The sequence below is a fragment of the Cinclus cinclus genome, chromosome 5 (genome assembly GCF_963662255.1).
Source record: "Cinclus cinclus chromosome 5, bCinCin1.1, whole genome shotgun sequence".
Taxonomy (NCBI): domain Eukaryota; kingdom Metazoa; phylum Chordata; class Aves; order Passeriformes; family Cinclidae; genus Cinclus; species Cinclus cinclus.
Window position 1 is genome coordinate 31568166 of NC_085050.1, and position 144179 is coordinate 31712344.

Here is a 144179-nt window from a genome sequence, read left to right on the forward strand (position 1 = left end):
AGTTTAGACAGGCTGTCCACTGCTACTCCCAAAGCACAAAAATGGAATATGTGGAAGAGTTAAAATGGAGCTGCAGAGCCTAACATGCCTGTGATACTCTTGCTAGTGTAGCTCCTGTGCAGGTGGCCATCGTTGCTCTAAGGGCAATGTCCACATCTCTTCCTCTGGTCCAGTTTTGCAGAGCTGCTCCTTGGACTGTAAGTGCTGCCTGGAGCTGTTGCATCCCTGGTGCAGGACTGGTGAATTTCATGAGTTTCCTATCAATCAGCCTGTTCCTCTGGCATTTGAAGGATCCCTCCATTGTAACAGAAACTTCCCAAGGCTGGTGATCTCCAGGAACTTGAATTACCTTGGTACTAATGACCTGTAAAAGAACAGTTGCCCTGTTTCAATGAATGTTTACTTTTTTAATTAGGAGCCAAACTTATAAGTCTGGTAACTTGTCTCTTTGTGCCAAATGTACATGAAATTATTCCAGAAAGTTCAATACAAAAATTCCTGGCAGGCACTTTGTCTTGCTCCTTCACAGAATATTTTGTTTCATTTGCTTAACAAAATGATACTGCCAGAGTTCATACTGATTCTTTGTTCTCACATTGAGAAAGAAGTCCAGGTACCCTGAGGTGCAGTCCAGTACATAAAACCATGCAGTTAATTTGCTCTGAGATCATTTACAATTTATTTGTTTAAAGGAAGCCTTAGCAGTCTAAGTTAATATAGCAGAAAGTTCATTAGCATGTGCTCCACAGTGTCTGTTGTGGCTACTCTGAGTTAGTTCACCTCTCAAGATTGCCATTTTTTCCTCCCGGGAAGAATTCTCCAGGCTCCTCTCAAATCTCTTTTAAAAAGACTTGTCAAAAGCAGTGCAGAGGAAATTACTCTTACAAAACCACTGCCTGCATTCTCTGTTATTAAACTCTTCCCATGTCTGCCTGTCTGGAAGCAGCTACAAGAGCTCCAAAGATGAAACAAGCACGCAATGGAGAAGCACTGCTCAGTTAGTGGGACGCTCTGATGGCTCTGACCTCTGAGTGACTTGCTAACTCTACATCCAGTGGAAGCTCAAAACAATTACAGCCTGTCCAGTTACACCCACATTTGTTTCCTGCTGTCATACTTCACAAGGAAGTCTGTGTGGGAAAGGGTTGTGTAAAATGTTTAACAGCAGCCGAACAGCAGCAGCTGAAAACAGCACAACTTATTGGTGTTAATGCTCATCATCTTCATGTGAGAGCTGTACGTGCAAAACTCTGTGAAATAAAATAGTTGTCAAACATAATTGCCAAACATAGTTAGCTGAGATGTATTGGAGTGTGGCAGTTCACTATAATTTTGGTTTATATTCACTTAGCCTAGCATTCTTTGAGAAAGAAGCAAATGGTTTGATAACCTCCTGGACACAATAGTGACAAATTACAAACTAAAGTCCTGTGCTGAATAGTTTCTTAAAAGACAAATGTCAAAAGTATCATTTTAGTAAAGGCAGGACTGCTTTTCAGTGAATCTCAACATCTCTAGATCTGCCTTGGTAGATAGTGTGTGACTTTTTGACAGCAACTTTCTTGAATAACATATCAGCTTATATACAGTACAAAAATTCTCAGATTAAAAATTGAGATCAGTGGAGAGGAAGGCTCTTCATCCTCCCATGTCTTAGAAAGCAGGCTTGGGAAAAAAAAGTACTTTTTACTTGTGTATGTGGTGATATTTATGTAACCGGAAACAACATTGATCTTGGTTACTTAATAAAATAATGCTTGTACTGGTGAAGTTCCTCAAGACCTGGTTCAAATATGATGGTAATGGTTAACCCTTAAAAGGAAATAATTTCTATTTTAAACATTAAGTTGAAGTTCTTAACATAAGCTGCTATGGTCAGGGTTTTAAAGCACAGAAGTTGATGGAGTACAGCAATGCAGGAATCTTATTCATTTGCTTCAAGTACCTATTTCTGTAACAGTGTCCACTGTGCATGCTCTTTTAGAATATAAATCTTTAGTTGTGTAATTATGTATTTTATGGGGAAAAAAGGGTGACAGGTTTTTTTCCTTTGAGATAGCACAAACAAAAATTGTTTTGCCCCTGAATTAGGCCGTCTTAATGCTGTGAAGTCAGGAAGCCATTAGATGTCCTTGGTGGTATGGAAATGGAAACTCTGTAATGGGAAAAGATAAAATCAGCATAAGAAATTTTCACTGTTTTGATAATCATTAATATGTACAAGGAATTTTGATCTTATGTACAAGAATTTGAGACAAATACTGTTCCCTTGTAAGTGTATCTATGACAAAACAAAAATTGTGAATTATCTGAAATGAAAAAGCCAAAAAATTAGTTTAGAGCCTTTGAACAGATCTGCCTTGTGGAGCTTCTGCAAGCAAATCCTCATATGGCAGCATTTCTAATATCATGTGTACATTCTGTATCTGCTTTCTAGAGGCAAAATGTAAAACTTTTGGATTACTCTGTCCCCTTCTGTTTGCTGTATGGTAATACTATATATATTGTTGTCCATTAATGTTGACAGGCCACTACAAATTTTGATTTATTGAACATTAAGTGTAGCAATGTAGTGGTTACTTGTGAGTGACTTATTAATGTGTAGTAGTAGTTTGTTTTTGCATAGTTTCTAAATTAAAAACATAAAACCAAGAAAGTCTGTATTGCGTTTGATGTCGTAAGTGGTGGAAGAAATTCCATAATCTGTAATGTCTGCTTACATAGAACTTCCTTGTATGAAACAGGTTTTAGTAAATGTGAGATAATTAAGGGGTTGGATCCTAAACTAGAGTAGAACAGCACCGTAGACCTCGGTTGAACTTCGCTGGTTTATAACAGCTGAGGAAATAGCAGGAAGTATTTGCATTCTTCACTATTTCTAAGACTGGAAGGTAGAGAAAAGAGCTGACCAGAGGGCAAACAGAAAAAGTTAGGCAGTGTTACAGAAAATGGTACATTTTAGTTTGAAGTAGGACTCTCTTTTATTGCTAATATTATGCAAATAGGTATTTATTAACTTCAATGACTCACTGTTTGCTTTCAGTTAATTTTAGTGATTTGGCATCACTTAAATTAACCTGATACCCTACTTGTGCAAAACTTCAGCGGTCATCAAGTTTAAGTACAGCTTCCTTGCTTTTAGCAGAGAAGTAGAGGAATGCGTGTTTATACTAAGTGCAAGGTTTCTTCTTGGAGGGATATAACATGCAGCATTTAGTTCTGTGTGCTTATGCAAATGAAGAGGCTTTATGCATGCATGGGCAGCTTTTGCACAAGTTCAGGTGTTTGGAAAACTTGTGCTGGATACTCACTAGAAATGGGGTACATAAGAGCAGCTGTCTACAGTCACTGAATTGTGGTTGAGGATATGACTGAGTTATGAATTTGTGTCTTTCTTGCTCTTTAACTCGGGCCATAACTTTATCTGGTATTACTATTTCTAAAATCTACTAAACTGAAGCAAATTTTCCAGTTTCTAAAACTGCTGGGTAGAGTAGAAGGATGGATTGTATATGCCAGCCAGCACAGAGGACATGAAAGACAATGGGACATTGAATATGAAATAAGAATACCAAGGACACAAGGGAACAGTTAATAATTTTTGAAACCTGAAGTTCTGGTCCACTTAATATTCAGAAGCATTTTCTGTTTCAGAGTTTCTGCACTTCATAAAAATTCAGTGGTTTTTGGATGGCATGGCCTTAGTTACTAATTCACTGCTGATATGTTCCAAGGCCTTATCTTCTACTCTTAAGTTTTGTTTATGCTCATGTCAGTCAGCTGAAGACAGTGCAGAACGGTCCTGTACTAGAGCACAGATGCAGCTTATATCTTTCTTCAGACATCCACAAAGCCTGTAATGCATCTGTTACAATGTCTAGTAATGCAGTTTTTGACATAGTTATTCTCCCAGTAAGACAGTCTGCAATTCTCAAACAAAATCCATATTTAAGAACCCTCTGTTGCTAGACACTGATTGTACAGTATATTTCTTTACCACCATGTTAACTTGTGGAACAAATTGCAAAGTGTTTGTTTCTCTTTATTTGCTATATATTCTACCGGTGTTGATAATATAGAATAAAAGTTTTAAAATACAAAGGCTTCACAGCAAATTAAGAATTTTATTCAGCAGTGTTGATTTCTTTTACTAATGGATCAAATTTGATGGCTGTTGTCAAAGCAAACTAAGAATGCATGTTGTAGTTTATCCCCAGGCAGCAGCCAAGCCCCACGCTCACTCACTCACTCAAGCTCCCTCACTCCCCCACCAGCAGAACCAGGGAGAGAGTTGGAATGGTAAAAGAAAACTCGTGGGTTGAGATAAAGGCAATTTAATAGAGAAAGCAAAAGCCACACACTCAAGCAAAGCAAAGCAAGGCATGAATTGACTGCTTCCCATGGGTATACAGGTGTTCAGCCATCTCCAGGAGAGCAGATCCCCATCACACCTAACAGTGACTTGGGAAGACAGAATCACAGAACCACTGAGTGACAGTGTTGATTGTAAAGATGCTCAATGTTTTTTGATATTAGCATTGGCTTACCACATGATATAAAAATTTCTAGCAAGAGTGATTTATCTGTTGAAAAGTCTTCCATTGTAGTGGTTGTGTTGAAACCGCCAGTTTCATAAAGCAGTGAGAACATGTGTTTTAGTAAGAAATAATAAAATAATTATACTGCAAAACAATGTGACAAACACTTTAGAAATGAGTTGGAAAGTACATGTAGGTGGATGTCTCTTACCTAAGCAAATAACGAGTTAGATTACTGCACTATATAAAAAAAATCAATGAAATTAATTCTAAACAATATATCACAGGCAGGAGTAGTATAGAAGGGTTTCAAAGAGGAAGTATGAACATGATAACTTGAGGCAGCTGGTTTCAAGGAGGTATAAATTATTCTAAATAAGAGCAGAATATATATATTATAGCTATATAGCGGAAGGGAGTAGGAGAAAAATACGAACCTTATTTTCATTTAAATCTGGTGTTTGCCTTGTGGTTTCTTTAAGGTAACTAATACTACATTAAAATATGCTTGAAGGCAAGGCACTGTTGCTGTGTCAAAGCAAATCATTATGGCAGAGCTAAAGAGTTGAGTGGGAGTTGCATGGGAAACTCTTACTTTGCTGTACAGGAATTGTTTTGAAATTACAGAAAGTATTCCAGACTTTCTAAGCAAATCAAAACCTGAACATAACTGTCAAATTTCTTTCAGTGGAAAGACCACATTAAGATGATTTTTTGAAACATTTTGTTTGTGTTGCCCTTCAGAGACAATTTACAGTGAACTAACTTATATCTAAATAAAACAGACTAGCCAAAAAACCAAACATGTAATTTGAAAACAAGCTAACAAGTAAGTAAAGTCAAAACAGACCTCTTAACAATTTTGCAACGTATGCACCATTTTCTATAATTGCTACTCTTTTCTACACACATTTTTCTATTAAAAAGTATTTTCGTACAAAACATGGTGTTTGAATGGGAATTTCAACCTCATCAAGTTTGCAAGGGACATATACAGAGTGTTTATTACAATAATCCTATAAAGAAGTGCAAATTCTTCAGCAACAGAGGTGATGCTTAAGAATGGCATTTTGAATGAGGGAGACTTCCAAGAGGTAAGACATAATGGGATGAAATTACAGCCAAAATTCCAGAAACCAGAAAGATGTTCACAGCCACACCTTTGAATGAAAAGACTTAATTTAGGAACTTTTAAACCTATGCCACTGATAATATTTAGAGCAAGTTGAGATGAGAAAAATTCTTTCAGATCACCTTCAGAAATGAGGATAGTATGCCAGGAAAGTGAGACTGTGGGGTTAGACACACAGGTGAAAACTGAGTATGAAAAGAATTATAGTACTGAAAGAAGGGAAGTAGAGAATTTCAGCAACACTGTAGAACAGAAAGAAAAAGCTAGATGTGCATCAGCAATAATACAGGTCATTTATTCTCTAAAGCTGTTAGTTTCTCAAGAAGTAGATAATTTTAAACTATACCTGTCAGTCAAAAGTTTCCTTTCAAAGGCTAATTGATTCTTACATACGTTCCTTTGTTTATGCATGGACTTAGAATTAGCTCATTTTTTGATTGGAAGTACTCTGACACCATTTCATTTAGACGGCAGAAAGAACTTCTTGCTGTTTCAAATGTTACTGATCTTCAGCAGAAGTATTTACATCTCCTGGGACCAATTTAAGGTGATGGCTTTGTGGAGATATTAAACTAGCTTTTTACATTTTAAAAATCATTCCTTCTTTTAGGCTTCTGTTTTCTTGTACACTGTGTTTTGTAAGCAGCACCAGTAACTGCTTTAAGGAATGAAAAAGCAATTTTGTTTTCAGTTCATCAACTTTATTAATTTGACAGCTTTTCACAGATAGCCATTTCATGACTTCAGGAAATTTCAAGACTAGTTAGCATAACTTCTTTATTGGATGAAAAAGATGCATGTTTTAAAGTGCAGTGTGAGTTTAAACTTTCTTCCTTCTCATTCAGAAATTTCAGGTGAAATATCAATAATTTGAGTCACTCTAATTTTTTTAATTCTGACTTAATGTTGGTCCTTAAAATGTTGAATCCTTTCAAAAAGGAGACACTTCTCTACCCTTCTGCCATACAGTCCTCTCGTACTGTTTCATGTGACTAATGCATTTTTGGATCTGAATGATTGTGAAATAACAAGTTCTAAACAATACTGCTATAAGCCAGACTATTAAATATAAAACAATCCTTAGGAATCAGGTATTGATGAATTCCAGTTAGTATATTTTCAGGCCTATAGCCCCATGATTTTTAAAGTTTTTAACAATTTACCAATCTCGTATGTAGGACTGTAATTTGTAAGATAATTAAAATTTACCAATTACCTCTTCAGACTTCTTTCTGCAGAAAAATCTGGAAATGGTAACTTTAAAGACGCTGTACTCCATTGTGAGGAGTGCTGGGCTGCTGCCCGGTAGCTTGTTAGTAATTTATGAGCGCTGAGAAACATCCCAGAAAGCTGCTGAGAAAACCAAGAACTGAAAGAGCACCCTGACACTTCTTCCTGACAAAAATCTTGTGGGTTTTCATATGGCTAAGCTGAAAGGAGATGGTGACAGGCTGCCATGACATTATTGGAACATACACTGTTGCCATCACTGTTCAGTATGTAGTCTGAATCCTGTATAAAGTTTTAGACTTTCACACAGTGGTGAGTGAAAGCAATAGAAAGGTAACAGTGTTGTCTGTGTTTCTCTGTCTAGTTTGTTGGCAGAAAGATTTGTTTGCAATTAAAGTTTCATTTTTTCAAGCTATTTTGAATAGCTCTTCAGAGAAAAAGATTACTGTAACTTGTTATGCTACTTAATAATCAGTGTCATGTATTAATTAAAATCATAAAATTCATTTACCTTAATGATATTTTCTTCTTCTGAACACTCCTAAACAAAATCAGCATGCCTCCATGTTAACTTGTACACGTTCATGTGAAATACATGTGCTGGAGTTGAAGCCTGTGCCTTTGTTACATGTGGGCTGGCATACAGTTGAAATCAGTTGTGCTCTACAAAGCAGGGGAATGTAATGAGCAAGTAACTGTGCCTTTAGAAATGACACACTGCTGCAGTACGCCGTGTGGTAGGTGGCAGGAGTTATAAAACTATAATTAAGAGTGTGGGAACTGAGAACATCTGCTGAGGGAGTGGCACTTACTGTTGCCAGTTTAAAATAAATAAATACATAAAAATGCCTAGTGCTGTAAAACTGACATTAAGATACTAGGTACACCAGATTAAGCTGAGGATATAATTTTAATAATTAAGTAATCTGGGGTGTAGTAAGGGGAAGGAAGACATTCCGTCATGCTGCATTATGTCATCTATCCCCTGTTTTGTTATTCGTAGGGCAGTTGATGAGGTTGAACAGCTGGTATTACAGCAAGGCATGTAACTGATCCATGTGTTTTCCTGGAACAGACACCACCCCATGTGCAGGCACTCCATGAGTTAGTTGAGTGACGTTTACCAAGCAGAACAATGAGCCCTAAATAGCACTTGTGGTGGCATCAGAGCTGGGGCTGCTGCAGGTACTTTTGAGCTAATCTGATAACCTCAATGTAACACACTGCATTTGGAACCAGTGCTAAACCCACTCAATCCTGCTGGCATCAGTGCTCCTGGGAACGTCCCCTTGGCAAAATGTCACTGGGTGGTTAGAAAGCAGAACAGGCTTTGTGTGCTATCATATATCACTGTAATAATGAAACAAACCTTGTCTTAAAACTAAAATATTCAATAATTTTCTTTTAGAACTGCACTATTAGCCTCTGTTAACTAGCTGCAGCAGACCCATTATCTGTTTGTCATAATTTTCTGGTTTAAGATTCTGTTTCAAGTTTCTTGTCAAAAGCTAGAGGTCATGATTCTACACTGTAATGATTTTGTTTACATTAAAAACCCTGGTCACCTATAGTTTAGCTAAATTTGGACTCCGTGGCTGGAATACAGTGGAAAACTTTAACACAGCTTTGACAGGAATGTAATTTTTCCCTCTCATTACAAAAAATTCAACAAAAAATCTGTTTGCAGGTGCTTGGTAGAGGCTTGGCAAAAGCAGAATCTGAAAACCTATTCCCATTGCACATGAATGGAAAATGAGAATTGAGTACTTGAATGCTTCTAAGTGCCAGGGCTAACATAGGGAATGAGTGGGACTATTCATATAGTTGGTACTGCAGTGAATGCTACAGCAATCTGAAAACTTGGTGCTGGTGTTTGCTATTCTTTCAGACCCACCGTAGACCAATCTTTGCAGAGGAAAAGTCTGCCTGGCTTGAAGACTGAGGGAATAAGAGCAGTAGACTGTGACAAATTGCCTTTGGCAGGGAAAGGAGGAGTTTGGTTTGGAGAGCAGTGGCAACAAAACTGGGAATTAAGTGAGTTAAGAGAGATAACACTGGCTAGGAAGGGATGTGGGGCTGAGAGCTTAGAAGGCAGACGTTTGTCTAATGGCACTAGAAAAGTGATTTGGGTGTCCCTGTGGTGTCAGATAATGAGACTTCAGCATTTCCCCTTTCTTTCAGAAGGAGAGGAAAATCTCAAAGGTGATGAGCAAAGGAATTAACATTGTGAAGGCTGCTTTAGGAAATGCCAGCTAATGCTACCTCTACTGCTTCAGCTTGTTCCCTCTGTGTGGATGTAGTTACTGCAATCGTTTTATAATCACTTGTGTCTGCAAAACTGTGGCCTCACCCAGAACACAAACTGGATCTCCTCATGGCATGAGGGAGTAGTTTTGGGTAAAGAATGGAGTCAGTAGTGGACTGTTTAGGGTGTTTCTTCCATTTGCTGGCACCATTTGCTTTGGTAGTAGAGAACTAAGAGTGAAAACTCATCCTGGTTTGTGCCCCTCCCTCTTAATTCCTGCGGTAGTGGGTCATGTACATTATTGTGGAAGAGCATGGAAAGCTCTGACCTGTGGGGGGCTGGCAGACTGATTCCAGTGCACTGCACAGCCACACATGGCAGTGCTGTACAGGCACACGGTCACCTCTCAGGTGATCCCTGACCTTGTCCCATGTTTGCTGCAAGCCTGACACAAACATCTGATGTTTTCTTTCAGCATTGCTGTTTTTTGTGTGCCATCTCACAATTGTTCCAGTACCATTCTGCTTAATCTCTATGATTTTAGCTTTAGACAGTTTCTGATTTGCTCTAGAATCAGTAAAGGGTATGCTCATTAGCAGAAATCTTAAATGTGCTGGTGAAGAGTAAGGTGTTGGGAGGCAGAGAGAAGGATAAGCATAAAATCTGAAAACTACCGAATGTCTAGAACTTTTGAAATTCAGTTAGCAGGTACAGGTAGTTAGTATTAACACTCTTTATTTACATGAGTTAACTATGCTGCCAACCATAATAGTTGGTAGTTCTTTCTTTGGCTATTTGTATTATGAAGAATTGTAGCTTTTTTGTTGTTGTTCTATATAACATTGAGGTGTATTAGATTTCATGAGGTCCAAAATCAGCTGACAGTACAGTGCACATACTGGTGTTGTAAACAGCAGTAGTGGCATTATTTTGATGTCTGTTACCTAGAGGAGTGAAGCTCTATGAAATGAAAACTGATGATGGTGCCCCATGGGAAAAGGCAAAATACAATATCAGCAAAACATTCAAATTCAAGCTGGCAAGGCTGATTATTCTGGTTTTCATATGTTGTACCTGTTTCTTTTGTTTTGAGAGCATGCAGTATTGCTGCTGTTAAATATCTTCTTTCCTGTAAAAAGTTAAGTCTCTAATGGGATTGCAGCTATGCAAAGCAGGGCTATGATTCTTGAGAAATGGCAAAATGTGCTAGGAGTTAATAAGATACCACTGCATGGTATAAGGCAGGCTTTATAGCAGGGATAGAAGATACAAGTTTATAGCATTTGACTTGCTGTCACTGATGAGTCATTTAGATATTGAAGCATTATGATATAAGTCAGCATGAAGATTGAAAGGCCAAAATTATTTCGTGTGCAGCAGAACTGAAGAAGCCATATGTCTGTTCAGATCAACAGTGACTAAATCTACTCTACGTTTTTCTTCACAACTCCTTAATCTAAACTAAAATCTTACCATCTTTCCCCCATTTTATTGTTCTTTAGTTCTTGTCATTTTGGGTTCACAGAGAAGATCTGCAGATGTACCAACAAACCTAAATTGGAAAATGTGGCTCAAAGAAGGAGACTTACATGCTTCCTGTGCCAGGAGGTCACTGAAGTAGGTGTGTCAGTAGTATTCTGGTCTGCAGGGCCAGAGTAGGGCTGAAGTCAAGCCCCTGTGTGGATGTCAGGCTTTGACACTTACCCTTTTGATGGAGAAAGTTACTTCTACTTCCAAACTCTGAAGCACCCTTTGGAACTGAATCACACCAAGGCAGTTCAGCGAGTTCCAACTGTGTTAGTCATCAATCCATGCAGAGCTTGGAATGAATGTAATGGAAAAAGCTTGGGTTCAACTCTTCACCTTTTTAGACAGCAGAAATATTTTGGTTGTTTTTGTTGTCTTCTTCCTGCCTAACAAGACAAACAGGGTGTGGGAGAGAGTTTTGTGGCTGGGTTTATAAAGTCCATGCATATATCCATATACAGCTCCTGATATTGAATTCACTTTTATTTAAGAATGCTATAGTATACTGCCCACTTGGCTCTGATAAGGTCTGTATTCTCCATGAGAATTCCTTACGGAACTTGTAAGCCTTCAGTGTTTCCAAGACCTTGATCTCTATCAAACTTAGCCAAAATTGGTCACAGTTTTTAAGTACTCAGTAGAGGTACTGAAAGTTTTCCTGCACAATCCTTTCAAATTGGTATCTTAGAAAATAATAAGGATTAAAATCTTTCACTTGGTACCTTCTTAGTCTTTTAAGTTACAGTTATTCTTTCTAGTTTTATGTGTGTGTTACAAAAAGATGAAAGCAAAATGCTGCTTCTTCAGCATACTTAAAAGAATATGTTAAGGAGTCTTGTATCACCTCACCCACTGGTCCAGCTCTAACAGCTGTATGTGACATTACCCAATAGTTCAGGGAAGCGTATCTTTGTGTCTAAGACAAAACCAACAGAGGCAAACAGAAATGGGCTTTTCTTTCATGAATTAACACTATCACTGATTCTATAGGGAGTGTTATTGATGCATGGGGGGGGGGGGGGGAAACCCTATTTGGAAGATTAAAAAAAAGCCCTATTTCTAATTTAGGTGGAGATTTATGCATGTTTAGTCTGAAATTGATATATACTACATACCTAATAGAAGGGAGCAAGAATGCATTGTTTCTCATACTGTACAGAAACAGAAAACTAGACAATACTTCAAGTACTGAAGCAACTGGTAATTTTAAAAGTTCTGGAAATAAAACTGTCTTATGTTCCCAATAACTTTGGTAGTTACTGCAAACTAAAGAATCCAGGTTTAACCCATCAATGATGAATTTTTAACAGGAACATAGTACTAATAGTATTTGTCACGTGAAAGTTGGAGAAGTAGTTGGGTATTCTGGGAATATCTGGATCTTCTTGGAAACGAAACTTTAAAACAAAATTTCAAAGAATGTCTAAAAGATTTGACAGGTGAATTCTGGATGCCATTGTTTAAAAATTGTATTTCCTAAAAGACATATACTTCACAATGATGAAATGAAAACTTTCAGAAGTACTAAGAACATGCAGAATGCCTTTAAGGCACTCTGTCTTACAGGGGAGTTTTTTGTAATTGTGTCTGTGCCCACCAATCCACTGCATACTTACTTCAGTGACATGCTCCCATCCAGTAATCTTAAATAATTTCCAGCCTATGGAATGAGTCCATTTGAACAAATACAGTTCCTGTAAAATAACAGCAAAGGTGGAAGACAAAAGCAGGGAACAAAAATATCCACCTCTAAAGGCTAGAAATTTGATATTTGGTATTAAAATTATATTTTAAAAAGTGGGTAGTAGGTATTAAAATATTTTTAAAAGTAGGTAGGGAGCTGGATAAAGGGTAAGAAATGTGAACTGGAGTCAGCAAGTTAATGGAACTTTTTCTTTTAACCTTTATTCAGTTAATGGAACTTTTCTCCTTTTTTATTTATATTGAAGTAGTAAAAATAATGAAAAAAAATCACAAACACCACAAGCATGACTGGAATTATTAATAAAAATTTCTCTAGTGGTAGAGGAGGAGATGCAGAATATAGAGTAGCAGTTTGTCCTCCCCGTTCCCTTTGCAGCTGTATAAATAACCAGTAAAATGTACAGAATGTTGTCAGCTTGAATAACTAACTTTCTTTTCTCTTATACTTGCAGTATCATTTTAGGAAAATGTTCTGCTACTGAAGTATCTGAGAAGTATTTTGACATGACAGCAAGTACCTATTTAGAACCAAGTGCAGAAATTTTGTTTGTTTTTCACTACATACCAAGTCAAAATAAGTATCTAGGAAAAGTCATGCTACAAACAGATAAAATTTTAAGCTTCATGCGTTTTTTCTAGAGAGAGACATTGATACCAATTTAAATGCAAATGCTTGTACTTTTTCTATAGATGCTATGTGCAAGCATGAAGGTTGCTGTTAGAAACCTGCAGTTTAGAAACATGTAGTCTTTTCTTTTCTTTTCCTATCAGACAATTAGTAAATTTTCTGTTTCATGAAGAAAAAAGGGAAAGGATGATACCAGTTCTTCTAATCTTTTGGGTGTAGAGATTTCTCTGGTCGCACACTTACTGCTGCTGAGTACAATGTGACTTATCTATTGTGTTCCAGTAGAAGTTTATGACCATGTTCAAATTATTCACCATCCCAATTATTTAACAACCTGATCAGTACATTTCCAGATAGTCTGCATGAGTAATATATGCAATGGCACTGCACCTAGAGTGAGGATCTCTTCTCAGAAAAACTTAAAATTACAGAAACTATGATGTCAATTGTCTGCCTATGTTTTACTCTTTGATTATCTATCTGAAAACACTTTAATTAGAACTACAGTTCCAGCTTCTGAGTATTCAGATCCTTACAGGGTGATGCAGTGTGGTCTGGGGCAAGCAGTATTTATGTTTGTGTTTAACATAAAGCGTAGAAATAGTTCTGGGGGGTTTTCATAAAGCATATGCTCAGCATATGCCTCGCTGTGTTGGATCTTGGTAAAGATCCCCTGCCATTTTGGGAACTTCTTGTTGCATATTAATAAAACTGAAACATGGGGGAACCATTTTCATTCTAAAATCAAAAATATAAATTATATCAATATATCAATCTAAAATTAGCAACATCTACCTGTGCTCCATCAAACATTTTTTTCATACAAACCGTATATTTGTATATAAGCTTTCCATCTGCTTATAGGCTCAGCAGGAGAGACTTCTTCTAGCAAGGAAGTTTCAGGACAGTTATTTCTCTGTGCGAATGTTGTTGCCACAATCTAAACATGTGGGGTTTATCAAGTTTTCATTGCATTCTCATTACCACAGTTTTCCTGCTAACAGTAAACATCTGAAAGAATTTCTTTTAAATAGGGAGGAAAATAGAATAGTCAGCTTCACTGCACTTTCAGAACTAATGCTTCATGCTTTTTTTTACCCTCCATCACTGAATGTATGGGTTGGCATATGAAGTATATTGAGTTGTTGCAGAGCAGGAGTGTTCTGCAGAGTCTTAATGATGTGTGTTAAAAGAATATACTGCCACATGCAAACTAGGATCCTGCCTGGTAATGAATGCGTGTTCATAGATCACCTGCAATGTTTAAACCGACTGAATAAACAATCCTTGTAGTAACCTCACCATTGATTTGGTTTCTTAACTTTACATATATTTTCTCAAGTAGATTAGTCTCTCAAGCTCAAACAGTGAAACTGGCTAACATTAATGAAGGTCTGACACTCCTTCTCAGGAAAGATCCTGTCCTCTCCAGATATCTAGGAACTGATCTCTACCTAAGAAAATGAAAACCTGTAATTTTCCAGCCAGACACACTTTATCTGTCCTGCTGTTGATCCATCTTCACTCTGTGTTCTAAATCAACTGCTCCTCTCACAAAGGTCCTTGGAGTAGAATTCAACACAAAGGATGGTAACTATAAAGAGCACATACTAGAACTAGATTTAAAATTAATATAAACACTCTATCAGAAAATTACATTTTAAGTCAGCTTTTTATATCTTTTCTGAAATGGCAGATATATAACAGGTAACTTAGAATCACAGAATCAGTAAGGTTGAAAGGGACCCCCTTGGGTCACTTGTTCCAACCTTCCTGCTCAGGCAACATCATCTGAGAGTGCAGTGCACAGAACTGTGTCTAAGTGGTTCTTCTGCCTTAATGTCTTTAGGTGCTTAAAGATCCAATAAGAACTGGAATTAAACCCCTAACAGTGAAGTCATGTATCTTGATTCATGAATAAACTGAGGGTGGGGAAACCTTCCTTGACTTCTCACTAACCCTTTTTATAGCTCCATATGAATGTGGAACAGAAGGGGTGACAGAATGTTTTCCTTCAGCACCCCACACTCAGAACTTACTGGGAACAGAAGTAATTACAAGTAGATATCAGGGTCTCTTGGAGAAAATAGAGCAGATGTCAGTGAGATTCCCACAAGTCTTTTCAGTAACCTCTTGCAATGCAAAAAATTTCTGAGCTGTTAATCATTGTAATATTATCAAGGATATGTATTTAGTGAAACTAAATGTAGCAATGGTAACTGCAGTTGTATGCAACCCAACAGACCCATTTTTGTGCATTAGCACAGTCATTCATTTCCTGCTGCATTAGCCCTTCCAGATGAGGCTAACTATAGAAGAATGTCATGAAGATTAATCCAGGATTTCCCTCTGCAAAAGTTAGGCCTGCTGCTGTGCTTAAACTTAATATTCTTTTACCCAGCATCTGAGATCAGGTGTGAGCTGTGTCGAAGCCTTGCCTGATCTAGGTGACTGATCTTAAAGACCGATTGAAACAAAGTTGAGTAAAATAATTTCAGGCATATGGCATTTAATTTCATTGCATTAATTTGGCTTCTACCACAGTATCATTAAGCATAATGGTGCTTTAGCTCCTTAGAAGCAGAGAATTCAAAGTAATTTTAGTATTAAGTACAAGGCCTGCTGTTTACATGCATGAGATTTGGATTGCCTTATTTACATGCATATCTTTTAGATATGCAAGACTAAGTTGTTTTTCAGCAAAATTAGATTAATGTGGAAACATGCGTGATTTGTATGAGGTCCCTCAGTGAGTGTCAGCAATGTAGCCTAAACTGTTCAGGTAGAAGTTGTTAGGAGTACAAAGCTGTAGTGCTGAAACTGAGTTTTGTCTGTTAAAACCTGAGTAAGAGTTAAGCGTGCTTTGGGTAAATATATCAAAGCCACCTGCTAGAAACCATTTTGGCTCTGCAATGTTCCAAGAGTCTTGTTCTTGTTGGGTCTGAAAATAAATATCATGTTTCATTTTGCATCTTATATGTGGTATGGTCAGCGATTCAGTTCCAAGCTAAAAGAAGGCTTGGAAATGGTGTCTCCTCTAGCAGTCTGAAAATGCTGTGGGAATTCCAGGCTGTAAGAACATTCTGCATCAGTTAAAGAAATTCAAAATTTCAGTCAGAGACCATATATTTAAAAAAAAAAAAAGAAAGTAAGATTGCCTTAATTTTATAAGATCTTTTAAAAATTTGTAGTGGTAGTTTGCTGATAGCTGCAACATAAAAATATTATGAAACTCCATGCGCTGCCAATTATTTATTTCCATAGTTCTCAAGAAATTTAACGTACATCTTTATTTTTTCACAAAACTTGACTGAACAATAGCAGCAAAGATCAGGTAGTTTCTGAAAAACAGCAATTTTTTGAGCAGTGGAGTGTCTGCACTTGTTATGAATAGAAGAGAATACAGCAATATAAATGTTACTCAGAGGTACCGTTAATTCAGGGCTCCTATTGAGTTGTACTGAAACTGGAGTTCTATTTTGATTTTTCATTTACTTGTATTAATTAATAACTTTAGTCTTCCATCATAAAAATGTTCCCTCATGCACACCTTCCAATTTACTCCAACATAGCCAGGCAGTTTATATACTTAATTTATTTTTTGAAGCTGTTATTACATTACAAAAATCTGATTTTGACTTTGTTTTGTCTTGGACCTGATGTGGGAATAATGCAGTGGGAGAATGATTCCCCCCCCCACCACTCAGTATTTTGGCCTCTAGTGTGTCTGCCTGTTTGCTAGATTATATTGGACAGTGTATATGTAACAATACAACTAAGACTGGCTAGTATGCAGATGCCACATTATCCTGAGATAAAGATGTGACATAAAATGGCAGTAGGTGAAAAACAGTGTCTGTTTTGTCCTATGACATCAGTAGGTTAAAGTTGGATGTTAATATAGCATGTTATGAGTTTTCTGCAGTTGTAGTTTGACTTACTGTGTTTTACTATTTGCTTGTTTGTAAATACTGTGTGGAGTTGGGATATCTAAATAGATTCAACCTCTATGTGCACTGTACATGGTTTTGTTGAAAATTATTATCTTTACAAAGTATGTTGGTGTATAGTGACCTGATTCCCTACCTAGGGATTCCATTAGGAGTTTTGAGAAGGATTTCTGTGTGTGCCAAGACACGTGTCCTGATTCTGTGCATAGAAATACATCAAACAGCATTAAGAATGTCAGTGTTGTCTGGGGAGACATGTTAAATCACTGGATGAAAACAGCCACATCTGCTTATAAATTGCTGAAAAAGGCTTGGTAACTTTGGCTGCTTAGAAAATATTTGGAGAGACCTACTCTTTACATCTTTTAGTTTGCGCAAAGGAGTGAATAAACTTCATAAGCAGCTTTTAAAAATATTTCCACATTCCTGTATGGAAAATATTCTTAGTTTATAGTTTCAAGACCAGAAGTTAATCACTATATTTTTTAACCTAGAGCAAATATTTACAAGAAAGCTATTAAACACTTGAAGATAGGGTGACTTATAATGGAAGTGACGGCTCATCTTTAACTTTGGAAGGACAAGCAATACCAATTTAATTAAAGCAGTGTTAAAATAGGACTGCCATTTGTATCACAGTGATTCTCCACCCCTTCAAAAAGCCCTGCTGCCATTTTGTACCACACATTCTTGTCCCGTGCAAATTAATAGATCGTTTTATTTTCTGCAGGAAATCTGAAGACTTTTGTAGCAAATCCTCCAGTGTCAAAATGAACACAGGTATGCTGCATCTGTGAGATATTTTTGTGTGTTGTTTTGTGAGCAGAGAAGAACCCAAATTTACTAGAATATTCATAAACAAATTGTGCTTTAGTTGGTGCTGAACTCAAAATAAGCAAGATATTTTAATAGTATGCCTGCTTATGTGCATTTGTATCCCATATATAAAATTTACATACATACTTTTCTATGTATGGACATATATGGATACACAAAATAAAAGTGCATGTGTAGCTTTCCATGCTTAATTTAATAGTATCAGTTTTGTGTGTGTGTATGTTTTATGTGAAAATACATAGTATGAAGATATAACAGTGATGGAAAAGTGTTATTAAAGCATCACATTTTCCTAAGAAAATGCACATGCTTTTAAAATCCTTTATTTCTGTTCTGTACTGTCACTAAATTAAGGGACGTGTGAACACTGCCCTGTATTATTAGCTGCACTTGCATATCAGCTGAGGATAATCTTGAGGATATGTTGTACTTACAGTGTTTTGTATTTTCTCTCAAGTTGCTATAGCAGATGTATTGACCAAATTAAGTACTCTATAGAAAGTTATCTTCATGACCTATGACAGCGTACTAATATTTGGTCCTGAACTTCTGAAGCCAATAAGATTGTGCTGCTCTTTGTGCTGGAAGAGGGACTAGGTGTCTTGAAAGCAGACTGCTGAACTCCTGGCCTCACTCAGGTCTAAATTTTCAGTTGCAGTCAGCTCTTTTAGACTCCATAGGTGAGCTGTCTTGTTTGCGGATTAACTGTGGTGCAAGGATAGACCTATCCATCCTTTCCAAACCAGTGGCATTATCATTGAATGCAGTGCTTCACCATGACATGATATGTGGGAGCTGACGACCAGAACTACCTTTGAAGTCTCAACTTCAGCAGCATGCTCTAAATCAAAGGGATTACTTTTTCCATGGTGTAGGTGCAATTATCTAGATCACTGTATTAATCCAGTTTCATGGCTTCCCATTGTCTCAGTCAACCTGGAACTCAGTAGGATCCACTTTTTGATCATTTTGATCATATCTTTTAATACAAAGTTAAAATATATTGGCTAACTTGAAATCACTACATTTGTAAATAGAATAAGCAGGAGAAATTTACTTTCTCATTTCATTGTGTATTTTTGTCCCCCAAAGTTTTGGTTGTTCTTAATTGTGATTTTTTTTCAAATGTTAACCAAGGTGGTGTATTTTTCGTTTATAAAAATGCTATTTGAAATTTGTCCCATCCTCTCATTTTTAGTGAAGATGTCTTTCCTAAATATGTCAGTCAGCATAATTAAGGTAGTACTAAAATACAACTTGTTTCACAGAACTGTAATTTCAGACGTAACTTTGCTAATCATCATACTAGAATTACATTGTGCATTGCTGTCATATGAGTCAAAATCATATGATAGAGGTTATTTTATAGCTTCTACCTCAGAAAACTGTGAATTAAGAGGTAAATTGTCAGTTTGTGCTTCTGCATCCCTGAGTATGACTTTGTTCAATGTTGAAGTAAGATTTTTGATGTAAGTTATGAATTCTCAAGAGTGAAGACATAAGATTTAAATAATCTGCGGCTGAATGACTTCTCTTGGGGACTGGGAGTCTTCTGATCACACAGGAGCCTTAAAAACAGACCTTAAAGACCTGAACACACCTGAAATCCTCTCCAGTTACTTAAAGATACCATTATTTTAGGTTGAACTTTAATGTACTCTGCACTTGGACAGTGAAAACATTTTTCTTCATCTTCTATATGCTTGATATTAATTATCAGCTATTAATGTTATCAGCTGCACAGGAAGGTATTGACAAAAAGGAAGGTATTGAAAGAAAAGGTGGCTTTTCTTATCAGTTCTATTGATGTAGATTGTTTCCTGACTGTAAAAAACAAAAAAAGAAAATTAAAAACCTGTTAGTAGGGTGTAAAAGTGGATGTCTTGCACCTATCTTTGCACCTATCTAAAGCATTACTTCATTAAGAAAGAGAGTGACTCAGGCGAAAGCTGTTTTCCTTTTTCTTTTTTCTTTCTTTCTTTCTTTCTTTCTTTCTGCACTACACTGTCTTTTGGACGTGAGTGCTACAGCTTTGATTTGGGGTTGGTGTATTTTTTTTTTATTTCACTGCTTTATAACAGAAAAATTTGCATGGTGCAATTGAAGGTTATCAGTTACTATAGATTTGCCACTAGTTTATTTTTAAAATATGCATTTCATAAACGACTCCTACAAATAAATGAGCTCTTTAGTTTGACGCCAGTAACTGGTGGAGTGGCAAAACTAATGTATATACAGATTTAAAAATAAAAAGTAAATCTACTGCTTAGACTGGGCTCCTCTAATCCAGTGTTCCCTGTGGCTGCAGATTTGGCAGTCTGTCTCAGCAAACCTCCGGAAGATATTTTTGTCTGCAGAGAAAATATTTTGAAGAGCTTTGGTTTGCAATACTCTACCATATATGGGAGGGATTTTTTAGCGTTTGATGTCAATTCTGTACCACATATTGGGAAGGAATATTCAGCAGCATAAGGCAATGAAACATTTTTTGCAAAAGCAAAGAAACAGAGGCAAGCTATAGAGGAGGTTTTTCAGAAGTATCAAGGGTACTTTGGCTTATGCTTCCTTTTGGAGTTCAAATGTTGTCATGATTTTAAAATAGTAGTCTCATAGAATGTGTGTGTGTTTTTAAACCCAGACTAAGCAATCATCAACAGAATAATATTTTAAGCTATATTTAGGGTGTTTCTTCAATAATTCTTCAGGTATTTTGCAGATTGATGAACATCATTAACTTGGTTGCTTGATTAACTAACTCAAAGAAAACATGAGATGCCCCTGAAACTCACATCAGATTAAAACACAGGATAAATACCCTTATTGTTCATTATACATATGTTGACACATAGCTCATGTCAGAGGAGAGGTAATTGCATTGAGGAATAATAAATGGATAGAAGTTAATAGTTAAAACAGATTCTTAGTGTCCATCTGTAAATATTTTGGCTGAATTTCACACCGATCATTCTTGATAAATGCATCTAGTTCAAAAGTTATTAAACAAGTTAGCTGTTTGTATTAGATGGAGCACATAAAGAACAGCCAAGAGTGAAAAGTATGCAGTTCTGGAAGACTGCAAATATTATCTGTTTGTTAAAATTATTAATGGAAGTCATTACATGGACTTACATTTTCTCTTACATTTTGTCTGGGATGCAAAAACAGAATTTCTTGGGGCCATGCAGAGTTCCTGAACAGATTGTTAAGCCCCTTTTAGATCACTGGAGTAAATTAGGTGGGCTTGAGTTCCAGGCATTCTACAAAAAAATTATGTTTTAGCAGCATGAAATGACCAAATAATAGGTATATCATTATTTTATATATTAATTATATTAATATATATTAATATATTATATTAATCTATCAGTATAGATTATATGGTAAAAACTCATCAGCACATCCATAACGGAATTCAGAGAAAGAGGGGAAGGAGAGGAAGCCCAAGTAATAGCCTGCCCTGCCAGGATACTCTCAAGCCCATCATAGGAGCCATCAAAGCCTGTCTGTCTGTCTGTCTGTCTATCTATCTCCATAAGCCTGGAAGAGCACAGGGACACAAGGGCAGACAAGAACACAAATTAAGGAGATCCAGGGAGCAAAGGGTCTCCCTTGTCCAGGGCCTTCCCAGGGCTGTCACAGCAGAGCCAGGCATGGAATGAGTGGCAGCCTCGATGTTTGAGCCCAGATGCTGGAAGGATCCACTCTGTCCATGTGTGCCGTTCTCCCTAGTGGACCTTCAGCCAGAGAGGGGAGTGGTGAGGTCACTGTGCCGTGTTAGTGTGGGTGTTTGGAGCTGTGTGTCCAGCCATGTATGGATGTGATGTGTACATCTGTCTGCTGGGAACGCATTACCAGTCTCCTCCCCGACCTGGGGGCATAGAGAGGCAGCAGCTTTGTCTGTCTGGATGGTCAGACCCAGCGCTATATATTTGCCTCAAATGGTCAGAATGCAAATAAAGGAGTAAGAAGCCCTGGTCTAGAGACTTCTAAACTTGAATCCACTGTGCAGACAAAAAGAAACCATGATGGTGTTCACAAGTACAGTGTGAATAGAATAATAATCAGCAAACCTAATTCTTGGATGCCATTTTTCTTTTCTTTAAAAAGCTTTAAGAGCTTATTAAAAATTTCTTGCTCCTGGCTGCTCTCTCTCACCTCTTCATACAAGGTCACCATCTTTTCACCTTTGCCCCCTTTGTTTATGCCACTGCTTTTACTGACTCTCTGAAACAGTCTTTTTAAGAAACCCACCCCTTGTTCCTAAATGAAATGGTGGTGTTTAGAATCATCTCCATCTGGCTTTGGGGCAGGACCCAACCAGTAGACTAATTGTCAAATACAGATAGAGCTCACTTAGGATGATGCTGTCTCTAGTGGGAGCAGCTCTTGGGGCTGTGAATTTAGGGGAAAGGGTTAAATGTGGAAGTAATTAAGAGAGGGAGAGAAAAAGAAGCTGCAATTGCATTTTATGCAGCTGGGTTTTTTTGTGAGTTATTGCCCGACTTCATATTCCAACGCTGCCTTCAGACCTTAGCTGATCTGGGTCTCCTTTGCCTCAATGCTAAAGCAATTCCTAATGAGACAGGACTCCTTCCTGAACAATTTTCAAAGGAATTGTGAGTGTGTGTATACATACGTACGCACATATTTTTAATATATGCAAACATTTTGTGTAGATTGTTTCATGTAACCACATTCATTCTTTAAGTAATAGCTGTGCAGTATTATTTGTTTATGTTTGCAAGTGAAATGAGCAGAAGATCATCATCTCAGTCTCCCTGACATTTTCTTAATACTCCACGCTCCACTTAACGGGAGCCTAGCCTGAACACAGATGATAGGATGGAATCCATATGCATCCATATGTGCTTACCCACACACACGTTCCTATTCTACTAGAAATTTTGCTCAACTCAATATCATATAAATGTGAGGGTGTGTCTTAACTGAATGCTAATTAGATCTCGTTATTTTGTACAGATACTGATAAATAATGTAGATACACTCTTGTGAATATATATCAATTATATATATAGAAGTAAATATTGTATGTAGCCAGTTGCAATCTGTTTCATTTCTCTTGTATGAAGTGAAAACACTTCGCTAGATTATGAGTCCACAAAGTATAAAACTCTGACTCAATAGAGTTACATTAAAAACAAAATTGAAGCAGAATTTCCTGAAGTTAAATTAATTAAATATTTGTAGTCAGTTTCTCATTTCTCTTCACTTTCTCTATCATGAAATTCAGGAAGGTAGCTCTTGAAAAATTACAAATAAATTACCACTTTATTTGAATAAGAGCTGTGGCAGTATAACAAATCTTTTGCCTGGTAGCTTATATTAAATGTAGTATGCTTGCAAAGTCTGCCAATACTCAGATTAGAACAGAACCTGATTATCAACAAATCATCAGATCTCATTGGAATTACCACTGATGTATGTAGATGGTGGGGGAAAAGGAATACAAGAATGGAAAATGTAATTTTAATTACCATTTCTATTCCATATTTATGTAAGCAAACTAAAACACATCTGCAGATTTGATTGCCACTGCCTTTGTTTCACATGTACAGCACCAATAATTAATGGCAGGTAATGTATTGCTTTCAACTACTGCTAGCTGAATTAATTTTGCCTTTTGCCTTGAGCCTTGGAATTGGCAGTGAGTCTTTGGTACCACTTACATCCAAGGCAGTGGCTCAGATGTTTGCCAGTGTTAACAACTACTTAATGTATATCCTGCACAGCCTATGGGCAGGGGAGTATTGGAAATATTGAAGCAGCAGGGGAATATTGGAATGAGCAAAGAAATGCCAGGAGCTCACTTCTTGTGCAGACCTGGGTTAAAGATGACTCTGTGGATCAAATTTCTGCTATTATAGCAACTACTTTCTGCAAATAGATTGCAGCTCTTCATTAAGACCTTAATTTTATAAAACTCCCTGTCATAGGTCACAGAAATAAAAAAGGCATTTATCATACTTGTAGTTCTTGACTTCATTGAAGCACTAAATGAAATTTCAGTAGTATCAAATATTAAAATAATTATTTTAGTGTACAGCAGAAAATTATTCTAGTTAAATATAATTGGTAAGAATACTAACTTTCTTTTGCAACTATGCTAGAGTTGCTAAAAAGCTAAGTTGTGGGAAAGTTGTATTCTAATAATAAGAGAGTATTTATAAAATGGCAGCTCCAGTGAGAGAGGAGTAGAATAAAGAAAGGAATTGGGAAAGATCCAGAAGAAAGGTTTTTTTTCTATACCTTGTTCATTAAAATTGTTTTTGATTTCTAGTCATTTCCTCAGAATGTTATTCAGTTCCAGATATACATTTATTTTAATTTTTTATTTATATTAGGTATAAGAGGGACAGCCAGTTTGTTGCATCAAAATGAAAAAAAATTATGCCTTCACTGTTAATTTTGTTTCTTGAGCATAAAGGATCCAAAAGACTGAACAAAGTACTTTTTCAGCTGATCAAACATGAGCTTAGTTTATGAATGGTGTCTTTCTAATGCATACAATGAAATTATTTTACAGTGCAGATTATTGATTAGTATTCTTCTGGAATGCTTAAGCCTTTATCTTGATTACTTGTTTGCTTTTACTAATTAAGCAGTCTTTCAGGTAACAGAGTGTATGTATTTCCTTAGTGGATTAAGTATTAAATACAGCTTTCTTCACTTATTCTCTGTGAGGTTTATTGTTGTTTAAAGCCTGTGAAATTTTATGTATTCTGCTAATCTGCCAAACCTGCAAATTCACACATTTCTGCAGCAGTTCCCTAACTGCACGCTAATTTTCTTATATGTTTGGCATATCTCACACTGTGATATGTTGCATGTGCTTGCTCCCTTTGTCTGGGGCTGCTGTCTGTATTGTTTTGTGCTTCCAGATAGCGGTGGGTGTGCTCGCAAACGTGCTGCAATGTCTGTCACATTAACAGCTGTGAAGAGAGTTCAGAGTTCTCCAAACCTATTGGCCTCAGGTATAATCACTAACCACTGAGATACAACTTCTGGATGGCTTTTTTATAGTGTTACGCATTCCTGCCGTATTACTTTGCAAGGAGGAGAAGGGTAGTGCTATTTTCTGTTACACTGGTGGATGTATTACTTCTACAATGCTTTTTAAAAATTGCTCTTAATTTCTCTCTGCCGATGTTCAGTAGCCATTTATCAGAAATAACAGGAATGCTTAGGGGAAAAGTGAATTACATTTGTAAATTAATAAATCAGTGAATTAATTTTGCCCTTGATATGTGTTTTGGGTCTCACATCCCCTGTATTTTTTTCCAAGATAACAAAGCATGAAAAAGAGGTTTTGTTGATAAAAACTTTGTATTGAAACTTGATTTAAAAATTCTTCTCAAGGAAAGAAATGGTAGTGTTGTAAAATGATTGTCAGAAGCCAGATTAACTTTAAAAAATTATTTATGGAGATTGTTTACCTAAAAATGCTCATAACAATTAAAAAATACTAAATATTCTTTAGACAGGCAGAACTGCTTTTTATCAATACTCCTGTGTGGTTTTTGCAAAATTAATTTATTTCTAACACAAATTAATGTTGGATATTTCTTTTTCAGGGTCTGATTCTCAGTCTCTAGATTCAGGTAAATAAAACAGTGTATTATTTATGTATCAGTGCAATACCATGTAAGTGGATGAATTACAACAGTCTTCTATTTATTTGATTTCATTGTGCCATACTTCCTCATTATTCAAGGAAAGCACCCCTGAAATTGTAATCCTAATTGTTAATGGTTAAGACCTCAAATTTGAAAGAAGCTTTTTCCTCTAACGCAGAATATGTTGTCAGAAAAGTGAATTGTGTGGGGAAAAAACCAGACGGCTGATTTGCCACCTTTAGCTTTATCACTGTGGCACCATTCAGTGATACTTGATGTTTCCTTTTTAGTGTGCCTTACTCAGGATTGCAAGTTCTGCCCACCTTCACTTAGCAGCCTGCTCACATAACGTGTTACTTTTCCCAGCCTCTTACAGTATTTTGTCTTCACCATCTCCCTCTATGTTTGGCCAACGCTTTGAGGGCATTCCAGGTCTGAGGATAGAGAAAAAAAACATGGTTGGTTGGTTGGAAATAGAGGTGTCATTCAGATTTGGCAGTAAGATCCACTATTGGAACAACTAATTGGGTACTGCAGTGAAATTTTGTGAAACTGCTATGACCAGCTAACTTTACATGAGCTGAGATGTTTTTCAAAATCCAACACAGCCATGAAGTTCAAGAATGTAATCTGAAAGTGAAAATACTCGAGCCTGATTTGTCCAGAGGCCGAAGCACCAGCATCTCAAGATGAGTCTCAGGGTTAAAATCCAGTCTGTATGAAAACTGTGGGAAGGTGTCTAACTGCCCAATACCAGGACTGTTGTCAGTGCTTGAATTTTCTAAATTTGAAAGATGTATATTTTGTAGAGTGGCAGCTTTAGCCATGTTCTTATAACTTCCATGGTAAAACAGCATGTTGTCAGTTGTGTAGTTTGTTCAGTAGCTGGGTTGCTGTGTGGAGAGCAGTGTGGATGTACTAATCACACCAAAAATTGTTTCATTCCTTTTTATTTACAAAAGCTTGGCGATCTTACAATAATGGCAGTAGAGAGGCACTGAATGGAGACGCTAGCAGTTCATCTCTTTCAGCAAAAGGTTTTAGGAGCGTGCGGCCAAATCTACAGGATAACAAATCTCCAACTCAGGTAAAACTGGACATGCCATGTTTAATGCTATGCCATTGCTGGGGGGCTTAGTACATATAGATGGGATAACTGTATGGAACATTGTCCTGATGTCTTGCAGATAGTGTGAATCCCCTTTTCATATGGGTCACTACAGACTGCATGGATAAAGCATACTCCACACTGACCGTATGCCCCCAGGTTAATTACCAGAAATGGCTTTCAATGAGCGAGACAGACAGCTAAATAGAACTAGGTCATACACAAGTAAAAGCTTTCTAGGAGTGTTCCCAGACTTCAAAGAGTATTTATTAATAGTTTACGCTTGGAAAATGCACCAGTCATCAAAATATCTGAGAATTAAAATGTATTAATTATAAGGTAGAAAATGCTTCTGCCTGTTTTGCAGAACAATGTAATTAGAGTATACTAAAAACAGAAACAAACAACAACAAATCAAGAAAAAGCCACGCAACATAAACAAAACAACCACTCCCACACTTGGAAACATCTTTACCTGCCAAAAAAATATCAACATACCAATTTTAATACTCTTTCTTTTACTATTTTAATTCAAAAGTTTAGGAGGCTCTGTGTTTTATATATGTGTGATACCAGTGAATAATTGCTTGCTATCTAAGATCATGGAATACTTACATACCTGAATGCTTTCACAGCAATAATCCTTTTCCAGTGTAATAATTATTTTTTAAAAGAAAACTAATGATTGTGGGCTCCCTTCTGATCGTTTCTGATCCCACTTGGGTCTGAGCAAATGGAACATCTGGCTTTTTAAACAGAAGTTGCACAGGAAGTGGTGGTGGGAACCTAAACAATTTAGTTGTGCACTGAATTTTGCAATGTTGAGATGAAGCCCTTTAATTTGCTAGTTCCTTTATTTAAATAGAAAAATAAAACTGAACTTTATCTCCTACTAACATTTACTTTCTTTCTGTTTCTTCTTCAATGTTATTTTGCTGTGTGTGGATGCTTTTGGTAAATAAGGCACCTCTGCCACCTCCTAGGAAAGAAAGCTTTCGGAAAGCAAGAGTAACTAATCACGAGAACGAAATTAATCTCCAGGCAGTACCTGCTGGTCCAGCTAAACACCACCCCACAGATACTGCCTATTACACTAGTGAGACATCTATTCAGGAGGCAATGGCTTCTCAAATATCTAACACAAGTGTGTCCTATGCACAAAAAATCATTAAACCACTGACCTCAGTCTCCAGTGCAGACACAAGCACAGTAGCTGGCATTAGCACTACTCTCCATCAAGGCCAAAGGCAACATTCTCAAAAACGTAAGATATCTACCCTGAAATTAACCCAGGCACGTGAGCCAGCATGTAGCATTCCCTCTAATTCACAGCAACAGCTCAAGCCTGTTGAAGAGCCAGTATTTGCACAAAGGCCTGTGTCACCTGCCCATAACCCCATGCCTGAGATACACACAGCCTCTCTTTCCGTTCAAATAGTTCCCACCCCTGACAATAAAGCAGAGCCTGAAATCCAAGATCATCCACCTAGTATTTCTCCAGACACTTCAAAGATGTCTTCAAAGGATTTGGGACAAAAGTCTACAGTTCTTCCTTCTTCACAGGCTGCAGAATGCCATGTGGTATATTTAATTTTTCCATCTTTTATTTTAGATCTTCATGAATCACTTAATAACCATCTGTTTAGTTATACTTACATTACCAAAGTTAGATCTTGTGTTTTCTGGGTAAAACTACCTGTCACATGGTTCAAAACAGAAATGAAGGAAAACTGAGGGTTTTGGAAGATTATTGAAAAAAAATATATTTAGCTGAGATAGAAGGCAGGCTTCTTTGTTCCTCTGTGAGCATTTTAAGGAGTGCAAATGCACCATGGGAAATTAGTGTACTGTAGGTGATGCATCTGTTCAAGTGGCTCTTCCTAGAGAGGATTAAATTAGGGGGTTATGCTGCCATACATACTGTAAGGATCAAGTATGGATAGTGAGGTTAGGTTGGGTTGCGGGGAGCTTAAATGCAGCTCTTCCAGTTTTCTAAGTTCACAAAAAGTACATTTTGTCAGTCAGTGCTTTCTGCAAGGCTGGGCACTGCTGTCTCCTAGGTGTCCTGAGCAACAGGGAAAAGAAAATGGATTTGTAAATTCTTTGTCATTAACCTCCATATGAAACATCACAGGGCACTGAACTTCTAGGTCCCTGCATTTCCCCTATGCCTACTGAAATGAAAATGAAAATTCTTTAACTATACTGATCTCTTCTAGGGGAAGCAGACACACAATGTAGGACCAGAGGTGTCTGGGCAAGGTTTGTCACCATTCAGAAACTCACTGAGTCAAATAAAATAATCCTGGGCACAAGAAAGTGTCAGTGAATACATAGGCAAGAGAGCTCTGAATACACTTTGTAATTTCTACTCTGACTTACCTAGCCACATTAGGATCTTTCTGTTTAAAAAGATGTTCTAGTATATCTACCAAAATATCTGTGTTTGAAATGGATGTGCAGATTGCTGTAGGTCTAGGCATGTCTGCCTCAAAGCTTTGTCTGAGTGAAAATCCCATCATGCTATATTTGTGTTCATCTAGCTCATTGAAGCTACTCTGAAGTAAATACAACACTATCTTGTAACTTAAAAAGTCCATTGACAGCCCTGTTGTCAACAGTGATAACACATCTGCTTTTTCAGACTGAGGCTCTTTCAGAGCATCACATTCCACCAGGTCTCTACTCTGGTAGACATAAGTATCTGCATAAAAAACAAGATAGGTTTAAAGTTGTAATATGTCTGTCTCCCCCTTCAAACCCTTTCAATTTTTTTTTTATCAGAACAAAGCTCCGTGAAATTATATTGCAACAATCTGCAGTTCTCCTTTTGAATTCTTTCCATTAAAAATAGGAGCACAGAAGGATTAATCACATTTGTCCTCCTCAAGACTAGACACAAAACTGTCATCTTAAATCTGTCATTTAGGCTGCATAAAACTTAGAACATTTTGAGGAAAACAAGTTGCTTTACCCTTTAGAAGAACCACTCTGCTACTCAGTGATTTTTGTCAGGTAAGGTAAGTCAGTTCAAGCAAGAGCCACGGTAAAGAATCCATGTCAGAAACAGTAAAGGAAGCTGAGCAACAGCTTTTTCTGGTAGATGGGGTAAATATGAAGATATTGCAAGTTTTAAATATGGGCATCAAAGAATACTGTCAAACAGCAGAACAGGTGTAGGGGAGTAGGTGTGGCCAATACAACTTCTGCACCTGTTGTCTTTTCACTTTAAATAGTTGTTCAGCTTGTTAGAATATGATGCATTATATATGGGCAGATAAATCTCTCAAACAGAAGCTATGATAGCTAACAAGAATTACGGGCAATACCTTTTTATGCTCAAGAATAATACTCAAAGTCAAATCAGAAGAACTAAAAATAATACATCTTCTAGCTGCTTTTTTTTTAGAATTTTAAAAGTCAGCACATGTTTTCCATTTTCTTTTTAATGTAGAGTCTTGTTTAGTTTCACTTCGAGTTGAAAAACATCGGAACAGTATCAGTGAATTATTTGGCAGTTTTGCACTTAGTTTTCTGCCTTCTCCTTGGTTTCAGTATGTGGGAAGCACTATCAGAATTTTGGCAATTGGGTTGCTGTGAATAAAATGAGAACAATTTCAGTTGATCACAGAGATCATTAAGGCATGTAGCCATCTTTTCAAGCTGTATCCCTTTATGGATGTCTTATATGCAAAATTCAGATGACGTTTTCTGTGCTGTTCAACTTCAAAATCAATTCTAATGAAGGGTTGTATTTGGCATCACAACTGAGTCATGGAGCCATTGGGTTTTGTTAAAATACATACCTAAAACTAGAGTACAAATCAGCATGTGAGGTGGTGCAAAATTCTGCATCAGGCGAGTTCCGAAAATGAAGTTGCCATGAGTTAAAATTGGAAATAAAGGCTGCAGCTATACGTTTAAAAATATTTATTTTCTGACTCAGATCTCAGTTTAAAACCTTGATACTGTTCTAGCTAATGCCAAATATTATGATCCTTTCAGTATTTTTAAAGTTCACAATTTCTCCTGCACAGAAAATTAATTTCCAGTATACTATGCAAGATTGTTTTATATCTGCAAGCTCTACAGGAGTTTGTATAGGATTTAAAATACTTTTGTACATGCAGCTTATAGGTTGTATGTCAAGCTCTGTCCTCATACAATGTTCTCAGACTGTACATTAGGCCTGCCAGCTTTGTTTAAAGCTGCCAGGGAAACTCTCAAAATACAAATACACATAAAAAGGTGCAACTCTTCCTCTGCATCTGGGCTTATGTATGTGAAGGAGGATGAGGTAAGATCAGGTAATCATCACTTCTCAAGAGGCAGCAAAGAAGAAATACTGTGCATGTGGGTGTATCTGTGTCTAGCCGACATGTAAAATTGTATTATGCCACGAAGTGTGGAAATACACTGCCCAGAGGGAGCTTGTGTGGTCCAAGTTAATGTATCTTGCATTGTTTGTGCTCCTATTTGCACATTATTTCAGTGCTTACCTGTTGAGAATTTAGGAGCAAGCAGAAGTGTGCTATGACTCACTGAGTGACATTTTGGAAACAGTTCTACTCAGAGAAAAGTTGAACCCCTTAAAAGTATGTATGAAAATAGAAGCATTCAGGGGTTTTTACATTATTACAGTCTCAACTGATGCTGCTTCTTTTTACTGTATCTGTTTCAACAAAGAAATTTGTATTTTTTAGTATGAAACCAATGGAAGTAAATTTTCTTCTCCAAGTTTATTGTCAGGAGAAGTTATAAACTGATGAGGAATTCTGAACTGCATCTTCAGAAATAATCACCTGGGTTTTTTTAAATTCTTTTGTTCCTGGGTTCTTAAGTGTCCTGTTATTCTAGATATCATTCTCTGAATCTGAGGTTGCAAACCTTTTTTCTGTTATTTGAATTCCTCAGATGAGTTGAACACTTGTTTTAGTCCTAACGTCCCGGAGGAGTAAAGCATCTATAGCAGATGTTTATGAAAGTGTTTCTTTTAACAGCCTTACAGCTGTAGAAATGTGTATCAAAGAAAATAAACCTGGAATTTAAAAAAGAAATCTAAATCAATTCATCTAGTACATTTCTGAGTTTTAGGTATTGACCTAAAATATGTAGAGTGATGTGGAAGAAAGAGAAAACCAGTTTCAGCATTCTGGGGACAGATGTGAAGCAAAGAAAATTGAGCATGTATTTTTTATTTTAAGTTCTGCATCACTAGTATTGCTTTAGGCAAGGGCTGAATTCCACCTCCTTATATTGAGTTTAGAATAAGAGGGCTAGATAGAAAAATGGGCATTGGAATATAATTTGCAGCATTTTGAAATCAGCTTTTAATAATTAAAAGTAGAGGTATTTTTACCCATTTGTGCAAATTGATTTGATTGTTGATTACTAAACTCTGCTATGTATTAACACAATGAATTTATTCACTCATCTCTGAGTCTCTTTATCTGTGTCTTGACTGTTGAAGCAAGGCCAGTACTCTGGTGTCATTAGTAATCTCACACCACCCCCCACATATCTTGCATTGAAATGATAGATGGCTGATTTTGAAACTCATACTAGGGTCACCTGTCTGTATGAATTGGATACCAGCTGGGTTCTTCAGGCTGACATTTTACTATTTGATGGAAGAGAAGCATTTCAAAGGACCAGTAGAAAGCTGCAGCAGAAGGCTTCTTTTCAGACCTTCAATTCACATCAAGAGTGATGACATTTATCTCTCTATCTCTCAAGAGTTGCTCCACAACCCAAGACAGCCACATAGGCTAGCTAGTTTTTCATTAATCTAATCGATTAAGTACTTGTTTGGCATTTAATCTGCCTGCCTTCTGCTAGCATTTCTTGTGCTATATCAATAACGAACCTAATCTGAGGCATGCTGGATGGAACCAGTATAAAATGTTTTCTGCCATGCATTCACCCCTGCCTTTCTCATATTTTTCACAGTGAAAAATATAAATCATATATGAGATTGCATGCACAGTGAAAAATATGGATTAGTAATAGCCAGTTGTATGTGTTTGAGATTACCAGCATTCCATGCTTTTTAAGTGTTGTAAATTAGTTTTCAAAAACAATGCTGTTTTAAATAAAAATTTCAGCCACTCTTTCCCAGAGAGATGATTATACATGCAAAAGTATTCTAGAGCCAGGCACAACACAAGTTCTACTCTACAAAGCCAGGCTTCATGTTGGGAATCAGTACCTAGAATTGCTGCATACCTTGTGTCTGCATTGTAAGAATAATAACTTTCTATAATTTTTAAGAATTTGGCTTGATGAAATCAGCTATTTTTTGCCAAACACAGTTGATTAAATTATTTAATATCTCAGTTTCATTAGCTCTCTGGATGCACCCTGAATATGTGTCCTTGTGTTGTCCATCCCTTCTTTTCTCAAGCATGCAAGAAATCTCAGTTCAGAGCAGAAGGTTTACTAGATGTCTCAACTCCCCAAAATTTCATGTTATTTTAGTGATATAGAGATTAATTCACATGTTGTGGCTCAGTCATATTTAGCTTTTCTTGTGGGGATGCTGAGAGGATAAGTGGCCTCAAGAACTTCAGAGCTTCTTTTTGGCTCTACCTCATAATTTCAGCATAATGTCCTGGTTCCTGTCTTTTGCTGGAGGTCTTGATATGATGATCTGATGACATAGATGATTAAAATCATCATGAATGATGATTCTGTCTTCCCTTTAATTACCTGTGAGGTGAAATTACAGTTTCTTATATGTGTATGTAAATGCACACATCTTAAATCCCTGATATATTGTGCTCTATAATCATCCTAATTTTTCACTACATTATTTTTAATAGTATTCCATTGTTCTTTTGATGTTTCCAATGTCAAATTAGTTCTCTGTGAAAACACTATGTCCTTTTACAGTCATACACTCAGTTATAGATTATTTTAATTAAGAGCTAATCTGTTCGTATTTCCTCTATGAAAAGATTAAGCTGGGGGGAATGTACAATTGTAGATTTGAAATATTGCTGTGAATAAGATTTGGATTTTAAGTGTCTGACTAAGTTTCTTCACTGTTCTAACTGCAGATTTTAACAGCAGATTTTGCCTATTTTTATATGCCCTAGAGGTCCAGTGATGCCAAAGATTTATTTTTAATCAATTGGAACAATTAATAGATATCTGTTCACATATATAAGATCCTTTTCTGTAATGCTTATTCATAGGGATGGTCCCATTGACCTCAGAAAGGTTATTTGTGTAAATTCTAGTTGATCTCAACAAGAATTATGCAACTGGAACCCCAGTGACCTCTTGTAAATAGCATTAATCTGGGTTGTGTTCCAAGTCTGTCATAAGGGCTTTAAAAGATATTTTCAGATTTTGGATTAAAATGCCAAAATGGCATTTTAATCTGATGGTTTGAAACATTTTTTGAATGATTAAAGACATCTGCCTAGTCTAAGCATAGGAAATAACCATATTACTGATAACAATGTGATACATATGACTGAATGTTTTTTTTTAAAGCAGTATTTACTATGTATAATTTCTCACTGCCCTCTGTTTTACATAAATTTAAAATCCCAAACACTCTTTCCTAGTAGCTATTCCAGATGTCTCAACAGTGAAACCATTAGTGCTGAAGTAGGCAGTATTTTGAATACTTAGGAATTGATGGAAAGCTTGTGGTTAATAGGCAGTATAGAAGGATTTGTGCAGCTGTTTAACAAATATTAGATGCCAACTTGCTTTAGTTCAAAAAGAAGTTGCAGATGCTAAAAACCAGTTGCAGGACTAGTTTAAACTGAGTGCCCTGTGACTGATAAGAATAGGCAGAACATAAAAATGTCACTGTACATCGTGTGGCAATTTTCAGAAGCACTCTCATGAGACTATTCCCTTCTACTCTTAAGGAATTGTGCTGAATCCAAACAAGTGGAATGATTTGCTTCTGTATGTCCTGTTCTTCTGCTCCCAGTCTTTGTTCCCCAGCTCTTTACCAGTTACCCTAACAATCCTTACGTCCTCTCATGTTGAAAAGACTTCTATGCTTACACCTTATAGAGTAGATTGACAGGGTGCTTCCAGGGTGCTTGGAAATTCTAAGATTATCCAAATATTTTTATTAGAGAGGCAGTGGAGAAGATGTATTCAATCACAAGAGGCAAAAATTTCCCCCACCAATTACTTGCAGATCATATGAACTTTCATTAATAGTGTTTCTGTATAGCTGGCAGTCCTGCTCATCTTTGTATTACAGTTAATTTGAAAATCATACCTGTCCTTGACAAAAAAAAAGTGTAACATTTACTGAGATCAGATTTGCAGATACGTTTTTGCTTTGAAAACTACATAGACATGACATTCTCTAGCCTCACATTTATGTGAATAGTGTGAACCCTCTCAATGCACAATGGAGATCATTAATATATGCGGTACATTATGAATATTCATCCTCAGAACACTATGGTTTCTGGCATTGCTTCCACTAGTATTTTATGCATTCATTTCTTTCATGTTGTCCTACTCTAATATAGAGCATGGTTGATTTATTTCCTAATCATTTTGAATGTGAACTTCCTCGGGTGGCTGAAAAGCTTACACTTCTGTAATTCCCCTACACCCAGCAAGAGGCAAAGGGAAAAATTCTTTATTCATAAAGTAATCTGTTTCTTTTCTTATTTTTTTTTTTCCTCAAATCTCAGCTTGGAAACCAGAAAGTAACTGCCCCTGTGATGGAGGTAAATGCTTCACAGACACACAGACAAACAGCACCAGAAGCTTCTCCACTGCCTCTTCCTTCTCCTGTGGTACCAGTTAACAGATCCTCTTTCTCACCAGACAGTGGCACCCACCTAGTACCATATTCTTTGCCAGCGCTCGATGATTTTTTGCTCTCACGCTTTTACAAAGCCCCATCCCTCTCACAGCTCCCGTCCCAGTGCCCGTACCTAGCTCCCGGCAGTGTTGTCCGCAGGAACGAAGCAGCCTCTGTGAGCACAGACTCTGCCATGAGCGAGTGCTCCTCCCGCACTGTGAGTGAGTCCTCCACAGCCATCCTAGATGAGCTGCAGACTTGTAGCTATGATACTACTGACTGCTCTGAAACACCTTCCCCAACCTTGAGCCAGATGTCTGCTGTGTCAGATGGCACCACCTTAACCAACACTGCTGCCACATCTCATGTAATTATGCCTCCTTTTTTCCTCCTCCATTTTGTTCAAACAGGTTGTCAAAGGGGAACAGAATTCGACCTTGTCTGTTAACCCATTACACAGACAAGTATTTTGTTAGTAATTTTCCATGGTCACAATCTGACAGTGTTTTGTAACAGTTGTTAAAAAAAAAAATTGACATAGCAGATTTGGGAGTAGGAAATAATTGTTGTGCAATTGTGTGGTCAGCTAAGGTGTATCAAACACTTTGCTTAAAAGAAAATAAATTCAAGAAATAATTGTTCCAAATGTATTAAAAAGTAAGCATTCCATGAAGTTTGAAGAGATTTTTTTTTAAAAATGCTCTTAACAGTTTACAGTTTTTTGGAGTCTGGACTACCACAATTTTTGATTTACACTGAGATACAGATTTCAATAGTTAAATTTGTAAATTCATAGTAAGCATTGGCAGTATTTAATGCAGTTTTTTCCCCAGCCATGACGACTCACTGCACAAAACTGGTTTTCTCTCCTCTAATTAACCTTTTCCTCTCCTAAGCACCGTTTCTTATAGGACTGAAATGCCTAAATAATCTTGAATTATTCGAGTGTCCTGCTACTTTTCTCTTGGTTAAGTCAAGGGAAAAACCAGTATGCAGTTAGACACTTTATACATACATTCACTTTTCTGAAGCTTAGCATGTATGGGGAGAAAGCATATGGGGAGAAAGCAGGTATGGAATCTGGGTCAAACCCAGATCACTTCTGATTTCTTTTGAGATTATCCACATGATTAAAATGAGTCAGAACAAAACCTTCATTTAAATTGAGCAATTCATTGCTGAATTGCAAAACAGAGAGATGTTCTGAATCTGAAGTTTTACTGGGTCACAGCAATGTTCAAACTTTGTACAAATATTTAGCATATAGTAATTTTCAAGCCCAAAAAGAACAAACAGTATGTATTTTTCAAAAAAGTTTTGTGTATAATTGATTAAAAGTATTTTGAGTCCAGCCTTGCACATAATCACCTGGAAAGCCAATGAGTGGTTGTTATTGGTCTGGATGCTGCTAAAAAATAATAACTAATGGCAGGCATGTAAAAGCTGTAACTTTTAACTTCTGTAACACAGCTTGGAAAACTTTTTTTTTTTTTTTTTTTTTTTTTAAGAATAATTACTATGAATCTGCATACAACATAGTACATGTAGCCAAGGACACCATAATCAGTATAGACTGGTCAGACAGAGTCACTGCGTGACCATTTACTAGCTATGGGAAGCATGGAATATTTATATTTTCCTTTAGCCTACTTCTAAAATTGTCAGCTAACTGTATTTGTTTTCTTTGGGCATCATTTTCTGCAAGCTGAAGTGAACAGTTGGTCCTTCTTTCCTTTTTTGGGTTAGTCTCCCAGTAGAAGGCTATGTAATAGCCAAGTCTGACCACCACTCTCTCTTTTAGACATGGCAGGGATGAGCGTAACATTTATTCACCATTAGTGGACAAAGCAAAACGAAGACACTCACCCAAGGGCAAAAATCCCCAAGCAGTCCTAAGAGCCCCACAGAAATTAAACTGCTGGCAAACCCCAACTCTGCAGTATAGAAAAATCATCGTCTCCTACTCTCTGTATGGAAAGGCCAGATGGCAAAGAAATGTATCCATGAAATGGCAAAACAATGGGGAAGCTGGTGGCACACACAGATGTTGTTAGTGGCTCTAATCCTGTTCTGATTCAGAAATCCAGAGAGCCGCTCTTTCTGATGCTCGGGCAAATTAGAGGAATTTTAAACCTGATGCCTCATAGGAATTTTTACAAGATTTTTATTTATCTTGCTGCAGCAGTAGGTGGCTCTACTTGCAGTGGAGGACAGGTCAAATGTACTGGAGAAAGAAAAATAGTAGAGGTTGTCAGGGAAAGGAGCATCATGAAAAGTTACTATTTTCCAGTAAATTGGAAAATAGGTGCATTTTGGTTGAATAGGAGGTTTTTTCCATATTGTTTTCTTTTCCCACAAAGATGACCTAGGAAAGCAAAATGTGTAATTCATGACTAGGCATCTTACAGGATTTCGCTTCCTTGTAAAATCTGGGGATAAACTCTGTCACCTGAACCTAAAGTGTCACATTCTCAGATTGAAATGTCAGTAACTACCAAATGATTCCAAGGGAAGAAAAGGCCTTTGAAACTTCATAAACTATCTTTTACAGCTAACCCTGTAAACCATAAAAGATGCATCAGATGAACAAATGAAATAGCCACCTTCACAGACACTTTCCTCAAAGAGGAAATCATTAGAAACTAAGAAATTATAGCTGAGATGAGATCCTCTCTAAGACCTTCAGAAGCAAACCCAAAAATGTCATATATGAACATGCCACATACACATTTATGACTGATGTCCTTCAACTACTTGTGTCCTGTTTTCATGGTATTTTGTACTACTTAGTCTAAGTGCCTTACTGTTTAACTGAGCTATTTGGTAAAGTCCTTCTCAGGAATATCTCAATTTTTTATTACAGAAATTCATAGGAGTATCTTTCCTGTCTGGAAAGAGCTCACACCAGTTCTGCTCTGAGAAACAAAAGCCACAGTAAATGAGTAAGAGGGTGTAAGGCTCTGCACATAGTAGCACCCTGCCTTCCCTGGAAACAAGCTTTTCCACAAATGTAGAAAACGAGAATGGGTCAACACCTGAAGTAGAGGAGAGGAGGCTGTCCTCATCTTAAAACCTTATCTGAAAACATGCCTTCATACTTCTTGAAATGCTGTCTTTGAGTTATGTAGCTTTTCTATTCTTACATCTCCAAAGCTGGGATTTTTTTTGGAGGAGAGGATCATGTAAGAAAAGCCAACTTACTTTTGGTTCTATAGTTTACTAAGAGAGGAGACTTTTAAATAAAAAACTTTCAGTGGCGACATCACCACAACAGAAACTTTTCATCTCATGTCTGAAAACAGGCATCCTTAAAATGAGAAACTCCTGAATGCATCTAGGAATCCACATGATGTCTGATGACCCAGAATTGCTTTTTTTATCTTAGTTATAGGAGGCCAAGATGTTAAAAATTTCAAGTCAATTCAGTAATCTCCGAAATAACAAATGCATACAAAAGGTCATGAATAATTTAATTTTTATTTGTAAAAGTAATATTCATTTTAGTATGTTTTTATTTATGCTTTGCTATCTCACATCTCTTGTTACATCTGCAGTACGTTTTAGTTCATTTGTTATGTAAAATTAAGCGAAGTTTGTTGTTCTTCTAATTCAGATTTAAAGAAGAGTTCTTCATTAAAGCAGATGTTGCACAGAGCTTCCCTTGCTTTTCTGCTGAAATATTCACTACCCTCTTATTTCATTCAATGCTTTCGCAGTGTCTCAGTTTTGATTCTTTCAATACTCCCCATAAAAGTGATACAACCCAAGTGCAGGGATTCTAAACCTGGGGGCAGATAGTTTCCTCTTGTGAAGTACCTCTAGTGACTAAAGCCTAAATGGCTTTAGGTGCTTGCTGCTTAATTGCCAGTTTGCTTAGCTCTCCCATTTATTATTTTGTTCTGTCATTTTGTGGTTGTGGGTTGTTGGTTTTTTAATTGGTGCTATTTTTTTTTATTGTGATCGATTACATATCAGCATCCCACAGTCACTCCAGCTGGCTTCCATTTTTTGAAGACATTTTTGTCATTCTTTTCAGCTAATCCTTATGAGGCTTTTCCCTTCAGTGTGCACAGAAGTTCCCATTAATACCCATAGTGCCTGAGCACGTGCACTAAGGGAATATGTCACTTGGTGTGAGGGATCTGTGGCAGACAGCCTTTGTCACACAGTGTTGGGAGCTTTTACTGCCATCTTCGTTTTATATTGCTGTCAGACATCTGCAGACCTTGTTTGTGCCATCTTCGTTGCCTTGACCGTGATCTCTCTGTCACCTTCCCATGACAGCATGCGTCACAGACAGCACACGCAAGGAGAGAAGAGGGGAGGTACAAGGTATAGAAGGAACACACTCTGCTCCTTTTGTGATAAGTTTTGTGTTTCAGTGAATGCAGATGCCGTTATGGCTGTGTACCTCACAACTGGTAATTGTTGCGTGGATGACAGTTTTGCATCACTCTTTCTTTGGGACAGCAGTCGAAGAGCTTTGTGTGTAGTTTAATGGGATATTGTTTTGTCTCTCTCAGGCTCAGATCACAGTGAATGGGAATTCTGGCACTGCTGCCAGCCCAGTGAGTCACTTTCAAAGGCCTTTTTCCCCTTCTTCAGCTTACTCTCCACCAGCTTCACTCAATTCCAACATTGTTATCATGCAGCATGGCAGGATGATGGGTAAGCCTCACACAGAATGTTTGCTTTACACATTGCACAACATATTCTGATTCATATGGCAAGGACTGCAAACAATTGCAGAGTGCTCCACGTCCATAATGAAGGTATTGTCTATTCATCTACCTTGGGAATGCAAAAAAGAAAAAAACATTTCTTGTTAGGTACAGTAGTGATCCTGAACTGGAGTTACTATTGGGTTTTATAACCTAGGTGTGTGAGCTAACCTCTTGCCAATTTTCTACTGGCCTTACCAAGGGAAGGATATCTATCAAAATAGCTCAACCTGTCCAGCCCTTTCCAATTTTGCCTTAGGAAACCTAGGGCCCTTTGGCCACTTTATACTTTGCTCCTCCCTACAACTTGTGTAATTCTTCAGCAGAAATACTGTCAACAAAGCTCTGGGCTTTTAAAAACCTAAAGCCACATCAATCTAAAATTTGTTCATGTATTTTTTTAGGGCATCTTTAGTTTAAAAATTAAACACAAACCAAATACTATCAACCTTAGGCTCTTTGCCAGTATAATCCCGTTTTGCCAAGAGAATCATTTACCTGCTGCTTTTTCTACCAGAGTTGTGCATATTTAGAAAAGATTATATATGCAAAATCACTTGAACATGGTCCCACAGCTTACATTTTAGTTGTGCTTGCAGGGAAATTAGGTGACAGCTCCTGCTCTGAGACAAATGCTGCTGTCATCATCGTGATAAGTACAAAAACTGCATACATGGGTTACCCCACATCCCAGAATTCTAAGTTTCTTGATTGCTTCCAGTTTGCTGATCTAAAGATGTATCAATACTGGTTTAGGATATACCTAAAATATGTATTTTCCCATGACTTTCACTCTTGTATGATGCTGAAGTTCAGTGTTTCACAGTAAAAGCCTGATTTAATTCTCTTTGCTCATGTAAAAATCCCCCCGATGGCCTCAGTTTGAGGCCTATGAAGAATGAAGGATTAAATCCAAAATGTTTTCTAAATTTAACATCATGCGTTTTGGGAAAAAGTTCCAAATATTCGGATGTTTGCCACACAGAGTTGTCCCTCACCATATATGTGTAGTGCTGAATTATTTACAGGATTTCAGACTTGACTAAACAGCTGAAACAGCCCTGCCAAATCCAGCTCTGCAATGGGAATAGCCAGAAATATTGAAATTAAAATTAGAGCTTTCAGTCACTGGAGTTCCTTTTGCAGGCTCATATTACAACTCATATTTTATTTCAGAATAATCAGTAGATATTACTGCCACTTGAAAGAGAATTGTAATTGTCACCATTTGTGTTAGAACATATATTTTCACTCCCTGCATTCATTTATCCTGCAGTGGAACCATCTCACTGTACCTCCAATTGCAAAATAGAGGCTTTGTAATAGCAGCCCACTAATTTACTGAAACCTGCTGCCTGAAGGAGTAGGGCTCTTTTTCTTCTATACAGGAATTTCCAGTATTGTCTGCAGAAATATTTTATCTGCAAAAATTTTCATGCCGCATCCCAGCACTGGGGTGTTTTTTGTTAAGTAAAGTACTCTGCTTTTGAGAAGGGAATGGCAATAGTAATGTATTAATTTTATTAGTTATAAAGGAAGATTTGAGGGGGAAGGATGGAAATATTGCAAGTCACTACAAAACAGTAGCAGCTTGCAAACTTCACCTGAGTTACTTTAGGTGGATCATCAGATTGCTCTACAGGTGCCAGTTAACTGAAAACCTTTTTTTTTTTATTATACATGGAGTCGCATAAACATATCAGCACACATTAAGAGAAGAACACTGCATGCCAGAGTTTGTTTCTTAAAAACATTTATGTATCAAAACTTCGTATTTCTTAGCACCTATCACATATATTTTTGTGCAAAGCTGTTTGCAGTGCTTACAGAACAGCAACTTTCTATAGTTTGCTAGACTTGGTGGGTGGAAGTATTGAAAATATGTCACTGGTTTCCAAGGAATGGGTTGAAAAGGTGCAAAGGTTTGATTTATAGAAGAAAGGCTGCTGCACCTTTCTCAATAGATTTTGCTATGTTTGTGGGATTTTTTTGTCTTTTTATTGAGCAACGCATTGTGAAGAAGTACTTCTACTCCAATTCTGAGTTTAGTAGCTTGTCTGGTCCTTAAATAAGTTTATAATTCTGTTAATGTAACGTTAAGTAGGACAACTCCCTAGTTAAGATGATATTTCTTTAAAATAACGTTTATGTATGTGATAAGCCTTTTTATAGTGTACTGAAATGGGGAAGTGTGTTTTAACTGTGAAATGTAATTATTGTGTCATTACACAATTTTCTATCATGTTGTCTTTACAGAGTCCACAGAGACATACTCACAACATGTTCAGAATGTTGGCAGCACCACCACCACCAGTACAATACCAATCTGTAGAACCTCAGAAGAAGAAAAAAAAATTACAGTAATTAAAGCTCCACATTATGCAGGGATTGGCCCGGTAGATGAATCTGGAATCCCTACAGCAATTAGAACGGTAGGAAATTCTGGGAAATCTGTGTATGAACTCATACAATGAACTGATTGTTGGTAATGGGTTTTTCACATTCTTCTACTCTTATATAATTTGGATTAGATCGTGCGTAATCAGCAGCCTTGTGAATATAATATTGTGTGTTGACGAAAAGGAGAATGCTGATGGGAGCATAATTGGGCAACCTCATGTTTTTAGTTTTAATTAGAAGTAGCCAAAATTTTGTGTCTTTCGTCTCTTGTAGTTCTTGCCTTTTGCAGATGCACAGTAATTGCATTTGGTTTATTTCTAAAATAAAGTTTGTCATACTACACATATGTAAATGTATGTGTCTGTGCAAAGATTTGTATATGTGTGTGTGTGTGTGTGTGTGTGTGTATAAAAACCTCACACTTCTGCATTTCTTGGGGCAGTGTTCTCATGTCATCAGGGTAGTGTAGAACGGCATAGTTTTTTTTCTGATGGCAGTCTAAGGTAGCAGCATTTTCGTGGCAGTACAGTAAATAATCACTGTGCCCTTGAGTGACAGTAAGCGAATATCTGGGGAGCCCTTTCATTGTGACCAGCCCAATTCTGATCATCTGCTGCTGGTCACTGCTTGAGTGGTCCCAGGATGTCAAACTGAAGAGTTTTGTTTTCACTATGCTGAAGCATTCTTTCCACTCTGCTGTCAGAGCAGCCTCTTCTGGCTGCTCCAGAGAGCACAGAGGCAGCTGCGCTAGGTCTGTAAAGGCTGCACTTACTGGCCTTTCCAGCCAGAGAAGAATTGCTGTGCTGGACGGAGAAAGTGAGAAGAGTGGGAGCCAGGATGAAAGCAGCAGAGCCCTTGCAGGTGAAGTCTTAGTGAGGTTTAGGAATGTAGCAGCTGTTGGATATATCCTGTCTGCCAATATTGACATATGGGGATATGTTGTATTGCCAAGAATTGCTTCAAGGGACTGAAAAATGAGGGGGGAATCCAGGAATTAATGAAGAGAATCAATAGGAAAAATCAGGATAAATGTTAAGATGGGACAATTTTTATCAGAATGGGGGAGAAACTCTGGCATTTCTTGCTTTGTTTTTGACATAAAAAAGTAATATGATCAGAATCTCTTGAAAATTAAGACATTTCTTTGCAGCAATGCACTAGCTTCCTGTCCTCTTTTTAAGTAGTCTCTTTGCTTTATATTGGATATAGTAATTGGTTTTGTGCTTTTTTAGTAGCAGATTGTTCTAATAGGGTGCATATCAGTTATATAAGATTATAACATAAATCCCCCTTAAGTGTGCCTAATGAAGCTGGCAATTTGCCAAACTATATTTAACTTTCAGGTTGTATGATCTGGGTCTTTCAGATTTTCTCCTAAAAATGTAATTAATTTTGAATTAGGACATTTTCCTGTTGGTTTAGCTCTGGTTTTTGTTGTGTTTCAATTTCAAGAAATTTTACAGCTTGTGTTATAGAAATAATGTTATAGTGTTCTAGTGTTATAGAAATAATTCTCACAATGAGATTTAAATTAAAACTTCATGCTAGCATGTGTACGTGTAGGAGTGTGTCTGATGTGCCATTTTGCATCCTTATTCTGCTTCCTTAAGACATAGCTGTTAGTAAAGCTGTTTTCAAGATACTTACTTGAGATTACTTTATAAGTGTGCACAAGTATATTTGAGCCCTGTGTGCCCCAGCTGAGCAAGAACAAAGTTGGTATAGTTGTCAGCAGAAGACTCAAATATGCTGCACCTTGCAAAACTGCTAAATCTTCATTTTCCATCAATAGTAGAAGGTAGGGTTTATCACTTGCCCTTTCTCCAAGGTCAGTCAGCAATCCAAATAGGCATCTTCTAGAACATTCACCCTCAGTCCATCTGAAGAGAGAAGTCTTCAAATTAGTTCAATTTATCGTTGTATGTAAAGTTTAGAAGGTTCTTATTCTTCCATCTTTGTGAAAATGGAACAGTCTTTCAAAAAAGCAGTAAATGAAGATCCAGGGGTGATAGGTAACACACACTGTATTCCAAAATGCTGTGCTGCTCAAAGTTTAGTGTGTTTCTAAGAACTCAGGAGTATCTGTGTTCCAGATTTTGAGTGCTTCTCAGGAGTAAAGAGGTTATGCAAGATATCATCATCTCCTCCAAGTCTGTCTTTACTCTCAGAACATGGTTTGTGACAGCTGTTTAGACAAGGAAAACAGAAAGATGTTCTCTTCCTTCTATTCCTGCTAACCCATCTTGTCTCAGGCTTCTGAGAAGGGAAGGACTCCTATAAAGCTTTTTTTTCCACTCAGAAGCCCCATCCCATGTTAACATGTTCCTTCTCTGCCACTTTAACCCCTTCTAGCTCTGCAAAATGCAAGTCTGAAGATTCAGATTATTAGGTTCTGCCTTTGTGCCAAGCCCTGCCCCAAAGATGGTAAAGTTCCAAAATACTAAAAATGAAGTCTCTGAAAAAGAGTGGGTAAAATACTGTTCACTCAGAAAAGCATTCAGTCAAATATAGTACCATTTACCACTGACAATGACCTGGGAAAGGAAAAGCCAGCATCATGGAAAGCAGTAAGACTGCACTGTTTTAGTCTATCCAAAATTATTGCTTTATATCTATCAAAATTAATCAGTAGACTGAAAAGGTCTCTACTTAGTAAGAATGAAAAAAAAACAAGTCTCGATAGGTTTCTTTTCCATACTTACTGATGTAATATTTAATCTCGAAAAAAAATAAAACCCAAAAAAACAGAAGTCCACTAAAAGTCTCAGAATATTCTGAGTTGGAAGGGACCCACAAGGATCATCAAGTCCAGTTCTTAAGTGAATAGCTCATATGGGGATCCAAGCATTATTAGCACCATGTTCCCACCCAGTGAGCTAATCTCAGGGTCAGAGAGGCCTCCTTTAATTGCATCCTTCCTGATGGATTGTTACAATACTGCAGTGATTATGGACTCTCCTAAGAAGCTATTGCAGTAACTTCTTATGTCCTCTACATGCTGTTTGGCTGATTGCTTTTTTTTTCACATATGATGATACCACATTCCAACATTTAATTGCATCAGCTATAATATATGCAAAGCAGGATGGCATCTGAATGGCTTCATGCATTGTGAATACTGTTAATTCCTCAAACAATGTCAGTGTGTGGGGTTAGGGAATAAAACTTGAGAAAATGTATTTCAAAATTAAAGTACTCTATTTCTTAATCCTATCTGGTTTATAAATTAAAGCCAAGTTACTGTCTGAGGCTTGAAACCCCTAGGAAGGGCTTGCTGTGGAGATAATGAGAGAAAGGAACATTCAACTGTCCAGAAAAACATTGGGATACCTTCTTCTCTACTTGTGTGAGAGTTTCTCCATCCCTGATCTCTATGTGGGAGCATCCTTTGACTTTGTGGAGGACCAGGCAATGCCTGACAAACAGCAGGGACATAGCTGTAGTATTTATGCATTATTTGCAATTTGTTCACTTACCACTGGATAGAAGACTCTTCTTGGTTCAGTACAATCAGAAAAGCAGACACAATATCATGGGACTGTTGCTGTGGGAAATGAGGAGGAGCAGGGAGGTTATGCCCATCAGTGTGAATTCCTTCAGACCTCCTGGAATTGTAAACTTTTGAGGATATACGATCCTGGAGCACCAAGCAGCATACTTGTTTCAAGTCCAGCTAAATTATTCTGACCACAGGTCCACTAAAAGAGATATTTAATACCTTTAGGGAAGGAATATTAAAATGACCGAAATCTGCTTCTGAATAACTTGCACATGGCAGAACTCAGCAGTATTGGTAGGTGGGAGAAGGGGCCTATCTTATCTTGAGACAAAACTGAACCACCTTTATCTCTGTCTTGCAAGAAGGCCTAGGTAAAAAGCATAACTCTGCTTAATTTTTTCTTACCCAGGAGATCCCCAAGTTCTTCAACTGACTGTCAGCTGTTAATTTAAATATTGTTCTAAGATTATTTAGTAGCAGTTTTATGAGAATTCAATATGAGTCCTCAAAATACAGTAGCATTTCTTCTTATTCCCTTATAGTAAGAGGTCACCATTGTAAACAAAACATATTTGGTTTGTACAGATAATCATGGCAAAGGTGTGATTTAGTAAAGATGGCAGAGTGTGGTGAGCACACGCAAATCTGTCCAGTTCTGCAGGGAAGAGTTTGTAGATTTTTATTTTTTGTGGTGAAGAGAAGTAAGCAATATGATTGCAAATTTGGTATTAGCTGGTGCAAGATAATGCATTTCAAGAGGAGTCCTTTGAATTTTCCCCGTGTACCATGAGGTTTGAACATAGTGGGTTTTTTCGGTTGCCCAGAGAAGTTTTGGGTGCCCCATTCCTGCAGGTGTTCAAGGCCACACTGAATGGAGCTCCGAGCAACCTGGCCTAGTGAAAGATGTCCCTGTCCATGGAGGGATGTTAGAGCTTGATGATCTTTAAGGTCCCTTTCAACCCAGGACATTCTATGATTGCATGATTCATTTCATTAAAACTTCTGCTTTTCTCACTTCTGTGGTACAAGTCAAATTTTAACACCTGAGAAGGATAATACTGAAAACATGTTTGCCTTTGTGTTAATCCTTTTCTGAAATATTATCATCCTACATCTAAGAAAATTGCAGCAAAAGAGAAAATTCAGAAGGGTAAGAGATAAAAAGAAGCACAAGCAGATGTCAATAGGAGCAGAGTTTGGGAACCTTGGGACTACTTAGTTTGCAAAAGTAAGGATAAGTGTAATTTACTGAGTGATAATTGAGTAAGTTAAAATTAAGTTATCTGGGAAGGGCTTTTAAAACTGGTAAAATGAATACTCTTTGTTTACAATCCAAACATTAACCCTGAAATTTAGTGTGGTCTTAGCTCTTTTCTCAGTAGTATTACAAAATTTTTTCTGCATTATTTAATAATTACATTTTGAAAGTAATTTAAGCCGGAAATTGCCAGGAGGTCAAAAGCAGCTCTTCTTACATGCTTGTAATCATAACTGCTGAGGTAAAGAATCTAGCATTCATTGTTGTCAGATACAGGGCACTAAGACAATGAACTGCTGGTCTCACAATAATTCCTAAGTTCTGAACCATTATACTCTCCCAGGATCACAGTCCAAGACTGGCTCAATCTTCAGTATCTTCCGGAATTTGTTACAGGAATTCCTCGATAAAAATGCATAAATACATTCAAAATACATGAAAAATATTATATTAAATAGGGAATAACATATAATATTTCTGTCCAGAATAACATTACATATCTCATCTGTACACATGGGTTTTTAAATTTTGTTGTTAATTGTTAAAACTGTATTTTTTCAGACAGTTGACAGGCCAAAGGATTGGTACAAGACGATGTTCAAGCAAATCCATATGGTTCATAAGCCTGGTGAGTATGTTCTTGTCTTTTGTCTCCTCATTTCCAGTTTGAGGGATGAGAAATTGTGTACTGTAAATCTCTACCATCTGTACTGCATTTCTTTTGGAGAACTCCAGTGTTAGAGCAGTGTGGGCTAGTAAACAGGCTGGTTTAAGGATAATTTTGTGCCTGAACTTCATTGTTGTCGTAGAATATCTTACTTGGTTTTGCTGAAACAGAGCTTTGGTGACATTGCTAGCTTTAATGTCCATTATGATTTGCCCCAAGGATGTAAGGAAACTATAAATGGCAATTATGCTTATTACAGCTCCAGAAGGAAGGAGACACTATTCATCTGAGGTAGAGCTAACATTCAGTATGGCCACACAGAATGTTAGTGGGAGAATGAGAAATGTAGGCAGGAGAATGTTGGCTTACAAGCTCTATTTTGAACACTAGTCACATAGTAGATATTTAGGACTGCCTTTATGATAGGAACAACAACTTAACAGTCTGTAGCAGAGGAAAGCCGACAAAAAGAAGGAATGAAACTTGGGGAGGGGAAAAGAACAGACAAAAAGTAATTTGCACTCTGGTGCTGACTTAGTAAGTATGCAATATGAGTGACATGAACAGAAGATGCAATACAATAAGATGGTAAAAAACAGCCTAAGTATAATGGGAAGATGGAGACTTCAAGCATCTGTGAGACGAGGAAAAGAAATACAGTGCTTGATTGCCTAGCAGTCTTCTATTTTTATTTGCAAAAAAAAAAGCTCACTTTCTGTGATGAGCTGGTATGTGTGGCACTACTGTAACATATGTATTTCTTTTTGTAGATGACGACACAGACTTGTATAATACTGCATATGCATACAATACTGGTAGGAATTACTCCATGTTTTGTTAATGTCAGCATGTAATGGTGTGGTCAGCTCTTCACGCTCGCTTTCATAACGCTTGTATACACACTTTTTATTGTCTTGTTTGATCTCTGTTGTTCATGCCTTTTTTCCCCGCAAATAAAACAAGTTTAATTTTAGTTTCATTCTTACTACAGAAATTAATTGCAGCTGTGGATCTCTTACTGTAGAGGGATACACTTAACACTGTGGTTTCTTGATTACATTGCATTTATTTTCACTAGTGGTTGTTAGTAACGCAGCCTTTCCTTGTAGAAATGGAAAGGGAACTACTGTGTGAAAATGAAAATACTCATTATTGATATGGAAAGACAAAAAGAATGTACTGAATAGACTTTAAAAACATGCAGCAAGAGTGCCTAATAAAACTGATTGTTTTACAAACTTGTCCATTTCTGCTATAGACATTCATGTTGACACTATTTAGCCACAAGAAAAGACATATTCATCTAAGATATATAATCATTGTGTCTTAAGAAGATTATACCCATATGGTAAAATGATTTCCAAAAAAAAGCAAAAATGTAAAGATGTGCAAAAAGCCATAGTGCCTTCTGCAAAAATGCCATTCAAACTTTTTCATTTCAGTTTCTGTTGCATTAAACATGCTCTCAATAGTGCCTTTTTTGGTGCTGTTCAGATTTGTTGTGGGTCAGTGGTTTGACATCTCTTTCTACTGTTGTGATCCTCTTCAAGACATGCTATTGCCTCATCATCACAAACCAAGTAGTTATTAAAACAATGGGAAAAAGGTGTGTTTCCTGCTTCTTCTCTACCTTCTGAACATGGAACAACTGAGCAACAGGATGAGCCTGGAGATTAATTACAGGCTGTCATTAACAGATGTGATGGATGTATACACCCATTAACTTCTCCATCAAATTAATTTGTTTTAACTGTACTGCACTTCATCTATATGTTTGTAATTTTGTGTAAAAATATATAAGAAATTCCCTAAGGTGCTACATAATACACAGCCATGTACTTTTAAAAGTAATTTACCCATTTTTGTAATCTTGCCATTTTATTGAGTTATTGTGGGATCTTGTAGCATTCCGTGTTGTGGTTTTTTTAAGACTTACTCTCATGTTATGACTGTTTATGGTTTTATTTTATATTAGGTAGCTACAGTCCATCCTTCTCTGCTCAGGCACACCCAGCTGCAAAGACACAGACATACAGACCACTGTCCAAAAGTGCTTCTGACAGTAGCTCTGATGCCTTTAAGGTCTCGTCCCCTTTGCCACCCCATGTGCCTCCACCAGTACCACCACATCGTATGAGGCAACGGTCTACACCAGAAAAGTAAGTCAGTGCATTTTCAAAAGGTGTTCTTGCTAAGTACAGTATTCCAGTTGCAGAATATAATGAAGGATAAAATAGCAGCTCTAGAATAATACAACTTCCAGGGCTTTATTCAGGGGCCAGTCAGGTGATGAGGGGTGATCTTCGCTTCACCAGGAGTCTGGACATCATGCTTGGTGCTGTCATTTCTTCAGTGTGCTAAAGTGTTTATTTTTATTCATGATGCAGCCATGACCGTTAAGGATTTTTATTCTCATTAGTGGTATGGTCCTGCTTGTTGTGTTTTAGAACAGTCTGTGCTCTCGGAGCTGTCTTCAATAGTTAGTGTCTGAGTAGAAAAGGCCATTTATTGTATCTAGCACCAAAGAGAAAGGACCAAAAAGATGATATAATTCAAAGTTCAAGGGAGAGCAAAACTGTACAAGAGTGTAGCAGTCAACCCACATTTCCCCAGAGCTCAGAAATGCTTTATACCCCCATTTTTTTCAATCTCCATTTTGGTAGACCAAGACAGTGTTTACAGATTAAAGAGGCATTTCAGCTGTCTCATGGTTTTCTATCCAAATTCTCTGCACAAAACCAGGTCCTATTGGTTAGAGTCCAGTCTGGAAAAAGTAATGAATAACTCAGGAAAGAAGTGCTTATCTTTTTGTTTAAAACATGCAAGAGACCTGCACACAAATTCTGTTGATTTCAGAGTATCTGTAGGTACTAGCTCAAAATCTTTTTCTTTAGTGTTTACATTAATTAATACTACATGCTAATATAATCTTATGCTATTATAAATCTATATATGTTAGGCTATGTATATATTATATATTAAAAGGGTAATATTTTTTCTTTCATCTGTGCCTACAAGCTCCCCTCTCTTGGTTACACTCCAGCAACCAAAGAGAATTTGAGCATTTTTGTCAGCTTGGACATTGTAAACATATTTATATGTAGAAATTTATTATATTACACAGTTTAAAGTGATCAGTAGTTTGAATAAAATATTATGAGGAAGGACCATACTAAGTGTTTAAAATTAAGACATAACTATAGCTTTTTGAAAAATTTGTAGGTAGTGGCAATCCAAAATGTAGTTCAGTAGATACATACTGCAGAGGAAGATGAGGTTGCTTGATGGTTACTGATTTTGGCTTTCATGTTGCCAAGGGCAGGTTGTCAAGAGGAAATGCTAGTTAGATTTGGGCTGCCTCACAGAGGACATGAGGCTTGAATTTTATCAGGTCGTAGAGGAGTGCAGGTATTTTTAGCAAGACACCTAAATGTGGAGCTGTTTAGCTTTGATCTCTGAAGTTGTGTGAGTTGTTGTCCTCTGCCAGCCAAATGCATCAGTCACAGAAACTGAGGTCTGTTGCACTTCCTTTTGTCAAGCTTGGAAACAACTGCTCAGCACTGAATTTGGCTATTTAACCTCCCCTTTTAATCTTCTGTGTGATGTGACAGGCAGTGGAAATCTGTGTTCTCCAGGCCAAGGGATGCCAAACACGTTAGTTATGCTTTGCCCACTACTGAAAGCTGTAGCTCATCAATCTTTTCCTGCCTTTGGGAGATTCTTTTTTTAATTGCCTATAAAGCCAGAGTATTTAAAATCTCACATAAGAGGCTTAGGTACACATATACCACATGTTTCATAGCTGATAGGCAAGATATGGTTTGCATTAGCAGTTGAGCTCAAAATATAGTCCATACAGGATAAAAGGCTGAAAGCTGTAAATTAGTTGAACTGAGTGAATCAGAATTTCAGTAGCTTCCTTTTTTCTTCAGTGGATTGCGGTACAATGTAACTTCATCAGAATATTTCCATCTTTCTGTACACTCAGAAAAATGCAACCTTTTCTGCTGTGAAAGAAAATTTTTCCTCAGTGAAAATAAACAATAAAGCCATGTAGAACTACTTCCCTTGAAATGTAGGGCATTTTATAAATAGAAGTGTCTGTGTCCCTGAAATGCACTTGCAAGCGTACTATAAACAAAAGCTACCCCATAGATTTTTTTTTTTAAGGCACATGACACATATATTATGATGTCAGGTCACATCAAACCAAGTCACACCAGGAAGACCAATAGAACTGATGAAATTTAATCAGTATGTACACTTTCTTATCATAAATACAGATAATAGCTGGTAGTATTTCCCCTTCCCTTTCCTCCAGTCTTTGAGTTACTATTGGTCATTTTACAGAGTTAAACAAAAATATGTATGAGCTACAGTTTTCCAAGTACAATGGAGGTGTGTGCTATAAGAATAGCCATTAAAAAGTAGCTCTCACTGTAACTAGCTAAGTATTCCCCAAAAATGTATAGGTAGCTAGTAGTATGACATTGTAAATGACTGAAAAAATATGGTAGCATGGGTTGCTTTTTATTCTTTGCATAGCATTATTAAATTGAAAGCATATTTGTTTTATAGAGAAAATGGATACATTTCTATTCCAAATTCAACTGCCAAATTCTTCCTCTTGTTTATCTATTCAAGATAGAGAAACAATATACTGCTTATAAGGATATTCAGAAGCAATTCTGCTACAGATTAGGATAATGAACATCACACTGTCTTTTAAAATAATTCCTCATTTTTTGCCTCAGAAGATTTTATAACTTTTTCAATATCACCTTATAATCATATTAGGTGAAATAATATGTGAATTATGTGAAACTATCTACCACTTGCCTATATTAGTAGAATGCACAAAACATATAGTTATTTTCAGTGGTTTGCATGTTTTTTGATGTGGAATGCCAGAGTAGTTTTTAAACTGGTATACTAGTTAAAAGAAAAATAGGAGTGATCACAGGCTGGACATCTCTAGTATTTTTCCTGGTGTACTGAGCATACCTGCTGTAAACAGGTTAAGATGAAACAGTAAAACACTGGGATGCCAGGCTAAATATTCCACATCTGAGATCTGGAAAGATTAGCTGTTCTTAGCATCATTTGGCTTTGCGGGTTTCTGTTGTACAGAGCTGTAAAGCACAAGGTGGTGACAGTAAATTAGCTCAGCTGCTTGTATTTGTTGCTTAGGAATGACTGGGATCCTCCTGACAGAAAGGTAGATACTCGCAAGTTCCGTTCTGAACCAAGAAGTATTTTTGAGTATGAGCCGGGAAAGTCATCGATCCTTGAACACGAGAGACCGGTAAGACACATAAATGAAATGGGCAATACAGTGAGAGATTTGGTAAGAAGTTATCTTTATTATATAGTGGTAATAATAACTACCTAGAGAAATATTGAAGATCCTTTTTCGAATACAATTTTTGCAGCAATTTGTCTTATCTTTTATCTGATGGTTGTATTGAAAAATTGGGTTTGGCTTATTTGCTCAGCTTACACCTTCTGGTATTTCCAAGAAATCAACACCATGCAAACCTCATGGATGATAGGCAGAACAGATGGAAACTGTTTTTAAATTGGTGTGCATCTACAGTACTTATTTTCAGTAGTATTAACAGCACATATGATATCTGATTAATTAATGCAGAAAAGTAAAATATTTGCAATTTCAGGATGTGTTGAATCTAAGGAGATTTTGGTCAAATACTGGCCAAGGTTGGCCAGGCAGGACTTGCCTGAACACAGCCCTGAGCAACCCGATATGATCAAACCTACTTTAGCAAGAGGTTGGGCTAGATGACTTCTGGGGGTGCTTCCCAGCCTCAAATCTTCTATGATTTGAGTGAGTTGTGCATTATGAATGAGTGTACATTGACATGTAATTAGAGGTCTTTATTCCTGCTTCCTGAATAATAAAGCTATGCTTAATGCTTGCAAAATGACAATTAGCAGAAGTTTTCATTTGCTGAAAAACACATTCACCCAGCCCTTCTAATTTAGCTTTGTGCTATCTTAACACTTTCTTATTTTAGGAAAGCTATAATGTATCAATGGCAGTATTTTCTTTTCTTGGTCTTTTTCTTTGAGGTTGAAATGTTTGAGAGTCCAGTTTTAAAGAAGAGGTTTATGAAATCAGTACTGGATTGTTATTTGCTTCTGTATAACATGCTTGTTCACAGACTTTATTTTGCCAGTTTAAAGCAAATTAAGGAAATAACTGAATTTCACATTATGCAGTATACCAACAGTGTGAAACACCTCAACCAAGCACCTTTTCCTTTGTGTTTGTGGTCTTTGCAGGAATCTAACTTTTGTTAGCTAGAAAACACAAAGCACTTTTTCTGTGAAATTGAGTTCTTGCAGAACTGATGTGTTTTTCAAAGAGGAAATTGGCATTTCTGTGGGAACTGGTAATGAACCAATATAATTAGTAACTGAGTGCAAATAAACTTAACAAATAATTTTATTTGAAAGGCAGTGTAAATTGTTCTGAGCACTTTTTGAGTGTCATGGCTGCATTATAAACACTGAGGTAATTTTCCAGCCTTCCCAATTCCAAAGAGTAATAGCAGACTCAAATTAAAAATAAGAAAATTCCACTGATTTCAGTGTATTCTAAGAATGGCCTCACTTTTCATTTTCTGCTAATGTAATGTGAATAAAAATAATTCATATAACAACTGCAGTCCTGATGGATACTATGAGAATTAAATTCTTTCAATTCTAGCAAACTAATTAAATAACAAAAAAGTGAGGTTTGCTGACTGTTCCTGAATCCTTTTTTCCAGTTTCTTAGGCATGTTACTTTTGCTAATCAGAAAACAAGAGATGGAATTTGGAGCTTTATTTGGTCCTTAAAATATTTTCATACAGAAAAACTTTAGCAATGTTGTACCTACTAAGCAATATCCATTAAGGGTAAGATCATACTTTGTCATCTGAAGCTTAGACTGAAAGTTTAGGCTTAACTAATGTACATACAAGGAACCATCTCATTGTATAAGAAATTTTTAAATGTGAGAAAAGTACATTAATGTACAGAATTGAGAGATTTTTTTGTTTATGTATGATTCAGAGCTGTAAAAAATTGTAAATTAATATGAGGTGAAACTTGTGTTGACAACTAATGTAACATAGTTGAAAAATATAGGGGGCTATCACAGTTTCATCAATCTGGAATGTCTACTGTTGAAAAAGATGCTATTTAGCTTTATGTAATTATGATATTTTCTTTGGACCATGTTACTAACAGAAAATTAATTGGTTTCATTGAAGTATTTGCTTTCCTTGTATTCATTGAATGGGATATAGAAAGTAAAACTAACTTCTTAAAGGATGATCAGCAAAGCAGGTCGAAAGCTCTTCTCACTGTGCACAGGAAAAGCTAACATCTGAAAATAATGCATTGGTTCCAAATTCAGATGAAAACTCCAAATTTTCAAATGTGTCAGTATTGCATGAATTAAATCTTTCATCTTGATTATCTCAAAAGATTTGATTTCTAATGTCTGAAAAATGGTTTTGGTGATACTGAAGGAAAGTATTAATAAAAATGTGGGATATAAAATAAATGCAGTAAATTAATATTGCAAAAGATGCACATTTATAGTGTCTGAACTAGAAAGTCATAATTTATTCATTTTGTCAAAGCCAAAAAGGTCAAAGAGAGTTTTTATAACACTCTAAATCCCCAATTTTTTTTAAATTAAAGAATTCCCATGATTACAAGATTTCAGTTTGATGGCAAAGTAATTGTTAAAAATATATAAAATACTTACAGCTACCTTGTATCATAATAAGCAGGACAAGACAGACTTGACAGATCAGCATTCCCTTTATTGGTGCAGTCAGTAGATTGGAATCAATTAGTAGTGATTAATGTGGAGATGAGAACGTGGGAAGAATTAAAGAAGTTGAGATTCAGTGTAAAGTTAACATTTAGTGGGAAATTCTGTTCAGCAGATCTTCACTGATCAAAAGAAGATCTGCATTAATCAAAACAATGTGAGAAATAATAAACTAAACATTGACCTAGTAACAAACATTAAATGGATAGATTGGTTAGGGATAACTGATTATCTTTGTTATAGATGCACAAGGATGAGTGTAGTTTCAGACTGCTGTATCGTGTAGTAGCCTCTTCCATGAAACAGGAAATTAATGTGTTTTCTTCCATAATTTGGAAGAGTAATTTTCTTTCCATAATTTGAATTTGTAAGAGTACAAACATCAGCAAAAAGGAGAGGCTTGGGATTAGTATTTTGAGATTACAGTAAAAGTGTGTGATATCAAGGCATTAAATAGTCTTACATGGTGATACAGCTCCTTTTTTTCCTATTTCAAGAAGCCACTGATAAGGTGGTACATAAGTTGTTTTGATGTATGTTTCAGACATTTCCATTGCCTGCAATTCAACTAAATATTCCTCTTTTTCTCCAATACCATCCAAACGATGGACTTGTTTCCTAAAATGGATGTTTACTTTCCATTAACAAATAAACAACAATGTAACGACTTAATCTTACTCACGTGCAAATGAAATTAAATTTTATTATTTACTAGTTTCTACCTTGTATATATGCGAAGCAATTCCTCCTTACATGTACATATATCTATTTCTGCAGTAGAGTATGTAAGGAAAAATCTCAGTGCTACTGTAAAAAAAAAGACCTCATAAAATTGGTACAAGCAATGCCTCTATTTTCATTAGCTGTTTTACTCTAAGTATAAAAGTATACATATGCTAGTCAGATAAAACTGTGAGGTTAAATTTTAGTTCTAGATTTTTTAATCTCTGTTCAACACACAAATTTTCTACTGAGTTTATATGCAAGACGAATTCATTATTAGAATTTTTTTTTTAATCACTGTTTTGTCAAATACCAGAAATAGACTGGGCTTGTTCCATGATGTACATCTGTTGTTTTTCATTTGGTTAGGTTTTTAGTGTAGTGAAAAATTTAAAATTTTCTTTAGAACATGCACATTTGGTTGATTTTGACATCTCAGTCTGGTTATCTGAATATTCTGCTTGCTATGTGTAATATTTCATTAAAAAATACTTCTCATAAAGAAATAGACTAAGTCCATCTGGTAGTAGACTTGTAGTTACCACAGGTATTTAAAAGTAGCCCGAAAACAAAAACAAACAAACAAACACAAAAGATAAAATTCTTTAGAGATAATAAAAATGCCAAGGCCAAATTTACAAAAGGCATCTCAGCCCACTGTTCCAGACAGCCTTCAATTTGGTGTCTGAACTTGGAAATGCAAATTACTGATCTGTAAGAAAAACCATTAACTCATGAGTTTAAATGCACAGTTTTTATTATTACCTGTGGATGTCTATTTGTGCATCAAACCAAGAACAGGCAAAGCTACATATAATACTACAGATGTAATTTTTTCATTGTCCTTGTTCTATACTTGAGTATGCTGATCCTGTGTTGTGTTGACCAACTAGTACAAAAGGAGTGAAGTCACTTCGTGGTCTTTAATAGTATCTTTTCAACAAATAATCAAAGTATTACTAAATTGCTAGATGAAGGATAGACTGTAGGAACATTAGTTGACTGGCAAGACATGAAAAGGTATTTTCCTTTATTGCTTGTACTTTTTATTCCAGTAGTTTGGGAGATATTTTGTGAGACTGAGCCTAGTGTGACTTTTAAGCCAAAATGATTAATTCATTTGAAGTCTCTTAGAAGGGGAGATAATAGAAAAAGGTCTGTCAGCAAAACTGAATCCAAAAGCCCAGCAAAATCAATCGCCTGTGTATTGATCTCGGTAGATGAGGGAATGCAGTCCTCTCCAGAGCTGCTGGGCAGTAGGAAATTTGCAGACTTTAGTGCTCCGTTTCTTTTTGTTTGCTGCCCTCTGCGGTTGAAGCTGTAAATTAAAGTGGACTTTGCTTCATGGAGTTAGCTTTACATACTTTGTAATAGTCTAATTTTATCCGCGCCTACTGCAGGAGAAGAAATGAAAACTTTGAAACTAGATAAAATACATTATTTCTAACCTTTTCTTTTCCAGCAGCAGCATGAGGGTTTTTGCACTTGCAGCTAATTGCAAGAGTATTGGAAGTTGAAAAGGGAGGCAACTCCCATTCTCAGTTTTATCTCCTTGGCTGGTTTGGGGGAACCCAGTTGATCTGTTGGTGTGTTCTGCCTCCCTGCAAAGGAGGGACATGTTTCCATCACTGTGTATGTGTGGAGCTGCTGCTCTTCAGGGCACCTTGTGGCTCACAGGTTAATGTCAGTAGGCCAGGACTTCTGGGGCCAAAAGCTCCACAATTCTGACCCTACATACATTTTTATTTATTTATGTATTTATTTATTTATTTTAGTAAATACACCTTTTTGTTGATACCAATATTTCTATGAAAATTAATTTTTTTAGTGGAATGCAAAGGTAAAAACATGCAATATTTCTACATATGGTAACTTAGTTTGGAGAAAGTGTGGAGAAGAATTGTTTAGTAATGTCTTCTCAGATTATCCAGATGCAAATTCTGGAATTTTTTTTTTAAGGTAAGCAAAAAAACCTCTAAATATGACAAGCATTCTCTGTAATGGGAACCAAGCTGATACACAGCGAAGTTATCTTCTGCATTTTGCATCTGTCATTTTTTTGCCCTCATGCCTTCATATAATCTCTGTAGAAGAAAATCCTGTGGGGTTTTTTTGTTTTTTTTTTTAATTAGTCATAGTCTCTATTAAATTCGCACATTTTTAGCAGTCAGTTCATGAAATTGATTTCAGTAGTGCTTCTCTACAAAAGACTTGGATGTCTATAGTTGAGTTCAAGCATTTGTCATTAGTACTGCTGAACGGCTGTGGATGGTGGAAAGTAAGGGCAAAGCTCCAGAGGAGCTTCACTTCCTAACCCTTCTGTGGAGCACAGCAAGTTTTACATCAGTGACATTCACTTCCCTCTGCATTCACAGGAATACTAGTTTCCTTACTTGAAAGGACATTGTGAAGCTAAGTGTATAAAAAACAGCTGGGGTCCAGATATTGCATGAACAGCTCATAGATATGTGAGCACCAAGGTAGTTCTGAAGGGTTGTTGATCTTTCAATAGAGCAGAGTTGGCAGTAACATCAAAAGCAGCAAGAAAAGTGCTGTGAGACGTTTAATTATTTGAAATGGTCAAGAGCACAACATTATCTCTTGCAGAAAACTGAAATAGCTGTATGTGATTGCTCCAGGTTACAGGTGACAGACTGACTCTGGAGGAAAAAATATTACATACTTGACCACCAGTGTCATTCTTTATGCAGGACTCTGTCTTCTTTGATGACTGCAAAGATCTTTCTAGGGCACACCATAATTAGTGTCTAGGTTCTGATAATTACAGTTACGGAGAAGCAAATTTTAAATTCAGAAATGTCTTTAACAAGAGGAGATTTCTCTGTTTCAGAGATCTTTAAGCCAACAGTTCACTGTAATTCTGTGCTGCATGAAAGCCTACATCAGATGCTACAAAGAAACTGAAGCTATTTAGAAAGTAATTAATGCAGCCAAGTTTACAGCTGATTAGATAGCCTATTGAGAGCTGTCCTGTTTTGCACTGTCATGTTTTCATGCTGCTTGAATAAATCTGTCTGAAATTATTCTTTTGTTCACTGAAGAATTTCCTTAATACTGTCTTCAATTGCTAGTTTATCCCTTGGTTGTGAGAATTTTCAGATGAAAACAATGTATTTCACTGTCGAAAAAATGCTTCATTATGTCAACAAGGCTATGTGAGAGAAAGCACTTCACAGTACTGCTGAAATAAATATCATGGAATACATAATTTTTTCCTTATGTTTTGACCATAGGATTTAAAATATGTCAGTTCCGTTTCATATGCTGAAGTGGCTTTTTTTTACGTATTGATGTTTGAATGATGCATATTCCTTATCTCTGCTCAGTGCTTGCTTCAAGACATCAGAATTCAGAATTAACATGTTTTGTGAGAAGACATGAAATGACTGAAAGCAATACAGATAAAGTCGTGTCTTTATTGCTGATCAGATGGGCAATTTCTTGCCTGTGCTGGAGAAGACAATCATTTAAACCATCTTCCCAACAAGGAATTTTAGCAACATTAAGTGTAATTAACTAATGCAGGGATGTTAAAGAAAAGGTCAAAGATCCCTCTTAGCTTTAAAAGTAGAATTTTAAAATGTTTAACATCTTCCAGTCCTTGGAAGAACATCAACAAAAAGAAAAGTATTAAAGCTACCAGTGAATAACAACTCTTGAACACAAATATTCTCTATCTTAAATACCATCTTCATTCTTTGATTTTATTCCATTTCTTTCCCCATACTTGTTTTATGTCTGTGTGTTTGTTCTTAAAATGACGTAGCATTTCTAGCACTTTGCTCAGTGTGTGCCTTTTCCTTCCCTCTTCCTTCACAACTGCTCCAGACTGATCGCATAAACCCAGATGACATAGATTTAGAAAACGAACCCTGGTATAAATTCTTTTCAGAGCTGGAGTTTGGACGTCCGGTAAGTGAGGACAGAATATTGATATTTACACATTAGGAAAAAATATTTTTAGAATGAGGAATTTAAATTACCAAATTCAGCAAGTATATGCCACTGAAATTAATATAAGGTTGTTTTTTTTTTGAGGAAGGGCAGTAAAGTCCCATGAATATAAGTATATTTTTCAAATAAGAGTAGTTATAGTAATAGGTTTATAAGCAGTGTGTATTAGACATATAGTAGTGTGTAAGTATTTAATAACAGGACAAATTCCATGATAAACAGGGATGTTTGCTAGTTCCCCTAAATTTTTTGCATTTGGCTGGATTATTTTTGAGCAATCTTCTAGGACAGAAAAACATGACATTTTGCGTTAGGGATGCTAAGTTACAGATCATATATTTTACTTAAAGGACTATATCTAAATTTAAATATATAAAGCCATAAACAAATTTGTTATGCCAGGAAATACTGAATTGTTTTTTTTTTTACTTTTTTTCATCTCTTATACGCATACATGCAGAATACGTATTTTGTAACTGAACACAGAGATATCAGTTTGCTCAGTTTTCAAGTTGGGCACCTGTTTGAATGGACAGATTTCAGTTCTGCTCCAGTTTTCACAAATAACCACTACCCAAAAAATGGACTCTGGTAAACAGCTGCTGGTTTAGACCTGCTGCAAGCACTTATGTTTAAAATTATAAACCTGAAGAGTTCCATCTGGCAGAAACACCTGAAAAACAGACATATCTCAAGTTTTACCTTTGATTTCTTAAGCACTTGCAGTTCTTCTGCAAATGTCATAGGTTTAATTGTATCTAATCACCTGAGGCTGTTTGTGTATTTTTTACAATGATAAAACAGTGACATTGTCCTTGAGGCAAGACTGAGAATTAGGTTTCACTTCCTCCCTGCACAATGCCTTAACAACTAGGTTGGAGATGCACCTGCTCTTGCTTTTGCACACTCCCTGTCTGGTTCCACAGAGCTCAAATTCTTTCCTGCACACTCTAACATCTTTAGGAAAAAGGATAGCAAGTGTCTTCGTCCCAGAATGGTGTCTAAGAGGATAGTTGGACTATGCAGACAGGTGGAAAGCTAAAAGTTAAAATCCCCTTAGAAAAAGGAGGGAAGTAAACCCAAGAATTCTCTCAGTCTTTTTAAGTGTTCTTATAGCTCCCCGGGATCCTCCCCAAGATCTTTTGCATATAAAAGCAGAAACCACAGGCCTTAGGCAGGAAATCTGAAGTAGACATGAGCTTGAGAGTATCAGGATTTGAAATATCCTCATTCTTTTCTCTCCCTGTCAGCCAACAATTCTCTGGAGGCCTATCAGAGTTTTAATTAGTGACATGCCAGGCTACATGAGGAGCCTGAGCACTTGACACAGGGCCTTGGAGGACACCCTGGAACCAGGCTCCTCAGTCCCTTTCTGTAGCTAGACATAAACCAAAATCAGAACTCCCTGCTACTTCAGGGAGAGCAGAAGAGAAAACAAATCATATACACTCTTTTAAAAACTTAATGTTTTGATCATAGTATTTTTTAAAAATTACACGTTGAATACCCTCTGAAAATTAAAAAAGAAAAAAGGTAAATATATCTGGGTTAAATTTCCTGTGCAGTCTATAATGTTATCATGTTGTCATGGATTACAATTGATCTCCATTATCCTTCCATTCAAGTCATATTGTCATTCTTCCCTCTAGGTGGGCAGAAACAGTACAGATAAATTCTTCTGATGAACCATATCTCAATAACACTTTACTGATAACAATAACTTTTAAGATAAAATATATTGAAATTCCTCCAAGAGAGCATAACTGTGGTGCTTTACACTTTTCTCTCAGTATTAAAAACTGCTTTATTCAGTTTTTTTCAGTATATTCAGGTATTTATTCAGCCATTCCAGTTGTAAATTTTACCACCTAAAGTTACTAATATTTTATTAAAATATTTTAAAAATAACACATTTATCCTTCCATTCTACCCATGTGTGTCACTCTTTGCATCTGACGCTGTCAACACTTAATTTCTAACTGTGTCACCTTTTCCACATGTTTCATTCCTTGCTGCCATTGATTCTACTTCATTTCATCTCTACACTTCTGCTTTTACGATGCAGCCACCTAAAAAGCTTTTGGACTATGTTCAAGACAGTTCTTCTGGTGTTTCCAATGAGGTAAATGAATGGTTCTTTTTCAGATGATTCTCTTGGGAAGAAGGGTTGGAATGCTCACCATTTATCTAAAGTTTGTTAAAATTTAGTGGTTTCCTTCTGATAGCTGTGAGACATTTCTAATTCACAATCATTGTATCTTTGTCTTCATATCTTTCCAGATCACTAGTGCATTTGGATGTTGATCTTATTATCCTAGGAACTGTGAGTCCTTATCCCCAAAACTTCTCAGAGATTAACACCCAGAATTACACAACACTCCATACGTCTCTAACTCTTTGACAAATTCCCACTTTTCAGAGTTGGGCAAGTGCATCGCACAATTAATCCATCAGCAGAGTGTATATTTTTATTAAAATATCTGACTGCAGATTCTATGTGTCAAGTGAAAGCCTTTGTGGCTAAGCTGTCATTTCTCCAATTAAGTATTTATGACTAAGGTTGCTCATCAGGTAAAACAGCAATTAATAGTACTGTTGTAATTTATAACTCAGGATTGACAGTTGCTGTCACTTCTCCAAATAATATTCATCAAGATCAAGTAGTGGGCTGACATTGCCCTACTCTGAGTGGGAGAGATTCAAGCTTTCATTCCTTCTCCACTCCCTCCCCATTTTTACAGCGTTAGGGAATAAGACAGTGAATCCTCTACTGACAACTTTGCTTCATGTGGCGGCTTTACTTCATTCATATTTGTGATTCACTCTCATCTTCCATAGTTTCTCCAAAAGTTAAACTTAATTTGTGGTCTTAAATTGTTAATTGTTTGCAATTTACTCTGGTTTGGTTTTAAGCTCTCTATATATCTAGAAAAACCTCATAGTTATAAAATTTGGGCCCAGTTCTCTGATAGAAAAAGCTTCTAGGCCTTTTCTAATTCCTGTTGATTTTTAATACACCAAGTAAGACAATTTAAAAGCCCTAACATGACTTTGAAATATTCCCATGTTCAGTAGGTCTGGGTAAAATGGCTGTTAAGTAACACTGGTTTTCTCTTTGATTAATTTTCAAAAAGTCCAGTCTTTAATTTTGAAATTTTAATAATCTTTAAATATGATAAATCATGTTTAAAAACTGCAGCAACTTTTTATTTCTCTGGAGGGGGAGACTATTGAAAATAACTTGATAAAATATTAGAACTATTGTGCAAACAAGCATATTTGTTATTTACCTTTTACTTTTGCCTACTTTCCCTAGCTCCATTTTTAGTCAGCATTAAAGCCTTGGTGCATGAAAAAGCTAAAATACAGGCTTAATTTTAAGTATGTATCTCATATTTTTTTAGTAAAACCAAATCAAAGTATTCAAAAAGACTGTATTTGGTAGTTTGGAGTTGTCATCTCCAATATTTCAATTTTTTTCAAGTGGCCTTTATTCATATAGAGTGGTGTTGAATATCATGGAAGGTGGTTAATTATCTTTGGAGATGAGAGAGATTTGTTCAGTTGGGTCATCTAAAAGTAGGTTCATAAACACCCAAGAGCTGACAGACTGCTGCAAACAATAAAACAAGCAGTAAAAAGCAACCACACACAGTGTTTACTTTCACCATTCCTCTGTACATCACATCAGTAAAGCTCTGCCTGTGGAGAGAAGGTATAAACTCCACACATTCTGTAAACAATAACATATGCCTGTAGTAAAAATTAGTGTTGTAGAATGGGAAACATAGAGGATCTGTCATACAGAAAAAAACTTCAAAACCAGCATCAAATAAAGGATAAAAGGGCAAGCTACATTCAATATGAGTTAAGAATCTTAAAGGATGAAAAGCAAAAGCCATATAGTAACCCAGCAGTCAATTTTGGCATGATATGCACTTCTGGGCATCTTAGGCTGGTCACTGACACACTGTGCATGCCTGGGGAATGCCATGGATGAGGAAGTTCCCTCTGGTGTGATTTCCATTGGGCGATTTAGCCATAGCCTTCCACAGGAAACAGTGAGGATCTGCTCTACCCTTGGGAGTGACATCATGGTCTGTACAGCCATGGAGCTACTACAGGTGGTGGGAAGCAAGCACTGCCTCAGGGCCATTTGGCCACTGTCACCTCACAGGTGCTCCATGGTCATTAGTGGGAGTACTTGGCATCTGCACAAAAGAATCCATAATGATAATTCATCTGCAGTGTTTGTAGCACCTCGTGCAACAGTTCTGAGAGATCTCCTGTGGTCCTGAGTTTCCTTCCTGGCTGGTTCCAGACCAAGGCAGTGACTGGTCAAGAGAAGGAAGATGGTTGTGGCCAGTTTTGAAATGAGACTCGGATATTTCCCAGGACAAGCTGAATGTGTGTTTTATGAGTAGTGTAGGAAAGCACAGAGACCTGAGGCCTTTGCTTACTTTGGTTATATTGGCTGTTGGTGTGAGCAACACTGTGTCTGGCTTCTGTGGTTTTATTGCAGACAGACCTCATAGTATTGGATATATATCTTAAAATCACTGAATTTGGACAGTGATGGAAGAATCATCACAAAGTACTTTTAAGCCTTCAGAGGGTGTAAAGAAAAACTTGAAAATATGAACAGTGTGAATATTTGGAATTATCTTAGCTCAAGTTTTAGAAAATCTTTGTTTCTTATTGTGGCATGTCTGTGTGGTTCTCCCTGTCCCACAGTCCTACATAATCTGTTCCCAAATATTCGAAGACTACTGGTGACACTTCTGGAGGTGTACCTAGGTGTCAGTTAACAAATCTGGGTGAAGTTCTGTTAATGAACTTGCAAATCAAAATACTGAGGGGGAAAAAGAATCTAACAAAGAAAGGACTTATACAGGCCGTGAGCGCCATTACTTCGGCAGTCCTTCAGGACAAAGATTTTTCCATGCAGAGAAAAAGCGAAGAAGGCTCTCTATAAAGGGGAAAGATATTTCCTGCACCCTAGGAATCAGTATGATAGTTGTATTTCTAGTCCACTGGGTTATGGAAAGCTGAAATGACATGCCAGGAACTTGAAAGAAGTTTAGTTCTTGAACCTGACTGCTTTGTACCCATGAAGAAATACCCCAGGAACCATGCAGTTCATTCTAGATTCATACCTGATTACCAGAATTGTAATATTACTTAATTCTGACTGAAGGCTTGAAATGGTTGATTTAAAATCACTAGTCATTTAAGGTTGACTTTGTAATAATAAGACAATTATGGAAGCTCCCTCTCCCAGTGTTCATGCAGTAGCTACATCTGTAACTCCATAAGCAATGACTAATGTTCTGTGATAAGAACTATTCTTACCAGGGTTATAAGGTATATAAGGCCAGTTGCTGACCACAAACATCATGGGATTGACAAAAGTTTCTGGCTATTACTGATTCTGGGACTTTGGTGAGTAACTAAGGGATGAGGAGAAGCTTTGCAGACCTCACATGTACATGAAGGAATAATTTCCAGATTTTCATGTTTTTATAGTAGAGATTTGTTTCTGCTGTTCCATGTCTGGTTTTGAAAAGTGTATAGAAAAGCATGATTTGGGCTCATTAATTAGCAGTGCTTTGAAGGAAAAAATATTAATGAAGTAGAATAGGAAATGAAATCTAGCAATGTTTTTTAAAAGCTGCGTAATTTATTATCATGAAATGTTGCTGTGTCTGATGGAATGCCCAGGATGTTCATCATCATGGGCTGTTGTTACAGGATTTGCCACAGAGTAACAAAGAGTCAACAAACATGAAAAACAAAAATTGTCACTCTTTTTTCAAATAGAAACATAACAATCCATGTTTGTTTTCACAGGCTTCCTTATATCATCACTATTCAACAGACAGAGGCTTGGACAGGCCCTCCAGGTAAGAAATACTATCAATTACTTCAGCAGACACAGATTATCTAGCCTGAGGGTCTTCTTTGAAATCAGCAGATTTTGTGTAGAGTCAGATTTTAACATTCAGATTGTGAGCTATTGGCAAATTAGATACTTGGAGAGAGTGTTGATTTTGATACTGATGACCAAAATAATTTTATTTTAGTTTTACAAGGACTTAGTGTTAACAGTCAAATTAACCACATTGTGTTCTGGGTCTTTTCACTAACATCCCTGAGCTTCTCTCTCAACAGCAGTGAGTTATTCTTTACCCTTACTGCCTGCAACATACTCAGTGCTGTTTTCCTATGCACTGTGCCTTGACTGTTCTCAGTCTCCCTCTTATTCCTATCTTTGCACTAAAATTTTAGTTCCAAAAAACAGTCTAAAAGAACTCGATGCATTAATTTCAAAGAAAATGACATAGTAATGCTGTGTAGAACTTTAAAACAATCAGGTTAAGAACAAACTCATCTTTTCATTAGGAAATAGGCTGTAAGATGTGTGAGACCAGTGCTTCTTCCCTTTATGTGCTTTTCATGTATTTATTTCAGCATTTTTAAATCTATAAACCAATAATATAATAATGACCTTACTTCTTAAATTCCTGATTTCTGATCTCAGAATCAGACTGCTACTGATACTGCTTTTTTCTGTAGTTCTGCAAGTACTGCGAGTGACTACAGAAAGCGAAGGAAGTCAGAACCTGCCGTAAGTCATCAGAGGGCGCACAGTGATCAGAACGCCAACAGAGCTAACCTGGGCCGTACAGACACACAGGGCCCATGCACCACCCTTAGGAAGCCTTTAACTAGTTCATCTCCTTCTTCTCCATCAAGAGCAAAAGGTAAGAGGAGACCATACTAGTTAGCAGAAAACTTCTGATGATGTGTTGTGCTATACATTGGTAGCAACTGCCTCCTATAGCCCGGTGTGCTGCCCCAGGGGATGTGATGTGGAGCAACAGCTTTGGGCCTTTCATGAAAGGCTAACTCGTTTATTCTTTTGGGTGTAATTTTAAGATGAAAACCTGGATTTGTAACAAGGATTTTCCAGTTTCAACTGCTTGTTCTAACAAAAGAGAATTGACTAAAACACTATGAATTCTACCACAGTATAAAAATGCTAACATTTTTATTAACTCTATTACTCTTTTACTAGATTATTGTGATTTTAAAACTAGTTTTATTATATTGAGAAAATAAATTGAGACAAATAACCTGTAAGATTAAAGATGTGTTTCCAGGATAGTAGACCTTTTAAATCCACTGCTGATGTCTTAGACATTGGCAGTTATCAGGACCTAATTTAATCAAGAAACATCCATAGTCTGATTTTTTACCTTCTAAATCCTTGAAAGTATTTAGTACAGCTGATGCAATCTAATTAGCTTATTTTTAGCAAGCAACTCGCCATCCTATTACTGTTTTCCACATCTCTCTGGGAAGGAGATCACAGAGTCAGTTGTTCATTTGAGTTTGGAGGTTTGGATAGGTTTTTCTAGAAAGACAAAAAGGTCCCAGTAAAACATAAAATAAAAGTAATATATAAAATGATGCTACATACGCCTCCTTCTGTTCAAATTATTATTATTATTATTATTATTCCCTTAATTGCTGTATTTTGTAACTATTCTAATCAGTAAACCTCTGTAAAAGGAAATTCTCAGTGAAAAGATCATAATATCCAGAGTGCAACAGAATGTGCTAAAGAAAAGCAGTGAGGAACATTGAGAGTGAGGTGGTTGAAAAGCAAATGTATTTTAAAGATTTAAAATATTCAAGTTTTATAGCAGTAATTTTAAAAGTGGATTAACTCATCTGTTTGGTTTACCAGGCTAGGTAGTAAAAAGCTGATAAATTCCATTTGCTGGCATGTGCCTTTTACTCCACCACCAATAACAAGCACTAAGCATGACTTCAACACTTCCTGTGTTTGAAAATCCTTCCTTTAATAATATCTTCCACAGCCAGTTACTTTCAGAAGGTGACACTGTTCTCTCCCAGCATTATCACCCCTGTAGAATGTTAATTTTTCTTGAAATTAACCAATTTCTTAAAGAATGAGCACATTATAAACTGATCAGCATGAATTTTGAACTCAGGTGTTTCAGTTTCAGATCTAGATTCAGGTGTTTTTAGAAAGCAGACTGAACTGTTTGAAGCATCCTTCCTGAACTGAATATTGCCACTTGAGAACATTTTTGAAAGTTCAATACAATTATGAAAGACCACCATTCCAAATTTGTCTCACAGTGTCTTCTAGATCTACCATGCACATAAAAAATATGTCGTACAGCTTGAAAACTCAGGCCTTTGTTATGGAAGTCAATCTAAGGGTTATTTTTACTTCTACATTGTGGGTAGGCTCAATAAACTGATACACCTTTCTTTACACTTGTATAGCACTTCCCAAGCTGCCTTGCTCTGCCCTGCATAAGCTGTACAAAGCACTGCTCCTTTCAGTGCTTTCACACCAGGAGGGAGCAGGCTACCTGTGAATGACTTGGAGAAATTTCCTATTTGATCTGATACAAAGATTTATCTTTATTTTAACTATCTTAGAATATGTGGATGCTGTAAACTCTCAGCATTATACAGGTTAAAAATCCTAAACAACTTTTCAGAATGCTCAGGTAGAAAAGTCTGTATTACCCTGAGGTCTGGATTTGTTGTGTGGCTTCATCTTTAAATCCTTTGCAGCTTCTATTGTATGTTGACCTGATTAAAAATTCCAATTAATCTCCAATTAATGCCTGGTTCCTTATGTTGCTTTGATGGCAGGGGTTGTAGGGGAGATAACATCTCCATAATTAATAAGGAATTCTTTTTGTTGTTCAAATTATCGTGAGTGCATTTTTTTGCAGCTGGAAAATAACTAATTAGCGCTGCTGTCCTAGGCTGTAACAAACTATGTACTGACCTAAGTTGATAGCTGCAGTAATTGCTATTTCTTTTCTAGTCTTTCTAATACTTACTGATGCTAATTCCAACTTTCTGAATCTTTTAATTTCTGGCAATGTCTCTTTTTTACCATGCTGCTCTATGGATTATAAAGGTGGGGATATAAGCAAAGTATATCCATCCCTTTTAAGTTACTCAGTGCACAACCACAACACCTCAAATGAATTAGATTACTGTAGCACTTACAGACAACATTTAGCTGTTCCAAATGATTCAAGAAGGGCAACCAGCTACAAGAATGGCTGGCAAATGACTCGCCAAAATGCAGAAGTCTGGAGTAGCACAGAGGAAGCTGCCTCTCCAAAGAGGAAGTCTCGTAGCTGTGATGACCTGCTAACAGATGATCGCGATAGCTATCCCGATCCACAGGCCAAGGCTGAAAGCATGGGCTCTCTGCTATGTGAGGAGGACTCCAAAGAAATTTGCTCAATGAACTGGAACTCCCCATATGTTGAAGGCCGTGGTAGTGGTAGGTCAAGAGTTCGTCACAGATCTGCACACGATGCTCCAGGTTTCCTGAAGATGTACAAAAAGATGCATCGCATCAATCGCAAGGACTTGATGAATTCTGAGGTGATTTGTTCTGTTAAGTCCAGAATACTGCAATATGAAAAAGAACAGCACAAAGGTATTCTTCAAGGCTGGAGAGAGTCTTCTACTGAGGAGGTGCCCAGAGACATGGTGCCAACCAGAATATCTGAATTTGAGAAGTTAATTCAGAAGTCAAAATCAATGCCGAACCTTGGTGATGACATGTTGTCAACTGTTACATTAGAGCCTCCTAAAAATGGCTTGTGTCCAAAGAGGAGATTTTCTATCGAATCCCTGCTGGAAGAAGAAACTCCAGTCAGACATCCCTCTCAGGTACAACGGAGCTACAAGTCTAAAGCCCTGGTGCCAATTCATATTGAAGTGACCAGTGATGAGCCACAACGATCACATATAGATTTTTCAGACAGCGATCAAGACGGAGTGGTTTCTGATCTCAGTGACTTTATCCAGATAGAAGGTTCATCCTTTTGTAGTGAAAGTGACTTTGATCACTTTTCTTTCACATCATCTGAAAGCTTTTATGGATCAGGCCATCACCACCACCACCATCACCACCATCACAGGCATCTCATCAGCTCCTGCAAAGGGCGATGCCCAGCATCCTACACCCGCTTCACCACCATGCTAAAACATGAAAGGGCTAAGCAAGAAACCACTGAAGATCCAAGGAGACAGGAAGCAGAATCTGGCTTGTCTAAGATAGCATTCCTCGTCAGTCCAGTGCCTTTCCGGAGGAAAAAAAGTGCAGCTCCTAAAAAACAAACTGAAAAGAAAAAATGCAAGTCATCTGTATTTGAAGCACTAGATTCTGCACTTAAAGACATCTGTGACCAAATTAAAGCTGAAAAAAGGCGGGGAAGCTTGCCCGACAACAGTATATTACACAGACTGATTACTGAGCTGCTTCCAGACATTCCAGAAAGGAATTCATCTCTTAAAGCTCTGAAAAAGAGTCCCACGCACCAGCCTTTTCATCCACTGCCTCAAGATGGTGCTATCCATTGTCCACTGTACCAGAATGATTGTGGAAGATTACCTCTTAGTGCCTCTTTTCCAGACATGGATGCAACTAACAACAATGATAGTGCACTGTGTTTCCAAGGTGGATTAACTTTCTTCCTCTGTCCTTGTGATTGATTTATCCAACCTTACTCCCTGTGTTTCCCACCCTTTCTCATTCCATTTTGTGTCGTCTATAGGAAGCTTTCATCCCACAAAATTCTTAGTGAAGAACATAATTTTCACATAGGTGTTGAGCATAGATAAATTTTCTGTCTATTCACAAAATACAGTAATCAGGACAACTGAAGTAACAGTGCATTTCAACTATTTGAAACTAAACTAGTTCTATAAATTATAATGATGTTATTTAGCAGTGAATTCATGCATCATAAGATGCTGGTCAAACTGAAAAACAATATGCAGATAACCCTTTCTTTACAACTAAGAAAAAAAGTATCTGAATCTAAAATGTGTTTTACTCTATAGTTTTGTTAAATGTAAGTGATTAAAATGCTGTAAATTCTGCCAGTATCATCAAAAGTTGATTCTGTTTTCTTTAATCCACTGCTTTGTGTTACTTTTTGTGAATAGATGTTAAGGTCGTTTTAGGAAATTTCCATTTCCACTGATCAAACAATACAATTTCCAATTTCTGTGGCAGTAAAACTAATTCTTTTCATAGAATGTCTATGTCTATGAAATTTTGAGTAATGTCCTGTCTTCTTAGAAGGGAATTTCTCAATGATCAAAGTTTGAATTAAATTGTCAGGGTAAATATGACCAATCTGTTTTTAAAGTTATTGCTTTGAGTTGTGTGTTGCTCTGCTTCCTTTTTTCTTTTTCTCTTTTATTTTAATTGTTAAAAAAATTACTTGAAAGATATTGTTGAAATCCCAAATAGATATAAGAGAGAATGTCTTTAATACAGAAATTATGCAATATTTGATCAGACCCATTTTATCCTTATTCTCACATATTTTTGTGTAACTTCTGCAAATAGCACAGTAGTAAATATGTATTTCCAGAGAAATTGGAATTGAAGCTATTAACATCTTTTCTTAACTAGTTGTCATAGCCCTGTTTAGAATAGAAGATTTGGTAAAAAAAAAAAAAACAGCTATAAAACACAGTTCAGAATTGAATTAGTCATACTCAAGGCCCGATCGTGATTAACCCTGGCACTTCTGCATGAACTACATGATGAGTACTACATAATGAGACTGAAGTTGTTGAAAAATGCTCTGGTCAGATATTGTAGTTGCCAAATGAGAATTTTCCAGTCAGTGAAGATAAGGAAGTCCATGTTGTAAAGTAAATGGATTTCTAATAGCTTTTGCAGCTATGAAGGAGCCTGACATGAGAAAAGCAATACACTCTGTCAACATTAATATCCCTAAAGTACCATGGAGAATGAGTAAAGCAGAATATTCTGTTAGTTTCCATCAGCACCAGTCATGGCTGAGCTATACTTTTAATCAAATTTTGTGGTTTTTGGATCTGTGTGTGTCTCTTAGAGCCACACAGAGACCTGAAGGTCATAGCAGACAACTGAAAATTACCAATATTGACTGCATAAAGAGCTGTAGAGAAAAAAGGGAAATTATTTGGCCTAAAGTTCCTGCATTTTCACTCCTTTCCAATATCCTTCTCTTACTGCAAGAAATTAGAAAAAAAATTAGATGTGTTTGGAGTCATTGTATCTTTAGGTTTGTGCAGTAGGTGTACATCCTCATCCAGGGATACATGCCATACAAAAAAGCTGTCCAGAACTGGGGCTATGATATACTTACTGGGAATTACATGCTTTCAACCAATGGCATAAATAATAAAATTATCTCTTTACCTCCATTATATTTATCAATAGCCTCAAGTTTTTGTGGCTTAGCCAACAACCAATTAGAATGGATGAGATGCTTTTAATTCTTTTCTTTGTTCCACTTGTATTTCTTTAGAAATGTGTGAGCTTGGTAACAACAGATTGTGGGAATGAAGACAAACATAAATAACATTTCCACTAGAAAGTACCAGTAGTAGGAGACTAAAACAGTACTTCTCAGAAGTTAAGACACAGTTCATTAAACAGTTCTATTTCCATTTCACATTGGCAACTTGCAGAGCTATATATATGTATAGAACAGCGTGTATAAGCTTTTGATTTTATCCTTATTAAAACATAAGAAAATATTCACCATCCTGTAATAAACATTGGTAAACTGTGCTTTAGAAAAGTCTGCCACATAGATTGGTGAGTAATATGATTTGTATTCCATCTCTTAAAACGGAGGGGTTTTTATGAAGTAACATCCTTTTAAATTCCCTTGTGCTGCCTAAAACATGTGCCCCTGGTAGAAATGCATCTTAGATCACTTAGGAGAAAACAATGTTTCTTCACATTTTCTCATTGAAGCATGCTTGAATCATGTGCTGTGCATGTAATTATGTGTTTACATTGTTGGCATTCCAAAACAATGTCATGCAGCCTGACGAAGTCTGAGTACTGCTGTCATGTCTTTCTTTCACTTGGCCCAGTAGGGGAGCATCCCTTTTCACAGGGAGGCATAAATATGCTCTCTCGACCCTCTGTCATATAGTTTCTTCTGCTCTGGATGACAGGACAGCCTTAGCCTTTGCTTAAAGTTAGTTGCTTGTTATTTTCCCTTTCAAGGTGCTTCTAATGGTCATATAATGTGCTTTTCTTTCTATTAAAACAATAGAATTCGATATCTTTTCACCCCCCTAAACAAAAGCAAGCAGCATCACAGATTTGAATGGCTTTGTTTATCATAGTTTCACATAATTTCTGTTTTCAGTAGACCAGGAGTCTCCTGGAAGCTATTCTTCTGCTTTCATTGATGTGGGACGATGTACTCCAAGGGAGAGAAGAGGAACTACAGACAAAGAGGTAGTGAAACAACAATAAATAACATAGCAATATCCATATGGAAAATTGGTAACATATTTGAGACAAGATTTGTGTTGGTTTTAAGACATTACAGTAATGCAGACTAAAGGAACAGTATCTTCCTTTTTCGTTAAGGAGATTGGTACTTCAAGAAATTAAAATATCAAGCTTTGTAAGATCAGCTGTATTCTTCTCTTTATTATTAAATAGATATGGACATAAAATCACAAGTTATTGATCAGCTCTGTCAAAGCTGATTAGAGTGGGTGTTTGGAACAGAGAAAAAATAACAGATGTGACTGGGGAAAGGCTCTTTAGAAATACAAAGTATTACGCAAAGAAACTGCCTTGGTAGTTGCAAAATGACAGAAAACATCTATATTTCACTGTTATTTTTGTTTGGAAAGCAAACCACTGCTGTTAGTGGATTAGAAAAAATCAGTTATCCTAAGAGCAGTCTTTAACATCTGTAGCAGTTGGTGATTGTAATTAGATACTGAATGCTTGTAGTAATGCTTTGGAAGAGGAAATAGAAACAGGCATACCACCTTTAAAGTAACACAAAGCATCACTGAAAAGAACATATTGAAAAATTAAAGTATATTATCCTGTATCTTAAGAATGCTTATTGGTCTAGAAATATAAATGCTCTCCAAACAACATAAAAGATTACTATATTTTAATTGCTAGTATATAGGAGTTTGCTCTGGGCTACATACCTTGATAAATGGTGGTATGGTTCAAACTGAATTCAGATCCATTTATACCCCGCTGATATATTTATATTGCGGGAATTTGATTAAAAATCTGATTTTTTAAATAAAGACTTCTCATTACAAAATACAGGATAAAAACATTCCAGGAGCCATATTGTGTGTTTCTTTTAAAGAATACTGTGACTTGGAAAGTCATCTTTCGATTTGAAAATACATAAAATACATAAATTACAAGCCATTTGTAAGATCACTTAAAAAGGTTTAAAAATACTAAAGAGGAAAGGTATCTCTATTTCCAGTATGTTTTGTACATTTCAAAGTATTTTGTATTTAAACAGTTCCATTGTTCTTTTAATATTCACTTTTTCTGTTACTTGCTTTAGTAGTTATAATACCAGCTGTACCAAAATCAGGGAGGACTGAATAGGGCTTAGCTACAGTTGATATGAATCATACGTTGAAATGAATATCCACTCCGGCTTAAAAGACTGTTTTTAATAACAGCAAGGAACTAAAAAATGCTTTTAAATTTAGGCTATCTTATTTGAAGGAGATCTGTAATTGAAAACTGTATTAGTACTGCAAAATTCAAGTTGACAGGATCCCTATTAATAACTTCAGAGACTACTTAGTATAGTGAAGACAATTCTGTAGGTGTGCTAGATTTGCTAGTCTTAAAATGACAAGAAGGGAAAGAACCAAGTCAAGAAGACCTGGCCTGGAATAAAGGTAAAATGCAAAATTTACAAGTGTCCCATTTTATTCCTGTCATAAAAAGATGTGCATCTTTACCTCATGACAAATAGTATCTCTCAGAAATAGCATAATTAGTTCATTCTAGTCACTAGCTAGTCACTAGTCACTTAGAGAGGCATTTTTTAGAATAGGGCAATCTTATCTCTGCAAGTACTTGGAAGGAAGACTAAATCACCTCAACAAATACCCTCATGACATTTTGCTCATCACTTCCTCTTTCATCTGGTGCTGGCTACTTGTCAGATGCAGACAGTCCATGAGTGAGGCTGTTGGGTCAGATCACAGTTCCTATTTTCATTACAGCTTTGAAAACAGTCAGTGTGTCAGCCATACAGGTGAGGAGAGTTAGGGCTGCTTTACAGGGTTGTAGTTTTTTTTTTTGAAACAGTATTGAGCTTACATGTACTTGGTGACAGAACTTGATAAATGTATGAAAGAAATTATTGCCTGTGATAGCAAGAGAGCTGCACAGATGACTCAGATCACCTCCAGTCCTGTGCTTTCTTAAAACTATGAATATAATTATAAAAATTAAAAATATTCCAATCATTTCCAGCTGTCAGAGTGCATATATATATATATATATGTAATGCATTAGTTACAATTGAAATTCGCCTACAGCTAACAAGTTTAATATTAAAGGCACCTAAAATACTACAGAATATTAAGTATGTTTATTTATTTTGTACCTAGGGATCTCGTTGCCTACAACTCACATTGACACAGTTAACTTTTTTATTTTCTTTTGTACTTCTCTTAAACATCAAGCTGCAAAGTAGTCTGCATTAAAATTTAGCTATTTCTGGTTTTAGAACATTAAGTCCCAAACACCTAACTGCCTTAAAAAAAGAAAGGTGTATATTTAATTACCTATTTCTTCAAGAACCACTTTAAAGCTCATCCTTTTCTTTTTGGATTTTGGTCACCTTTTAAAAATTGAAACACATTTATCATATAGTAATAGGACCTGAATGTATTCATCACTTTGCCTGTTTTTCAGAAACTGCCAGCTAGAGCTGTATATGACTTTAAAGCTCAAACATCTAAGTAAGTACATGACTTTTGTTCATTTAAGAATTCATAATTCAAGCAAACCCTTTCTACCACTTAAGTGGTGTTTGAGCCAGTTTTAACAGCGAATGCCTTGGACACGAGGACCCTGCTTGCTGTCACAGTAGTTCCCTGCATTAGCAAACTGTGTGAGAAGTTACTTTGTAATAAAAATATCTTAAATTATTATATTCTCCATTGTATCTGTTTGAACACCTGAATAGCTGTGCATCTTCAGCCTTCCAAGAGCACGGGTTGTGAGGGACACACTGCATGCTCTTTGTTGTAAATTACATTTAGGTGGTGGAGGGTAAATTACTTAAATTACTGTCATAGATAAGGAGTTTATCAAAAGTCTGTATAATACTTCAGTCTCTTCCTGTCTATCTTCATATACACAGGCTTTCTGCAGGATGTGACATGCCACATATCAACACAAAAACCAGTGGTCCATAACAAAAGACTGGGAACCACTGATTTAGGATATGAGAGAGTCAAAATAGAATGTCTACAATTCATTTCTGATGTAGTTCCAGTGATCCAAGACATTTAAACAATCTTTAGATATGACCAAACATTGACACTAGAATTACATTAGCTGTGTCAGGACAAAACTCACAACTGAAATTACCAGAGCAGCACATTATCTCTTGAAAAACCAAATGGATGATACAGCAAAGATCTACCAAGCTAGGATCTGAAAATATTCTTAATGATTTTTAAAAGTCCCTTTTTTTGGTATCCGACATTTAACATATCACAGTCTCTGAGTATCAAGAAATGGTGAGAGCATTGCCCTGTGTTCTTCACGCTTCTGAATAGCTGTTATGGAAAAAAAAAAAGTGAGAGCAGAAGCAGACCAAGCTGTTATGCTTCAGAAAGGTAGTGCTAGGCCATAAAGATGTGGCATACACTCTGTGGTTTCCCTACTGAATTGGTGAAGAACACCTCTGAAGAAGTACCCCTCTGATGCATGTCATAAAAGCAGTCCTTAAACTGGTGACTCTAAAGATATCATACTCGACATCATACTAAGTTCTCAGGTGATAACTAGCAATACTTCCTTGGAATCACAATGTAAACCAGGCCTTTGTAACCTATAGATACTGCATGGGGTTCATAAATGTGAGTCATTTGATTTTCTATGGTATGATCAACTGGTAAATGTACCACAACTGTGACACATTTTCTTCAAATGTTTAGTTGTTACATTCTGTTTCAGTTCCAAACTGTAAAGATCTCAGGAACCATGCAGGGAGAAGAGTTAAATGTAAAGCTATAAACATCTGATATAAATAAATTTGTTACAGAGAGCTGTCCTTTAAGAAAGGAGATACTGTCTATATCCTCAGGAAAATTGATCAAAACTGGTATGAGGGTGAGCACCATGGAAGAGTTGGAATATTCCCAATTTCTTATGTTGAGGTTTGTTCTTTGTTTTAATTCCTTTAATTAATTTGGGTAATAGGTCCACAAACCACACAAGAATGATGAAAATCTGGTTTTTCTTTTTCCTTAGAAACTTTCTCCCCCAGAAAAAGCACAGCCTGCCAGGCCACCTCCCCCTGCACAGATTGGAGAGATTGGAGAAGCTGTTGCCAAATACAATTTTAGTGCAGACACAAATGTGGAGTTATCACTTAGAAAGGTACAGTTGAGAACTATCTTCCTTCAAAATACCATTATAATGTCTCCTGCTACACAGAATCAACATACAGGTAAATACTGTGCTTTTTGCACTCTGCAGTCAAGATCTGCAATGCACAAAGCAATGCCATGGTAGGAAACTCTTAACTCAATAGCTTGTTGGCTCACAGTCTGTCTCAGCTACCTGCAAATGCTGTAAATGTGTTGTGCCTTTAATTTGGACTATGGTAGAGTAGCATATGCAATCGCCTGCTAACTGCCCAGCTAAATTTTGAGTTTTCATTTCAATTATCTATTCCTTTTTAAAATTATTATTCCTGGTGGTCACCATTATTATAGTAATGATTTTAATGCAGAATAAATAGAAAATTATATAATAAAAGATACTAAAAAAAAGGCTCAGAGATATTTTTGTGAATGTAAACATTTGATTTAATGACAGTTCTCTGTTTATAATGTTCTGTTATCTTTCCCATGCATATCCTGGAGCTATAGTGAATTGCACATGAGCAAAATAACTGTTTAATTTCTGAAGTTTTTTAGACACTGGAATATTAATACTGTAGAGAAACTTTATTATTGCAGATATTAAAAACTTAATTGCAAGTAGTGTGTACTTCCCATTCACTGGGAAGTTCTGTCTTTTTTTTTTAAGAATTAGAGTTCATAGAAGCTTTTCAGTGGTTTGTTTTTATTTTGAACAAAAAAGTAAGGATGTAGATGTTTTGTTTCTGACCTAGAGCCTAATCCAGCACTATTGCATATAGTGGGTGCTTTTTACTTATTTGAAATTCTTAGAAGTCAGAGAGGTCTGAAAAACCCCACAAGAATAGAAACTTAGAGAAATTACAAGTTAGGGGTAATTCGATGTCTTATTTCTTTCTAAAATTAGCTTTTGTGTTTGTTGTGGTGATCACAGTCTTGACAGCCCAATTTTGATTTGTTTGAAAAGTTGATTGGCACTGGTTTTCCTTTGTTCTATCTCACTAAAGACAATTGCCGTGAACTCCACACGTCAACTACAGAAACAAAATTAAAGAAACCCAAAATAATGCAAAACTAATAGGCAAGGATTTGTTTCAGAAAGATATGGTGAAAAGAACATCACATAAACCAATTGTAGCTCATGAAGTAAAAGGTTTGACTGTAATGTTGATGTTTTCCATGTTTTCCATTTCAATTTCTACAGTCTCTAAGAACAATGAGGCCCTGCCCATTTTACATAGAAAAAGCACTTCTTTCTCTCATATTTTCAACAAACTCACACTTTTCAATTTTCTACCTTCACTTATTCCAATTTTACTGATAATAAAGCACTTGTATTGATTCATTGTTTAACTTTTATCACTCTTGAAAAAAATGGGCATAGCAGTCACTGTTGCATACTATAGTTGGGGCATTAGCTGGTATTTTGGCCAACAATTAAAACAGGTTATGTTCCAAAGAAAAGTGTTAATGCTAATCTCCCAAGGGAGAGGAGAGGACTACATCAGATTCCCCTCAGATAAAAGAACAGCATTTTCAGTCCATGCCTAACCCCTCATTTTACTGGGATGATAGTTTTATATATGGCTATTATCAGTGGGAGGAAAAATGGGAAAATTGAGATGATGCTCAAGACTGATGGGAAACAGCACTGTAGGGAAGATACTATTATGTGTTAAAATAATACCTGTAATGTACAAAATTAACTTTCAATGTATGTGCTGATAACTGATTTTCATAATGCATTTCAGGGAGACAGAGTAATTCTTCTTAAGCGAGTTGATCAAAACTGGTATGAAGGTAAAATACCAGGAACCAACAAACAAGGCATCTTCCCTGTTTCCTATGTAGAAGTCATCAAAAAGAATCCATCAAAAAGTGTTGATGACTATCCTGACCCTCCAATACCCCAAAGCTATTCTAGTGACAGAATACATCAATTAAGTTCCACTAAGGTAAGGATTTTCTGATGTTAGCTGCCACTCCTAGAGTGGGTTTAGAAGGACTTGTAATTTTTTTTTGTTCACATTCTAAATAACTTAGGCATTAAGTACACAGCATTTTCCTTCTTGCACAGGCAGAATTGCATTACTATGTTGTTAATAAATTATTCTTAATAGACAAATGTATCTCATATTCTGCCAGGATTTATGCTCTTTTCTTCATTGGCTATTACATTATTTTTAATAGAGACAGGCTGAAGTTGGGCAGAAAAGTGAAGCCAACAGAGAAAAATTTATTTGGGAATCTTAGCAAGAATTTGAGCCTTAAGGGTATGTCTAGCAGACTTCTAATGGTACAGTGTGAAGACATTTCCATAGCAGAGCTGTCCTAAAAGCCTACAGTTCCATAAGCATGGAGGACACAGCTTGCCAAGACCAGTTCTGTACCTTTTGAAGACAAGGAGAACAGCCAGTGATATTATACCAAAACCTTCCTCCTTTTGCCATTCACAGTCTAGGAGGAGGCTGTTGGTATGTTGTTTGGAGTGGTACAAACTGACAGTATTGTTTCATTTAGGAGTGACATGATTGTCATCACACTGAACTTGGGTTCAGACCTTTATGGTTGTATATTTTTCACACCAAATGTGTATCGTAGCTTCCAAATTGTTTTCCTTCCTAGTCTAGATAACCACTGCAAATCATACTACAGGATGCTGCAAAAAGATTCTTATGTTCTGGTTTGTCATTCACTTGTGAGGCTTTGCACTCACTTGTGCAGGGAACATAACATTTTGGCAGTGATACAATCTACAGAAGTTTCTGCATATAAACTGTGTTTAGAATTAACATGTTATCAATTACTTTGAACACTCAAGGTGGAAACTTTTCTAGATGTTCCTCTTTACATTTGTTGTTTATCTCTTCAGCATGGGCAGTGGGTTTTGTGTGTAACTATAAACTTCTTTATCCTGCTATTAATCCATGTTTCATTTGGTTTTGTCCCCTTTTCTACTTCTATCTACTTCCATACTTGGTGATCTTCCACATGCTTCAACTTTGAAATAAGTTCCACATTTACTTACTACTTTGGGGTTGTAAAAAGCTACCAGAAGATGTCATTTATAGGCAACTCAGCGTCTGAAAATACTTCTTATTACTAAGTATTAGTTGGTTTGGGACAGTTGCTAGAACAGGTCTTGTCTAGTTTTCCAGAATTTATCACAACGGAGAATTAGATCCTATCTCTTCTATTCCCACAAAACTGTTCAAATAACATCAAATTCCGTAGCTGCCAAAAGAGGTATTCATAAGATAGGGCCCCTTATTGTTACAGTAATCCTGAGGGCAAGTCAAGACTATGAGGCAGCTTAAATGCTCCATATTCCAGAGATAGCTCTCCCTGTTTTCTACGGAGCAGGATTCTCTCTAAAGTATACGACTAAAGCTCCATAGCCCTTGTTGAGCACAGGTGATGCTTCAAAGTATTTACATCCATATTAAAAAAACATCCTGCCACTATTATTAAGTTAGTTATTACTAAACTAATTCATGAGGGAAGGAAATTTGCCTTCTTTTTAACATAGGATACTTATTCAATAATCAAGTTTTAAAAAAAGTCTTCTACTGAGACTCTTAAAAAGAAATGGCAATATCATGAAAAAGACATTGTTCCTAGCTACCTAGAATTTAATCAGTCCTGAAGGTGTTCCAGAGTTTACCACACTTTCTGATACCACTTTCCCTATTCCTTAGGAGTTTTTTACAACATATTGTTGTTAGAACAATTGCACTAAACTTCTCTGGCCTAATGGCAATAAAATAAATAAACAATACAAGTTACAAGTTTTCTCTCTCCATAACTTGGCCTAACCCATCTATATCTTTAGATCTAGTGCAGCTTATAGCCATGGGAAAGTAAAAATGGTGAAGGCTCCTCAGCAGTACTATTGACCTTAAAACCACAGGTTAGGGGCTCTTGCTTATGAGGAACAATGAGGCAAAGAGACTGAGTATTTCTGTATCAGCCTAGTTCTGCTTTAGCAGACTGCATTGTATCAGGCTATACTGTTTACTTTGGTACAGAAGACTCTCTAACAAGGGTTTGTCTAACTATAATATAAAGCTGTTTGCCTCAGGGAAACTCAAGCAGAAGGTAAGTAAACTAACCTCCCTATTCTGCAACATTAATGTTGACATTTAAAATTATTTTCCTCTACTACGTTAATAATTAAAGTCTGTACTAGTCCAGGTAATTTAGAGGTGTACATCTAATTATTTTGGATAGCTGTAATGATGAGTTCAAAATATTTTTTGCTCAATTTTAATTTTGAGGATTAATAGTAACAAAAATGCATTTCCAGTATTTACTGAAGCAATGGATATCTACTGATGCTGTGTACGTATGACTCACCAGTCTCTCATTCTTAGAAAAGGACGTTTCTTTTACCAGAAGGATACTTCAATCAATACTGTGTAACGGTACTCAAAGCATACTGTTGTGTACTGTGCTGTCACTATTTCAAAAGCATTGTTGACTGCCTATGTCCAGTTTTAACTGAATGTACCTTTCATAAATGTTGACATCATTTTGAACTAATAGGGCAAATTTTGAAAAACAAATTCATTCTCTAGCTGCTCATGCCTTAATAAAAGTATGCAACGTATTAAAGATGTTTCTTAAACATTTACTCAGAAGTGCTAAGAAAAAGTAGAAGTATTAACACTTTAATAATTAGAAATTACCTCAGTTGTTATACTTGGAAAGAAGTATTTGATGACACCTGAAGTGTACTTCTGAAAAAGCTATTCTCAAAATAAGGCTAATGGTTTGGGAAAATTCCATTACTATTAATTGTATGATTTAATAACCTGAGACAGGCTCACTAACGGATTACCATAAGTAACATAACTTTAGCAGATCAAATGCAGTTGCCTTCATGAATGTAATGATTCAGATCTGTCTTCATGTTTGACATTTATGCTCTAAGCCAGAACCTGATGGTTCATGTTTCAAATGCCTTTCCTGCTGTTCTGATTCATGTAGTAGTGATTTCAGACACTCATGGTCACTGAAATTGTACCCTGTGATCCAGATGATGGCACAAAATTTTTTCTTTTCCAGTTTACTCATATCCTAATTCTCTGCCATGCTTATCTACTTCAATTCCCATGTTTTTCTTCTTTTTGAAGTTGCCTTCCCAAGCACTGACCCCACTTTCCAGACAACTTTCCTCATCTTGGTCACACATTGATCAACAGTTTCTCCAGGCTCACTCTAGTGACTTGTTCTCAAGGACTGTTGGGTTTTCACCTTCAGACATGAGCATCTTAACTTCTCCATCAGATCCGGACAGTTTTCTTTGTAACTTAGAAGAACTCAATTCTTTGGCATTAGCAGCCTCCCAAACTGTAGCAATTTCCCCAGGTAATAGCATTCACCACGTTAAGGATGGTCACTTTATGTCAAATACAGAGGTGTTTCTCAGCTCTCCTACAGCTCTTCCTCTGTCCTTTCTTGTATCTCCCTCTGTCTCATCTTCAGCCAGCTCATCTCATGACATAGCATATAAGTATGTCAGCAACAATACCAAGTCAGGAAAAGATAAAGACTTAGAAGGCATAATTGACCCTTTAGTTATTGAAGTACCTGGAGATTTGCCAGATAGTACAAGAGAAGGTGATCATGGCGCTATCCATAACATCCCTTCGCCATATGAAGAAGGTTCCTTGTCCAGTGTGCTAGCTGCAGGTGCTGAAAACGAAGAGGAAATCCATACTGCAGACCTATCACTTATTAGAGGGGATCAGTCAGAACCTCAAGAATCAGATTTCTCTGGAGAAGCACAGGACACAACAGAAGAACTGACTAGACTGTATATAGAGGAGGATCTGGTACATGACAATTTAGAATTCCCAATAGCAAGTGGAGAAGATTCAATGGATTGTTATGAAGGATATACTTCAACAAATATTGATAAGGTATTTTAATTTCTGACAACTCTGACTTCTTGTGTTCAGATAGCTTACTATAATTATTCTCTGCCTTGTATTTATGTGTTTGTATTGTGCACAGGCACACTTCTACGTAATTGCGTTTGATAAAATTGAGCTCTGAGCAAGCTGGTTGCTTTAAGGTCCCTTTCCCACCCAAACCATTCTATGATTCTATTATTAAAAATTGTCAGCATTAGGGAACAATCCCTTCTTAGGAGCAGACATATGCACCATTATAAATGCTATGATGTATCAGTTGTGCTGGTCCTTTCCCTCCTGTCCTTATTGAGAAGCTTCTGATGTGAAAAGCCAGTGAACCATTTGCCTCATTAGCCCATTGCATGCTGCCCCTTTTGAGAGAGGCCCCCGCAAGCAAATGCTGTCAACAGCCCCCAGAGGGAGGCACTCTGCAGTTTGTGCTCTGCATGTGTCAGTTCACCAGCTGATGTATTTATAGCAGGCTCTGTTAGGAGGATCTGACTAACAGTAACACATCAGATGATGTTTGGCAGTTAGACAAATGCTTCCTCCTGAAGGCCTCCTCAGTTCATCTTTGAGACAGTTCATCACTGAACTATCCCCAAAGCATGCTGGCCATTAAATGCCACAATATAACTATACAGTTTGTGTGGTTTCCAGGCATAGATCCTTTTTCTGTCCATCACGTACTTCAACAGACCATTCAGGTAGTTGGTTTGACTGTCAGCATGCAAGTCAGGTGCTTAGGACAGTATGTTTTAGGCCAAATGTTGAACTATTTAATGACATTTTGCAGGGTACCCCTACCTTTAAATGCCCTGGGAAACACTGGTGAAAAACTTAAGATTAGAGGTTGGAACCCATGGCCGCAAGTGGCAATTTTTAATGCTTTCTGAGGCAAGAAATTTCTTCCAGAAAAGTAGATGACTAATAATAAAATTAGCATGAGATTTGTGATTGTTCTGGTTAGTTAATGTCCCCTTACTGAGCATTTTACATCCTTCGGCTGATTTTGTAACAGTTTTATAGCACAGCTGCTTTTCATATTTCTTAAATGTTTAAGCCAACTCTGCGTTCTGCTGGAACATCAGGAGACTGATCCTTTTTTCCATCTTTCCTTCTAATCTTCCATTTCCTTCTGCCAAGGCACCTACTTCCCACTCCGTTCCTACAATATCCCTGTCTACTGCTTCCCTCTCACCTCCTCTCCTCTCTAAACCTTTACATCAGCAGGAGGAAGACTCACTACAGTTAAAGGTAACTGCACCTCTTGAATATGGATTGTTGTAAATCTTCATGCCTATTAAATAACTGCAAAGCTAACACTGAGTTTGATCTCCTCAGATATACTGCTTTCTCTACTAATATTAAATAACATAAGAAATGGAGGATTGGTAGGCCTTTTTCAAATGAAACACAAGGTAAAACTATAGCCATTATGATATAATTAAATAGTTTAAGGAGATAATGACAAGAAAGCAGAAAGCCTTCAACTCAATTTCAGGTCCATACCAGGACAGCAATGTAATTTAGTTAATTGAATGAAACAGAACTGTATCCAAGTATGTAGAAACTAGATAACATTTGTGTTTCTGTTTTCAATTTGAATCCAAAGCCTGGGAGAAAAGTCAAAAATTTTACAGGAAAGCACCACTGCAGAGGGTCATGTTCTAAATACCAATTCTATTAGTCAAGGACTGGACAAAGATTATTCTCTTGTCAGGACTACAGTTTGTGTCAGCATTGAAACTCTGTGACAGAAAAATGAAAACTTGCTATAGAAAGACAGTTAATTTGCAGTGCTGACTTCCAGAAGATTCATCTGCACATGAAAAGGAGAAAAAGTCGTGTAAGGAGAAACTATCCTAGAAAAGTGATCATTGCATCATTACATCTATGTTATAAATACCCTCCTTCTTTGTTTGTTTTTTTTTTTCCTTTTTTTTTTCTTAACGTCTACCATTTTACAATGTGCATTCACAGAAAACACAGACATAATGGACTTAAAGATGTCTTAAGATCAACAGATGTGTTGGGGTTTTTTTCTGAAGTAGGGAGGAGACATGAGACTTCTTTCCAGGGCATGAATCTGTCATGAGCTTAGGTTTGTTGCACCTCAAAGAAGGGCTAAAACAAACAACTGCATTTACTTCTGCAGCTTTTAATATAGCTGTTGGTAGAGTGCTTTTGGTGGTTTTGGTGCTTTTGCTTAGCCTAACCAGAAAAATTAAGAACATTCTTCATCTACACTGGAATTCTTTTTAAGTGACCTTTATATTCTTTGCCTTTATTTGACCCTGTGCTAATATGAGCTGAAAATAAATAGAAGAAATATATGTTCTTGATACTGAATAATGATACTTCAGTAACTTTTGTGTATTTAAAAATACATACATATGTTCATATACATATATATGTGTGTGTATATATATATATATATGGCTTAAAACTTAATGGAATACAAGGAGCTATGGGTAGGAAGTGTCACTTTGCACTTTGTTGGTGGGAGGGATGTGTCCTCCAAATGAAGAAATCTGAAGACACATCCTAAGGAGAAATACTGACATTTTCCTGCCTCCTTGGACTCTTTATTCACCCCTTTCCTAAGAGGGGGGGCTAGATTTTTGTTTAGTCACAGTCTACTGAACAGCCATAAATACCTAAGAAAAGGTTTCCAGTATAGCTCTCCATCTCCTCGCATTCCCCCCCGCCCTCAATATTTCCCATTTGCTGCACACACACCCCTTAAGAACTGAATTCTGACAAACATGAAGCTAATTTGGAGTGATGCTAACAAAATGAGGATATTTTCATGAAGTACTTTCCACCAAGTATTTCCTTGCTTTCTAAATGCAAATCAAAGCAGTGTGTTCTGTTTAACAAGGAATTACACCTGCCATTGGTGTTTCTAAAGTAACATTTCTGCTCTGTGCTGTTGAGCTTTTCTGTGTTATTATCTGAGCTACTTCAGGGGATACACATGCAATAACTGTTCCAAATGCATATGCTATACATGACTCATCTTTTAAATGTAACATGTAAGAACATGTGAAGGAAAAAAAAGAGTGGTAATAATTAAAATACTGTATACTAATAGTACCCTTCCTTCTAGCTGTAACAGTTGCTTTTTGTTACCAGGAAGAGCATGTCTGGTGTGCATGTATGAATGAAGCAAACAAAAATCTCATGATGCTTCATTCTTAAACTCTCACTTGACAAAGTTTTTGTGGTTCTTCTAGGGTAATTTAAAGAGGGAGCTATTTGTTATGGGTAAGCCTCCTCGTAGCCCAGTGATGACTAAGAGATTCTGCAGCTCACCTGTCAGAGGTCACAGCTATTCACACAGGGTATGGTACTGGATGCCCAGTGTGCAATACCAGCTTTTCCATGGACAAGGAGCTCAGTGTCTAGTCTTCCAGTATTTTGCTTTTACCCAAGTGTCTCAATACTATAAGTATGTTGTGTTTCCTTCCTGTTGTGCTTCTGTGCTATGACTGAGTAAAGGCAACAGGTCTGTGGATGCCTGAACTTTTTATATAAATCCATTTGTGTGCTGTATCTCTGTAGTACTGCATAGTATTTCCAGTGCTACAAGGTGTTTGAATTTACTGTGGTTCTTATAGTTAGTCTAGTTTTCTTAAAATTGCTCCCCTTTTTCAAAGAATTTTTAGTTTTTTAAAATTACAGCTGTAAGAGTTGAAAATGTATTCTCCATTGCAGGCTTCTGCATGTATTTGCACAGACTGAATTTTTGTTTGTGAATCCATGTCCTTCTTTTCAAAATGTTTTGCTCCTGCTATATTTTTTCACTCAGTACTGCCCTCTCTATCCAAAATATTTTCACCTAGCTACAGAATCAGGTTGTTTAGAGTTTGCATGGATTTTGCTCAGAAAGGTAATCTACGTTATGAAAAAAAAAAAAGGGGGGGGGGGAACCCAAAAGACAAACACCCCCCCCCCCAAAAAAAAGTCAAAAAAACTCCACCCTCAACCTCAACAATACAAGAATGAGAATTTATGGCTGACTGTTTTACTTTTTATGGCTATACTGTTTTACTTTCAGTTTAGGATTTCATTGTCCTTTGCATTAGTTTCTTAACATTTAGGTCTTAAAACTGGTAATGGGATGAACAGTTTTCCATGCTGTTGCTGCTGATTTTAGGTGATCATCTTCCTGGTGTCTCCCTTTTTAAAATTTGAATCTTAGTTTAACATATGCAGGTTTGTGTAACTTCCAAAGGCTTACCTTTTTGGCAGACCTCTTTTTGCATCCAGGTATTGAGGGGGAAGTGCTTTCTTCATTAAGGAAGAAAGACAGTTCAATCCTAGGAAGGGCCAGGATTCTTGTAGTAGCAGACAAATACCATCTCACAGAAAGTCCAACTAGGAATGAGAGCTTTAAAAAAGGGATTAAGCCCTATTCTAATTTTGCACATTACTCCAAATGAAGTGATCAGTATATCAAGAGGAGTGCATTAGTCAGTATGTAGTGTATTTAGGACTTTAATTCCAAAAGTACAAGAGCACATATCATGCACCTAATTTGCATGCTCAAGACTTTACAGAACTTTTATATGCAAGTGCAGTATCAATCATGCATGAAAATCAGTTGGGACCATTGACTTGACTGCACACTCCTTAATGTTTTTGGGATTAGGTCCTGCAATATTTCCTAGGAAATAGGATAGTCTAGTAAACTGAGGTGCAGTTAAAAACTAGGAATCTTTGTAACAATCCCCTGTCTAGCCAATGCAACTGTATGTGGGAATGAGAGCTTAGGGAAAGAAAGCAGGCAGAAAGCTTCTGAATGTCAGCTGGGGAATTATTGTGGAATGCATCCAAATAGAGAGCAAATGCCAAGGTCCCCCTGTTCAGACATACCACCAATTACTTCACCCTGCTTCTCCAAGATTGTAATTTTGTTCCAGAACTGTTTTCTCTGTGGCAGGAACATAGTGTTGAAAACCATGAGTCACCTTGGTTCTTATTTATTCCTACAGTAGCTAATTAGTAACAGAACCTTTTATGGAGCATATGCAGAAAAGGAAGATAATACTAACCTACCCAGTTTCTTCCTGGCTTGGTATTTTGTTCAAAGCATTAAATCACTTGTAGCATTGTTTAGGACTTTTACTTCTGTTGTTTGTGGGAGAAGTCCTTAACCTCAGCGGAGTTATTTTGCATCTGTGACTATCTTTGGCATTCAGCTCAGTTACAGACCTGATGAAAGATTAGCAAATCAGGTCAGATTCCAGTCTAAATACAAAGCATTCTGACTATTCTTCTCTTGTTCAACAAGCCAGCCATTGAAGAAGATTTACTGAGAATGGTTTAATTTACAATCTTTATTGTTTATTCTTAATATAATGGTAAAAATTATCCATCTTTCTTGTACACTGGCAGAGGAGAGTTAAGTGAGGAAGAGAAGACAGTAAACAGTATAAACAATTTTTTTTTACTTTGAAAATCTCTTTCCCACCTAGCATTCAATAATATGATTTTTTTTTTTACATCTGTAATCTACCTGCCTGAATATTTAGGTACCTTTTAAAACTTACACTCTATAGACTGTAAAGTACAGACTGTTCGCAATATTTTCTGCACGTATTCATAGAAACTGATGAAAACAAATTTAAATCATTTCATCTAGAGATGCTGAGAGGGAAAAGGAGGAAAAAACCTAACAAACTACATCCTGTGTTTTTCCATTCAATTTTTGCCATCAGCCTGTGGATTTTTTTTACTCCTGCCATCTCTCCTGGAAGACTGTATCCTCTTCAAGAGTGATAAAAGAGTAACTGAAATAGTCAAACCAAGAGAGAACCATGGGGGGATAAGACAAATTCCGTGGCGTAAAAATCAGGTTGCAGTTTACTCAATTCATGAAAGAAAGTGCTATGGAGCAGCGTTTGATATCCACAGTCCCAAAACAGATATGGTTCCCAGACTTGTCTCTACAGCATGACCAGAGGGCATCCTCAGTCAACAGATAATATGATCCCAGATCATATCAATAGCTTTCCCAAACAGCTGCTCCTGCACTTTCTGGCCCCAGCCAGATTCTAATCAGTATAAGTCAATGACTTTCTAAGCAAGATATGGTGTCTGTATAAGGTTAGTATTTTTCATTTCCATTGCATCCAGATGTATTGAATGTTATTTCTCAGTAATATTCAATTTAGAAGGAGCATAGTTCCTTTCAAAAAGCTTTGCACTGGAAATACAGACTACTTTTTACTGTTGAAGTGTTGTTATATTCCCACAATTAAATTTATTCTTTCAAAATTGTTTTCTGTTATTTGCCTCCCAACAGCCCGCATGGCTTGAGATGAAACAGAATTAGTTAAAGCATAGCATGTTATGCCTGCCAAGTTAGTACTCTGTGTGTGCAATGTAAATTGGTATGTTGTTCGTCTGTGAATAGTCTAGATTCTGCCATTATGTATGAGAGATTTTATTTCTGCTTATCTAAAAATATATTTCACCCAAAGAATGTATGATGTTCATCAGTTGTATCTAATGTTATTTCTGTTTCACAGGGAAGAGGCAGCAGGGTTCTACTCCAGCTTTGTACTATATTATAAATAGAATGGACTGTTGATGAAGTTCACAGTTTTGTTTAGTTTTTATTATGACCTCCAAAAATCAGATCTTTAAACATGCCAAGATTCAATTGTTTGTCATGTCTATTTAGCATTTATTGTGAGTTGGAAGGGGGGCAGAATGGGCCATGGTTTTACACAAGGTAGAATATGAACTCTTGAGCAACCAAGTGTTACACCCCTATCCAACTATTTGGATGTTAAACTGCAAATCTTTATTACATTTCAAATCATTTCATTTCAGCCACAGCGCCCTGTGCTTTCTCATGAAAATATACACAGTGGGGGGGAACCGTAAGTATAATTCTTGTCTACTAAACCAAAACCTAACATTTAAGCAACAGCCAGCACATCATCAGATAATTTTTTAACTTGCCAAGTACAATTATGAAGAGATTTCATAGATTTATAGATAAGTGCATGATATAGGAAGATATCCAAGGAAGTCCCAGGGGGAAAAGCCTCACTTGTTCAATTTTACATTCAGCACAGCCAGACATGGCCACTTAACAGTTCTTCATTGTCTGTACTTACAGAAGAGATTTTGACTTGTTTTATTCTCTCTATTTTTACATCTCAGCAAAATGATAATTACATATCCATCACTGATTCAACTGATCTGCTTTACTGACTTGATACAATTATTCAGAAATGGTTGTGGATGTGAATAGAGAGAAAAAAAGTAACTTGATAATGATCACAGGAAGAGAGGCTCACACTTTTTGGTGTGATTTGCAAGTGCAATTCAAATACAAGATACAGGAAAATCTTTTCTGAAAACTGGAGTAGAACCTAGAACTCAAGTCTTATTTTGACAAATATTTTTGCTTGGGATATTTCATACTGACTGTTAAAATGCAAGTTCAGTGCAAGATTGTGTCAAGATCCTCTGCCCCCAGTCGTGCACTTGGGTCCTACTTCAGTGCTCACTGAAACCAGCAGTCATTCTTCCTTTAGCATCAGAGCACTTCAGCATATGCCCTATTATTACATTAAATGTACCTAAGGTTTATTGTCTAAAAATATTTTTAAGTTTTCCTTAGTCATTTGAAGAAGGAAAAGAAGGGCAAAAGTTACCAAATGCCTATACCACAGATATATAATTTCATTTGGATATTTAATCTCACTGAAACCACAACTTCCTGTTGGTAATGTTGAGCGTACTAGAGCAACTCACTCAATTTAGAAAGCAATAACTGTCTAACTCATTTCTTTCAATATAGTATAAGTAGTTCATGACTGAAATTATTGATTCCTAAAATTAAAAATAGAAACATATTTAAATTGCCAACTAACCATTCTTTCTCTTGAATGTTTTCTATCAATATTGTAAATGCTAGTAGAGCTTTTGTACTTACAAAAGTCTTAAATTAGCAGAGAGATAATGAAATTACTACAAAGGAGTATTTTTTAAATGGGTTATCTAGAAATTACTAAAATTCAATTTCTAAAGTACAAAGAGAGTTCATTGGGAAGTTCTTGTTACTGTACTTGAGTAATTGGCTTGATTCCTATTCATGACACATTACATCTGCAAATCCTGTCTCCTTGAAGCTGCATTTAATTATTTTTTGGAATATCACCATAGCTCTGCTTTCCTGGAATAATGATAAGCATAACAGAAAATATTATTGCCACTTAGTTTTTTGCACAGATTGTTCTTACTCCTGCTACACAAATTACCAAAGGTAATTGCTTAAACAACCACTCTCTCTCCATTTTGTTAGTGTACTTCTGGGGCTTGGGAAGATGAATTCCAGTGATGAGAAATTAAGGGTTTTATTGGTTTTTGGTTTTTTTTCCGGGGGGGGGAGGGAGGGGGTGTTGAACATTTTTTTTCTTTTCTAAACTCCAAACCAACAATGTGAAAGATAAGTGTAGTTTATTAAAGATGAGCATCATTAAACTAAACCCAGCACCAGTCTGTATATGGGATTTTCAAACTGGGCCTTCAGGAGCAGGAATTTTTTACTAAAGTAAACATCTAATTTAAGCCATGAAAACTTAGCTGGAATGATAAACACATCAATGAGCAAGCTCTCTCGTTTGTACTGGGGAAAGTGTAATAGTGGTATTAAGGTTTTAAATTCAGTGAACTGTTTTAAGAGAAAAGAATGAATAAGAAAGCATGCTTTTCTTCAGCAAGCTGAAATTAAAACTATATCCTTTTCCCAATTTCTGCAGTTGTACCCTGCTTCTTTTTTAGACAGTCCTATCTGAGGCACAGTTGCTTAGAAAAAAAGACCAATTCCGGCTCTGCAGGACTCGCAGGCTTGTGCAAAAATCTTCCTGTGGGCTGGCAGGCCAAGGACCTGCAGTTCCCCCTAGTGAGAGCTTATTTTTTCAATTCAAAAAAACTTTTATTAAAAACTGACAAGGAATGGAATATAATGCATGTAGTAATTGCACACCTTTTGCCTTTTATCTACCTTACATCCTGCGATCTGCAGCCCTGGCCAGGTGTAGAAGCATGGCTCAGGGTTTGAATATTGTTTGAGTTTCCATCCATATGTCCTCTGATTTGATTCAAGGCTCTCCCTCACTCTCAGATATAGATGGCTTATCTATGCAGCCAGTCAAAAGCCCAGGGAGCTCCCCCAGCCACACTGACAGTGTGTGAGAGCTGCTGTCCTGGGTACCCCCACTTGTGCTTTTACTGGCTTTTCAGAGCTTAAAGGCAGAACCACAGTGTTAGGTGCTGATCATGGAAGGTTACAGTGCTATCACATCTGGACTCTCCTTTGGAAGTCCTCTGTTTGGTGACTGAACTACAAAATAACACTAAAATATTAAAAAAATAAACCTGGTTTTGAAACAAGTGTTGAGGAGCCATGTGGCTTGCCTTTAAACCCAGTCTTCAGTGTCTCAAGAGTTGTCTTTCTAATGAAGGTTTTATTTACTATAAGTTCCTAACCCTCAAGCCCACTGGGGAGAAAAAAAAAAAAAGTCCTTTTCCCCTCTATTTGCAAGAAGTGTTTCTTCTTAATGTTTGAAGCAACTCCTTTACTTGAGCAAAAGTTCAAGGAACTCTTACTTCTTTTTAAAATGCATCATTTGTCCTATTTAAGGTTTCAGGCTCTATATAACTATACTCCTAGGAATGAAGATGAATTGGAGCTCAGAGAGGGAGATGTCATTGATGTGATGGAAAAATGTGATGATGGATGGTTTGTGGGTATGTTTTAATTTGGTTGCTTTCTTCTTTTCTTTTTCCCCTCTGACCTGTGCTGCCCTCTTTGTGTAATTTCTTTTAAACAACTTGATTTTTGGCATTTAGTGTAATAAAATTGAACCTGGCTTTATCAGGAGAAATCCCAACCAAAATCCACTGAAATTAGCAGGTGATTTTGCACTTTTGTCTTTTAAAAATGATGGATGCAAATTGACACACGCCTCTGGATTATTGTACAGCATTGTTGTAATTTGTGACACAGAATGAACTATGTATTACTTCTCTCTTTATAAAGGCCAGGTAACTTAAAACCTTCTCACATGAATGCATATACAGCATTGACCACTTGTGAAACCCAAGTATTACTGAACAAACAACAATTTCATAACCAGGCATAGATATGGTGGCTTAACCATTTCATAAACCCTCATGCACAGAGCAGCTAACTTAATCATCTGACAACTCCTTAATGTTTAAAAAATTCACATTATTTAAATAGACTTTATATTCTTGAAATTATATTATTTCTATGTACCAAGAATTTTAGCACAGCTTTTAATCAGGCCTAACAATTTAATCAAATATACCTCTTCATTTCTATTTTGCTTCCTGCAGTTACACTTTCGTAAACCTCAAAAATAAACTTATATACTATAAGGAACTGGAGATCATTCTGTTTGTGCAATATTAAACATAAAAAATTTAAGCCCATGCTTACGTAGTGATTTTCTGTTGTTATTCCCATTTCATCTTTTGCTTCTAATTTCAGGAACCTCAAGAAGATCCAAATTCTTTGGTACTTTCCCTGGAAACTATGTCAAGAGGCTGTGAAATTTTTGTTTTCTACTTATTTATGCTGCATCTCTGCAACACATCTGCATAAAGCTGCTAGAAAACATGCTGCGCTGGCCTTCTGTTTTCTTGCTTGCAGTCTCAGATAGAGGCCATCTAGTTCATCCTCATCCCATCCCACCCACCAAACCGTTCCAGCAGTATTTCAGCAGCGACCACAGTGTGAATAACTAAGCTTTTCTGAGACAAGAGGAGTCGTTTCAACATTTAAATACTCCCTGCTTTAAAGTCTTTTAATGTGAAACACAATAGGAAAACCCTGATGACAGGTACACAGAGGAGTTGCCACGGGGGGCTGGGGGGAAGGGGGGAAATTATTCTTGGTTTGAACATTTGTGGTACTACCATGAAGTCCGGTGGGATATTTTCAGCATGCATGTAATACAGAGGAACGTTGCTGTTTCCTATTTTTTTAAAAATTGATTTTACACATTCTTATTAGCTTGGCAGCATTTGTTGCTTCCACATTGCTGTGTCACAGGTTTGCCTATTGTACTGGTTTACAATGTATGACAAACTATAATATAGATTTTTTTGCCTGCACTTGTATGCTGTAACAAATGCACAGTGATTGTAAAATCTCAAGCAAGCAAAGTAAAAAATGGAAGAACTGCAAGTGTTCTGAACGGGTGCAATGGTATTGGCTAAATCTTTTTTTTTCTTTTTTTCCCTACTGAAAAACTGTAGTGAACCTGTAGTGTTTTCTGTTAAAAGGTAAGAAGTGCAAAAGACATAAAGACTAGGGAAAGAGGATTTAAGGAAGAGCAAGATAATGCTGTTAGCATAGACAATAATAACCTGCTATTGATGTCTGATATTAAATGGTTGTAATCAAAATGTCGTAATAGTAAGCAACATACAGTGTTAAGAGGTTAGTGTTTTTACTTATCAGGAAATTAAAGGAGCAGGAAGGTAAACAGTGTTAGTGCAAAGGGTTGTTGGGTTTTGGTTTTTTTCTTCCCTAACATAGCCACCTGAAAAATATTCACAAGCATCATGTACTGATTTATTTCACTATATATGTGTATGTATGTTAATGAAACCCAAGTTATACATTCTTTTTAGGAATTTAGACAGAAAAAAAAATGTCACAAATATTAAAAAGCAATATATTTTAGAGGTGTTGGGTTTTGGTTTTTGTCTGAATGAACAAGTGTTTGAAAATATACATTTTCCATAAGCAAAATTAAGCATAAATAGCAAATGAAATTAAGGCACAGAATGATAATGACTATGGCTTTATAAAAACAAAAATTTGGATTTGGTTCCTTTGGCACCTTATAGATGGCAAAAGCTTCTGCTGCATTTTTCATGAGTAAAGGATCAAAATTATCAAAATGTATGTAGTCTCTGTAGCATTTTGTACATAATTTTGCTTTTTTGTACAGAGCCATTTGGTTGTTGATTTTTAAAAAATTAAGTTTCTTATTTGCCCTCTTCACATACAGAACATTTCAATGCGTTTTTCTTTTCTTGCTCTGTTTACCATAAGCACATCTGGATAGTGCAATTCTGTAAGATAGCATTTTATGCAAAATTTTATTAATTAAAATATGGTTTACCAGCCAAATCTAAATGTACATATGTCTTTATTACTGAGAAAGGTCATTAAGGCAAAGGTAAAGAAACATCTTTGTGCAGCATACCTTTATTATTGCAGATTTCATGGCAAAAGCTTTATATGCAAAGGCTTTCAATTTTAAACTATATCTGCATGCAGCTTTGCTGTGAGATTAATACTATCTTTGATGCCATTTATGATTGAGGACTTAAATATCTGTTGCCTGTGATATTTAAAAAGTACTGTTTCTACTCTGTATCTGATTTTAGAAAAATGCAGGTTTTTCATACCTGGCTTTCAGGTAACTGACTTTGAATTCCTACAAGCAAAAGGTCTCTGTGTTTTTTTTTCTTGAATAGACTTCTAATAAATTTTGCTTGGAGTACAAAACTGTTTACCCCATCATTTCTCAAAATACAAGTAACTTATCACTTAAGTATTGCAAAGTGCTTAACTCTTCAAGCTTAAATGCAAACAGTTGCACCTTTTACTTACACCCATACACCCCCCACACTCCCCCCATCGAGCCTACACCAGTTATAGCTATGGGCCACCAGCACTGCCCACACAGCTCTCACTTCTATGTCATCCCTGAAACACCTGAATGCAAAGGCAACATTATGGACTTTCTGCATAGAGTGTGCCAATTTGAGATGATTTTTTTCTTGCCAGAACCACCCTTCACACAGAAACACAAAGGTAAAACACACAGGGTATAAACCCTTCATAGATGCCAAAAGTTCCTACATCCTAATCTTTTAACAAAGGCAAAACGAGATCTCCCATGTTAAATGACAGCATAGGAATGAGAATTAAGGAAAACACTGGGTTTTGGGGAACATTTAACACTTGGGACATCTCTGCCTGGCAAGGAAGAATTGTCAAAGAAAACAAACTTGCAGCAAGAAGCAAAGCAGGTTCTAGGTTTTGGGCAGGGGGTTGTGTTTGGCTTTTTGTTGAATTTTTTTTCACTGTCTGGTAGCGCAGATACTGCTGGCACCTCAAAGTAGCTCTTTGGTCCTTCTTCACCACGCCACACTGGCCACTCCTGCCAGGCTGCTTCTTCCCAAATGCTGTGCATGGTGTACTTCTACCACTAAAGAATCCAGTACAACAGCAACATGCATTTGGACAGGAATCATCCGTTTCCTCAAGCCTGATTTATGCTGTTTCGTCTTCACAATTGCTGGGCTGGAAAATGCAAAGCCACCAACATCTCTAAATAAATAATAAATATGTAGCTGAAAGTGATATCTGTTGACAGGGAGGTTAAGACTAGGGACTGTTGTTAAAACTCCAGCAGAAAGTCCTTTGTCAGTACAAGCACTATCAGTGCTGGGAGTGCTTTCAGTTGGGACAAGGCCTAATTTAGCCAGTATGACTGAAGTGACCATTCCCTTCCTCTGCTAATTTAGATTAAACTGACCACATGCATCTCAGTAGGTGATGTTTTGTCCTGAAAGCCAGAGCAAGAGAGATGTGGGAAATTGGAGGCCAGCCAGCTCAGTATCTGGGAAAATATGAGAACACATCAATTAAAACCCTCAGATATTCACTGATTTTCCTGGAAAATTATGTATCAAACCAAATTCCTTTTCTTTTGTCAGCATATGTAGCATACCTCTTGATTTCTATTAGGATTCGCTTTTAATGGTGTGAGTTGGCAGCTGGATTTGCAGAGTAAGAAAAGTCAGCGCCAGTGCAATAAAATCAAGTCTGTTGCAGAGTTGTACCACATTACAGAGAAATACGTAACATAACCACATCATCCCTAAAAACCCGGTGATCTCAGTCCCTACCCTACAGCGAGTATATTTGCTGTCAAGGCAAAGGCTTCCTAAAACAAGAAAGCCCATAACATACTAACAAGCCAGGGAGACTAATGCATGAGCAGTTCAGGGTAGTTATCTATATCCCAAACTAAGCAAAGGGTCACCCTAGCAGGTCTCACATTCTGTCACCCGTGCCAAAGCAAAGCATGGTGTCATTCTGTGATGCCTGGTATTTACTAGTTGCCTTTTAAATGCTGATATACAGAACCCGGACAGGAACACGAGGTGCTTCCTGTGCATTTGAAAAAGCAGTGCATAAGCCCATGGGAAGCTGGAAACATGAAGTCAGTAGCTCTAGAAAGACCTTAGGTCAATTGCTAACTATAGTCCCTTACAGCATTAATAGTTACAGGGTCAAACCCTGCCTTTGCTCCAGTTAAGAGCAACCCCCTTTGAAGTCAACAGATCCCACAGTATTGGTGATAATTGCTGTGTTAATGTGAAACTAAAATTGCACAAGAAAGAAGCACTACAAGAACTGAATTTCCAATTTGGGTTGGTTCTATTACATTGAAAAGTATGAGTGCACGCAGAGACCAGAATCCACTTTTTAACTGTTCACCCAACAGAGCAGAGCAGATAGTTCCCTTTTTTCCTTAACTCACAAGTTAGCTTCAAAAAAATTCTTTTACCGATCAGAACCCCTTGTTACAATCAGCAAATACCAATCAGACCAATACCTGAATCCATTCATTTTATAGAGCAGGGTACTGCCAGACCAACACAATGAAAATTGGAACCTTATCCAGACACAGTAAATAGGGATGCTGAATTTAATAAGACTTTCTTCTGCAACTTTATTGATAATCAACATCATGCCATTTTTTGGACTGGATGCAAAAATTGCCATTTTACTTCTATCCCCCCTGTAATGCCAGATAGTTAAATTTCCAAGTCCTAGCTAAAGATTGCCCAATCTTTAGATTCTAGAACCTATTCTTCTCATCCACATAGTTAAGTCATATTCCTTTAAAAATTAAAAATATTTTTACACATATCTATGCAGAATATGACAGAAATCCTCTGAAACAAAATGATGAATGGATTCCTGCTTGCACTTCCCTGAGTCAGAAGCTATTTAGGCCAAAGAAAGTGATACTGGTGACTACTAGGCTCTCATTTATGGGCTTAGTGTCACCTCTGAAACATTAAAAAAATAGCAAAAGCTTCTAGTTAATATGTGATGATGAAACCAGTGAAGAACCTGAACAGTCCTGCAGGTGCAACTTCTAATGCAAATGTGCTGTAAATAGTTACACTGTGCAGCTGCACGCAGGACTCCCAGCTCCTGTTTCATTTTCATCAATGAGAATCCCATATATAATATATTAAGAAATGTGCCTTTTAATACTTAGATTTTGTTTCCTCATGGGTCACAAAGGAACAAAGTTTTGTGGTAACAGATTGTTTTATACCACAAAAAAGTAGAAATCATTCTAACTAAAATAGCTTTAATGCCTATAACAACCATCCCATACCAATTTTTTGAGCAACCTTTATATCATGATGTCACATCTAATTACAAATCAGGAGCACAGAGGGTTCCACTACATCAGAATGGCATTACATCACAAGTGACACGAGGGCAGGGAGGGGGGGAAGTGTTGACTGACAACACAAAATGTGTTGCTATCCTCAGTAGAGACACTCACATCTCAACAATTCATGTTTCTTGCTGCCAACACAACAAACTTGGAAGCCATTATTTCATCACCCACATAAACAAATAGCAAAGTAATCCTCCAACATTTCCATCCGTCAGATAAATCAGTAAACCACTTTAGAAACATCCCAAGAACAATCTAATTATTTATTTCTACCAGTGAAGAATTACCAGAGAGTTACAAGCAGTGGCTCTTGATACTTCCCTCCAAATAGAGGGGTTTCACTTCCCTCTCACAAGCCAATGTTTCTCTTTGCAAGAGAGGGCCCAGTATTCACCAGTGTCCACTTTGGAGGCTGGGCTCTAGCTCCAAGTGACTGGAAGAGTAATTTGCTATTTAAATATCTTAAAGGATCTGGTCGTTTAAGATTGTTTTGGCCATCTTATATTAATATAAAATGGAGTCATTTTATCTCAAGACTTTCTACAAGTGCCACTTAAGGACCAAAGAAATAAACTGCTCTATTAAAACAATCAAGCCTTCAGTCATTTGCTTTGAGATTCTCTGCCTCTCCCCTGAGTTAAGCATACAAGTGAAACCAGCACTGCAGATGGGAACGCTGAGGAGCCTGAACATGTTGTTCTAAGTGGGTCATCGCACCGCTTCTGTCGCTGTGATTTGCCAGATAAACCCCAAGCATGCAGTGACCCAACTCATGCTTCCCTGGGTTAGTGCTCCAAACTGTAATGTGAAACATGTACGAATACCAGCTGGTTTAATACCCGCCAGAGGCTTTTCTTACACTACCACAGATTCATCTGTTATAGATAGGGGGTTTTTCACATGTAACTGGAAGTATTTGAACAGGTGAGAATGAGCCCTTCCCTCCCTACACCATAAAAGAGGACAAATGAATGTACTACCCCAGACGTACTGGGCAGAGAGCAATATTTATATGCCGTGGAAGAGTTCAAGGAACTATTTATAGATTCATTTCAACTGCTCCTGCAGCCAGCTCCGAGGTACAAGACATAAAGCAGCACATGAGACAATCTGAAGCAGAAAGTATCAGTCATATGCCATCAAAACCACAGGGAAACACCCAGGACACACACAAAAAAAGACCTGCTAGCCACCAACCCATACTCACATTCTGAAACAAAGCATACTGCTACATAGGGGTGCAAAATTTTTGTACCTACCATTTCAGTCAAAAGGAGTTTTAAAGAAGCGTGGTCAAAGAAAGAAATTGGCCCAAACCTACATCAGCATCAGATAATAATTTCTTGACCAACACAGCTTTAATTACAGAACTTACGTGGTTTAAGCTGTTACAAAAAATTGACTTTTCTGTTGCACACATCAGTGACAAATTCTGTGCGCAGGATCCTGAAATTACTGCTAACTATCAAACTTTCTCCATTCTTTGCAACACATACTTCTTTTGTTTATCTGTTTCATTGCAGGGTCACAAACAGTGCAGGCTTCAAGACAAGAATCCTCAAGGCAGAAAACCTGCAACTGATTTGTTCAGCATTCATGATAAGATGTCCTTGGTTCTTTAAGGTGTTAACCATTGCTTTAATGCAGGGAGAAAACACCACTAAATTAAAATAAATGGTGTCACTTATAGACATACATTCACAGGTACACCCTGTACCTCAGATACGGAAACAGCAGATGTTTCAACCTCCTCCACTAAAAAAAAAAGAAAAAAAAAAAACAACACCCTAATACACAACAAAACACGCCAAAATCAGAGAGGTGGGGTGGCTACTAGTGAAGAAAGAGCAGTGTATTTGGGACATCAGAGGCAGACAAAACCAGAGAGAGGTGTACCAGGCCCTAGAAACAGGATACCTGGCCATGTTAGAGAGCCAGCCTTGTCAGCCTTCTTCCTTCAGCACACACATCCTGTGCTTCCATGAAAGGCAGCTCCCCAGGAAATCCTTAGAAAGGTAACCATTACAGTCAGACTAGACTAGAAAGAGACAAGAGATCAACAGGGGAAGATACAAACAGCTACACAGCAAGCCCAAATAAATCCTTCAGGCTCTATGGGCCTGCCCACCCTGAAGGGTGTGGTTTTCAGTCCAGCTGGAAATTTGACTGTCCTGGTTTTAAGCCCAGCTGGAAAGTAAGCACCATGCAGCTGCTCACTCAACCCCCCATACCAGTGACCTACCCTGCTTTTCCCTCCTCTTCTACCACTCCTCCTCTTCCTTGTCAGCTCCAGAGGTAAAAGTACTATTGAGGGAAAGGCAGACATCCATGGAATATGAAACGTTTTATAACAACAATTTTGCTGAAAATTACTACAATTCTGTTTTATTCCGTTCAAGTTCTCACACTCTGGCTCTTGTCTTATCCAGAGGTCTAGCAAAAGACCTCAGCATCTTGACATCATTGCTGAAATCCAGAACTTCCAAAGATGAGAAGGTGTCCTGCCTCAGGCCATAAAACTTATATTATCTAACAGCTCACACAGCACATGGACTGGAGGTGGGTAGAAGGTCCTGACTTTAAACGTTCTGGGATTCCCTCACATGAGAGGACTTCAGCAAGCTACTTTTAAGCTCTGAGAAGTGCTGAACAAGAAATTGCTGAAATGCAATGGACAAGCAAAAGGGAATAAAAAGTCAGTCTTTGGGAGACTTTTGTTTTTTGCATTTCTGAAGAGTTTTTTTAGTTCTCAGTGGTTTGGTGTTTGGTTTGTTGGGTGGTGGTTTTTTTTAGCTGGAGGGAGTCATAGGTAAGGATTGCAAGCAAAACCATTTCCAGGTGTCTATTTCCAGAAAGATTTTTGTTAGGACGGTTTACTCACATTTCAAAGCACTACCTGTAAATACCATGATTTACTTCACATTGTAGAATGAGGATTACCCTTTGAAAAGCCATCGAGCAATTACACCCAAATTCCGGCACAGATTTCCACAGTACCAGCAAACTTCAAGAACAAAAACTCCCAGCCATGGTATGAACTATATTAACTCCACACATGCTGGAGTATAACAGTAGTGGATATATGAATACCAGTTTTAAGACTCTTTGTGGATATGCATATCTGACAGTTTTCACATCTACCATTTCATATACAGTGATTACATGTTGATAAAATGTGAAGTTTGTCCTGCTCAAGTTTCTGCTGCTTTTTATCCTTGCTGCAGTTCATCATTTTTCACAATATGACCAGTTTTGGCAAATGTTTTCTCAATTCTGTGCCCTTGCTCCTACATTCACTGAACAGAATCAAGCAAAAAGTCCAGTCAGAGAAAAATATGAAATACATAATTAATTACCTTCATTTGGTATTTTCTTTTACTGATAAGAAACTAATTTGTGGACATGGAAAAGCTGCCAGTGTCCTTTAAATAAGAAGAAAGAGATTAATCAAGATAGTAAGGGGGAAAATATTTACAGTATCTAGCTACATTTAAGCATTCTTCTTGGGTAACTAGAGTGTGCGTCAGGACCAGAGGACCCAGCTTTGTGGCTAGCTATATTCTGAAGCTGCTAATCTCTGGCTCAGGGCCCATCTTATACTTAAAAACAGAATATAATATTTGTCTTTCAGCTGTTGCCGTTTGTCATGACCCAATAAACATGGCTAATTCTTCCATAGCAACTGCTGTTAAAATGCTAAAGCCAAGCCACAAAGTGAAAGAAAACTAGATGCTGAATACAGTACTTTATGGAGCATAAGATAACAATTGTATATTAAAAGATATTCTGATACCTCTTAGAAAAGTGAAAAATATTGAGAAGTTTTGGCACTTGGACTGCAAGTGACTATGACCTAACATGTGATCTCACATGGGATCTCATCATTTGTTTGTGTATGGAGTCTTATCTCTTGGGAGACCACAAAATAGGTCAAGGTATTGATCTAGAGGTTTGACACATGCTTTGAAGAAACACTTGACTGCTCTGTACTTAGAAAAAAAATTCAGGTATTTTTTTCAGGCTTAAGGCAGAATGATCTTCTGTTTTCCCTTCTTCCTAAGAGGTCTTGGGTCAGTAGACTAACACAGAACAACTGCAAATACCTGTTACCAAGGGTATCTTTCTCTCATAGGCACTAATGCTCACAGACAGGGATTGAGAGAAAAACCTGTCAAGTACAGCAATACAGAATTGAGCCACCATGGACCATAGTTCAAAACTTTATGATCTCTTGTTGCCTACATGCCTCCAAAAACCTGTAGCCTGTCCCAGGGAAACACCAGACACACTTTTAATGGTATTCACACAGTTGGAGTACAGTTGCATATAAGTCCTTTGCTATATTCAAAGAGCCCAATGCAAAAGCAGTATTTTATAGCCATAAATAAAGGTGTGGTTAAAAAAAACTGCTTAGAATGAAAAACAGGAGAAACTTCAGAAGAAGATCCAGACAGGATGAGCAGCCTTGCCTCCCAGCTTATTTCTGTCTTTCCTAAAGGTATTTTGTAGATACTTATAGCATTCCCAGACTTTTATTATCTGCTATTTACAATGTAAGACATTCTCAATAAGTCAAAAGATAATAATTTAAAAATTATAGATGGAAAAAAAATTAAAACTGTTAGAGCAGGAACAAAGTACAAATCACAAACACAGAGAGATAAGGAATAAAAAATATTTTTAACTGAGAAATCACTCTTCTTTTCTTGACACTTCAGATCTTTGTCCAGATATAACTTTCACTGACAAAAGTATACTAAAAGAAGGGAGAAAACATACATACACACAAGTGTTTCCATGCAGAGGGACGCAGACTATAGACAGGATCTTAACTGACAGTTTTACCACTCCAAGAATAACAAGCTCTCTCTTGTCATCTAATAATTTTTAGACAAAATGTTATTCAAAAAGCACTGCTACTGCCTCTTGCCTGGTGGGTTCCTCTAGTCACAAAGGCTATACTATTCTTGGTTTTGAGTTTTGCAAAATTCTCTGAAATTTTTGTTACATCTAGTGTTACTGAATAGAACCAGCTCCTTCTCCAGTAGCAGCATATGTAATTCCAATAGATTCGCTTGCCTATAACTTTTTATCTTTATTAGTTAATTATAACATAGAAGGGGCATACACAGCATTTTGCGTCAATTTTAGTCTGTGAATAGTGTGGATATTGTAATTCATATCCCAGTAATAAGACTTGAATAGCAATTATGAAATACAAGTTTGAAAAGAAAGGATGCAATGTTTAAGCAAGATGCACACAGGAAAAACTGACTGAATCATGTCTGAAACATAGTTGGCCAACAGCTTCTAAGTATCTAAAATTACCACTATCTCCAAAATTACAATTTAACATACCCCTTTGGAAGGCCTCATGTTACCTCCATCACTTCCACTGCTTGTTTCCCTGGTCCTAACCACCTTAATTCCTCCAGCCTCTTCTTTTCTGTGCCCTGCCAATACTTGACTTGTGTTGTGCAATTCAGCACAAGAAAAGACGCATAGTTTGCCACCACTGGTATATTAACAGCACCCAGACATGTATTTTAGCCTACACAGACACAAGCAATAGTAATCTAATGGTAAATGTTTCCCTTTTACACCTAAGGTTTGTAAAGAACAAGAGATAAGTGTCTTGACACCACTTGATCTCTTCACTGTCTCTTTAGTAAATATAAACTTTTCTCTTGAAAAGACACAGTTAGTTTCCACATAGCAATAAAACATTACATGGCTAAAAGCATAAAATCACACATGAAATCGAGAAATAGGACTAAATCTTGTAGAAATGAAAAGTGAGACTTTGCCTTTAATAGAGGCAGTGCTGGGTGTCTGAAGAGGTATGTTATCGTTCCTGTAGGTATGTGTCATTGCACACTTTGTGAAGTATTTGGACTGCTTCCTGAATGCTGCTCTCTAATATGCCTCATGAAAGGGGTTCTGTAAATCTAACAACTGCTAGGCATTATTTTTTCAGTTAATGTTGAATGGCAAACACATCAGAGAGTTGAGTAACAGCCAGCTTATGTTGTTCAAAAAATTATGTAAGTGCCAGCATGTTAATTTATGAAGAGCACTGGACTTATCTGCTGGCACAAAGACTTGCTAACTTCATTCCAACTTCAGTCCTTTGAAATGAGCTTACCTCATTTCCAATGCCAAAATGGGCTTTGACTTTAAAGAAAAAAGGCATCAGCTTGCCAGATTTGGACATGACGTTTGACTGCAGCTATTAAAGGGAGCAGAACCACTGATGAGCGAACGAGCCAAAAAGAAAAACAGTTCCTTGCTCAGTCAGCTTTAAGATTCTCCATCAGAACTTCTACAGGCTGTCATACAGAACTGAAGCCTGTACATATACACAACAGGAAAACACAGCCTCGCAGAAAACATTCAACTCCCATAAAATTAATTGTGAAATCTGAGAAATGCAGCAATTAAGCACAAAATTTGAGAAACGCACTGTAACTTTTTTGCCCGGAGCCATAATTACAATATGAGCTGACATTATATCAGGCTCACAACAAAACAAATAAATGACAACAAATTTCTTTCACAGTCATTACAATATCTAATCCCTGCAAAATACGCAAAATTGAAATAATATGACAGAAGCAACACTTCAGAAAACCAATGCAATAATCAGAATCTTACCAACTCAGATTGAAAGTCAATACATGCATAGGTCAGTTTGCAAACATAGGCTTTTCAAACATGAGTTTTCAAAATTAAGGTAAGCAGCACTTCAATACCTTAATTTGGCATCAGCATCTCATTCCATTCAATATATAATTTAGATTTTTTTAAAACACTTGTCATTATTTCAAAAATGTCCCCAATTCCTCCTTTACATTTTTTAAAAATTAAAAAGAAAACAAGGGGAAAAAATCAGTGCACAAATATCAGATAAGATGAAAATCAAGCACATCTGTAATTAAACAAATTTGAAAAGAAAGTATTTCAATTTCTATTTTCAATTTACTTAGAATTTTATGAAACTGCTCTGAAACAAGCCATTTCACTAAAAAAAAAATTACTTTCCATGTATTGGCTTGATAATTTAGAACAGATCCTTAACATGGGCTTTAAAAGGCACTAAGACACCTACTCTTCGTAAGTAGGAAGCTTCTTGGAAAAAAATGAGGTTTAAGTTTTCCATTTCTGCAGTATTCATGGAACAAATTTACCACCTTTGAAAGTTATATAATATGGGGGGGGGGGGGGGGGGGGGGGGGAAGAAATAAAGAGAGAAAATGCATTCCTGGCTTCCCAAATCTGCATACAAAAATTTTAAGCAAATGCTTATCAGTTTCAGTTTGCTACTCAGAATCTAAAAAGCAGAGAAAAGTTCCAGAGTTATGTAAAAATGATAACCAAAAGTTTAAAATGAGAGGTCAGTTGACCTAAATCACTGCTTCAAAGCATCTACAAGCTCCACTCTTCCCTTCTTTGCCAGATGCATTAGAAAAATAACAGAGCTGCTTGTCATACCACCTAGGAAATGGAGAGAGGATTTTTCCCCTGCCAGGAAAAACAAAAGGTACTGCTAATTTGTCAGACATCCACTAACCAAAAGCTGATAAGTTCACCAGAATCCAAATTATTAATCATTCCTGTTGCCTAACAATGGAATTAGGAAAAACTACAGTCTTACTGCTTTGGGAACCCTTTTAAAATAAGTAGTATTTATTATAAAAAGATTTCCCATATACAGATGAGTTTTGAAATAGAAAACAGGCTGTGCAGTTTGGAACACTCTGACCTTTCACCTCTGGACAGCCAGTTTCAGTACATGCTGTTCCACATGTGTAAGTGATTTTCAGGCTCCATTTAGCATCCTAGACTGTTACTGTCTAAACTTCACAAACAGTGAAGTCCAATATAGTTTATTATGATACAGACTAAGAGCTGAAGTAAGACAGGAATTTTATGACTTAAAATGCAGATTCTGAAGTGTTTGGGAGTTTTTTGTTTGTTTCTGCCTGTATCAGGGTTTATTCTGATTCTGCAGCCTGAAACAGAGCACTTCATGAGTTTACAGAAGGATGAATTGGTTTTAAACATTTGCTCCTTAAAACTTTTTTCTTCAACTGTCAGTCTGCCAAGTTTTCAGGAAAACAACATTTTCTTCCATCAAGGCAGGGACATACTGGGAGTGAAAATAAGGAAATGACATCCAAAAACATTCTGATGTGAGGTAAGAAGCTTGCCTTTTGCTGGCAACATGGAAAACAAGGCCAAGCCATGGGCACAGGAGTTTGATTGTCCAAAGCTAGAGAGGTGTCATGGTGTGCAATGATGGATTTGTGTACCATGCTACCATTCCAATGCCTAATTTGCAACCCCAGCTCCCAGATCTCAAAAAGTTGAGTGACATGAAGGAATTTGACACAGTTTCCCCCTGCCTTCAGTTTTTGGGGGAGGAGGGAGGTGGAAAACAGTGGCTGTACACTTTCAGATTGCATTGGAGAGAAAAATAACATTTGACACAAAAATCAAATGAAGTATCAACCTGAAAGCAGAAGTCTGCATCAAACATTTGGGTAGCCATACTATAAACCAAAAACCTACATTCTTCTGAGGTGGCCAGTTTATACATAAATTCATAGTACAGACATTAAATTCAGAGAATGCATATTTGCAGGTAAAAACAGTTATAACACCAATGATCCTATAATACAAAACAAGAAAATCTATTAAAAATAATGTTTTCTTATATGGAAGCTTCAAGAACACAAGGAAAAAAGAGGAAATGGCACACTGCTTCATATTTACAAAAATCTATTTTCATAGTTACAACTATTCTGAAAGAAAATATGATGCCAGACAAAAATAAATTTTCTTTACTTCACTGAAAGGAATAAACTTTTCTCAAGTGGATAAAATTCCCTGGCTCCAATCCAGCTTAGCTGGTCATTTTGGTCTAGTATGTAAAAACAAAAGTGCTCTAGGTAGATAAACCAAGAAAATGCATACATACTATGTAAATGGGTGAAGGATTTTCTTAAAAGCAGTCACTGTAAAGGAACTATGAAACAGCCTTATATGATACACATCAAGTCAGTATCATCTTTCAAATATTTTATTTTTCTTACCCCTCTCTAATTACAAAGAGAAAAAAAAAAAGAAAAAAAGAAAAGCTGAATGAATCTGGGAAACATCAATAAAACTGGATCTAATTGCTTTCCAGAGCAACAGCACCTTGGAGAGCAAGTCACCCTTCCAGTAAAGCAGGCAGAAAAAAACATTATTCTGAGCAAGAGCTCAGCTTCATCTATGCATATGATTTCCACTGAAACTGCCTAGAAACAGGTTAAACCTACCTGGCCCTTACATATATCTAGCAAGATTAGAAGGGACATATGAGCAAATTTCAAAATAGTGAAATGAACGAACATGAACAAACTTTACAGAAACTTAAGCAATTCCAAACCTGGGTTTAAAAAAACAACAACCAAATTAAAAAAAAGAAACCATACCCAAAAGGTAAACCTGAACATTAAGACATAAATCAGTAACTACTTAAGAATAGGAATTTGGAAGGAATCTCTGCAGCAAACAAGTTCTTATACAAGCATAATTTTTGACACCAGAAACTCAGAGCCTGATTATACTGTTTGACCTGACACTGAAATTCTTATATTTCAAAATCATTTTCTAGTGAAGTCTATTGCAGGATTTGCAATGTCAATACTTGAGACTGCTAGTATTCCAAAAAACCAGAAAACGCAAATTGCACAGGAAAGAACTCTTTAAATGAATACATCTAATATGTCATTCATTTCCAGCTACAAATCAAAACAGACTACAGGATTCAGTAGGAGAAGAGGAGTGATGAAAAAAGAGCACCAAATATGCAAGGTGTTTCCACTCAAAACAGATAATCATGGAAGAGGAGCAAAGGTAAGGAACTGAAGTACTACCTGGTGAGAAGTTCTGACCTTGAATACACACAGTGCTCTCTGTCAGGATAAACTATATAGTGGCAATAGTTTGAAATCATATACTGAACCCGTCTCAAAACTTTAGGATAAAACAGAGTATATACACCATTCAGAAGGAATGAAAGGACTTTTTTCTTCAACTTCAAAATACACAAAAGTATTTGAGCTACCAAGACTCACACACCACTGACCTAAACACCTGCTTTATTTCTTTAAATGTGCCTATCTTCCTTCACATTCCTAATGTAAGCTGTGCCCCCACCAGCTGACTGTCACCCTGCAAGCTCTCTGTGATACAGATACCCTTTCTGATGGTTTACTTTCAAAGAGTCACTACTATGTGTTTCGTTCTGATCAGGGTGTGAATTATACTTTATTAAATGAGGATATATTTGAAATATTCTTGACAAGAACACAATTACAAAAGCCTCTGATGAACACTACTATCTACCAGCGAGCCACAAGTATAGTACAACCACCTTTAAAAAGCTAAGATTTCTACAAAGGAGAAAAGACATCATCACCTAATACTGCATTTCTCTTCCACAGTATGAGAAATATGCATGACATCAGTCCAGATTTTTCAAGGCATTAGGATTGGTGCATGCCATGGTCTCAAGTGACTATCTAAAAAATGCAGCTGAAAGGCTGGGAGGACTTTTTAATGCATTAAACTATTACATTACAAATAAGACAAGATATGAAACAAGACCTCGAGAGGGAAATCTTATTAGTATTTCTGTTTGCACGAACAAGAGTCACGTACAAAGTCAAAGCACTGCATTGCACAGCTGAATCAAACACCAGCAACATAAACAGCGTGATACCGAGCGAGCAACAAAGCTGCTTTAAGAAACCAGAAGGACGCCGCATCCTGAAGCTTTCCTGATTGTCGGGCTGAGGGGAATGCTAAAGCAGCAGACAAAGTTGATGCATTTGTTGTAAACTTTCCAGCATTCAGGCTTTATTTGTCCGAGTTTGATACTCCCCTCTGTGGGTGGAGAAGCCGAGGGACTGGCTGACGTCACCCAAAGAGTAGGGATAAAGTGCAGTGCCCACAGCTTTGGAATGAGTAAAACTTCTTAGGAGGTATAAAAGGTCGGCTGCCCTGTCTGGCAGGTGCTCTGCTGACAGCAACCTTCCTCCTATAGCTCAACTCCTCACACGGACCCAAGGGAAAAAGAACAGTAACCAAGGAAAATCTGTCCACAATGCCACAAAATGTTATTCTCCAAGGACCGTCACCCTGGGGATTCAGGCTCTCAGGAGGAATAGATTTTAACCAACCCTTAATCATAACCAGGGTATGTACTCTTTCTTTCCATTTCCTTTCTATTTATTCCGTTTAATAGTCGCTGTAGATTTTTGTCTTTTAATTTTCTGGAGTTCAGAGATGCGGACAAAGCTGTGAGTAGATTAAAAAGTAGCAGCTACTTCTGAAGAGAGCCAGATGAATACTAAGAGTTTTTACAAATTCTGTGCGACATGTTTCTGTGATTGGTCTAAGAGACTAACTGCCCTTCTACTTAGGTCTCAAAATTAAATTCAAGTTCCTTGGCTGCAGAAAAACTCTGGCATGATTTCCCAGGCTTTCAAAATAATATTTAAACCTACTAAAAGCAAGACTTCACTCTTATGCTTTCCACAACTAGCCTGTCTGATCTCTGGGGGAGAAGACTGCTTGGCAGCAGCTCCTCATGCCTGCGAGTTTGTGCTTTGCAGATTAATCTGACTCTTACTTAATTAAACCAAGTTCTGTTTATTGCCAGCAAAGGCAAGAATACCTTTTCTTACATATCTAGAAGTTTTCACGTTCATGAATGTTAAATGAGTGAGTTATTAGAAAGTTATCCAGTCCTGCATATGAAAGATATAGTTATTTGGTGGGTTTTGCCATACCTAGAAACTAAAAGTTTACTTTACCTCCCCCCCCAGCCCCCCCAATAAATGGCAGGAATTTGAGCCTTCATTCTTTTTCATGGATTTTGAGATATTAGCTGCAATTTAAGACAACAGTGGCTTGATCAGTGTAGCATACAACACACTGTCAGCTACCCTGCATCTACACATGTGGATCTGCTCAGAAGACAGGATACATATTTTGAGAATTTCTATATTCTGAAAATTGTGTTCAATGCACATCAGGCTAGAATTCATTCTCCTTATATTTATGCTGCTTTTCAGGACCTTAGACACACCAAATACATGTTCCATGAGCCCCCACACGGCTATGCTTTTTGTTTTGTTTTTTCTTTTTTTGTTATAAAAAAGGAAGGCTTACACTATGACTCCCTATATACACTATGCCTGGTACTGAGTAAACATCAAAAGCCTTGAAGGATGGATACCACTCGTGATGTCTTGCAGTAAATGTGCTTCCAAGCAAAAATCAGTAAAAAGTTTAAGGACCATCTTTTCACATATTAACTAGTAAAAATTAACTCAGTTATTCATTCCAGATTTATAAAAGCATAAAAAATTATGTATTTTAAATAGAAGTAAAACAATATGCTATTATTTGACTGAATATAGTCACATAACAACTACTCAGAATATAGCAAAGCCTTTGGAGAAACAGGAGACAGAAATATTGAAATTTAAAAAAAAAAAATTCTCTGGATGTTGTGGGGCCTTCATTGCCTTTTATGGGCCTCTAAAAGAAAAATAGTTTCCATTATCTCTAATAAAAAATATTTTAGCGGTGTCTGGTTTGTATTTTCTTTGTGTTTAGATTAAGTGCAATGAAGTTTAAAACTGCAATAACAAAGGATGTTACTATAAATATAACTTTCTGAAGAATAAATTACTTTACAGTTAACTCATACCTACCGAGTGCCTCACAAGACATAAGCCACTGGTTTCTGGCATATTACAGAAAGGCTCAAAATCACATTTTAAGTAGTACAATGAATATATATAGATATATATTATATATTTATATATTTATATATTATATATTATATACTATATATTATATATTATATATTATATATTAGAAAAAAGGCTATATTTGCTTCACTCAAGCTTAAGAACATTAACAGTAAATTTGTTTAAAGTTAGTATTTTTGCTGCCACTGCATACATTTAGAAGAGTCCCTCAATAAGTATTCATGCAATACCATTTAAGAAATAGAGAACATTTCAAAAGCTTCACCAGTCTTGCCTCTTGGGGCCTAGGTAAAAGGGGCCTTTTGTAAAAATTATCATAAGCAGCCACTTCACACTTGGCTTAACTGTCCTGACAAGAAAAAAACTAAACAATAAATTGAAATTATTTTTTAATATATTCTGAATAAAATAATTGGACAGGTGTTAAAATCGATTGGCTATGTCCTTGTTCAAGAAGAGACAGATTTTATCAGGACTTATTAAGAGAGACAGATGACATAAGAGATTATCCACCTGTCCAAAGAACAGATGTCCCTTCAAAAGCTCATGTGAAAATTGTTCTGTTGTTTTGACTGTTTCATGCAAATGCAAAAACTACAGACCATGATCACTGGAGCACAGAAGAACAGGAAAGGAGCAAAAAATCGACGTATTCAAATTCTGTTATGGTCAGAAACAATAAATTAACTACAAATACTGAAAACTTTTAAACCCTTGGAACTTTGTATAGATGCAAAGAAATTGCATTAATGAAACTGATTACAGGAACAATTGAAACTTATGCAGTTTGGAGAAAATGGTAAAATATTATCAACTCTATATTTAAGCTCTATTTTATTTTTATAGACCTTTACCAATCACAATGTAATTATTCATATTAACTCAATTTTATGCTTAACCACTCTGTGTGCAGACATTCATAGCTCTCTTCAGAAAACACAGAGCCTGAAATATTTATGATGGTGTAACGTGATAAGCTTTACAGGTCTATTATCAGAGGCAGAGAGGTTTTCTTCAAAGTTTCATTGGAGACATTTGACCCTCATGTGGTTAAATTGTTAGTCCATGACATCATCTGAATGATGAACACATATTTTTGTATTTATCCAAATCAAAGATACCCAGGATGCAGGAGTAACAGGCATACCATGCAGACATGGCCTGAACAGCAAGGCAAAAAATTTTCCCAAAGAAACACTAGAACCTACCTCATGAAGCCAGGGTGAGCAAGCAACAAACACTACAGTCACAACACAATTCTAAGCGTTCAAAATACGCAGTTAGTGTGTCACTAATAAGTCCTTGAGAAACAGTACCACTCACACTATTGAGGTACCCATAATATCAATATTCTACCCATGATATCTTGCAATGCACAACGTGGTTCCTTTCTATAAAATGTAGTCTGCAGGGCAGGTGCCTGCTCTGCACCCAGGCAGGCCTGGGCATGTAGAGCTCAGCACCCCCATCAAGGTGTCAAGGCCCAAGAGATTTCTTATTTTAGAAACGATCAGTTCTGCCAAGGATCAGGAAATACAGACTCCTGTCCCTTTCCCGCCTTGCTCCCACAAAATGATGGCAACCCCATTCAAACATCTAAGTGGTACCACTACAGCTGCTGACAACTTATAAAACCCAAGGAATTTAGCAGCAACACGGAGCAGGGCATGTTCTGCTAGAAGTACAGCTGCAGGGGAATGTACTGTGCTAGGCAGATGCACTACTTTATAAGGCAGGGTCATTATCTCAGGGCTTTGCTGCAGTATGTCACAGGTACAGCAGATGATTTGTTGTGACATTCAAAAAACATAATCTGCTGAGGAACTTCCATAATGATTACACAACCTAACTTACTCTTCAGAGGGAACCAAGAATGGTTGGTTTGCCCAGTTACGTATTAAAGCATCAACAATCACATTGGAACACAGGGAATTCTGCTGCAGTTTGTCATTGCAGACATATTCACAACGTGCTAAGTGAAATCAGGAGCAATTCCATGCTGAAGGGAGAATGATAATACCTCTAACCCCTGTCTTATTATAGTGGTGGAAGTGGTCTCAGTGTTGACCATTTGCACTTGCAGCTGTTGAAGTTTGAGAAGCAGACAGTTTGAGAGATTTCAGATTTAGAATTTATAAACAACTTCCTCGATTCATATTCAAACAGATTGTTCAGTCACCCAAACACTTTGTTAAGCACACAACACCCTAGTCCATTCTTTTGAAGGGTGAGAGTGTAAAAGTCTGCAGCTGCCCACAGGCACCCTTTTGGAAAGTTTTCCTGACTTGATAGTAACACATGTATAGTAGTTTGTCACAGTGATATCAAAAATAAGTTTACGTGCGGGAATGCAGAAAAAGAGCTCACAAAACAATCTCTTTGATCATTCAGACTCAGCTAATGGAGATGAAAAGAGATTAACAACTCTGCTTCACTGATTTTTGCCATTATCTCACTACTAATACAGTGCAACTCGTATTACTATTTTATGTTGACAGTAGTGTCCCCTTCAGAGAAAAGTCTGCCAGCTTCACCAAATCTGGGGTTCAGAACATGCTGGAAATACGATGGGCAGCTTACTCTCTTCCTTTGCTGGAAAACTGTGAAACACCAGAGCTGAATAATGTCTCCACAGCATGTTTTCCAGTCAAGATAACACATGCTTTTGCTGTAGCAGAACCCATAGTGAGAAAAATTCTCTTCAATAGCTTTTTCATGTAATGTATGCCACAGATAAAAGGAACTGGTTTTGGAAATAAGACTATATTGACTTTTTTTTTCCTTCACACGGGGATTCATTTACTTACAAATAGGCAGCTAATGTTACCCTGCATGACACAACTTGTCCCTTCTGCTGTTTGAGAGCTGAATTTCAGAGAAGCTTATGTGCTACATGCATCAATTTCATGTTGCTATCTAGGTAATAAAGAGCTGCCTAAAATGGCAATACACACCTAAGGGACAGAAATCCCACTCAGTGACCTAAGACCTGTTGTGTATGTGGTATGTGTAAGTGTTGTGGTGGCAGGAGAAGTCACCTTTTGTAAGTAAAGGCCTGTAATTCTAGAACAAGCTTCAGTAACGTCTAAGGTCATGGCCTCTCTACACTAGCTATTTTAAAGCAAAATTGTGTTGCATTTCAGTTATTTTCACAACCATACAGAAGTTTGTCGACCAAAAAAAAAAAAAAAAAAGAAAGAAAGAAAAAGCATGAAAGATAAGCTTAGGGCTATTTCTGCAAATGTCACAGATAGTGGCACATGTACCTAAGGTATGAAATGAATTGCACCACACTGACCACCATGAAAGATCAGGGCCACTGTCACTTAAATACCATGGGACTTAAACCTAAGCACTTTAAGGAGTTCAGCAACAAAATTTCTTACCAGTTCTTTTCTACTGCTGGTGTTGTTAAGGGGAAAACATTTTTTTTTTTCAAGCAAATTATATATATATCTAATGGCAGTGGAGAAAGCAGATTTAAAGATGAATTACAGTAATTACAGAAATCAGAGTGGAAAGTAATGCACAAGTGTGAAGATAATTTCCATCTAATTTGGAATTAAGATGAATAAAACATTCATATGGTTTCCTGACAATAGAACTACAGAGCCTTTGGCAAAATACCTCCTCCACCCAACAGGATATAGGGGAATGTGATGAAGTTAATTTTCTCTATCAATTTTCTGGCATGCATGGTGATTAAGCAGTTACATTTTGGTTTTTTCAGATTACTCCTGGAAGCAAGGCTTCAGCTGCAAACCTGTGCCCTGGTGATGTTATTATAGCTATTGATGGTCTAGGCACAGAGAACATGACACATAATGATGCCCAGGAGAGAATTAAAGCAGCTACACATCAGCTGTGTTTGAAAATAGAGAGGTACGTGTACACATCTGCCCGTTTCTGAAAGACACTACTCAATCAACAGTACAATTATTACATGGTGTAACTATTTAAAATAGTTTGAGGAAGTTCCCAAAATCCTTAAAATTACAAGCAACCAGACCTACCCTTAAACTCCAGATCAAGCAAGACTCCCCAGAACTCATTTTTGTAGGCACAAAAAGAACAGCTTCCCTCAGGTTATTCACACTGTAATCCTGCTGACTGCACAAGTCCTCTGTTTACTGTCAGTAAGCAAGCAGTTCTTCATGTTTTGGGGAAATAATAAAATCCTCATCTAGTGTCAGTTGTTCAGTGACCTCTCTGCTGTAAAACTCCCTCAGCCACAGGTGCTTAGCACTGCCTCCTTCTCCCAGTCACACATAAAGCTGCTGCTGTATCACCCCAGCTAGGTAAAACATTCTGTCATGCTTTTATAGGGGGTGACAAAGGAGTGAGTTTAAAGCCAATCAATCTCTTTGGTCACAACATTATTAAGCCTAATAAAGGCTTCTCAAAGCAATGTTCAAAACAAAACAAAACTGAGAAACACTGTCTTACCTAAACTGCAGTAATCCAGGAACTTTCGGGTTCATTTCTCTCTACTAGAGCCAGGAAGAGAAACAACTGCAGTTTCACATCTCCAGCTGACTTTGCTCAGCCTGTAATCAGAATCACTTGGCACACTCAGCTGTCTCCAAAACTAAGACAGGGCTGATTAATCTGAGGCTCTCACAGAGGCACAACTCTTTATTGTAGCTGACTACAATATCTCTTTTGGAATTCAAAAGTATTTCTTTTTTTTTTTTTAGGAGTGTTGTTGAATTATTAGAGCATACACCATAGTTAAAAATTCCTTCTGTAAATTCGAGGTTCTGCTACAGATTGATATATGCCATTTAACAACTATCTTGGGAAGCCAGTTTTCAAGATGTGATAAATGTATATATTACCAAGCAGCAGCAGATTAATTGACATTACTATTATGCTACTTTAAAATTAGCTGCCACATTTCACTTTGTCAATGAAAACAGAACTGTAACTGGTATTTTCACATTTGTTACTTCTGCCTACGTGACTGAAAGAATCATCTGTGCAACTTCAATTTCCCCTTGCACATACTTTGCATACTTAGATTGCACTTCAACATTGAAAAACAGGCTTGACATGGAAATTATGGTCTTTAAAGAAGAAGAAATTTAGGACTATTACTAATATACTCAATTGTTCATATAAAACATTCAGAAAACCCAACATTCATTCTATTAACCATTAAAAAAATAAAACTAAAAAGTTTGGTCAGCTCAGGCCAGAAAGGCACTAATTTCCTTTTCCTTTTGCATTTGGTAACTATTAACAACCTATTTCCCATTGTTAATAGCATACATTTTTTTTAAAGTAAATACATTTTATATATATTGGATACATTTCATATTTTTATGTCAAAACACTAAAAAAGCACAGAAAAAACCTGCAGATTTACAAGCTTCATTATATTTTATGGGGACATACACAAGTCTATAGGAATTCAAATTATTTAAATTCTTTCTTTCTTTCTTTTCTTTTTTCTTTTCTTTTTCTTTTCTTTTCTTTTCTTTTCTTTTCTTTTCTTTTCTTTTCTTTTCTTTTCTTTTCTTTTCTTTTCTTTTCTTTTCTTTTCTTTTCTTTTCTTTTCTTTCTTCCTTCTAGGGCAGGAACTAAATTATGGTCCCCACAGATTTCAGAAGATGGCAGAGCACATCCCTTCAAGATAAATTTGGAAGCTGAACCTCAGGTACAAACTGTGAAAAGTTACCTAATCACTTCCATTTTCCTTTTTAAACTCCAAATAATCTCTCTTGTGGTCATTAAATTCTTTAACTAGAACTTTGTCTGTAATTGATCAGTTTAAGCTCATATGAACCACCATGATTATGACATCCAGGAACACCATTTTATCTGACTTGATGTTTTGATTTTTCAGCTATAACTGATACGAAACATTAAGAAGCTACAACAGATTCTCATTTTTCTTTAAGAGTCTACATATCACCAAAGTTTTATTATGGAAATAAAATATGTCCTCTTATTCTGATACAGTCAAAGTTGCTTTAACTCTTTTAGAGATTCATCATCATGTGAGGAAGTTCTTCAATCAGGAATAAATACCAAGTTCCTAAGCGATTAATTCATCAGGTCACAAAATTAATTTTGATGTAGTCAGTTAAACAGAGAGATCCATAAATGCTGGATCTCTTTACCTCCATACATTTTTATACTATGCCACAGAACTCAAGTTTACATATTCACACAAGACCCATGTACTGGTCAATAAGCAAATCACTCACCACTTCTGACTAGGAAAGTCTTTATTGTTATGTAAGACCAAAGCAAATCCAATCAATCCACAGCCATCTCTCTTTTCAAACTCAAAAAAGAAAAAACTACTATGAGTCAAAGTCTTCATATTGCTAATAGAGAATTAGCTAGCTACTGCCTACAACTAGTCCTTTATTTCTTTGTCATTCCTCTTCAACCTACATAAAGATTTGGTGTTATCTCAAGAGCAGGGAGAGAAAAATATTCTGCTGATCCTGGAAGGCCAGGTTCAAAGCAAATATGCAGAAGTATTTATTCTATGATATCCTAGGAAAAAAATCGTAGATTTTTTGGAATCTTTTCTAGATTCCATTTCAATAAACCCTGTGCAGTAAGTACTTCCACCAGTTCTGTTTTCATGGAGATGCTCCCAAACATGAACACAACATTTCAGTGTTACATTTCTCTCTCTTCTTTCTGATCTAAAACTATTAAGTGATACAGCATTGTTTCCATTGGAAATAAGATAGCCTCTTCAGCAGCAGGAATACTACAGAGAAGAACCAAAGCTATTTTAAATGCATATTCTTGTGGAAGAGCTAAGATACAAATGAAATGACTAGCAATGGAACAAATTCACTAAAATGCTATAGAGAAAACCATGCAGGCATGCATGACACAAGAGTAATCCCTCTGCATGAAAGCTGCATTCCTAAAAAGGACAGTTCCTTAAAAATAGATCACAAGATTTCACTAAGTGCTATTTGGCAGACTACTGAAAAGCAGCCTCCATTGGGCAATCATAAAAATTGTTTCTCCTAGATTGAACAGCCAGCCTTTTCATTTGGTGTATCTCTTTTTCGTTCCTAGGCAGTTCAGCAGTACCGAGTATATTTAATAAATATCAGGCACCAGAAAAGTAACAAAACTTGCAAAAAATTATATTAAATGGTTCCTGGAATGTTTTACATTTTCATTAAATTCTTCCATCTGAGTATCCATCACTCCCTGTGGAATAAAAAATACATATAGCCTATCTTTCTACAGTTGCTGTAATTTAAAATTAAATTTAATGTGTATTTAGTTACAACACAAGTTGCAGCAGCATCTATGCCAGTAGAGAAAACAGTAAAAATTGCTTGAATCTCAGATGGCAAATTTTTGCACAACTACAACCTGTGCTGTCCAAGTCTTACAAGAGTTTGCTGAATTCTAACAATAAATACAGGCACTGAAGCCAAGATGAATGGAGAAAAATGCAAAAGCAGTAATGTGTTACTTCAAATGTAAAACTCTTTATCCAGAAGTATTTCATACATTTACTGGTGTGCAGAAATGGAAAACCACTGAGTTCTACTTATAAAATAACCGAAATTACTCAAATGTCATAAATCTTATAAATGTATTGGATTTTTTTCACTCTCATCAAACAGACATTTTAAAATTCACTAAGAAAGTTGTCAGTTATTTAAAATCCATTATAAGCCAACTAAATAACAATAACAAATTACAACTTACACAATCTTCTTAATAAGCATATAATTCAAGTTTGCAAGCTAATAAAAGATAGTTACAAATGAATACAAACCCTATTTTAAATTGTTCAGCAATCTGGCCAAATATTTGGCCAAAGAGTGTTTACTTTAGCTTCGATGAATGAAAATTATTCTACAGATGCATGGAGATGGCTATGTGAAACCTCATAAACAATTAAATACCGTTCCTACGTACAGCTATGGAGCAAGAAATCCTCACACCGTAGCAGACTTCTGAATCAGCCTGAGACTCTCCCAAGAGCCATTTGGAGACTGATTCAGGCAATTGTCAGAGCACAGTGAAAGCTCTATTTTTAAATCTGGGAAGAGGAAACTGAGGCAACAACTCTAATTTACAGCAATAAGTGCCTGACTGAGAGTCAGTCTTGAAAGTTACACATTCCCACATAACATCCACCCTGATTTTGATAGTCATGAGCAGCCTATAGTGTGATGGATAAACAATAGGAAATAGCAGACCACTTGAAGAATTATGCACACAATCACATTGTATTCTGAATAAAAGCAATTTAGAACATAAGGCTCTCAACAAATATAAGTAGAAAGAGAAAACCATCTAAATAGAAAATTGTATAATAAAAGTATTTTAAATGTTTTCTGCTATATTGTCAAAGAACATGATGACTCATAAATGTTTTCTGTTACAATCCCTTTAACCTAATTGAAAATAATTTTGTATTTATTACCACAATTTCTTGAATTGTTTTTATTTGAACTTATCTTTCTTACTTCTATCTTTGCCTTTGAACATTGTGTTCAGTTAGACTAGACTTTTGGCCACGAAGGAGATTATATTTTCCGGGGAGATATACTATGCACGTAGATAAGTACAAAAATCTAAGAAAAACACTGTTCTAAGAAGTAAGTTTATAGTCTATTACCATTTATAATCAACCTTTGAAACAACATAATTGTGCTGGGCTAGTTTTGAGGACCTAGCCCTCTTTATAACAGCATTCAAAGATGAAGATCTTGGTCAAGTGATACCTCCAAAATATACACATTTGTGTTCTGTCACAGCAATTACCCCAAGGAATGACATCATATAGGCTGTGGTGGATGCATTTCTACAGGCTTTTGGTGCCACATTATTTCTATTCCTGATACCTGTATCAATGCAAAAATGTAGCTAGCCCTGACCAAAACAGAAACAAAAACAAAACAAAAAAAAAAATTAAGTACTGTAATTCTCCAATATTCCTAATTAGAAATTTCAACAACTTCCAGTTCTCATTTAGTTTTTGGACTAAAAGAGGACTTTTCACAGATTCAATGATATCAAATAAACACAAGAGCTGGACTATTTTTGCTGCTGTATGTTCTGTCACTGACATTTTATATTAATAGATGAGTTATAAAAAAGCAGAATTTAAGTCTCACTAACTGCAAATACTTGTTTCACAACTGTTACATTGTAAACATGTTGTTATGGTGCCACATCTTCTATTCATTTCTCTATGAGAAATGAAATATGAGGATGAAATTACAATGTTCTCAGTTGGTTTTGTTTGTTTTGTATCATTCATGAGTTTGAAACAATTTTAAATTATTTGATATTAATATCTTTCATTAAGTAGCTATGATCCTAAACTATTAGATTATTACCATTTACTAATACATTTTGTTAACTGCAACTCCATTCTATCAGACAGAAAGAAGGAATTGCAAATAAAACCTTTGTACTCATTTATGTGATTACTGCTTTCAGTAGCCTCTTAAAGTGCAATGCTGCTAAACATTTTCATTTAATAAAACTGCTTTTTACTGTTTGCATTTTCTGGTTGCATATTCTATATATCCATGACATTTCTTTAGTCTGATCCTAAATATATTTTGGAAACTGTTGCATAACAATTGCACTAAAAACCAGTCCCAAACTGGAGAACTGGAAAAGATTTCTATGAAAATTGAAGTATTAATGACCTGTGCTATCTTTACATTGCAAGCTCAAGTCTCTAAAGAACAGACAAATTCAGGTTTTCAAAACCTATTTTTTAGAAAGAGAAGCTTTTTATTCCATATGTATGGAACTCCATATGGATGGATACTCTCACAAGCACTGTTTCCAAAGAGTGTCACATGCCATCAGGACAAGATGATGGACTACAGCAGTTAATGTTCTTCACCCACTAGGGTAAAAGGAAAAAAACTCTCGGCAGATGACAACATTATTTTTTTTTGCAAAGTCTCTATTTCTGAGGCTTAGGAGTGGACTTGAGATGGAAGGGCCTCAAAGGACGCTGTAATAAATACACAGAATACAAGTAAGTGAATTTTATTGCAGTCAGAAGTCTTTATCATTCCTGGCCAACCACTGCAGAAGGACATTTTAAGGTATCTGAAAGTTTATCAGAGATTTTATTCACAGACCTCATCCTTTTGAATTCCAGAAACTGGGGAAATTATCCTGGCCAGTGACAAAAAAATGCAGAATACAGACACATAGGCAGAATGATTTAAAATGTACCCATTTCTGGGTTTTACTTATTTATGATGATTTCACATTAAATTATAGAGCAGTACAATTTTTTATATGCTTTAAAAATTAAATGCATTCAAAAGAATGTCCTCAACGTGATGTGTGTTCAAGATTTTCTTTCAGCTAAAAGAAGCATTAAAACTTATGTTTTTTTCTAGGCAAGACACTTACAATAAAATCATACTTTTGCAAGTCCCTCTATCAGTATGTGATGAAAATGAAGGAACTAGAGATTAGCACCAAAGCAAAGAAATTAAGATAAGCATACATGAAGTGTTTTAAAAGAATAATGTAAACGGTGTCAAATCTAATGACCAATATGGAATGTCACTATAATATTCTTCCCTCCCATTTCTTCCAAGCCTTCTGCTTGCCTGGAGGTGGGAAATGAATATGTATGGCTCAAGTAATATATACAAAATTCATGGAAAAATATGATATGCTTGCACCAGTTAAAAAATAAGAGAGTTGCAAAAGTAAAAATGCAGTTATTAACAGTACTGGTGTTATCAGATTTACCCATTGCTAGCTTTGGTGTGCATTGTAGCTCTGTGTGTTTTGTCTGCCTATCATGTACAGGAATTCAAGCCTATTGGTACAGCTCACAACAGAAGGGCCCAGCCTTTTGTTGCAGCAGCAAATATTGATGACAAAAGACAGGTAGTGAGCTCCTCCTATAATTCTCCAATTGGGCTCTATTCATCTGGCAATATTCAAGACGCGCTGCACGGACAACTGAGGGGTCTCATTCCTAACTCATCACAAAAGTGAGTATTAGTATTTACTTATGATACATGGTCATTTGTGGTTTATCATTATCTGTTCTGGTTTCAGTTTAAAAGTCCAGCTCTTGCTGTTTTGTTCTGAGAATCAGGAGATTAGTCATTACCCAAAGAAAAAGGGTGATCAAGGAAGCAATTTTTTCCAATGCTAAGAACTATCCATTCAGCTTCTAGCAGCAATGCTGCAGGTAGCTAAAATTTGCCCTCCCTGTTGGGCTGCAACTCTACCCTCCAACCTTCCCTCCTGTAACTGCACTTTACTCTGCGTGTTTCTGAACACTCCAGTGATTTTGAGCACCAGGCATGAACAAACTAAACATGGTTACTTCGTGGTTAAAATTTGTAAATACTGTTAGCTAGACTAGAAAGCATTATGAATGAATGAGTATTTTAGGCCAAAGAAAGCTATTTTCTCTCTTTTTCTTTACAGGATATCAACTACTTTGAACACAAGCATAATATTCGGCCCAAACCTTTCATAATCTCAGGCCGAAGCAGGTTATAAACTTTGAGTGCTGTGCTGGATTTGATGCATGGTGTTATTTTTTTTAATGGACAGATACTCACCACTGACATTAATTAATCATTCTGATGCATTTGAAATTTACTTACAGTACTAGACAGCCCAATGATAAAATAAAAGCAAATAAACAAAAAGAAGTAAATGGTTGACTTTCAGAGCTCAGACTTGAAATTAAAATTTCTCTTTCCAAAAGAAAGTAGATCTACACTCCCATCTCAGTACTGACCTGAGTCTGAAGTAGCTGCAGCCATGATTCAGTTCACAGCACAGCACCAGATATTGTACACTTACAGATCTTTGGTACTTTGAACTTATTCTGACCAAACTCAGTGTAATTTGTTAACATGCTAAATAAAATATAGCTACATAGTACATGTATATTACATATTACATATAAATAAAAGATAGCTATAATCTAGGCCATTCAGAGATTTCAAATTTGCATTTCAGCAGACCTCTTTCCAGAGGGCAATCTACTGCTGAGCTAAAAGAAGGAAAACTGATGCTACAGATTTGTGAAGTTTCAATGTAGAAAAACTTATATATGTACATCCATCATTTTAGTATAATAAACCTCTATCTTAACTGGTCATGAAATTCCTCGCTACTGTTTTCATTGTTACAGAGGAGACAAAACAGTGCAAACTCTGTGGCTAAAACCACGAGGAAGTTCAATAGGGGCCTTAGGGATGAAATACACTGTGATGTGATCCTTTACCCTTTCTAGCAGTAGCAGTTTGTGGGACCACCAGGTACCTCACAAAGCTGGTACCATTTTACAAGTGCCTACTAGATTTATGAAGAGTCAGCTGAGTATCAAAAGCCTAATCTCACAATTCAGAAATGAAAATTACACATTATTTTCCATTAAAATGTTGAAGTAAGTGGCCATTTACCAGCATATATGGAAAAGAAAATAAACTGCAAAAACTACCCTGACAGCAAAGCAGCAAGTTTAAGAAACTTCAGTTGGGCAAGGTCTATCCAGAGTTCTAGCAGTGGGGAGGTCTGCACTTGCAAAGTGCAGAATCTCTGACACAGGGTGTTATATCTACAAAACCTTGGTTGTGACAGTTTTTCTACTATTTTTTCATCTGTTTGCCTTAATCCACTGCTAAACACAGCAAAAAACAAACCACCAGCTCAGCTCTAAATATCCCTTTAGGACAGACAGGAGAGGCTATAAATAGGACTTTGACTAAAGGAAGACATGACTGTGGACTGTGGGTTTGAGCTTATGGATTGGACATTGGACAGAATTTTGGACTCTGGTGAAACTAACTGGAAATTGTATTTAATATATAACTATATGTTATTTATCATTTATTCTGTTTTAATATTATTTTGGCTTCACATAGCGAGAGCAAGAATTATGCTTTTTCTAGTCTTTTCATGCTATGTTCCATTTACTAACACTACCAGCACTGACAAAACTTATTCTACTGCAGGATATAAAGGTGGTATTGTTTCCTCTAAAACAAAATACTGCAAATACATATGTTGTCCTGTGTGAATTTTTTGGCTGGCTCATGCTTGGTAATGGTGCACAACTATATTTGCGTTAAGGCTTGTCTACCATTTCAGGAATGCTTTTGTTTGGCATTTCTTTGATGAAAGAAATGTGCATTTCCCTTAAAAACTTTGAGAAAATGGTCCTGCACAAATTCTGCTTTGAATCAAAGGGAGAATTTTGGGTTTTCTGCTCCACCCAAGAGTAGCTACTGGGCAGAGTTCTCTACTATCAAACTGGGAAACAGAGCATTGTCCCAAGTTGACACAGCTTGGAAGAACTACCCACAGCCCTGATAACAGGCTGGAGGACAGAGGTGAAGCATTTGCTGTCCCACAGCTCAGAATATCACATAAATGGTAACCAATGACTGCAGAAAGATTTGGTTATGTGCTGTTACACACCGCCAGCAGAGACACGACAAAGAAAGCGTCTGAGGTACTATGCAGACAAGATTGAAGAGTTCATAATAGTGATACTGAAAAAGACTTCAGATCTAATGTTCACGTTCTTTTGCTAAGCTTTTTCCAGTTATGCTGAATTGGAGTACAGTTACTTCACTTCAGTCATGTCAAGAAACTCTAATATTTTTTGAAAGTGCACATTGTATTTTTTATATAGAAATTATAAGTAAAGTCTACTTCAAAAGCAGTAAAATTAATTCTCTGAATATGTACCCACTGTTTTTGTGAAGGGCCAGTTTACATTCTACTGGAAACACCGTACTTTAGAAAAGCAAAAGTAAGCCTGGATATTTTAATAACTTTTCTTCTTCGTAATGATCAACAAATATTTTTTTATATTGTTAAACTACTTTTAAAATATTAATAAACACCTTACTCTGGAATTTAAGGAAATCTAGGGAATGTCAAATGCATTATTTTACACTACTTCATGGTAGTTTTTCAGCAGCGTAGTGGGATGGTTGTGAGGTACAGAACTGGAATGATGTGTCTAGGATTCTTCCAGTGCTGCAGGTGTTTATTCTGTCTCTGACACAGACAACTCACATCTACTTTGTCTGCTACTATTTTTATAGATGATGAGAATTACTCTCTTAGAACAAAGAATTCTAGGGAGACTTAATTATTCCTCAGTAAAACCTAGCATTAAAAATGTAAAATAATGTTACATACCAAATTATTTCATCTGTCAAAGGATTTATACCATGTTTAAAGAAAACGCATGCCAGAATTTTAAGGACTGCTTTATAGCTGGCTCTGATACTTTTTACAGGAAAGCTATCACCAATGACTACACACGCTTTTGCTTTTCTCTACTTTCTGTACTTTTGCTTTTTTGGAGCTTGTTCCGTTTACGCTTTCCAGCTCTGTTAACATCACCGTATCCCTGTCCTTTTGTCTTGGTTCTCTGTAATGCACTGCACACTGCACCCTTTCCTGCACCCTGGCCACGAACACGCAGCGGATGCAGCACTCCTTCGGGGCTGGACTGCGGCAGTGGGCGCAGCACCCCCTCCTCCATTGGCACAGTCAGCTCCATCTGCCCCACCGAGCTGAAAGCCGTGTCTAAGATGGCCCCTAATGTTCCCCTGGAAATGGAGCTCCCCGGTGTCAAGATCGTACACGCTCAGTTTAACACGCCCATGCAGTTGTATTCAGATGACAATATCATGGAAACACTGCAAGGCCAAGTTTCTACAGCTCTGGGGGAAACACCTGTCATCAGGTAATTAGAGCAGCAGCTATAATATTTGTGAATGCACAAATTTAAAACATACAACAAAATTAGTATCACACTGCTTCTATGAAAAAGGGGAAAAGGGTTAGAGAGAAAGGAAGTAATTTACAACCATTCAATATTTTCATTAAATATTAGTAATTTCTGAGTTTTAACCCAGAGTATTAAAGGAGTCCTTCAGAACGTACAAATAAATATTTCATAGGTAAAAATCTTGGAATTGCAGCTAATAAATAAATATGACACTACCTGGACTATTACTTGACTGTCACTCCAAATAAAGACTCTGATTCCCTCCTGATTTTATTTTTAAAATAATATTTTCATTACCATTATATTTATCTAATAATGATTTAATAATTTCCTCTTATTAATAATTCATAAATTAATAATACATAAAAATTTATTTCTACTGTTGAAATATAGGTTACAAAGATTAGGAAATATTGTAGATGGTTACAGTGTTCTAGATACTTGACTCCCATTCTACACAACTCATTCAGTACAACTAGAGACAGAATTTACTGTAGGCCTACAAATCCATGTCTGACTTACAAATTTATTCAGTGCACGTCTAAGGTCAGGTAGGAACCTTATGTATATGGATAACAATTATGGTTATACAATAAAAAGTTTTAAAGCATTATTAATTTTTTCAGGAGACAATTCACCGTTTAGGTTGCTTTACTTTTGCATAATAGTAACCTAAAATTATTGAAGTATAAAACTGACTAAAGTGTCTCTGTATGATGTTATTAAGAAAGTGTAAAAAAAAAGGAAAAAAAAGAATCAAAAAATATCTTCTAAATTTATTATTATTTTCTTTATATTGTTAATATAGTTTTTCTTTATACCCTTTTAAGTTTTAGACCTGCTTTGCTTTCACTCCTAATTCCATCTCACATCACAAAAATGAATATATTAGAATTGCCAAACCTAAACTATAACATTTCCTGTTTTATAACAGTACTTAATAATTCATAATATGTATGGTGTAAACTAAAGCTAATTAATTACTAATGTTTTAAATAAGCAATAATCACTGGCACCAATGAGCCTTCTTCAGCGCCTTGCAGAAATTGGCTGCTACTAACAAAAAAAAACCCCTGTATTTATATAAAAGCATTTAGGTTCATCCTATCTGATGAAAACTGTAGCTCAGGAAGGCTTTTCAGAGTGAAATTACTCTATTGCTTCAATATTTATCCTCAATCAGAACAATTAGAGAACAATAAAAGAAAAATTTGCTGCTTCATTATTGTGTAATAATGGATTCAGCCCAAAGTAATCAGATTTCACACTGCCTGTGACATCACCAGTTTGAGAACCTACTCTCTCTATGCAGGTTTGAAATGTTTCTTGCTGTGAGTTGGTTTTCACTATGTATGCATTAAGAAATGTAAGACGACACATTTGTGTCTGGGCTTTTTGCCTTCTGCATGTAATTGCATTATCACTTGTTTTATATTTAGAGATATTTTAGTAAAGAGGAGAGAATTAAAGACTTTAATTAAACATTGCCAAGAATTGTAAAAACTACGCTAGTTTCATTACTCAAAAGCTTCTGACAAGAGAAACGGGTAGATTTTTCACCATCTTAAAGATGGCTCAAAGAAATCTACTGATTGATGAAGATCAAAAAATTCACATAAGCACCAGGGATTACTGTCCAACTTCTGCTGCTCTTACTGGGCCTTCTAGCAGCTTGGATGCTACCCCGGGAAACAAACCAAACCATTTAAAGCAAAACCCAGTCTAATTCTTTGTGGACAGTAGAAAGCCAGTTGCAACAGGAAATTTAAACTGAAAATTTCTGTGTGTAGCTGCAAGATACCAGACTTCATCAAAGGCAATTTGGATGTTTCTGATTACCCCCAGTAAGTGTAAGAAATTTACAAATGCCACATATTCAGTCTAATCCCTGCCACTGCATATAGTCATCAACTCTTCCTCTTGACTATTTAGGATGCCACTTATCATGAACAATTTAAAATATTCAGCAGAGTTTAAAATGCCATGAAATATTCTCAGTAAAATCGTTGTCTCACAGGTCATTTGAGATTCAACCATCAACTGCTGTTTGGACAATAAATCCCTTTATATTTTAGCATAACATTGCCATTGCAAAAGAAAGCCTCATCTTATTTTTATTAAATTAAGAAATAGAACTTCCATTTTTCAGTTTTCACCTTACATTTTCACATTTTGTAATACTTATTTCGCTAATTTTTTAATCCCTGTTAAATTTAAATCTCATAAATTGTTATTTAATAAGTAAGAATTATCTTTACCAAATAATCACAACATGACCTAGTGATCGAGCTAACTTAGAAGTCATATTCTCCCAAAAGATTTGACTGGTTAGGTTTTGGCTGACCTTATGTAAAGGCATGAGCTGTGATTTTACCAACATTCTTGAGGGTAGCTGCTGCAAAAAGGGAACTTCTGGATACCATAGCAAAGAGCACCTGGTAATACAGCAGAAGATACTGGAATTAAACTACTTGAAGATTAAATGGCCTTTTCTCAAATGCCAGTAGAGCCAAAACAGTAACTATGGAAATACATTAATGAGTTTCTAGATTTATTTATCTAACAATTGCAGTGATTTAACAGTTGTTAACAGTTGCACTTTTTAGATCAAAAGGAGGCTATATAAAGTAATGCTACCTGGAAGAAAGTTTCTCAATAGTTGTAGGAACACATTGTCTTTATGCTTGTTTCCTGAATCTTACTCTCTGCCTGGTAGACCTACTGCTTTAGAGTTATATATGATAAACTGTTTTTTATCTGCTCTTCCTCCCTTTAATATAGTGACCCATCTCCCAACTCCATGTCTCAGTCTGACGTGTACAAGATGCTGCACGCCAACCAGGAGGAGCCCAGTCAGCCGCGCCAGTCTGGCTCCTTTAAGGTGCTCCAGAATTTAGTCTCCGAGGAAGGTGGTTAATAACAACATATTCTACCTGTTCAAATAATTTTAAAATGTTTGTGGGAGGGGGGAATCCATGAAGAAAATAAGAAATATTAGAGATACAAGAATTTCTGAAAGCCCAAATAATTCCAGACCTTATAGCTACCACACCAGTCTCCTGCCATTTCCCCTGCTTACTTGTATAGCAAGCAGTGTCCTCTGAAGACAATGCAGGTGCTGATCACATTTTCCAGAATCTCTTCTCAAATTTTAAGATCTTTCATATCCAAAGTTGACTTTAACTGAACAATAAAGTTTTATCTGTGACAATTTTTGGGACAAGCTGCTTATGCTCATGACGCCAAGAAAGAAAACACTCTCTTCCACATCCAGGAAAAGAGGAATTTAAACCAACTCCTGAAATTGCCTAAAACCTATTAGTCCTCTTCATTCTAAATAAAAACTGAAGAAGACAATATAATTTACAGTCATATTTCCTTCAAATTAACAAATTTTGAAAATAAAGTTATTAAAGGCTACAAGTTTGTTATATTTACAGTAAGCATAAAGAGCAAAATACAACCAAAATTAACCTAAAAGGTAATATTTTCTATTATAATGTTTATATATCTATATTTACTAGAGAAGGAACAAAGACATCAAATTGTCTACATGTATATAATTGTGGGATTTTACTTAGCATTTCCTTGTATTTTGCTATTATTTTGTATTCACATCATGTTCCTAATCTTTCCAATCTGTTGTACGGCTAGTTATATAATTAAGAAGCTTTCTGACAATAGGACTTGATTATGTTATATTTCTAAGTTAAAGCCCCATCCTCCTCCCTCTCTGTTATACCCAAGACCTATTCTCGGAGAATTAGGTGATGTCCATGAGGCAGAGAGCACTGCATATGCAATCTTTTTTGTCCTTGCTTTTGGCTACAGCTTACACAATATTTCTCCCAATTCCAAAGAGGTGCAATCTGGCCTACTAAACTTTTAGTGAGACTGCATTGTTTGTTCATTTAAGTGAAAACCTGTAAATACATCCAAAAGTGTATGCACAGTACAGAAAGCACAGAAAAGTGCAGAAAAGTACTTAACTGTATCAGATGCTTTTATATTTGCCCATACATAACAGGATTGTTTTGTTCCTCAGATGGGCGCCCTGTGGGAACAAGAAGTGTGAAAGCACCTGTAACAAAGACACCTACTGCCATGCCTGGTGTCCAGAAAGTGCCACTATGTGACAAATGTGGGAGTGGGATTCTGTAAGTTGCTTCTTTTTCGTTTTAGAAATCCCCAGCTCAAGCACACATCCTCCTCAAACACCACTGCAAACTACAGAAGTGCACTCCGTAATGCTTCTAGAGAACAGAGATATAAAATATATTTTGTTCTAAATGTCAAATTGTAACCTGTACCTTCAACAATTTCAAAACAGATTATGTAAGTTTTGACAAAGTACCATTGAGGTTCTAACTGAGATTTCTCAGTACCTATTGCAAGTCAACCATTAACAAATACGTAATGAAACCAGCAGTTATTCATGCTGTGCTGTGTCAGACTGGGAATTCTCAAAAATGTCTTGCCAATGCAAAGCATCCTTCTCCCAACCCAGTGGGAGTATCCAGAAAGCTTTGTAGACCTATTTTAAAACTACCAGATTTCTACCTGATTGGCATCACTAACCTCAGCAAAGAACACAGTGATGAACTGAGAAAACACAGACATGAAGAAAAATCAATGTGGTTTTGAAAGTCATTTTGTCACCCTTTTGATAGGTTAGTCCGTGCTTTCTGTCTCGTAACCAAACTAACATGTTTCTTCAAACTCTTCATTTTCCAGTGCTCATGAACTACGCAATCAACTCAACAGCATTTTATGTCACCTACTTAAACTCAGCATCCAACCTTAATTTATATAGTAGTTTCTAAAACCACAAGATGGACAACTGTAAAGCCTTAAAATAAATACCTAGAACATGCTTTGTATCATAGAATGGTTTGGGTTGGGAGGGACATTAAAGATCGTGCAGCTCAAACACCCCTGCCATGGGCAGGGGCACCTTCTAACAGACTGGGTTGCTGCAGTTTCTTTCTTCATTTTAAATTCATATGAATTCATCGAGGCCTTTTCTTTTCATTGCGTCCATACAGAGGGACGGTGGTGAAGGCACGTGATAAGTACCGGCATCCAGAATGCTTCGTGTGCTCTGACTGCGATCTCAACCTGAAACAAAAAGGCTACTTCTTTGTGGAGGGCCAGCTCTACTGTGAAGCTCATGCACGCGCCCGCATGAGGCCACCGGAGGGATACGAAACAGTCACGGTTTACCCAAAATGCTAGTCTTGGGTTAACATTCAAACACATGCATGCACACTAAAAGCCTTTACCAGCTTAGAACTGCAGTACGAGTGTCAGGACTTCTGCCTAAATCCAAAGTAGCAGCTTTTAAACTTTTCCCTGTGGGATTCTGAGAGAGGTGGAAGTCCTTATTAGCCAGCAATAGCATATTATACCAGCAAAATTTCGCTAAAATATTGGTTTTGAAACTGTCTATATAACTCAAGGAAGTATAAACTAAAACCACTCTCCTGGAATACAAAAAGTGAAACAGCTGAGGTATTACATGAATGCTACATCATTATGTACACACACATATATATACACAATATACGTAAGTGCCGTAAGCAGGACATCATTTTTAACATAAATTTGTTCAAACACCAACACCATCAAAGTCTTACAGGCTGGACCGCTATAAATGTAGAAACTTGACAGATCATTAGAAAAGCAGTTATTTTACATGTTTAGTACAAAACAAGCAGTTCTTCAAGTCTGCTATTATTCAACTAGCATTAATATATGCCCCAAACATGTTTTGCTTACTTTGCTCTGAATTTGGGGTTATATATGCCTTAATTTTCTGATGCAGCAACTGTGATAAAAAATAAATGTCAAGTCACACAATGAAATCGTTAGTATAATAAAGGCTGGTTAGAATGAAGCAAAGCCAAAGTTCTACGTTGTCTTAATGATTTTGAAATTATATCAACTTTCACATCACTTTGCAGAAAATTGTTCTGAGGCATGCACACACATAAATTGGTTTTTTTTTGGAAAAAGGACCTCACACTCTAATAGGAATTCATTGAGAATTGAAAATGAAAGCAAGTTTTAAAACTTTTCTGAAGAAAATTATACTGGATTTTTGTATCTCTATCCTTCAATTTCCATAATAGAAAAAATGGGGAAATATCATCACAATATCTTTATTGCTGGTAAGTTAAAGCTTGGACAACTCTAAAAATAAATGTTACTTAAAATATACAAAGGCAAGGTCTTTTATTAAAAAAGCCTGGTGTAGTCCTAAGGAAAAAAAAAAAAAGCTGAAAGAATATGGGTTTGTAAACAATTTATGAAACTTTTAAAGGACTACATTGCTTTCTGGTAGGTGCCAGCCACACAAACACACCTAACTGGCAAACCATACTTAGCACTTTCAGAAAATATCAAAAGAAGTAATAAATTCTTTACTGGGGTATTTTGAACCCACCCTAAAGGAGAAAAATCTACAAAATTTTAGATCAAGTTCACAAGATAAGCAAAAAATAACAACCCAGTGACAATCTTACATACTTTTCCCATTCTATAATGTAAGAAGCCAATAATGCAAGCAGAATGTGGAATCAAAATAAATTAAATTTATTTTTAAAATTCAAAATTCCAAAGATTTAAATACAATGTCCACTTATTCAAAGACTTGTCAAAATGTCTTAAAGTATTGTTTCAGAACTCAAGAGTTCTAAAAATGTGCATGTCACTCCATTTAATACTTACATTTCCATATCAAAAGCAGAGATTAAAAAAAAAAATGTGCAGAACCCTTTTCAAGGTTAGTTCCTGAATTATTTTTGGGCACAAACATAATTCTGCTCCTCAGGTATCATGGAGGAAACGTGTAGTATTAATATTTTTCCATTGATAATGCTCATAAATCTGAAAATCCTTTTGAAAATAAGAGTGTGCATAATGTTTATTTTTACAAACCTAAAGTGTCATTGGTGTTTTAAAATATTTTGTTTTATGTTTATGTCTTTGTGAAGTAATTAAAACTAAAAATAAATCTACTACATATGATAAATATTCTGTGTTTCTTTTCATCTGGTATGGAAAATGAGGAAGTATGAGTGTCAAGTGACTTGACAACAACAGAGGTTTGCATTTCAGTCTGAGAGCAGCATGCTTCAGATAGATCAAATCCCTGGCAAGAATTAAAGACAATCTTTGTATTAGGATTTGAGTATACATCCAGGGCTTTCTAAAACAGAATAATATCATGTGCTTCCCACACCAAAAACTCAAAACTGCTCTCTAATGCACCAAACATACCAATTGTAAATGTGGATAAACTCTTGGAAATTCAGGTACAAGAAGTGTTAGGAAATTATAGAACATGACCTGATGCTAAAACTCTGGGGTGAGTTCAGTGGTATTACATCATCACGTAGTGCTATTTTGGGAGGTTTGAAGTTGGATGTGACTTTGATAGAATCAGAAGGTAAGCCTATGTAATTGCAGGTACTGACTTGTATGAAAACCCATCCAATAATATAAAATCAAGTAAACCATGATTTCGGTTAATGCAGATTCTGAAATCTCTGATCCTGATAGAGAAGAAAACCAGGAAATCTCATCCCAGAGTCACTTCAGTCTGGGAGAACTGAATGCAGTTTTAAATGTGAGAGAAAAATACACCAGTCCCCTCTATTGCATCCTCAGGGTCAAATTGTTTATCTCAATAGGGTGTCATTGGCTCCTGGCACACAAGGTGTCCACTTAAAGATCTACCCACTTTAACTTCTGAATAGTTTAGCCAGTCAATCATGATAGCTTAATGCCTCTCAGCATAGAGGCTACTATGCCTCTCTCAGCTATGCCTAGACTCTTACATATATGACAAGCCAAAGGCAGGCATAGCATTTATTTTTATCTGGAGAAAACAGTAGGAAGTGTGACCTCATATACTCTTCATCTCAACTCTTCAGATCAACAATCAATTGTAGTAGCTGTGCTACTGCTGCATAAACAGCAGGGCTGTTCTTGAAAATGTTAAAAACTTACAAGAAACTGCAATACTCCAAATGAGGAAGCCAAGAATTACTCCTGAAAGTACATAGAGTAATTTAGATGTTACTCTTGAATCAACTCCTCCAAGACAAATCCTTTTGGTCTTTTAAGAAATGCAGTTTCGTCAAAAATCTCAAATCTTAGGAAGTACTCCAAAGTAGCTAGAAGAAACTGCACAATTTCCATCAACTAAATAGCTTCCTTCATTTTTTCAACTACATTTCATCACCTAAAAAATGAGACTAGCACTTTTGTTCAGATCATAAGTGGGCTATTGAATGTAAACACCCCACTGTTCCAATTGACTGCATTTTGGTTCACATCACACAACTTCAGAGGGCACAAAGTGGTTTCCTTCAGGATGAAATTCAACCAGAAGTTATGATCTGGGAGCACTACTACTGCACACCAACCACTAATGGGAACTCAATCCATAGAATCAAACTAGAGCTGAATAGACCATGCCTGAAACATGTCTTAAGGTAGATGCTTCAATACTAACTGATCTGCTCCTATGCATCTCTGCCTTGCAAAACACACCTAGCTTTACCAATTGCTTGCAAGTCCCACAGGGGAAAGGCTTCTTAACAGAAATTAAATTACTGACTGCTTATCCAGAAATTGGACCTGATTTCAGATGTCTTAAAGCTCACAGCTGTTTGATCAAGACTTCTGGTTCAAATTTCTATAAACCATATCAAAGAGAAAAACTGTTCAGCTGGTTATAGGTCTGGCTCGCTTGTAAAATACATGTACTTGATTTAAACTCCATTTTAGGGGTCTTTTTCACAAGGACAAGACCATTATTTTCCTAGTGGGTTCATACATTTATAAATGAAATGGTGGGAAATAAAACATTTGCTGGCATGTATCCAGAAAATTTTATCTCTGAAGGCAACCATATTCTGCAGATTTACCCATTTCTGTTTCTCTGTTTTCCTCCTGTCATCCAAGCAAGCTATTCAGACAGCTTCCTTGAAACTGTTAGCAAGAAATCTCCACAAGCAGATTATTCTTTTTTACTAAGTGCATGAAGTTTTGAAATAAAATACAAGTCTCCAGTTTATGATCAGTACCATCAACTAAAGTCTTTGCCTCCACAGCATACGCTGAATAAAAAATGTTATCTACACAATGACTTCAGAAAGAATTTTGTTTCTATATATGGTCAAGCACACGTTTGTTTTAGTATTCTCAGTGAGTGTTTTTAGGTACAAGCACTCTACCTAATCCTCCCTCTCTGCACACCAGAGCATGATCCAAAGACCAGTAAAGCTTTTAGGAGAATCTTGAAAGATTGTATATTACATTACTATGAAAAAAAAAATGCTCTCTTTGGCAGAGGAGAGGACAATTGTCCAAAATAAACCTTTAAAGAAATACTGTTTTATACAGGGTAGACGAAATTACAGCTGTGGTAGAGTGAAAAATCACAAAACACAGAAACTGTAGAATAGTTAAATTTTACTCAGAAAACAAAACATTCCCTAAATACAAACAGGATTCTGAGAGGGAAAATTTCTCGCAAGGTTTTCGCAATTTTTTTTCTTTTCACGTTACTGTTCAAAACCAGATTTATATAGATGACTCATTCTCTGTATGATTGTTTTTGAAAATAGTATATTCTTGATTTGAGAAGTTTTTGATAATCCTGTAAAAACAGGAGTTTATAAAAAGTTAAATATTAATTAGACCAGATGTCCAAGGAGATATGACTGGAATAATATGTCCAATTGCAAAAAAAAAATAAATAAATAAAAGAAAGAAACAATGGTTAAACACAAAACAATGGTTAATACATGCAGCCAATTGTCTCTACACATTCAGGCCAGAACCAAGTTTCTGTATTACAACAAAGAGCAATGTTCTGATTTTATGCAAAACCTGTAGGGTGTCAGTAGCAACATCTTACACTCCTGGTACAAAGCACAGAAATATCCAGTTCATTTGCAATGAGAAAGGAATCTGAGTTTCCCAGCACCAGCTTTGCAGGGTAATTATGAGGTGCTCACAGGCTGTGCACAGAAAGCACAGGAATAGGTAGTTTTCTGTGAGGAAGAGTAAATCTCAAAGAGAATCTATGATTGCACATTATGACAATCAGTCTTTCACTCTACTTACAGACAAAAGACCCGTTTCATATATTGACTATTCCACTTGTGTAGAAGTCATTCAATGCATTATTAATACATGAATGCTATTTAATAATCATGTTTCTGAATGAAATATAATTGGCAGTGTCATAAATAATTCTCACCACTGCTTTACTTTGTGCTGTTTGGACTTCTAGTATTTTTACTTTCATATCTTGCACATTTAAGAAAGTCGAGAGTAGAATAAAACTGATAAATATGAGACACTTAACTAAGACACTTTTATTCTGGCTTTCTAGCATTTTCCAAAAACTTGCATCCCTTTCTGCTGTTTTACTGTTGTAAATTCCCTCAATTTCACTTTAATTTCACTGCAAGAATATCCCTATATTTCAAATCATGGTCATATTTACAGACAGCTTCTGTTCACTGCTCCAGATCTCTTACACCTCTTTCAGCAAGCCAGTTCAAAACTACACACAAGTAGGATGTAGAAAGTTAAAATTGTACTTGTTTCAAAATTAAATTCTTCCACTGTCTATCATACCTCATCCTACAAGAAAACCATATATTACAAGATCACACATTAGCAGAGATGGTCCAACTGTATCAGCCACTGTATTGAGAATCAAAAATAATTGGTCGCCCACAGTTTAAAATTCAGATTAAGCAGACAAGGTAGTTACAGTATGGAAGCGAAAATGGCATGATGACTTATAAACATTTTTTCACACAAGGTTAGTGGACTGAAGTTGAAATAAAGAATCTGTAAGAACTGTGAAGTGAGAAAAATGCACAGGTAATCACTCAGCAGAAAGAAAGAATGCACAGAGTGTGAAAACAAGTCATACATCAAGACACCAGCAAGATCTTTTATCAGCTGATCCAATCACTGGCTGGCTCATAACAATTTCTCTCTTCCCTCTTCTCTTTACTTTTCTAAGTGAAAATGAATTGGAAAAAAGAGAAACCAGGTAAGGATCCTGAATTGTATTAACAATGGACTAGTTCTTTAAACTTCTGCTTGAGTATAAATTAATGTATGGCTACACAATCTCAGGAACTTCAGAAGATTACTTAATCCTAACACTGGAATATAATTCTAAAAATATTTACTTGTTACTTCTCTGACTCATCATTCATCTAACCATTTCCATTCTGGCTTATTATGAGATTCTTCCCTCTGAGCACATGCACCACCTGGCTTTGGTAATGGCCTTCCCTACATATTTCCTCTTCATTGCTTATTAACAACTGGCCTTTCTGAATCCAGAGCTACTCACACCCTTGCCAGAGTATGAAAGTGTAATGCTTCAGAAATTACACACTGACACACAGTGCTGTTTTTCCTTATAAGTCCACAGAAATGCCTACTACGTAAGTTCCCTTATTAAGTGTGAAGTTTTAATGACCCAGTGACGTTTTTTTTTGGTTTTTTGGTTTTTTTATTAAAAAAAAACATGCTGAAACACAGATGGGGTTTTTGATGTCTGTTGGCAAAAATTGCAGCAGTTATTGACCTGTTCTAGGCAGAAGTAAGGACTGAGTAAAATATGCTTCACACTGGTAACATCTGGGCAAATAACAAGCTGTCAAATAAATCATGGGTCTACTATGGCATGTAAGGGAAAAAAGGCAAAATCTTTGAGGCATTCAGAACACAATGTTGCGCTGGATCTCACTGCTGTTTGCCAAAAGGCTTTTCATGGCAATTAAATTTCCTGGAAACAATGCCTCCTCCTGAATGCTGAAAGGGCTCAAATTCATGTTCTCACCACAATACAAGACATAATACAGAAAAGTAGGACAGTCTCTTTTTTCCCAAAATTCCAAGGTCAGACAAAAATGTTGTGTCTAATTTTATATTTAATTTGCCAATAACAGAGGATGCCGGATACATGGTAAAAAATAATTAGTAGAGCAGAACAGGATGAATAGCTACACTCATACAGATTCCTATTTGAAAGTGGGCAAGTTTGCCAACAGTGGTGATACCAGAATCCTCTTTTGAATTTATCCTTTAAATGACTCGGCCTTTGATACTTCAGACATCGCTGGAGAGGTCAATTTACATAAACAGCTCTGAGTCATACAGTGCCTCTCAAGCTAGAGAATTTAATGGATTTTGTCTCCATGATCACCCGCTCAGATCCCAATGCCTCACAGACTTGTGTATTCACTCCTATCATGTTTCAATAAACCTGTCAAGCTTGCACCTGTTCAAAGGTTGGTGGAATATGTCTACTGATCTCACAATAATCAACAAGTGACAGCTGTGCCTGTAGGTGATTCTAACATTTCTATCATAATGAGGGACATAGACAAACTTCATTAGCTGTTCATATTTAGCCCATTTTTCCTTAAGAAGATTCACACGGCTATAAAGACCTGAATCAGGCACTCTCCAGACAGATTGGCATCTGATACTGCAAGTTATGAGAACAAGGGACTGCTTCTGAATATGTCTCTCTTCTTTTCTTTCTTTTTCCATTTTTTTATTAAAACAAAATAGCTGTTGCTGACTTTTTCTTGAACCTTCATGTTGAAAGAGCAATGCCAGACGTTTTCCTAAAGCTTTACATTAGATGAAGTCAAACATTTTGTAAAATAAATCAGTACCTAAGCAGTATTTTAAGGGTTCAGAATGTATTCAGCAGTATTTAAGAATATACCAGGTCTGATTTTATGAAACCTATTAGCCTCTAACCAAACCTGCTTATTGGACTCATCACAAAAAGAAAATGAGAGAAAAAAGTGGAAGGGAAGGAAGGCAGGGAGGAAGGCAGGGAGGAAGGCAGGGAGGAAGGCAGGAAGGCAGGAAGGCAGGAAGGCAGGAAGGCAGGAAGGAAGGAAGGAAGGAAGGAAGGAAGGAAGGAAGGAAGGAAGGAAGGAAGGAAGGGGCCAATTCTCACATCTTTGAGAAAAGAAGAATTCAGCTTCATCTTCAGAGAATGTCTCTTCCACCTTAAAATGACTACCTTTTAAAAAGTAAGATAAAGACTTAAGTCATACTTACCCCCCAGAAAAGACATTTTGAAACTGATCTTTCTTCCTTTAATGGAATTTGTTCTACAGTTGATATATTCTTTCTGAGGCCAGGAATAGATATTCTTTGTAAAGAAAAAAGACAGTCCCATTCAGAAGCTGATCTTCTGGGGCACACAGGGGATCTCCACCACAAAGCCTGAGCCTGTACCACCAGGGCTCTGCAGAGAGATTTCTTCCCTGTTCCTGCCTTGGTAGCCAGAGAAGTCCTGGTCCAGCAAGCTCTCTGAAGAGCCTACATGCCCTAAGTCAGAAGAGACAAAACCAAATGGGAGTTCTTGGAAGTTACACTCAAAATAGTCTTTATCACGTAAGGTGCTGGACATCATCTCTTCACAAATTTTACTGACCCTGTTTGCTGTCCTTGTTATGGTGTTTTTTGCTCTTGTACATACCAACTGGTCACTGCAATTTTTTCTTCCATTTAGTGCATGCCTAGCTTTTCCTTAGAATGCAAATGCTAGTATTTTATCATATCCCCCTTTATAATTTTAACTTTGATTTGCCCCTGCATATTCTGAGAGATTTTTTTTCCTTCTTTTTTTCTAATAAATTACTGATAAACTTAATTTATGAAGTCTAGGAAATTCCAGAATAGCATATTTTAAGTGAACTTCAGGTTTATTCTTGTCAGCTTTTCCTCCACTTTTTACTCTGTGTTTGCCATTAAAATCTGAGGCTGAATTACGGTGTGGATAATCTCTACTAAACTTGCTCAACAGCCCAAAAATTGTTAAGAATGTTTCAAAAATTCTTTATAGTTTAAATATGCTATATAACTTTTATACCTTTTGGAAGCGGGCTTTTTGGGGGTTGGATTTTGGCTGCTAAAACAGAAAAGAACTGAAGCTGGCTAAACCAATTCTTCATTTTCAGACAATTAACTAACAGTACCACCATTGTTTTCTGTGATTTTGTTCAGTGTTTAACTTCCTGGAATGTCTTTCTGTACTGGACAATTTTCCTGTATTTTGCATAAGAAATCTAAAAAGAATATTCGTTATTTTTCATTGTTTTTCTTGTTGGAGAAATACAGAGGGCCTCTCATGGGTCAATATCTGAATGTGGGTTTATAGAAAATGAAGTGCACAATGTAGTTTATTTCTAACCAAAGCAATATACTCATCTTGTTTCAGATAAAGATGCACATCTGAATTTTGCAATGATCCTGTTGTTTTCAAGCCAAGATTTCCATTACGTTTTCAGGTCAAGACCTCCATACCTGTTCTCTGTTTGTCTCAAATTTGGGACTAAACACTTTTCTCTATTTAGGAAGCTGTTGTATTTTGAAAGAGCTCATCTTGTTTATTGACAGCAAATAGGAGCTGCCAGCTCCAGAAAGCTTTTCTTGTCCTCCCTCCTGGTCTTACTGACTTTTCAGGAATCCAGGAAAATCACAACACAGATAAGCTAAGAAAAGTCTCCATTGCACACAAACCCCCTCATGGCACCAACAGGCAGCAAAATAACATGGAGAAATTTCCAAGTAAAAGTTCTCTTCCAGGGTAGATCTATAATTTCATTACTTAGAACCCTTATTTGTCTGTAAACTGATATTATAACACAGGATTAACTCTCTCCTTGGCTGAGATTCACACGCATACTTCTGGTAATGCTAACCTGATGTCTATGTCAATTCCTGCCTGTATAGTGGCAGAACTCACTGTTCTTAATGATTGTATCCTCATTAATAAAGAAGATGCAATACTCTGAGAAATTTCCACAATTTGGATGGCTTGCATCAGGAGTTGATAAATTAATTTAGCATTTATTCAATTCAAATGGTGAATTATTCTTACATCACTAGTTCATCTTTCTTGCTCTTGCATTCCTTGGAAAAAAATGCTTTCTGCTGTCCCCCAGACCTTTCATGGCATAGTATGGTTTCTCACAACTTAACAAGCATTTTGTAAGTTACCTTTGACAAATCAGCCCAGTATAAGAACAACAACAACAAAAAAAACCTACTTGATTTTCTAGCATATCTTAAGGACAAGCTGAAATGCCTGACTCAAAGATCAAGACTGGTAACTGTTAAAAGCCAATCCTGAAATTTCAAGGACAAGTTTATCAATCAGCGACTCCCAGTAAAAGGTTCTAATTCTAGTGAACAAAAGAGCACTGAAGAAACACGTCTGGAGACAATTTTGTCACTAATCTTAGAATAGGATCAATAAAATTCTCCAAAACTGTACGCAAGGGACAGATTTTAGCAACAGATTTTATGCTGTATTAACTATGGATTGCACACATAAACCAAAATTTGGTTTTATCCTTGTGATGCCACAAAAGTGAAAAACAAAAATAAATACTTTCTCAGTTGGTAAGTAGCTAAATATAAGATTTGTGTTAGTTGGTGTTGTGTAATATTGCTGGCCTAATTCCAGACACTAAACTCTTCAGCTGTCCCTCAACAGGTGTAAAGTGGTTTCACTAACTTTGTACTTCTGCAAAAACACATTAGAACTTTTGGAGACCCTGGAAACCTTGAGTATTACCATTCTTAAGGACTGAGAGTCATGACCCCACCTTGACTCTCTTACCTACATAACTGCAACTACCCATTCAAAATGATGCTCAATTGAACAACTATCAGTGTCTCTGACAGCCTGCAGAACTATGATCCTCCAATGCTATAAGCACATATAAAATTTTAGCATCAGCACTGAATCCAGGTCCCATGACTGAATATTAAAAAGCCCAAATTTCTTCAACATTTCCCACCACTGAACTAGTCAAGCAATATTCCAAAAGCCTGGGACTGTGCCACCAGGCTTTTGGAATATATTAAAAAAAAAAAAAAATTCTGTTCTGTTGAGAGATTTCTTCCCTGTGCCTGCCTTGATTGTCACAGAAGTCCTGGTCCAGCAAGCGCTCTGCAGAGTCTAAGAAGTCATCATTTTACCGATTTTTGAATTTGAACGCTAAATTAAAAGTTTGAACTTGTTCTTTCAGCAACAAATCCTGCCAGATCTCTAGCTGTTATGCAATGTGCTCTGAGGGCCAAGCGGGCACCAGCACCGCCACCAGCACAGCACAGAGGGCAGCAGGGAAGCCAGGGCTCCCCGTGCCCTCCCTCCCCAGCCTTCCTCCGCCCTCCAGGGCTGCGATCCCCGGCAGCCTCCGGCGGGGAGGAAAACGGGGCGGAGGAGAGAGAGCATGTGCTGGAATGAAGGGCTGTCCTGCCTGCTCCTGAGTGGCACGGTGCTGCCCGAAGTCTCTCCGGGCTCGTGTTTCGCCCCGCTTGTTTCGCCTCTTTCCCAAAGTCGCTCCTGGCGGGAGCCCCGGCTGCTCCCCCTCCCAGCGCTGCGCTGGGATGTCGATGTGCTGGGATGCTGCTGTAGATTATCTTCTCCCGTGGCAGGAACGCCAGCAGGGCTCAGACAATCCGGAGCAACTGTGTCCTTCCTCAGGCTGAACAGCAAGGCTGAATAGCTTAGAAGGACAAAAAAGGGGAAAAAAAGTATGTGCATATCTACCTGTATATATATGCACTGCATGCAACAAATCTCTTCTAGCATTGCACTGTTTGTAGTTCGGAGTTCATGTTGAGCGCCATTGTCCAAAAGCTTCAGAGGCTTAAGTTAACGAATGTCATGTCTGCCAGCAGAGGGAGCCAATTTTATTCCATAAACATGGGGGGAAACATTTTTGAACAGGAACATTCCTGTTTTTTTTTTATATTTTCAAGTCAGAAAATAATAAAATACAATATTTTTTCAGTGCCATCTGTATAGCATGATTTTGAAGGTCTCTATGACCCATATAGCTTTATCATTTGAATGACAGTAGGAATAAATTCTGAAAGCCAAGTCTTGTGGCATCGCATACATTTCTTCCCCTTTTTAAAAGAATTAATTTCTTCATTTATTCAATTATTTTAGACAGTAATAAACAACTTTGCTAAGCACTTTCGATAAACAGCATATACAAAACAAGAACTTAGAGCAGCTTACTTTATCACATTTTAAATTGTTATTATGCTTGTTACAGGTCTGCTTATTGGTCCAGGAGGATGATGGAAAATGGAA

The 144179-nt window shown here is 36.7% G+C and overlaps 2 protein-coding genes across 15 annotated transcripts; both read left to right on the top strand.

Annotated features, from left to right (window-relative positions):
- Positions 1 to 17724: 17724 nt before the first annotated feature.
- SORBS2 (sorbin and SH3 domain containing 2) lies at positions 17725 to 94430 on the top strand. Of its 14 annotated transcripts, XM_062493553.1 has the most exons (24): positions 17725 to 17734; positions 25384 to 25410; positions 26457 to 26512; positions 27497 to 28114; positions 35212 to 35691; positions 39848 to 39992; positions 42302 to 42477; positions 47764 to 47830; positions 48640 to 48684; positions 49845 to 50028; positions 53060 to 53174; positions 60292 to 60375; positions 62483 to 62539; positions 66268 to 66320; positions 66994 to 67181; positions 69392 to 70951; positions 73665 to 73753; positions 76226 to 76272; positions 77586 to 77700; positions 77795 to 77923; positions 79659 to 79862; positions 90672 to 90721; positions 93496 to 93602; positions 94369 to 94430. In XM_062493553.1, the coding sequence occupies exons 1-24, from the start codon at positions 17725 to 17727 to the stop codon at positions 94428 to 94430; spliced, it is 4668 nt and encodes a 1555-aa protein (XP_062349537.1). The 14 variants fall into 14 exon arrangements, with proteins under 14 accessions (XP_062349537.1, XP_062349538.1, XP_062349539.1 ...); XM_062493554.1 differs by lacking the exons at positions 27497 to 28114; positions 35212 to 35691 and adding an exon at positions 24691 to 24783 and having other exon boundaries at positions 26388 to 26512; XM_062493555.1 differs by lacking the exons at positions 27497 to 28114; positions 35212 to 35691; positions 60292 to 60375 and adding an exon at positions 24691 to 24783 and having other exon boundaries at positions 26388 to 26512.
- A 16116-nt stretch (positions 94431 to 110546) lies between these two features.
- On the top strand, positions 110547 to 132226 carry PDLIM3 (PDZ and LIM domain 3). Its single transcript, XM_062493569.1, has 8 exons — positions 110547 to 110639; positions 115955 to 116106; positions 117799 to 117883; positions 123022 to 123209; positions 126683 to 126946; positions 129773 to 129900; positions 131037 to 131148; positions 132037 to 132226. Exons 1-8 carry the CDS (start codon positions 110547 to 110549, stop codon positions 132224 to 132226), a joined length of 1212 nt encoding a protein of 403 aa, XP_062349553.1.
- The last annotated feature ends 11953 nt before the right edge of the window (positions 132227 to 144179 follow it).

Bases quoted from the DNA above. Each gene is read 5' to 3' on its own strand.
- SORBS2 (XM_062493553.1), top strand. The intron at 35,692-39,847 runs GTAATTATGCCT...TGTCTCTCTCAG, and splicing joins ACACTGCTGCCACATCTCAT to GCTCAGATCACAGTGAATGG. The intron at 90,722-93,495 runs GTAAGTATAATT...GTCCTATTTAAG, and splicing joins ATACACAGTGGGGGGGAACC to GTTTCAGGCTCTATATAACT.
- PDLIM3 (XM_062493569.1), top strand. From the start codon at position 110,547: ATGCCACAAAATGTTATTCTCCAAGGACCGTCACCCTGGGGATTCAGG. The intron at 123,210-126,682 runs GTGAGTATTAGT...ACGAACACGCAG, and splicing joins ATTCCTAACTCATCACAAAA to CGGATGCAGCACTCCTTCGG. The intron at 126,947-129,772 runs GTAATTAGAGCA...CCTTTAATATAG, and splicing joins GGGGAAACACCTGTCATCAG to TGACCCATCTCCCAACTCCA.